Below are 113,890 nucleotides of genomic sequence, written 5' to 3'. Positions count from 1 at the left end.
ACATGTGTTTGCCCAAGGAGCTGGCACTATAAGTGTGTGTGTGTGTGTGTGTGTGTGTGTGTGTGTGTGTGTGTGTGTGTGTGTGTGAGAGAGAGTGTGTGTGTGCGCTGTGCCAACCCTGCTGTTTACCGTGGGGGATTCTAGTGGAATTGTAGGCAGCTGGCAAGCCCCTTTAGTTTCTCTTTTTTTTTTTTTTCTTCCTAAAAGCTGTCAGTAGTAAGTGTGTGGTAGTAGTCTCTCTCTCTCTCTCTCTGTCTCTCTCTCTCTCTCTCGCTCTCTCTCGCTAACACTTTAACAAGACAGACGATTTCTTCCCTGAAAAGAAGCAATAATTTGCCTGTAGCAGCTGGGGAACAGGCCAATACCATGTTCAACAAATCGAAACTTAAAGCCGCACTGGGCAAGATTTTGATGTAAAAATCCACCCGCAACAGAACAGAGCGTCCCATAAGAGAAAGCTGGACTCACCAACATTAGATCTTCTCCTCTCTCTCTTTGGTATCTTTGGTAGAAACCATCACAGACCGGCCGGGTTGGCAAATACCGCTCTGTGTGCAGTTCACTGACATCATGTCACGGGATTTCTGGGTATTGCAGTTCACACAGCCGCCGCTCGCTGTGCCATCTGGAGCCGCCAGCATGCGAAGTTGCCCAGTGCAGAGGGAGATGTTTGAACTTCAGAACCCAGAAACGGTTTTCAAACGGTTTTCAAACAGTTCCCTCTCAGCGCGCTCGGCAACCAAACGGCAGTGAGAGGCTACTGTTTGAAAATGGTTTCAACTTCGATACCCAAATTCAAATTATGTAACGAGAGATTGGAGCTGCCAACATATGAAGTTGCCTGGTATAGCTTCAGTTTCAAGTAATAGAAAATAATTTCTTTCATCTGGTTTTTTCTGTTTTAGGTTCCTGCTGTCTGGGACTTGGACCAGCTGGCTGAGTTGTCTCTAGTCTTTCCAGCTACTCTTAGAATCATTATTGGTGGTTAGCATTTGCTACCATTGGCTGTCGGCTAGGTGCTAGTTACCCTAAGCAACAGTTAGCATTTGCCTTTACTTTCCAGTTGCTAGCGGCCAACAGTTCCCATTGGGAGTCGGTAATTAAACACCATTAGCACTAGCACCGAGCTGTGTTTGGCCACATTAGCTAGCTAGCGTTAGCCGGCGTCATGGACCGCAATAGCTGGAGCGGCAGCGAGAGTCCGGGGGAGGACATGGACAGACTGAGCGACTCGGGAGGGGACAAGACCATGGACGGGGACCCCGAGGGGGTCTGGAGCCCCGACATCGAACAGAGCTTCCAGGAGGCCCTGGCCATCTACCCCCCCTGCGGGAGGAGGAAGATCATACTGTCGGATGAAGGGAAGATGTACGGTGAGTGATGGGAGAGCGGGTAGAAATGAGTGTGTGTGTGAGTGTGGTGTGTGTTAGCCTTGTTGAAGGATAGAAATCGTACTCGTCAATGAAGGAAAGATGGCCCTGTGTATTTTTAGAAGTGTGTGTGTGAGTGTGTTGAAGGACGATAATACTTGTGAATGAGGCTAAGATGCGTTGCACACCTATTAGAGGCACGGCAGGCTGGGGTCACACGCTTGTGTATATTTATAGTGTATCTGTATAGTGAAGTACCACAGTTTACAGTGTTGCTGATTGATTTGCACAGTCTAGTCTGTGCTGGTAGACTGTGACGTCTCCACAGAGCGCTATGACACATCCACTGAGAGTCCCAAGCTGCTGAAACGTTTCAGAGAGAAAGGCAAAACATAACAGTGGAGGAGAGGTAATGGAGGCATGCTATAGGTGCATCCGAGAGGGGAGGAGTGTGTGTGTGTGTGTGTGTGTGTTTTTGGATCTTTGTGTATGTCTGAGAATGAGAGAGAGAGAGGGAGAGAGAGTGTGTGAACTAATAGAGTGAGGAACAGATGGTCCTCTGGCTGCCACCAGCTGCGCTTCCCCCTTTCTCTCTCTTTCTGTCTGTCTGTCTCTCTCTCTCTCTCTTCTTTCTCCCCCCCCCCCCCCTCCCTCTCTCTGTTGTGAACCATGGGATATAAATGCAGAGTGCACTCTAGCGATTTCTTTTTGATACTGCTGCTTGTGTTTTCGGCCTTGTATGGCCGTGTGTGTTCTAGTATGATGACTTTAATCTTTATTAATGAGGATCCCAGATGTGTGTGCCAAGGGTTTTGTTGTTTGTTTGTTTTTTTCCCCCAGTCTGGGACACAGTTGATGAAGTCTTTTCCCTGGGACCTAGTCGGATTGAAACACACTACAGTAAAGTTCAGCAAACACACACTCACACTGATACTAAATCTCCTGTTTGAGTTCCTGCTTATTGATCAGTTGCAAGTCAATCAGTCTGCATCTCTCTCTCTCTCTCTCTGTCTTTTCTCTGCCTTGTTGACCATCGTTCGTTTACCCTGTTGACCCGTGTGTCCGGGTTGTTGACATGTTTATCACGGTGACCTGATTGAGTTAGAGACTGAGCAGGGAAAGGGGGCAAAGTGTGGGGAGAGGGGGACGAGTCGAGGTCGGGCACAGAGACCAGGGGGGTCTTAATCAATACTGAGACATCTATGCTAACCGGGAATAACGAATCAATATCAAGTTTGTTCTTATTTTTGGCTCATTTTTCTGTGCCATTTCCCTTATGATTAATGCACAAAGAAAAGAGAGGTTGTATTCATTCGACGTATTTAAACAGGATAGTATATTACTTTGAATTTGTATTTTCACATTCTATAACTCATCTCTTATCTCTTCTCTTTACTAAAAGCGTTATGCAAACAGTCCTGATGGAACTTCTTTGTTCTCTTCCGTCTTCTCTTTGCTGCGGATAAGATCTTTAGAATAGGCAGAGGGAATTTCACTATGCTTTATTATACCGCATATAGTGCTGCAGGTTTCCTTTTTGTGCCGCTTATTAATGCCGCGTTTTTTTTTTTGTGGCTTCCTTGAGTTGTTGGAGTGTCAGGTGAGCAGTCCCGCAGAAAAGAGAAGAGGTAAAAAAAAAAAAAAAACGAGATATATAGGGGGCAATGTGCGGGGTCTAAAAATACACGGACCGAAGAAGGAAAAAAACGTGGGGGGGGGGGAGCATAGGGGAATCATAAATGGACGCGCGTGTGAATGGGAGAGAGAGAGAGAGAATGAAAAGGTGAATAATAGCGCTATTATCCTGGGCGAAAGGTACGGGGGAGAGGTAGAGAGCGGCGGCCGGTGGCTTTGTCCCCCCTGCAGAAGCACGTATCGAACCTGGGGGGGGGGGGGGGCCTGAAGCCGCGGATCGGGGGGGGGGGGGGGCCCGCGTTCAGGATGGAGACGAGGAATTAAAAAAAAAAAAAAGGATGAATTACTGGCGTGTGCTCTCCAGAGGTCGGGCGGGTTTCTCTCGCTGACACACACACACACACACACGCGGAGAAGGTGCATAGTTGAGGTGTGTGAAGCAATGTTCCTGTGGTAAGGACACTGGACAGCTAGTGCCCACCTGTCCTTGACCAAATTGAGATGGAAATCGTGTGTGTGTGTGTGTGTGTTGAGAATCTGAAGGATTGTGGCTTTGCGATGTGTTTGAATGTGTGTCCGATTGGATGCTTAAAAAATAATTCATGCAAAAAAGAGAGTAAGATTTTGTTTGAGGTGATGAAAACAAAGAGTATGCCCTGACACGTTAAAGGAGAACATACATTTGGTATGTAAAGTAATAATCCACAATATCTTTATTGAAATAAATGTGTGTTTTGCTACTCTCTATTGCGGATTGATATAATCCAATAGTGATTCAACCTATATCCACTTCATGAAAGCTTTTACATTGTCTGTTCTAAACAGCCTGGTGTCTGGTAGCTCCTTCCTGGGGAAAAATCCTCTGCTGCACAGGGAGTGATGCGTTTTACGTTTCCGGTTTGTTTGGAATAAACAGAAGAAGAAGAACTGGGTAGTTAGCATGAGCAGTGATGGCTGAACAGACAAAGAGAAGAGAAACTCAAACTGCATCAACAGAAAGTCCAAGGAGAAAGATGTGGACAAATTAGAAAACCAAAAAAAAAACTGAAGCCTTGCTGAAGCCAGGCTCGGAGCCAGGGGGTTTTCGGGTGCTGTGGTCTCCCGAGGTCTTCCCAGGGCATAAAACAATACGCACCGCTCCAACCTTGTTAGCGACTGCGGTCAGCGAGGCCCCGGCCTTCCTCTAAAAGGGTTTCGCGACTATTCTGAAGCAGCCGGAGCTCTTAATCGCTCGGTTAACCAAAGGTGGTGAGCGGGCAGAATAGAGGAGAGAATGGCTCTCTGTGCGGACACAAAACACACACAGGTTTGCCAAATTGCTAGATTGCTCATTCATTCTGGTTGTGTGTGTGTCTCTCTCTCTCTCCACATATCTGTAGATTTTGGTGCAGTACCTACAATAGACAAATGATTGATTGATTAAAGACAACAGTGTGATTAAGTCATTTACATGATTCAAGCATTCAAATGGAAATGACAGCTGACCGAACATGAGTTACATCACCAGCTACACATATGGCACTTGATCAAAAGAAATGTGATTAAGGTGCATATATAATCCGGCTGATCTCAAATCAGATCGTTCCATATGTTATTGCGATTGCTCTTCCTCGATTAAGAGCGTAATCACACTAAAATAACCAAAGTATGGAGTTTAAATGGGTGCTGCCTCTTCTCACATAATTGCATTTCAATCATTTTTTCAGCCTGCATGTAAACATGGTCAGTGTGTGTGAACATTGACACTAGAATCTGTGGATTTCAATCTGGACTTGGTTTCCCATTCACCGGCAATGGAGTCGCCTCTTGATGACGTCATCGGTAGAGCCTCGTTTTCTTAACCGTCGAATTCTGTTTTTTTGTGTATTTTCTCTCTCTTAATATCTGTTTTCAAACAGAGTGGTTTCAGCCCTGGCCTGGAGATAGAGGGAGGAAGAGGGGGGGGGGGGTCGCCTCTGTTCGTCACGCTTAATGACCATCTGACTTTGGCCTTGAAGTCTTTCACTGGGCAAGTAGAAGGGAGGGTAAGAGAGAGAGAAAGGGAGGGAGGGAGGGAGGGAGGGAGCATACGGGAAGGCCATTCAGGAGCAGAGGAGGGAAGGAGGGAAGAGCCAGAGACAGAGGATGGATGGACAGAGGGACTGAGGGAGGGAGAGCAGAGGCGGGAGGGGGAGAGGGAGGAGGGAGGAGGGAGGGGTCGTTTTTGAGAAAGAGAGAGGGAGGGAGAGAGAGAGAGAGAGAGCGAGGGATGTGTGCCGCAGGGTTAGTGAAGGATGATAATTCACCGTTAAGCCTCCTAGAAAGACCAGCTGGCCCCTCTGGAGTCAGATGTCAGCCTCCGCAGCCAGGACTCTGTGTGTGTGTGTGTGTGTGTGAGTGTGTCAGTGTGTGTGCTTATGTATGTATATACGTATGTGCGTGTGTGTGTGTGTGTGTGTGTGTGTGTGTGTGTGTGTGTGCGCTGTTGTCAGTCACTGCTTTTGACTGCTCGGAGGAAAACACCTGCATGGGGAGCTGTAGATTTTTATCAGTCTAAGCTCCCTATCTCAGTGAGAGCGGGATTGGTCAGGACACACACACACACACACGCACACACACACACACACACGCACACACACGCCATCTGCTAGTTAGTTAGGGCTATTGTTGTGAGCCATTTGGGTAGTGTGTTGAGGTTTGGCTTTGTGCTGATCTTGACCATCAGTTGGCCAGCTGGCCTGACTTTGGTTTTCCACTTGGTCGGCATAGAAAGCATAGAAAGCGGGCCAGGGGACAAACCAGACCAGATCATGGAGTGCTGACAGACTTGTTAGCAGAACCACAACAACATGATAATGAAATTAAACAACTGCACTGTTTGAAATGTTTAAAACTAGCTTATATGAAGTGTTTTTTTTTAAGGAATTTAAGGGGTTAGATAGGCGAGACTTCAGAAATGACTGCAGTGCAATGCTATGAAACTATAGCATGAGCTCTGTTTAATTTGGACACACACACACACACACACAGTTCACACAGGTTTTCGAGCATGCATGTAATACAGTGGTTTAATGCCTCCCTTCTCTGTCTCCCTCTCTTTCTCTCACTAATCTACTAGCCAGGTCATGCTGAGTCTGCTGTGCTCCCTATTGAATGGGTTGAATTATTCAGCATTGTAAGCGTGTGTGTGTGTGTGTGCGCGTATATGTGTGTGTGTGTGTGTGCGCATATGTGCACACCCGTAAGCATGGGTACAGCTGGCCTGCTGGTTCCTTTAATCAGGGGACGGCCGGTCTGCATGAATGCCTGTATTGTTGGGTCATGTGTATTCAGGGCCGTGGTGTGTGTGTGTGATTGTGTGTGTGTGTGTGTGTGGAGGGCCCAACAGGGGTATTGGTGATTACAGCGGTAGTATGTGAAGCTGCACGTCAGAAGGTCACCGGGTCAACAGTGCTAAATCATGCGCTAAGTTGTTTGTCGGGGTCATATGATTCCTGCTTGATTGTCTTTTGTATGTGAGAGAAAGAGGGATAGTAGAAATGTTCTCTTCTGTTTCTCTGTGTGTGTGTGTGTGTGTGTGTGACAATATAGCATGCATAATGTTTCTGAAGTGTGTTCTTTGTCTCTTCCCCTCTTAGGTCGTAACGAGCTGATAGCCAGATACATCAAGCTCCGAACGGGCAAGACGCGGACGAGGAAGCAGGTAATAATAATGAAAGCATGCGTGAAATCCAATCACGCCGTCTGCCGTATGCATCATATCTGCTCCTAATGAGATTTATACAGATATGATTAGAGGAACGGTGCCAACCATTTTATGTCAAAATACACCTGTCTTATCGGCCTGAATCACAAAGCAGGGCCGCAGCAGAGAAGAGCGTCCCGTCCCCCGTGATGAAGATGCCATAGATTCACAGTGTTTACCAAAATTATGATTATTATTTCTAGTGTCTGATACAGTTACTGGTTGGAAATGCTTATATACTTACTTAAGAGTGAAATGCAAACTCCGTCCAGAGAAAGCTGGACTCAACAACGGTGGCCGAACCTCTTCACCACGAAAAAATGTGTTTACTGACATGATCAAAATTAAAAAAGTTACCTCTCGCTGCCATTAGGGGCCGCTATTGTGCGGAATTGCCATTGTGGCTTTATGAGAAAGAAAGGGAACGGCTAATTTTAGAATCAGCCAAGGCTAAGAGACTTGTATATTCATGACCTCCCTCCCTATTAGCTGCTTCACTTAACAGTGAATTGTCATTCTCAGTAAATGACTAGAATAGAGCTGAAGCATTGCAGTCATGCGTCTGTCACTGTGTTTTCTCTAGCACTGAAATAATTAGAAAGTATGAGAGGACTAGTGTGCATTTCAATGGCATGTTTCCAGGCATTTTTTCATTAGAAGAGAACAATGTACTTTATAATTTTTTTGACAGTACAAATAGTAGCAACATCTGTAAGTAGTGTTGTTTTAGTATTGTAGTTCCAGCCTATCTTCCCAGGTGTCTTTTCACTCGCCTGGAAAGCATAGATGCATAGATGGGTCTATTCACTGTTGTCAGGGGAGTAATGTGTGTGTGTGTGTGTGCTTGTGTGTGTGTGTGCCCTTCCAGTGTGGCAACAGTCCTTTCATAACCATGGCAACTCACTGTTTGGTCCTTCCTCTTCTCTTTTCTACCCTCCTCGTCCCTCCCCCCTCTTGCCTTCTCCTCTCCTCTCCTCTCCTCTCCTCTCCTCTCCTCTTCCTCTCCTCACTAGGTGTCCAGCCATATCCAGGTTTTAGCCAGAAGGAAATCCAGGGAGTTTCATTCTAAACTAAAGGTAAGACTCACCCAAGACATTAAATAGGAGTGTGATTAGAGTTGGCAGGTGCGGTCTATGTTAAAATAATAACCCACAGCATTTTCATAAGAGACAATCCAAGGAAATCGTCATCAGAAATAACTACAACTGCATTGTACACAAGCCTGTCCTGCCATTAGGAAGCATTCTGTACAAGAGCAATCAGGATTCAGTGTTCCTCACATCCTTGTTGACTGTTGGGATGCCTGTCATGGCGACTCCTGTATCCTAGGTGTCTAATTAGGCCTGTTTAGGTTTCCTCTAAGAACACCCCCCCTCTCCTCCTCCTCCTCCTCCTCTTCCTGTTATCCTCTTATATCCTTACATTTGTTCCCCTCTTTCCTCTCCCCTCTCTCTCTCTCTCTCCTCTTCCCTCCTTCCTCTCATACTCTCTCCACCCTCCCAGTCCATTAATCTCTTGCCTTCTTTGTCTCCTCCTCCCTCTCCCTCCTTCTGTTTTCCTCTTCCTCACCGTTGGTTGTAATTACTCCATGTAAAGCCGCCAAAGTAGTGCGCGTTGTGCGTGAAGAGCAGTCGTAACAAAGCAAGAACATCAAAATTGATAAGTGTGCTTTGTCATAAAAATAAATGGCAGATGGTTGATTAGAATTGATAATAAAGGCTGTTTGAGTCATGTCACCCAATATGCCAGAAAATCACTGAGTCTTCTACTTATTTTGACTCTGTACTAACAAACATTCTGTAATCAAAGAAGGAAAAAACAGCCACACTGACAGCAAAACAGTGTTACCATGTTATCACTGTACACACATAGTGTGTAAAAATGTAAATCATGCCCCAAAACAATCACACCAAAGGTTTGAAGCATGTGTGAGCAACATACTGAGTCATGTTTTTGTCTTCTTTGGAACAATGCATAGATTAGAATGGTTTATCTTTTAATGAGACCAAGAGACATTTATATAGTTTTTTTCACAATATATCATCAAAATGTAAAGATGGTAAAAAAAATAGGCACACACCAGTTAATATAATCCAAATGATATGTCCATAGTAACTAGTGTTGACTGCTAGAAAGTGCTCCAAACATGTTATTAAAGCATCATACCTCTTCCTATAGCACATTAAAAATGCTGCACACGCATTCTCCGGTCATTTGAAAAGGGGCTATTTGTGGTTCTGTTGGATTTCCCATAGAAACAAAAGAAAGCATGGGTTAATGCGTATTAAAGAAATGGGTTCAGGTCAAGGATTTCATTAAGCCCATATGGTTCCATAGGATTTAATGTGAAGATGCAGTATGATTCTCATCTCAATACCTGCTGTAATGTCATTACCTCCCTGAGGATTGGGAGGGATTCTGTCAGTGCCAATCAACATGAGTGAAGCTGCCAATCAAGTGATTCCTCTCCATGATTCAATTTGGTTTAGCTGCTTTGTGCATTCATATTGTGTTTAGCTCAACCGTTACATACAGTATGAGCCGACAAGTTCAGACTTCTACCTTCTCCCAATATGCAACTTTCCCCCTTGAGGCAGCAAAGGGTTCGCTAGTCCCGCCCCCACCTCCCCCTCGGTTGGTCAAGTTCACAACCCAGCACCTGTCACTCATCTTGATGGGCTGTCTGCCTTGAAACAACATCTAGTCCGAGGCTGAGGTAAAAAAGCACCACAGGCGATGAAGAGGCAGACAACGAAGGCATGAACACACAGGGTCACAGAGAGAATATATGCTTTGTGGTTATTGACGGAGACTAAACAGGATCATATTACCCCTGCTTATGTTTGTTTAGCCTGGTTGCCTGTTAGATTTGGAATTGATTTGAAGATTTTGCTGATTACTTCTGCGGCTCAGCCAGGTCTAGAGCTTTAATCCCTTATGAGCCGGGTTGGGATCTCCCAGCAGGAAGCTCTCGGCCTGCTGAGGTCGAGACTAAACACTAAAGGTGACGGGCCTCTGGCTGTCAACACCAGAGGCGTATTAAAGCACTTTCTCACTGACGGGGTTTTATGTAGTTGCGTTTCACCTATTTTTTTCTTGTTTCAGCCTCTTTTATTCCTCTAAAATCCTGTATGTCATTATGTTTGGCTCTTCTTATCAGTGCTTTATTATGTGTAAAGCACTTTGCAACCCTGGTTTGAAAAGTTCTACACAAAATATGCAAATACATTTTCTTCTGCTTCTCTAAATACTACTACTATTACTACTAACCACAATCTTGCACTGATGGCTATATGAGCAGCTCCATATTGGGCCGTTGGCAATGGCAGTTGGACACTTTGTGTAATCATAACTAGAAGGAAGAATCCGGAGGAGCCAGTCTGGTCACAACCAGTGAGATAATGACAGCCAGGATGAGGATCACCACAATTATGACGTTTTTTTCCCTCCAGGGCCTTGATTTTCTGTAGAATTTTGGATTCATTTCTCATGATAATTCCCTTTTTTCTTCTTCGTTCCCGTTATTTCCTGCTTTTCTGATTACGCTATGCTGCTCTGATTACATTCTACATGACAGGGTTTACTTCTTGTAGGAACAGACTATAAAGGAGGCTTGTCAAACACATGCCTCCATGTCTCTGTGTATCGTATACGATGATGACGATGCTGTGTCTGTTCCTGTGCAGGACCAGAGTGCCAAGGAGAAGGCTCTGCAGAGCATCTCCTCCATGTCCTCGGCTCAGATCGTCTCAGCCACGGCCATACACAGCAAGCTGCTGCCTGGAATAGTACGGGCCAGCTTCCCCGGCAACGCACAGGTGTGACACACACACACACAGAGACTTGAGTTGTTTATGTACAAATAAATACAGGAAACACAAGGACATGAATAAGAATAAAGCAATAATATTTTTTACGATCTGTTGGTCACATGTGCTCAATGTGAAGTCGCAGTGAACACACTGTATTTCATTTGTATTGTGCCAATGTATTGAGTCCAATGTACTAATGTGTGTGTGTGTGTGTGTGTCTTGTAAAGCTCTGGCAGGGGATGATTCCTGGAGGCCAGTCCAGCTCCAACACAGAAGAGTAAGTCACACCGACCTTGTATACCTACACTTGATTACTGATTCCCAGCTTTGAAGTGTGTTATTTCTTTGGTGCCAGGTGATGTCACCTTCTATAGAGTACAACAGGTTGTGACATCACCTGGCACCAAAGATCAGCCGATAGCAGATAGTCAGTCCAGTATCCTACTTTTCACCATTAGATGCCAAGCTTCACCACAAATTTGGGTTTGGTGTTTGTTAGGCTTTAAAAAAAAAAAATATATCACACTGATTGGTCTGATGGGAACGCAATAATTAAAGGGCAAAATGAGAGGCCATAATGCTACACCACCGGTCCCATTCTGATGAAACTTGATTGGCCCAAGGAGTGCCTGCATCATTCATGGAGGATGATATGTTTACATGTTTATAACCTTGGAAGTGGCTTGTTCATCTTTACATATACTGACTGTCCTCTCATACTCTCATTGTCCAAGGCCACACCATCTTCATTAGCTTCTTTTCATATTCTAGCTAGTGGGTATAATTTCACTGCTTGCTCAGTTCTAGTTAGGTTTATGCTCTTTTCTGTGCCAGTGATAAATTGGCTGTCTCTGTTTCTTGTTTATAGGGCTGTGTGTGTGTGTGTGTGTGTGTGTGTGTGTGTGTGTGTGTGTGTGTGTGTGTGTGTGTGTTTGTGTGTGTGCAGTCCTCCTATTGATGATTCCTTGCTGTACAATATTAGTGGTATAACGTACCTAATCCTACTCTGTCTTTGTCTCTATCTCCCTCTTTGCTTTGCTCTTTCTTGCCATCTCTCTTTCTCGTCTCTCTTTCTCTCAGTATCAAGCCGTTCTCTCAGCAAGCCTACTCTGTGCAGACAGCAGGGACCACCACTATCTCAGGTGAGAGGGACCGCGGTACAATTACCTCCTTTCTCCGAAGCGAACAGGCAGTCCCGTCTCCTGTCATTTAGACCGCTGCTTCTCTGCGGGGGGGCCGCTCGGCACACCGGTGCGCCTCAATCTGAGCCCCGGGGTCTCCAGTGTGCCCCGAGGTCTGTCTTTTCAAGAGGTCAAACCGAGAAAAAGAACGCATTGTGAGCTTGGAATCACAGGGTTCTCTCTGACTCTATTTTTTAATCCGTACATTCATGATCTTTGAATGTGACTTTATGCTTGTGTGGTGTTTTTGGAACCTTTTGGGGTTAAATATTTAAAAAGATAGATAACAGTATGTCAAATCTTAGATGCTCAGTATCTCAGAACCAGTGTTGGGGAAAGTTACTTTTGAAACTAACTAGGCCAGTGCTTGATAACAAACCAGTGACTCATCTGTCATCTGGTCATCTTATTTTATACCATGAACAGCCATGTCAAATTAACAGAACCTGATATAAAATCCTCTGTAGAATTTGAGTAGTGCTCTCATACTCTGGATTTAGCATTTGTATCAGCAGCAGCTACCTGGTCAATCCTAGTCCTGATGCTCCTGATATTTGACAGCTTTGGACATGTTCACAAACTGGCTGTTAGGGCCTTACTGACTGTAAGTCTATCTAAAAACAGCCAAACAACTATTGGGTTCAGTCTGCAGTTCTGACTTACATGTTCTTAAGTTTTGTTAAACCTCTGGAAACCTCTAATGTGAATAATAATGGGATTTACTGGATTCAAATAATGCATTTAAAACATTGCTACCTACCAGCCTTGTTTTATAGCTTCACCGTCATGCATTTTTTCAAATTTCCAAAGGGTTTTGAAAGTCTTTCATAAGCACCAAGAGCCATAGAATTAATTAAACCCATAGAGCAGCATGTAATCCTTCAACTGAATTTACAACATGAAAATCAGCAAAGTTGGAGTTACATGGTGTGAAGACCATGTAACTCCAACTTTGATAACAACATACAATTCCTATATGATAATTTCTTCATTTTGCATAGCATCAATTCACAATAAATGAAAAAAATTGACTGACATGGACTGATTGCAATGCAGGACTGAATTTATTTTTGGCAGAGGGAATTTCAGTCCTTCTCTGTTTCCTCGGCTGTACAGCAGCAGCTGCAGACTGTTTTAAACAGCCGGCGGAAGAAACGTCGGACTCTCTTCCTCAGGCTCAGAGGAACCAGAGGAGCTTCAGCAGGGCGGCTCAGAGGAACCAGAGGAGCTTCAGTAGGGCGGCTCAGAGGAACCAGAGGAGCTTCAGTAGGGAGGCTCAGAGGAACCAGAGGAGCTTCAGTAGGGAGGCTCAGAGGAACCAGTGGAGCTTCAGTAGGGAGGCTCAGAGGAACCAGTGGAGCTTCAGTAGGGAGGCTCAGAGGAACCAGAGGAGCTTCAGTAGGGAGGCTCAGAGGAACCAGTGGAGCTTCAGTAGGGAGGCTCAGAGGAACCAGAGGAGCTTCAGCAGGGCGGCTCAGAGGAACCAGAGGAGCTTCAGTAGGGAGGCTCAGAGGAACCACGGGAGCTTCAGTAGGGAGGCTCAGAGGAACCAGAGGAGCTTCAGCAGGGCGGCTCAGAGGAACCAGAGGAGCTTCAGTAGGGAGGCTCAGAGGAACCAGAGGAGCTTCAGCAGGGAGGCTCAGAGGAACCAGAGGAGCTTCAGTAGGGAGGCTCAGAGGAACCAGAGGAGCTTCAGTAGGGAGGCTCAGAGGAACCAGAGGAGTGTCAGTAGGGAGGCTCAGAGGAACCACGGGAGCTTCAGTAGGGAGGCTCAGAGGAACCAGAGGAGCGTCAGTAGGGAGGCTCAGAGGAACCAGAGGACCTTCAGTCGAGAGGCTCAGAGGAAGCACGGGAGCGTCAGTAGGGAGGCTCAGAGGAACCAGAGGACCTTCAGTCGAGAGGCTCAGAGGAACCAGAGGAGCGTCAGTAGGGAGGCTCAGAGGAACCAGAGGAGCTTCAGTAGGGAGGCTCAGAGGAACCAGAGGAGCTTCAGTAGGGAGGCTCAGAGGAACCAGAGGAGCTTCAGCAGGGAGGCTCAGAGGAACCAGAGGAGCTGAAGCAACAGCAGAGTCCATTTCTGGGCTTCGTGTTGTGTCCTCTTCCAGGCCGGACCCCTTGTTCAAATCTCCATCAAGGGAGGTTGAGTTCACGGCTCCATCCACTACAGCTGGCTTTAGAAAATGATACAGTTTGTTTTTTTTACACCACAGTATCTTATGCTGCTACTCTATCATACTTGTGCACAGGTCTTCTTACCTCTATGGTGTTCAGCAGACATTCAGTAGACATTTCAGTGTGTTTCTGCGGCTCGAAAAGCACACAGATTTCCCCCACTGTGACGTCAACAATCCTGGTCAGCAGCTCAGGATCAAAGCGGTTCAGCTCCTCCACTAGGAGATCTGGTGTGTAATTCTCTCTGATCTTGTCCTGGATAGAAAGGACCTTCTCCTCCCGAATGGAGCGGGAGAAGGCGGCCTGATGGTCCGTGGAGGTCAGAGAGGCGGAGAGCTTATCCTGAACGGCTTGTGTGACTCCGACAGCCAGGTCGCTGAGCTGTAGTGAGGGCATGACGCACGAGAGGCTCGCCGGATGAAGCCAGAAGCCCTGCAGGACTTTGGGCACAACCAGCATCGCCACTTCCTGGGGGCCGAGGAGGCTGGAGCTGGGCTGCTGCTTCTCCATCAGGCTCCTGGTTGCTTCCTCAGCCAGCCGGATGATCTGAGGGTCTCTGTCGATGAGAGGCGCTCAAAATAAGTTGAAATACACTTGAACCTATCTTATTACTATTGGCTGCTGCAAAGACCCAATTTCCCCACTGGAATCATTCAAGTTTAATCTAATCTTATAAATGTGACTTACTGAAAACAAGGACTGTTGGCTTCAGGTGAGTTGAGCACCATTCGGGCTTCAAACTCAATGTCTCTCATTTTCATGCTGATGTTCACCTCCCACACCTGAAACAAGAAATGGGATTCCCCATTCAGATTTGACATATTTACAGGATCAATCTAGTGTTATTTCAAACCGAGTCTTTTCATGATCATGGTCTTACCAGCGAGAGGAGAGGCTGGACACTCTCATCAAAACCCTCCAGTTCAAACCTCCACAATCTTCAAATAGAAAGAAAACAGAAGGGTCATCTTAACTGTTGCTCTAGTTTCTTCTCATTAGAAACAGACTAGCTTAACATGTGTCTCAGTATGTCTCACCGCTCCCTGAGAGATTTCTTGCCCCGCTCCACCAGCCAGTCAGTCATGTCCTCAACTGTTAGTTCAGATGGGACCTGGTTTTGTTGCTGAAACCTCAGCAACTGGACCATCAGTTTTTTCTACAAGAGAAGGGACAACATCAGATGTCCTCATGTATAAGCATAAGAAACACAACTCTACCAGAATTCATCAGGTGTTTTTTATTTTGTGTGGGTGTGAAACAAAAGTTGTTCTTACTTGTGGAAGGTAGTATTTTCTCTCCCAGCAGAGCTGTAAGGTCTGTTCATATATCGGTGTATAGAACAAGACCTTTAAAGAAAATTAGATAATGTCACTCAAAAGCCCCTTATGCTACATTTTGATTACAGCTCAAAATCTTTACTATTTAACTTCAAAAAACAATGCTCACATACCTTGATGGGTCTATAGATCCCCCTTTCTCCTGCGATCCAGTCCATGGATGTTTTGTTACTGGATGGCAAATCAACAGTGCAGAAACAAGTACACAATAAAACCAACTACCAAACTCACAACTACAGAATAGATGCAAAAGCACTCAAACACAGTTGATACTAGTGGCTCAAATGAACAAGTTCACTGTGTGTTTCTGTGGGAGACGGAATGGACTTATTGTTGAGTCACTGGCAGTAGAATTCAGCTCTTCATGACAGATTCTGTTTTGGTTCAACTGTTCAGGCAGAGATGACCAAGGAAAATAAATATCTGTAACTATGATGATCAAGATCGATCAAGAAGTTGCCTTTACATTGTTGATTTAATCACACAGGAGAATCTTTTTGCAAGGCAACACTTGAATAGATGTTACTCCTGTGTTTTCACTTGGTTAGTTGGTATTGGGAGTGTAGCCTACATTGCCCAGAAAACTGCCAGGTGTATCAGCACCCTTATAACTGTGATACACACACTGTGTAACATTGTGGTCAACAATGCATCGTAACATACCCCAAGTAGACGGCTAAATGCTCTCACATTGTTTACATGGCAGCTTCTAATGCTATAAGGAATAAGAGTATAATGAAGAAATACGTACATACTTTACATTGCCTCACAACACTGTTCATGTATCATTCCTCCTCATTCCACCCTCTAACACATTACACTGAGTAGATATTCTCTTTCATTAAAAACTAACTTTTACTTTGAGTGCATTTTAAAGAGCTGCTTTTAGTTTTGCTTGAGAAGGTGTTTACACCAGTGATTTTCCTTCTGCTTAAAGGATAAGGCTGGTGTTTTTTAATGAATTGCTTACCGCCAACAAATCCTATGAAAATAACAAAATCATCAGCAACACAGCAATGTGTTCTACATATTGCTAGCTAAGCATCCACATTTCACTTGCACCATAGTCAAACTAATATACCAAGTTGTGAAATCAGCTATATCTCACTGATGGCTGAGAAATCAGGCTACTCTCTGAAAATATTGCTAGCCTTTGATGTGTTGAGTTCATCTCATTTTATTTGTTTTGCCTAATACAAACTCACTCCAAATAAGAAGTTCAAGCTTTCATGGATTTAAGCTCACAGAAAATATATCAGGCATCTGGTATAAGAGGAAAGTTTATATTTAAAGTAAGATTTAGTTAGTGTGAGAAAGGTAAAGAATCAGTGAAAAAGACAAATTTCTTATTGCTGATAAACCAGTTGGATGCTCATATCAATATCGTCGTCTTAGCAACTTTGAAAATGGATACTATTTTGAATTTCTAGATTACACTGTTATTACAAATGTAAAAAGGTTTGTACAATGACATCCTATTTACATATGCTATATTCCTCTTAAAGTCAATGGAGTTTCACTGGACTGGAAAGTACTTGCTCTTTCCAGTTATTAGTGAAAAAACTGAAATCTTTTTGTTTCTTCCTCATATATTTATGCAAAATGTGTCCGTCACCTTCTCACCATACATGTCTACATCAGTGCCTGTTTGTGTTTACACACTGGGCAGCTGTTGCACAAACCTACCTTTTTACACACCCTGTTTTCTTTCAACGTATTTCTTTGTGTTTTGATAATCAGTAATTGGAGTGTGTAGATGATGTTGATTGGGAACACAGTGAGAAACAGTGTCGGGGAAAGTTACTTTTGACTGATTATTAGGATCCCACGTTCTCTCCAGGTCGAATCTCCGGGTTAATGTGTTATTTGTATCATAAGTAATGCATAACCTGATGTGTCTTACTCCACTTTTTTCCCCCATTAACACCCTTGCATCTTTGACAATTTACGATGCATTTTCAATAATTCGTTGAGATCCCATGGTTTTACACGAAGGGGACAGTTTCAGCTGTCATTTACAATAATACAAAACTAAATGGAAAAAGTGGAGGCAGAAGGTTTTTGTAACTCGAGTGTATGAGTTTGAGAGTCGGCCGGCGGAGGGATTGCGCCACATGTCTTCATCATCATTACCTCTTTTCATCTACTTTTGTCAACTGCTTTTCATATCGACGCTCTCACCTCAGCCGGGCTTTGTCCAGCAGATGAGCCTCCAATAATGGCCTATATTTTATACTTTTGTAGCAAAGACTAATGCTAGCATTACTACTAACCCTACTGAATAGCGTGATTATACATAATGATCCTGACAATGGTGCACTGGATGTGAAGTGAGGTTAAACTGGGTGTGTGTGTATACGTGTGTGTGTGTGTGTTCGTTCCCTAGGCTATGAGCCTCCCGCTGCAGCCCAAACACACAGAGAGCCGGCGTGGCATGGTCGCTCCATCGGCACCACCAAACTACGGCTGGTCGAGTTTTCCTCTTTCCTGGAGACGCAGAGGGACCAGGAGGCTGTGAGTAGCGCCCACACACACACACACACACACACACACACACACAACCTCGCAGCATAAGTCTACCATAAGCACTCCCTATTGTCCCATAAACAGAGATGACAGATAACCCCACGGCAAAGAACACCTCTAAAACCCTTTGTGTCTCTCCTAGTATGAATAACCTTTGTAAAGCTCTATCTCTCTGACTGCACCGCCCATCTGTCATTCTGCCACACAGAGGACTCACCGTCATTTTTCTGCCCTGGGCTCAAAGACAGCCGGCATTCATCTTGGTGCTTTCTGTTTGGACAGTTAAGAACCTTGGAACGGTCCAACGGTGACTTTGAAACGGCGCGAGACTGTTGACAAAAAGTTGTCAAGATGTCAAATTTTCAGGGCGTCCGTTGCATTATTTGAAACTGTGGAGGATACCTGCCCCCACAGGTAGAAAAATGCAGTTACATTGAGAGTTCATAATTTGGCTTTATTGGTAAAGATTGCAAAACGAAGTCAAGGTCTCAGAACCAAAATGCCCTCAACCCCTTACATCTGTCTACTCTTTGTCTCTCTCTCCGTCTGGCTCAACTTTAATTTTGTCGCCCTTTCTTCCTCCACCCCCCCCACCCCCACCCCCCAACAGTACAACAAGCACCTGTTCGTGCACATCGGCCAGAACAGCCCCAGCTACAGCGACCCCATGCTGGAGTGCGTGGACATCAGGCAGATCTACGACAAGTTCCCCGAGAAGAAGGGCGGCCTGAAGGAGCTGTTCGGCAAGGGCCCGCAGAACGCCTTCTACCTGATCAAGTTCTGGGTGAGCAAAGACCTGGGCAGTCTGTCTGCTGCTCGATTGGCCCCGTTAACTCCTCAACTCCAAGGCGGCGGGTGGAATAGATGCACCCAGGTCGGAGCTTTACACGTTTTTGAAACTAGCTCGCCTCCTCCCATCGCTGTTTAAAAGTGGGAGAAAGTTCTGGCAAAGCGAGACTGGTAACCGGTGACACTTCTCTGTAGCTCTAGGTTTAGCTTAGCTGTTAGCATTTATGCACGGTGCTTTGTAGTGTTTGTCCTTGAGAGGCCTCCGTAGTGCAGTGGGGCGAGTGGCTTTGCGGTGGGTTTATTTACAAATTTCTTGCAGTTTCTGTCACCCTCTAGTGGTGACAGACAGTTTTGCTTATTGCATGCAGCTTTAAGGCCATATTAAAAAGTATAAAAAAGTAGACTTAAATACAGTCATTAGAGGTCTAATTGTTCACCATGTTATACAGGTTTATTTTTAATTAAGTTGCATTTGAAGTAACTGTAAAATGATATTTAGTCGAGACAGAGTTGGAAAGTAAGGCAAATGAAAAAAAGGCAAATGCCAGCAATTGTGTAGTTTTATGGTTTTATTTTCTTATGTTGTATTACATTACTTACATGTCCAGTTGGTCACATTAAGTTTGACCCACATACATTGGACTGAATTAATATAGAACAGGATTAAAACAATATGCTATATGTTTTCATCACAGAAGTTACATTAACTATGTTCAATCAGAAATAGTCTGTCTTTCCTGCCAGCTTTTTGTTTTTTTATTTTGGTTGTCAAACTGACCTTACATCCAACTCCAGATAGCATTAAAAATATCTTTAAAAAATCTTAAATATCATAACAGGCCAACAAAAATCCCAAAGCGATATTTCCATGTGATTTGTTGTGGACCTGAACATACAGTGTGTGGTTGGTGACAGGCGAGGCGACAAGTGTGCACTCCGCTAGTTAGTTCTTCCTGTATTTTTCCGCTCAGCGCCGTCTCTTTGTCTGCATTTACAGGTGTGTGTCGTGTGAGGCGTGTGTGTGTGTGTGTGTGTTCTGTCTTTCCACCTGGGATACGGAGGTGGTGGGCTGATGAAAGCACAGCGGCTTTGTTTGAACACCTGCTCGCCTTCTGACTCACAGGTTGCTCCCTCTCTCCTGTGTGTGTGTGTGTGTGTGTGTGTGTGTGTGTGTCCGTCTAACTCTTCTACTCTTCTACTCTACTTTTCTCTGTGTCGCTCTGCCTCCCCCGTTGCGAATCTCAGCTCACCTCCATCACTCAGCGCTCTTTCCCCCATACACACACACACACACACACACACACACACAATAATTGGCTTAATTATCAAACCGATGAACAGGTTGGATTTGAGCGGAGCTGTTAGGCTGTGAAACAGTACAATCATATGGTTGGCGGGATGGGGGCGGGGGGGGGGTGAGCCTGGAGGCCTGTGAACCGGGTTCAGTGTAAATGCTGAATTGATGAGGTGGACTGACTCATTGTAACGTGAAAAACAAACAAGAGGTGTGTGTGTGTGTGTGTGTGTGTCGTGTCAAAGAGAGCCTCCCATCTGAATTTAATTAAGAAGGTCTCTGATCTACGACAATGGATCCAGTTTCTGATAATCAGTTGCTTTAATGGAGTAGTTTGATATTCGTGTGCGTGCAGGAGTCTAATGTTTGATTTGGTGTGTGTGTGTTGGGTTCATGGGGTATGTGTGTGTGTGTGTGTGTGTGTGGGTGTGTCCATCCTCAACCCAGAGACAGACTCCTTAGAGAACTCATTACAACTTGTACAAGCCCTCCTCCGCCTCTCCCAGTGTGTAAAATCCAGGTGCGGCCGCTACGATGAAATATTTTCCCAATAAATATTTTCCAAATATTTTTCAGCAGCAGAACGTTACGCAACACCGTTCTCCCTCAGCCGCACTTCATTTCACGGCTTAATGAATTCAGACGGACTCTGCGTGTCGTCGTTGCTGCTGCTGTTGTTTTTCCCCGAAAGTATCTTCCCACCGCATTAATGAAGCAGTTTTATATTAAATTTCACCAAATGTATGCTACCAAAAGTTTGGGCAAAATAACTAGAGTTTGTAATGAAAGATTCACAAGATTGCAGTAATGTTTTATGACAAATTTAGATTGTGAAGCTCAAATTGGCAGCTGAAGTGAAGGGGTTTGGAGGAAAAGGACAGCGGACAGTCCACTTTCACACTGTTTTTTCGGTCTGTTTGCCTAATTGATGAGACTGTGAAGAGTGACAGGAACACAACACACAACAATAGATGCTGTCTTTGTCTGGTCTAAAGTCTAAAGATGCTCTGATTGATCTTTTCCATCTCAATGCCCTCTCTGGTGACTCATATTTTCTCCTGACACCCAAAACAAATTTGACAGATTTCAAGAATTTTATTCACCTTATTAGGCCTATATTAGGACTGAGGAAGTAGTCTCGTTGTGTCGTAACCCAGATGTAGAAGACTCTGGTCTGACTAGTTGTGCAGTTTGAACACAAGTGATCCCTCTGTGATCGAGCGACCAGCAGAGTGTGCTGTAGACTCAGTTTGGTGGCAGAAATTAGGCAGTGGTCCTTCTCAATTATTCCTTCAATCCCTTTTGTATCTATGGTAATTGAGTTTTTTTTTTCTTTAACACAAATTTCTCCCATTATTCCCTTTTTTGGATCTAATTCCATTTTCTTCCTGGTTCGCTGCTGACTGTCAATGACACTGATGTCGACGGTGTAACTGATGACGCGCTCTCTCTCTCTCTCTCTCTGTCTCTCTCTATCTCTCTCTCCCTCCCTCCCTCCCTCCCTCCAGGCGGACCTGAACTACAACGTGCAGGACGACCCGGCCGCCTTCTACGGCGTGTCCAGCCAGTACGAGAGCTCGGAGAACATGACCATCACCTGCTCCACCAAGGTCTGCTCCTTCGGCAAGCAGGTCGTGGAGAAGGTGGAGGTGAGGAGAGACACATTCACACTGTCTGGTGCCTGGTCCGCTCTGTCCTGGGACAGCAGAAGAAGAACCGGGTAGATGGCATGAGCAGCGATAGCCACCATGCCTGAACAGACACAGAAAAGAGCTATGTATGCTGCTTGAAAGTCTGCTTATTTGAGATGACATCATTCACACCGACTGTCCTCCTCCCTCTCTCTCTCTCTCTCTCTCTCTCTCCCCCCCTCCCCCCGCAGACGGAGTACGCGAGGTTCGAAAACGGCCGCTTCGTCTACAGGATCAGCCGCTCTCCGATGTGCGAATACATGATCAACTTCATCCACAAACTCAAACACCTGCCCGAGAAGTACATGATGAACAGTGTGCTGGAGAACTTCACTATTCTGCTGGTGAGAACGCCGACGCTCTGTTGGTGTGTGTGTGTGTGTGTGTGTGTGTGTGTGTGTGTGTGTGTGTGTGTGTGTGTGTGTGTGTGTGTGTGTGTGTGTGTGTGTGTGTGTGTGTGTGTGTGTGTGTGTGCGTGCATTCATACTGTCAGTCATCCTTTGTGCGAACCTGCCTGTGTGCAGCTGCGTTGTTTTGTTTGTGGACACATGAATGCAACACTTGACCTTCCCTCCTTTCTTTCTTTCTGTGTGTGTGTGTGTGTGTGTGTGTGTGTGTGTGTCTAGGTGGTGAGCAACAGAGACACTCAGGAGACCCTGCTGTGCATGGCGTGTGTGTTTGAGGTATCCAACAATGAGCACGGAGCACAGCACCACATCTATCGACTCATCAAGGAATAACACACACACACACACACACCCCCAACACACACACACACACATATGGCCTTTGCTAGCTGATTGATAGACAACGTCAGAGGTATTTGATGGGAAATCTCTAAACAGAATTCTGCAAGTGTGTCTTGGAGCCAAACAATGTGACTTAGTGAGGAGGAAACACAAGAAAGACGATGGCTGCGTTTTCACTGCTGCTCGTGAAAAATTAAAAATGTCATTGGGCAAGTTTCTAGTTAGCTGTAAATGGGACAGTGACAATGCAGCCATAGACACACACTGCATCTAAATGTACCTGGGTGGGCTTTCCCAAATGCACCCTGACACTAATATCTTCTTATCCCATTGGCTCCACAGGGGATTTGACGTCTCATGGTTATTGGTTTCTAATGGAGATTCCATTACTTTGTTTTTTTGCTGTTCTGATGAAAAACTAAAGTGATATTACTGTCGTGTGCTTTTGGGAAGCTCGACCCCAGGGGAGAAAAAAAAAAACACAATCACACTATTTTCGCCCCTAAAAGTGTGTGTTATCTGCAAAGATACTGGAGGAAGGTCAGACCCTGTGTATCATCAATAAACAGAGAGAGGCGGTTGTTGGTCGTGGCGACGTGGAAGGAAATAACACTACTGCATTATCATACGGAGCTATGGTAATAATAATGAGAGCGACAGTATAGAGCTGGTTTTGTACAGATAGCGATTGCATACTCAAATTGTGCGAGCCGCACTCTTGCACAAAAAAGAGGTTTATCCCAAAGAGAAGAAATCTAATTTTTACCTTTTTGTACGTTTCTTTAAAAAAAAAATGTTAGCGTATAAACTTGGGGAAATTTAATTATTGATAGTAGCATATATACTATATTTTAATTCCAGGAACACTATCTAAAAAAAATGATGTTAATAAGAAACTATAATTAAGATTGAACGATTCAGGTACCTTTTTGTGCAACAGGTGAGTCCTCATCTCTGTTGTTACTAGCTAGAGATAAGTCGATACCATGTTCAATATCAATCAAATTGAAGCATTATGTCATGATCAGTCCATTGGGAAGCACTGTGATGAATCTTACAAACTATACATTATCATTTAAACCTGTGATCCTCCAGCTGAACTGGATTTCCCCATCAGGTTTCACTTCACATCCCCTCAAAGGAAAGAAATCCAGCATACGGTAGTTCAGTATTCTGAACACTTTATCTTCTCATTCTACCAGTTAATTTGAACTTTACTATGTCCATATTGAGTGATGTATTCAAGCCTGAAATGCCACTTTTTTCCTGCTAGTGCCATTACATCACTATTACAAATTGGGATGTCCCTTATCATTACTATGTGATACTACTGGAAACCGTAGAACAGAGCTGTAGATGTGAGGGAAGCCGACAGCATGCTAATCGCATCGTAACACCTATGTTCCTACAACTATAGATGCCATTCAAATGGCTCAAGACACCGTTCCCTTTAATCCGTCAGTAGGACTAGTTTCTTCCAGGGAGATATGTCAGAATGAAATAAGTCATTATAACTTAACCTTGCTTATCAAAACCAAAAACTGTTGATAAAGTATACTAGGTGTTGATTGGTGGTTTGTCCGTGCCATGCTCAGTAGCATGAAGTGCCTTTGGTTGGGAACGGCTGTTTCAGTTCTGTTTAGGGTTCATAAGGTCATGAAAAGCCTGAGAATTTGATTTGAATTTGATGTTTTTTCCAGACAATGTTTAGAAAAGGCGTGGAAATGTGTTCATAATTTGGCATCACATGCTCCAGTATTCAGTGTCAAGCATGTATAAACCTGAGGGCTAATAATCCAAATTCTGTATTTCCTGGTCACATATTTCCTCATTGTCATCCTAAAGCATCTCGGAATAATTTTGTCTAAATTTCTCATAGAATGTCCTATGAAAAAAGTAAATGTTAGCCTGGTATCTTTAGGCTGTGTTTACATGTATTTGTATGTATGTGTTACATGTATATGTGGCACAAATCCTTATTTATAAAAACAACTACGAGTGAATTGAGCTTTGTACACAGCATTTATTTATAAATTATGACTTGCTTGTTAGTAGTTTTCAGCTCCCTGCTCTAAAATAATTGAAACAGATGAAGTCCCTTATTAATAGATTTGATCTGATTGGAAGGAATATTGGAATATGATTGGAAACATGTTTTTTATTTTGTTTTGGGCAGCTGTGTTTTATTCATAAATGGAAGTTGTGTGCACAGCTGTTTTTCATATACAAAGATCAAAACTGAAGATGAAGTAACATGCATTTTATTGATTGAGGCTCCAAGGCTTCATGTGCCACACAAAGAATACTGGATGCTTGTGTGCCACTGCTATATTTGTATTAAAAAAGTAGATTGAGTAGTGATCATCTTTCTATCAACATGGTACCAGGACTCACAGGATTATCCTATGTGACCAACTGTGATGCTATGTGGTGTCCAGAAGATCTACAGAGGAAACGCTGTGAGATTCTGCTCTGGTTAGATCACAAGAATCAAGTTTACCTGTGTCCAAGACTCCACTATTCTGACTCAGACCAGATTCCTGTGGGCTGGTGTCATGGTAGAGGGTGTTTCCCAGGATTAGAGACACTTCTCCAACCAAACAAGATCATTTGCCAGACCTTTGTTGAATCATTCTGGTTGAAAAGGTGGCTTCCAGTCCTGGAAAACCCCTCGAAAGTCCCCAGCACCCTACTAGTGTTTGGTCCTCAGTAAAATAGCCTGCGGATACAACACGGTCACGGTTGGCCCTTCACACCAATATACCAATATGTAAAATGTAAGGGATAACATATTTTGCAATAATGACCGGCTGCCTGTACATAATCCCGTTTATCACACAGCTATTTACCAAAGACATTCATCATTTGACAAGAAATATCGATTTGCAAACTAAAGCAGCCTAATTTACAAGCTTCCGCCAAAAAAATAGTTCCACAGGACTGCAACCACAGAAAAGTCTCAAGCTAACCTCCATGCTACACTGTAGCAGAACTGTAACCATAGCAACGTAAACAAATCCACTGAGATTTTCGTCCTGCTATCTGTAAAGGTTTTGTGCTCATCGAATACGTTAAACGTAGCGTAGTATTGGAAAGTGGACTGAAAATCTTCCATGTTTCCAACCTAGTTGGAGTGTTTGCAGTAACCAAGGAGTAACGTCTTTTTGGCACCAGGTGTCGCTAGTAAATTTGATTAGAAATCAAGAAAATCTACCGGACTTCTTGAGTGCGGAGTGATATGATTAGATATGAAACAGCGGGTTGTTCAGAGTAATGAGTAGGCTACAGATTACACCTGTGTCACATAATTCAATTTACATATTTGAGTTATTACATCCACTTCCAAGCTATACAGGACCACTACAAGACAACACAACTTCTCATATGCGAAGACAGAGAATACAACCGCATTGCCTTTCCAAGCATATCTGGACACCTCTTATCATCTTGGTTTGGACTATTAACTGCATCACACTGAATACGCCCTGTGCGGCCTGATTGTGAATCCAGCTGGAAACTGTGATGCCACTGAAACGCTCTAAACGTCTCTAAAATATTACAAAGACTCAATTGTAGGCTTTTACTGGTAATGACCAGAGACCACACCCCGACCTAACCTATCGGAGAATGTGCTCACGTTAATAAAGTAGTGCGTTCTCAAGACATAAACAACATCAAAAGCAACGCGCAACAATGTCTAAAGCTGTTGGAGTGGATTCAGTTGGAAAGTTTATGAATCATTATCGTCTTTGTTGTTAATATTGTCTTGTACTTGCAAGTTGGATGTGTGTGTATCGTCTTTTCCAAACCACACGTGGCACATAATATAAACCTGTCTGTAATCAATTCCAAAATGGCCTTGAATATTTTTGCTCCGGCGCATTTGCAGGAATGTCTGTCCGTGCGCTGAGGTGTTTTTTTTGATAAGGTGCTTTGTATAAAGGTGACAATAACGTTTATTACAGATGTTGTGTATATCTTTGATATTCTAATGTTTATCCTATTTTGCGAAGAGAGTACATTTAGGAAAAATCCGAAACCTAGTCATGTGTGTCTATTGGTACTGCACAGGGTCTGATCTTTGCTTTGTAACTTTTCCCCCCCATGGCTAAAAGTATAATGTTAGATATTTTCTAGCTTTGTAGAAACTTTGTACGCATATGCTATTCAGTTTAAATAAATGGTCAGTTCCAACCTGTGTTCTTGGTTTCTTTGCACACATTCATCAATCCACAACAGTCTTACCTCTGAATTCAGTGAAAAAATATATATATATGCAAATGAGCCCTCTGTTTAGGTCCAGTAAGGGATTTACTCCCTCAAAGATGTATTATCTTTTATGAACACCAGGGGGAGCTCTACTCAAAGAAATGAACCCAAAGCCCTGTCTACCTGCAGTAACACAGCTGTTTATCCATGGAATCATCACTTTCATGCAGGAAAAAAATAGGCTTGAAATGCATGCATTTGTATATGCAGCACTAATTCAGATTAATATGATTTTGAGATAAATGTAATAAAAACTCCAAATGAGTTTTGGATGAGTCAGACAGATTTGATGACCTCAGAGGGAATAAGATCAAAGATGGGGAAAAAAAATATTCTCTCATCCCAGAGATAGCAGTCGGACGTCAATCCTCTTTATCCAAATCTCGTGTGTGTGTGTGTGTGTGTGTGTGTGTGTGTGTGTGTGTGATGCACGTGCTGAATATGTGCGCATGTGCATATGCTTCTGTCTGTGTGAGTGTGTGTGTGTGTTTGATGTGTACATGCTTGTGTGTAATATGTTTGTGTCTGAATGTGTGCGTGTGCATGCATGCATTAACTGTAGTGTGTGTTTGTGTGTGTATGCCCATTATGAAAACCTGCTGTTTCCCAGCTGGGTTTATACCTGGCCTGATGCCATCACTCCATGTTAGATGAGGTTATACGCAAAGATAGAGCAGTGGTGTGTGGCGGGGGATGGAAACCTGGCACTAATGTACACACAAATAGAACACACACACACACCAAACACACTCTTAATGCAGATAAATCCTTTTTTTTTTTTTACAAGTTTCATCAACCCAATATGCATTTGTGGGGCTGAAACGGCTGAAAGGACAGATGATGGAGAATCTGCAGAGTATAATAGACCTCTGATGGATTTCTTTATGCTTATGGCCAGTTTAAAGCTTCATCATCTAATACATTCAGCTGTGTGGGGATTAGATTTACGCTGCTGGATAATAATGCATAGAGAATGACACTGCAGAAGATTTTCATGTGTTTTCACTTTAGCCCTCTGCTGTGGTACTGGTCACAAATTAGTTTCTGTTTGAATTGGTCTTGGTTGGGTTTCCCAAAACTCATACACTCATGCTGTTCTATAGTAAGTCAATGGAATGAGGATTCTTTCAGTGTTAGCATGGGTGTGATGATTCATCAAAACCAAATTTGGAGGTTGACTCACTAGTTCTGGTTTGTGTGGGTCTTGACACTAAAAATAACGGTCTTTGGATTTACTTAAAAACAAAATGTGTACATGGGTTCCATAGGCCTATAATTGAAATGTGTTTAACAAATGACTTGCTTTGGATTGACTTAACTGTAATTGATTGCGTAGTGTAACGAGTAGAAACATAATTTCTTTGAGTAAACAGAACATATTATGATTTTGACACCAAACTTTCCCTGTTTTTTTCAGTCACCCTGAACAAAAACCATATATACCACACACATAACAGTGCAGCTACATCACATATTTTCTGCTTTAAAGATATAGAGTGTGTGAAAGTGAGAATCTATGCAGGAAAGAATCAAGCATCACTTAACTCCGTTTGGTTCATAAATGGCCTTTAGTATAGATTATGGGTATATTTTTTGCTGATAAGAAATCTAAACCCTAGTTATGACCTTTGAACTTTTGTAGGGCAACATACTATCACACCTATAATCACAAAATAGCGTGAATAGGAGCGCAGATCCAGGATTGCTTGTCAGGTCAACATGGCCATGAACTTCCCAGCTCTTTATGTTTGTTTGTTTTTTTGTTTTATATTTAGTGGGCTATAAGATCAAACAATAATCAGGCAACCTTGTCTTCACGCCCACATCAAACGCAATCTGTAGCCCACTGGAGGAGATTTTATGGTGTGTTGTATTTTTCTTGTATTATCTTAGTCTGGGTGTCCTAGTGTGTGTGTGTGTGTGTGTGAGAGAGAGAGAGAGAGAGAGAGAGAGAGAGGGAGAGAGGGGCGTATCTCTGTCGTTGCCTGTCCTGTTTTGTCCCACACACACGGCAGAGTAACACACGCCTACCGGGGTGGAAGGACGCTCCGCTCCGCTCTCCTCCTCTCCTCTCCGCTCCGGGCCAGTGCGCGGGGCTGGGGAGACCAAACCTCCGGGGGAGAGAGAGGGATGAAGTCCCGGGAAGAACACACGGTAGTCCGCCCAGGCACCTACCGCTGGAATAACATGAACGGATATAATTTCTCTACCGACAACTTTGACAGTCCTTCACCGGGTTTGTTCGGACTTGCGAGCGCGTTTGAAGTGGGACCCGATAAACACCGAGAGGAGCGCTAAACTTATTTGGGAGAGATTGTTTTGAATGAATGTTATCCTTTTCCTCATATTATGCCGTTTAAACTCAGCTGAGAATGGAGTCAGAGATTTAAAGGCTTTCTACAACCTGCTTTACCTTCTGAGTTGCGACAGACTCACACACAAACACACAGGATTCTCTCAAGTAACTTTTTTCCTCTCCGAGTTGAGCCGAACCGGAGATGGAGCCGGACGAGGGGAAGATCTCGGTGTGGGTCTGCCGGGAGGAGAAGCTGGTGTCCGGCCTGTCGAAGCGAACCACCTGCGCCGATGTGGTCAAAGTGCTGCTGGAGGACCAGAACCTGCGGCAGGGCGCCTCGGCGGCGATGCTGTCCGGCGCCCCGCAGTCCTACTGCGTGGTGGAGAAATGGAGGGGCTTCGAGCGGATTTTACCCAACAAGACCAAAATCCTCCGGCTGTGGAGCGCGTGGGGAGACGAGCAGGAGAACGTGCGCTTCGTCCTGGTGAAGAACGAGGCGTCGCTGCCCAACAACGGTCCCCGGAGCGCCGAGGCCCGGGTGGTCCAGAGCCGGGAGAGCGGGGGCCCCGGCGGGGTGCTGAAGGGCACCGCCAGGAGCTGCTGGACCGCCGCCGCTGCCGCCGCGAACCTCTCGCAGGAGAAACAGAGGCGCATCGTCAGGAAAGCCTTCAGAAAGTTGGATAAGATGAACAAAAAGAAAGAGGAGGCTGTCTCCAAAGACAAGGGCTCCGTGGAGAAGATGGAGACGCTGGTGCACCTGGTGATCTCGCAGGACCACACCATCCGCCAGCAGATCCACAGGATCAAGGAGCTGGACAGGGAGATCGAGCGCTACGAGGCCAAAGTGCACTTTGACCGCATCAAGAGGCACGGGGTGAACTATGTGCAGGACACATACATGGTGGAGTCCTCCTCCTCCTCCTCGGAGGCTCCGGCCGCCGCCTCGGACTGTAAACGCAAAGCGGAGCGGCAGGACGCGCGCTGCACGGCCGAGGCCCTGGCGCAGTTCGAGGAGTACGCGCGCAGGTGCGAGGAGGTGGTGCGGCTGCAGGAGGAGTTGGCGGAGCGCGAGGCGCTCGTGGAGAGCATCACCGGGGAGATCCAGGAGGAGCTCAACCAGCGGTGGATGAAGCGGCGGCGCGAGGAGCGGGGAGCCGGCGCGGGAAAGGACACGGACAGCCTCGCGGACTCGGTGGACATCTGCCTCGCCGCGTCCGCCGCTCCCGCCGCCGCGCCCGCGGTGGAAGCGGACGTGGAGAGCCTGTCGGAGAACGAGCTCGCGCTGGAGGAGGAGCGGATCAAAACGCAGCTGGACACGAGCCTGTACATCGGCCTGCGGCTCAACACCGACCTGGAGGGCATGAGGGGCGACTTGGACCTGAGTCTGGCACTCTGGGAGGCCAAGGAGAGCGAACTGCTGGATCTACTGGCCAAAGTTGAAACCATGGAGATAGAGCAGGTGAACCACCAAGGGACCGACGACGACGGTAAGGCGGAGGCCGGGGCGGTGAGCGCCGAGGCCGAGCCGGTGTCGGCGGAGAAGAGCGGCGGCTGGGTGGAGCAGGCCCGGGGTTTGTCCAAGACCTGCAACACGAACGACGAGGACTCGGACACGGGCCTGAGCTCCATGCACAGCCAGGACTCGGACAACCCCCCGGTGTGCGAGTCGCTGGTATAGACTAACTGAGACATATTTATGCAAATGCCACAAACTCAGGGGCAGTGAAATCAGTGGTGGCAATACCGGGGGAATGTTGTTCTCTCCCCTCTTCAAAACGCACCTCAATATGGACGCTGTCATTCTATAGCAATAATTCCTATATGTAGTGGTTGCACATTAAGCTAGCAGGGGCAGGGCGGCCTAGCGGTTAGCGAGACCCTCTTTAAACCAGAAGACAGGGGTTCAAGTCATGTGTCCGCCTTGCTGAAGTGTCTTTGGGCAAGACACTGAATCCCTACCAGCTGCAGGGCTGCTGTTTTCCAGCTGACCCTGACCTTTGACCTCCCTATAGAGGAGGGCAAGAGAAAAGAGAATCTCCCTACTGGGATCAATAAAGTATCACATATTATGAGGAATAGCCTAGAGTATTATAATAAGCCACTTATAGTCCATAGCCTACAGTGAGAAACTAACATTAAGGTATACTTGATCAAAGGTGTACAGAGACTTTGTAACATTTTGTCAGATTGATTATTAGCTGGAACGACTGAAGTGTAAGTGTTATGGCAAAGGCACACTGTTAAGTCAATAGAGGGGTTTCCTTTAAAGAGTCATCATCAAGTGTACCTTAATGTGCTGCCAGGTATCGTCTGCCCTTATACAGATAGACAAGTCAGCTGCAAACGCACTATCTGCTCAGTATTCTAACGTTTGTGTCGGTCAAGTCGTTTTTAATCACTTGTTTTCTGCGTAATGAAAGCCGGATTGTTTTTGAATTGGAATAGAACCACTGACCCCAGCTCTGCCCGCTAAGCAGAGCTGATAGATGGCTTGATGTTTTCCTCACAGTATAGATGTCGTGTCTGTCTCTCAAGCACAAAGCAAAGAGTCGTATTTATTTAATGGGGTTGCAGATCTGGATGGAGGATCAGCTGCTTGCACTCTGTCCTGTATTTGTCAAGTGTCACAGGCTGGATTTACAGTACAAAAAGCATCAGATTCAGATTTTTTTTTTTTGCACTTGTTTAAATCTAGCCATGTGTTGCTGATCTGGCATCAGTTTGGCCTTTCTGATGGTTAAAGGATGAGGGGCTCGTTTTTCTGAAAAGCATCTTCTCACTCAGCTTTGATCAACATTTGCTATTAGTAGAGAAGGAAAGCACTGTGTTTACATCAAGGTCAAAGTTGAGATATTGCTTGCTGAATCATAAGGAGAAACGGCGCTGATGGCAATGCACAACTCAGAAATTAAAAGCATGAGATTACACTTAAGATAGTTGCAGTCTAGTTAGGGCTGGGCAATAATTCAATATTATCATATCTTGACTTTAAGTGGAATCATATGGTGATGAAATGGTGATTTGGGGATATTGTGACGCACAAATCTGCAATCTCAAAATTGTTTTTTAAAAACTGATAAAATGAAGTCCACTTTAAGGAATATTATTTGAAAATGTCAGTTTTGTTTGACATCACACCTGACATTACCATTCGGTTCAATGGGATGAACATTAATTTGATTATTTGACATGATTTTGCATACGTGAGCCGTATCGTGATATGTTGATATTGAAAAAAATCTTTATGATTATGGTGATAATTGATTTTAACCATCTTGCTCAGCCCTAAATCTAGTAGTCTATGATTCTGACTGAATTATGCTTGTTTCTAATGAACTGACCTTGTATTCACACCCCGACCAGACTAGCATAACATAATTGGATGCAAATATGATTGAAACGTCACAGTGATAGAATGATTTCTGATGTATAGAAACAAATGAGTACTTTACTGTCTGAGAAATTGGTTAAACTCTTATTTTTTTCCCCTGACAAGAGACAAGTCAGTCTGCAAACAGCTGTAAAAAAAGAGTTTCAAGATGCTTTTGGGAAACCCGGCTTTATTACTCTAGTAATCCCAGAGTCTTCTCTCTGGTAAAAGCCGTGGCACTGCGCTGACCTATTTAAAGCCTCTATTGTCATTCACTTCTTACATCCTGGAAAATAAACGTCGCAAAGCAATATTAGTCCAAACTGTGCTTCCTGGCATGCACTTCCAGGAATTGCATCGAGAGAAAAAAAAAAAGGAAAAACAACAACTACATCATAACATCTTACTCTGTATTTTTTAACTGTAACATGGTGAGGATTCATACGTTTGTAACACCAGCAGGCTTTAGAAGAGACTGATACTGTTGCTATGGAGTTTCATGTAGTATTGGGGGGGGGACAGTTGGGGCTTTTCACTCCATGACACCCAGCCGGCTCTTTGTAGATCGACTGCTCTTAGATCAGCCAGAGAGCTCCGACAGCAGCATCTGAACGCCCCCCGTCAGCGCATTGTGAAACATGACTGTTAGTGTTGAAATAAACAGCAAAAACCTATGATGCTCCTCATGTGGCTTTATTCAGCGGGATTGACATGTGTGAGAAATGTGTGTGTGTGTGTGTGTGTGTGTGTGTGTGTGTGTGTGTGGAAAACTTCTCCTTCCCTTCGGCCAAACCTCTTTTCCACACGCAGGAAAAAAAAACAGGTTTGGGGTTTTTCAGGAACGGTTTTTAGATGAAAAGATACTTTGCATTCCTCTGGGCCCGCAATGCTTCACAGTGAAAGGTGTGTGTGTGTGTGTGTGTGTGAATCGGAGTGTGTTTTTGCGTGTGTGTGTGTGTGTGTGTGGGTCTCTTCCTGATCGCTCTTGCGTGAACGCTTGCATTAATTATGACAGGATGAAACACAGACCTGAATAGCCATACAGTTAATATTAATACTGCTGTTTACTAATGCAATACCTGTTGTTATTTCCCACATTGGAATAGCTTTTAATGATAAATCACAACACTTGCCATGCTTTAATTCAAACTGTGCAGCACATTCAGGCTTTCTGATAACAGAAATCTCTAGCTGTAATCTGTATAGATACAGGTAGTTTTAAACTGATGAGCTGTTGAGTCAAATGCATCAATCAAACACCTTCAGGTAGACAATAAGGCAATAAGGCTTTCCTCCAGCTCACTGCATCACTGACAGACTGTAACTATTGGAATTCCAGACATTTCTCCTTATGAAAGTTGTAATTACTCTTAATTTTGTGCCAGTTTTCCCTTTGTTAGGACAGACAGCGATGCGTCTCTTTGATGATTTACACCACACCCTGAATACAGAGGAAAAAGCCCGGAACGGAGCTGGTGCACAGGGCATCACTCTATCTGGAGGTACACTTTCACTTCCTCTATATTCCTGGAAAATGTGTGTATTAGTAGAAATACAGTACGTATATTCCTGAAAATCCATTTGTGTTTACTTTTATACATAAAAGCCATTTTGTGGATGTTTTTTTATGTAACTTTACAGTATCATGAGAGCTTATATTTTCAGTATTGATGACTCTGGAGGAAATGCCATGTGCTTCATACTCTTTGAATATTGTAGCATAATGAAAAAGATACCTGTATGTTCTGATTTGCTTATTTGAACCAAAGCAAAAGTAAAAAATGTGAAGTTTCAGGCTGACAGAAGAAGTTTTTCCCAGAGGAAGCGTCTTCCAGTTCGCTTGACTCTCAGCCTGCTGATCTCTATCTCATGCAAATGCAGTCAGTCTAGCTGCCTGCTGTCACTTGATCCAGTCCCACACCGACCGGTTGTTTAATTCATCTGGGTGCTCGCTTACTGGTTGCTAAATTCATCAGAGCCTGGCTGTGTCCACCGGCTCGTTAATTTATCCACAGTCAAACTAAAGTATGATTGGTTTCATTTATTCATCCTTGGAGAGTTTCTCAGTTCAGTTGCACTGTGAGGCGTTGGCTTGGTATCAAGAGTCTCTTCCTCTCCTCTTTCTCCCTCTCAGTCTGTCTTTCTCTCCTCTCTTCTTCTCGAGCTCTTCAAGCAACAGGTTCTAACTATTTCCTTCATGATCAGATCTAAATCTTCCTCACATGTTGCGATGATGTCAGCATTTTTGCATAACTGTTGTTTTTAACATGCTATGCTGCTGCTTAGGTTTAGTTTAGTTCATTTACTTTAAATGACACATTCTACATGTAAAGACACAATATATAATATAGACACTTTCTGCACATATTTATGACCCTCTATATTCTTGTTATTGTGAATACGAGAACATTTTTGCACATGTATACTGTATATGCCTCAATTTCACACATTGTTTTTCTCCATATTCTCATATTTTGTTATGCATAGATATATATTTTTTACATATCTATAATATTAGTTATTATTATATTAAGTATTTCATATTTTTGGTATATTTTCATATCGTAAATATTTTTTTATTCATTTTTTTGGCTCAAAAATTATTGCTGCTGCCATTGCTTCTATTCTGCACACCCTCTTATGTAATGCTGCATTCCATTCGCTTTCATAATTTTCATTCATACATTTTGACTTTGACTGTATGTTTATGTAACGCTCATTTACTGTATACGATGCTGCTGTGAACGTCCACTTTCCCCACAGGGATTTTTAAAGTGTTATCTCATCTTAAAAGGCATAAAGACAAAAGTGCAGATGAAATAAAAATTTTTTTTTTTTTAAATCAACCAATCAAAACAAACAAACAAATTAACAAGCAAGCAAGCAAAAAAAAACAAATTAAGATAGCTGCTGATGCCTGGTAGGTGGCTGAGGTGGTCACAAACACAGGTCAGTGTGTGTGTGTGTGTGTGTGTGTGTGTGTGTGTGTGTGTGTGTGTGTGACCTCCTGGTGCCATGCTTGGCAGAGGCAGCGTGAGGCCATTCATTCTACTCAAAACACTGGAATTTATGTAACTGGACATGGAAGCCTGCAGGGAATACTTTCAACGTGTGTGTGTGTGTGTGTGTGTGTGTGTGTGTGTGTGTATGACCGAGAGAGAGTGAGATAAACAGTGAAAGACAGAGCGACAGAGAGAGATACGGTTAGGTTACGCAACCATGTTTTAGTATTGTATCTTTATGTGTGTGTGTGTGTGTGTGTGTGTGTGTGTGTGTGTGTGTGTGAGAGACCCCCCTGGTGCTGTGTTTGGCAGAAACAGTGTGGGGTGGTATGAGGCCAGTTAGCAGCAGCTGCTCAGATCTTTCTACCGAAAACACTGGAGTTTATATAACCAGACCTGGAAACGGAGGCTGCAGGGGATACATGGTGTGTGTGTGTGTGTGTGTGTGTATGAGTATGAATGGTAATGTGTTGACTGAGCCAGCATACAGCTTATGTGAGTGTGTGTGTGTGTGTTAATGTGCCAGCATGCAATTTAAGTGTGTGCGCTCCCATACATGTGCGCTTTGATGTGTTTTGTGTGAACTTTACATATTGTGTGTGTGTGTGTGATGATCTGTGTGGTACCATAAAGGGTATTAGTTTGCAGCTTGTGACTAAGTATCCCCATAAGCTGCTATATGACCACAGACTGACACTGATAACACTAGCAGGCTGCATCCAGACAAAGCCAGCTAGCTGGTTTTGCTGATGCTAGTGCTCCATCTTGAAGGAATACACCAAGTTTCTGTGAGACTGACCCGTTAGTCACCTTACCTGTTCAGTGATGAGGACACAGACACCAAAATCATCCATGTGTCCCTGGTAGATCATTGGCTCTGGTGCTCCATGCTAACACTTTAGCTACACTATGCTGAATGATAGCAGGCGGCTAGCATTATCCAAAGTAAGAAGACTGACCTTTTAGTAATAAAACGTTTTTTGTTATATGGCGTTCAGATAGAAAGAAAAAAAAAAAAAAAGCTGATGTAGCCAGGTTTATTTTTGGAACTATTTCAGGTGAGCGACCATGTATTCATCCGCCATACAGTGATTCCTAGCTGTACACAGTCTCCCATCACACAGCCTTTTCACTTCGTATGGAAACGGGGAAAGTAGTCCCTTCAAGTTCAAAACAGTACAGTAATTTTTGTTTGATATTATGTCCAAATTTGTGTAAATTTGACTAGTCTTCTGCACAAAACCGCCAGACTTCATCGCATATCATTTAAGATTCCTTATGATTTATCTATAGAGCTAGAAGTTCTCATTTTCTCACTTTTAAAATAGTGCTAGTCACATAGTGTAGCTAAAGTGTTAGCATGGAGCACCAGAGCCAATGATCTACCAGGGACACATGGATGATTTTGGTGTCTATGTTCTCATCACTTAAATGGTAATTTGCCCACTCTCCTAAAAAACAGCTGTATGTAAGAAGAATGATTTGGAATGGATACATGCAGGTTGGGAGGATTTCTAGTCGCTAGCACTCTATGGAGCACAGGATGGAAGAATAGTGACACTATGAAGAATGGATGGAAAACCTCTTAAAGAAAGCAATGTGGAAAACAAAATCTACATAAATGAGTTTCCCTGAGTGCACCAGACTGAGGAGAGAGAGAGAGAGAGAGAGAGAGAGAGAGGGGGGTGAACGGCAAACACAAACAGCTGTCCAGCTCAGACAAAAGAGGATAGTGTGTGTGTGTGTGTGTGTGCACGTGCATTCGTGTGTGTGTGGGGTTAATCCCCGCAGAGGTTCCAGCAGACAGACAGGAGTGTGTGTATGTGTGTGTGTGTGTGTGTGTGTGTGTGTGTGCAGCGTACGGGATGCCAGGAGAGAGACGGTCACACTGGGGTTTGTGTGTCCTCCAAATCACATGCACAGCTGGCGTCATTGGCATTATTTTTAAAAACAATATCAGCGCTTCTTAATCTGGACGAATTAAAAAAGATCAAAATAGCCGGCGGGGGATTCTGGGGACTCGGCCATTTAGTGTGTGTCCATGGGTCTGGGTTTCTGCTCCATCTCTCCCACGAAAACCTGTTTCTGTTCACTAGATACTGTCACAGCAGATCTGATGTCGTGGGATGAGGGGTGTGTGTGTGTGTGTGTGTGTGTGTGTGGTGGGGGGTTAAGGGTGCCGTCCGTTTTCTTTAACTCGTCACTCTTAAATATCGAGAAATGAGGTATGAGGTAACAAACAAGAAATTAAAAAGGGAGAAAAGGAGAATGGATTCAGTTATAGTCGTGCTAAGCTCTCACAGTATGTGTGTGTGTGTGTGTGTGTGTGTGTGTGTGTGTGTGCGTGTGTGTGTGTTGCCAACAGAGAGGGACACCTGCTGGTCACACAGCTGGCGACAGATGTGGCTTAACTTTTTTTTTTTTTCCTTTTGCTGGACATTTAAATACCTCATCAGCACTGCACCCTAGTTAAATTAAAACCCTAAATGAAGGAATTTACAGAGTGTATCTTGAGAAAATAGGAAAGAAAACACAAAGATATCTTTATTTTCGATGGCCTGATAGGCTTTATGTGTGTGTGTGTGTGTGTGTGTGTGTGTGTGTGTTGCAGCCACTATTGCCTGGCAACCATCAGCTACTGAGATAAGAGTGAAACCCACACCTCACCTTGCTGCTTTGTCCTTAAATGGCCTTCCTCAGAGGAATACGCCAAGTTTTTGGGAGAGATTGTCCCATTGGCAACTTCCCTGTTAAGTGATGAGAACACAGACACCAAAGTCATCCATGTGTCCCCGGTAGATCACTGGCTCTGGTGCTCCATGCTAACACTTTAGCTACACTATGTTGAGTGATAGTAGGCGACTAGCATTATCCAAAGTAAGAAGAATGACCTTTTACTAATAAAAGTTGTTAGTGATTTTTATTATATGGCCTAGATTCGTACATTTTTAAAACCGAATACCATCAACTCAATATAGCTGATGTAAGCAGGTTTTTTTTGGAACTATTTCAGGTGAGCAACCACGTATTCATCCGCCGTGCAGTGATTTTTAGCTGTAAACAGTCTCCCATCACATTCACCTCCTATGTAAACAGGGAAAATAGTGCCTTATAGTTCAAAACAGTGTAATTTTTGTATCATATTTCATGGAAATTCCACCAATCTCCTACACAAAACTGCTAGACTTAGCCAAATATAATTTAATATTACTTACCATTCAGCTTTAGAGCTGCTAATGTATTTTTGACATTTTAAACATAAAAGAGGCAATATCAGCTGTCTTTTACAATAACACTACTGACAAAAGGACACCAGTCATACGCTAATATGCTTGAGCCCTGTGCATTGACCATGCCATATTAGATCCTCCTCTTCATTAACCCTTTATCACAGCTTATATAGAGCACCGACCCCTAAGTAACAATTCACTGACCTTATGATTTAAAGAGCTCGTCAGTGATATTATTTATTTAGATTTTTTTTTTTACCCCTAGGCATAGTGCAGCACTTAACCCATGAGATAGACCCAGAAGCAGTGATGCAGTTTGGTCAAGTTGCATTCTGGGAGCTATATGTTTACCACCACTTCTCTATAAGTGAATTTGTGACTCTTTAACAAGAATGAATCCCATTCAATTCACACAAATCTGAAAATTAGCCATTTTTTTTAGGCTGTCCAAACTGTCTATCAGCCTCTCTATCAGTGTCTCTGGACAAGTCAAGACCCTCATAGAGACTCAGATCATGAATAATTAAGCAGAAACAGCTTGTAAGGCCGGGGCCGTTGTTCTGCCGCGTCAAAGTGGATTAAGACACAAGGCTGATGAGGGCAGCCAGGAGGGGATGTAATTGTACATTTTACTGAGGGGATGACATCATGGTGGCACCAGTCGAGAGCAAGTCAAAGTGCATTAGTGGGCATGTGTTTGTATGAGAGAGAGGGAGAGAGAGAGAGAGAGAGAGAGAGAGGACGAACATTTTTCTTCTAGCATTATGTTTGTTTGTGCCACCAGGACATTCATTTAAAGTAACAATCTGTGACATTTTCATATAAGTAAATGTTCTTCTGCTACTCTCTATCACCAATTGATATAACACAATCGTGATTCAACCTACCGTATATCCAGTTCATGAAAACCTTTACATTTGCTGTTCTAAACACCCGCTGTCTGCTAGGCCTTTCCTGGGAAAAAAAACAGAAGAAGAACTGGGTAGTTAGCATGAGCAGTGAGAGCCACCATGGCTGAACAGACAAAGAAAAGAGAAACTCAAACTGCATCAACAGAAAATCCAAGGAGAAAGACGTCCCGGTGCTGGACACACTGTTTGATTGACAGGTGAGACAAAAAAACAAAACAGGATCTCATGGATTACCACTTTAAAGCCTATCACATACACATAACTCAATGTCAAATCAGCCTTTATCTAAAGCTCTTAAACTTGACAATCAGTAGTATTCACTGTTAAGTTGACAAAAGATAAAGTGCAGAGATAGTTATATCTGATTGGATATCAGCAACACCGCATGGATTCCATTCTGCGGCAACACCACTGTCATTAAAATGCCACTGTTGACATCAATGCATAGATTCAGGCATGCACAGACTTATATGCATATGCACTCATTCAAACATACTCAAACAGAAGAGTGTTCTTTCTCTCTCTCCTTCAATCCTTGCCCTGAAAAAGGAAAAAGTTTGAGTTTCACAAGACCTAAATAGCGTTTCAGAAGCATTTCCGTCTTGTTAGGAAAAAAAACGTTTAGAGGGAACACTGTATTTTCATTTCATTCATTCTAATTCCATTAATTCTAATTCCATTAAGTCGTTCTAAGGTCAATTTCCACTCCCTCGGTCCCACGGCGGATTATGTTGTTTATACACATGCTGCACAAGTCAGTGGGGATTCGGTCAGAAAGAGACTCAAAGAAAGTCACCTTCACTGGCCCTGAGAAAGAGTTGGGTATACTGTGACTATGCTCAACTCTTTCCATTTGGGCAAATAGGGAGAATCTACAGGTCTCTGTTAGTGTGAACGGGACGTTATTCTCTGTCGCAGCCCCACTTTGTGATTTAGGCCGATCAGATTATTGGATTTTTACATACAAATTTTGCCTAGTGCAGCTTTAAATAATGAATCCACCCAGACGTATCATATAATTCAATAGAGCTCTCTTTATTTGGAATAGACACAGACCGCATTGGATTGTTCCAGCACGTTGCCCTCGAAATGCCCCGTCAGATTCAGTCAGTGTGTCTCATTACCCAGAAAGCAGAGATGGGGGGGGGGGTGGAGGGGAGAGAGAGAGAGAGAGAAATGGTGAGAAAACCAAAACCGGAGGGAGGAGAAGAGGAGTGTGAGAGAGAGGATGATAAACAGGAGGTGAGAGACACGGTGATTTACGGAGGGAGGGAGGGAGACGGGCCTTGGCGTTTTACGAACCCGATGAGCCGGTTCCGTTCTGTTTCTCCTCCGTCTTCTTCTGTCGCTCCACTCGTCCGCCGCTCAATTAAGGCGAGCGCGGGCAGGTGGGGCGGGGAAGTAATCAATGTTTTATGGCAGACAGACATGACAGAGTGGTGGGAGGAGACGAGGAAAACAGGAAACAGACACAGAATCAGACAAAGGAGTTCTGAGTCTGATCTGTTTATCAATCTTGTTCCTACCTGATTCATATGAATAACAAGTGCGGTTTGACTGATATGATTTTATATGGATATGGAACAACAATACTACAGTATTTTTAGACTGAAGTTGCTGATATCAATATTTTGTGCCGATATTCAATATCTTTAAACTTTTTTTTTTTTTTTTTTACCAATTTTATGGGCAAAAAAATTTATTCAGTATTTCCCCCACAGTTTCTTCTTATCAGGGTAGAAAACCTCTGAAACAGCATTTAGACCATCATGGGACACTAAAACTCTCCACTGAAACCCAGGATGATACTACTGCTACTACTAATTATTATAGAAATAATAAGATATTCATGCATACTTGTGTGGAAACTGATCAAAATGTCTCATTAGAATCAATTCAAGGTTTTCCCATAGACAACCAGTGTAGTATTGATCAATTTTACTATAAATATGCAATCAAACAAACATATCCATCATTTTAGAGGTGATGACACTGACTGGACTATATCTCATATTTAATATCGCCAATAGCCAATATCGGCTCCATATGTCAGCAAACCAGTATATCAGTCCAAACTAATTAAATGAAAAGGAAATAAAACCTAAAACTAAACAGCAGTTTTCCTGGGATGCTCAGACAAACATAAATTCTGACACAATTTCTAACAATGTGATATATTAATGTACATGTAATATATACACAGTTAATTTGATGTTTTATTATGTAAAATGCCTTCTTAGTCACTTAAAACTACTTTTGAGTAGTTTAAAAAGTCTGTGCATTTACTCCTGCTTGGTTCATTTTTTTTAAAATAAATTAGATTTTGAGACATTAGTGAGTACAGTGAGACCTGACATTTACAGTAAAATATCCCCCTCTGGACTTCACCTCCCATAACTGATCCTAGAGCTGTGTTGACATGAGCTAAAACGGAACGCTCTCCAAACCTTGGGCTGATAATGACCCATCGATATCTGCAAGGCCCCCCCCCCCCCGTGGCAAAATGAGCAAACTGGTCATTTATTTTATGTGGGGAAGATTGTGCAACCTGCGCAAAATCGTATTGGGTTTTTTTTTCTTGAAAGTAACTAAAACCTTGAGTGCTTTGGAGTGATGCGCTCTTCTACCGCTCTTTCTCACTTGAGCAGTTTTCTCGACAAGCACTTACACTCTGATTGGATTGAAACCTAAGTGAGCCAAGAGGATCGATGGAGAGAGTGATGTTAGCGCTCCTTCCTTCCACCATGGACATCAAACCTAAACCAGCAGCTTGTATAATATTTAGCTTTAGATCTGAGTCCTATACAAAAATAGACACACAGAGAAAAAGAAAAGTGTAGTTTGTTAGTTTTCCTTGTTGTGTGTGTGTTGAGGATGAAAGGTCGCCGCATCATCTGTTGGAAAAACAAGGGATGAACAGACAAAAGAAGCGTGTTGGAAAACTGGCAGAGAACATCAGAGCGGTTCATCTGTCCCTTCACTGGCCGATCACAGAGGAAACACACTGGTCTATTTTAGTCTCAGCTGGGCCGGGCCAGTTAAGAGCGGAATAGAACATGTGTATGATCATCAGTCTAATAGAAAGGAATAGATTTGTGACGCAGGAAATCAAATCCCACAATATCAATCATCCTCTGTTTTTTTTTAATGTGTGGTTGATGTTTTTACTACAAATACTAAAAGTCATCTCAAAATTCGCAATGTATTTTAATTAGGGTTAGACCGATATATTGGCCTTTTATTAAAAATCAGATATTGGCCTTTTAGATTGGTCCACCTCTGATATCACGGATACATTTGATTGATTACATACTGTATTTACTGTAGAATTGATCAATACTACACTGGTCGTCTATGGGAAGCTGAATCTGAATTGATTCTAATGAGACATTTTGATCAGATTCCACACATGCATGAATCTGTTTTTACTATACATAATGATAACAAGATTATTAGTAGTTGCAGTAGCAGTATAGTACTGGTATCATCCTGGGTTTCAGTGGAGAGTTTTAGTGTCCCATGATGGTCTGAATGCTGTTTCAGAGGCTTTTCCACCCTGAATACAATACAATTCTGGGGAAACACTGAATTCTTGTATTGTTTTTTAGAATTTTGTGGCATGGAAATTGAACCCCAGTGATTTCAGTATTGTCTGCTTCTGATTTTATTGATGGTGATACACTCAAAGGCTGTTTCAGTGTGTTTGTATGGCAGGTGGGTCTGTGGTGACGGACTGTGCTCCACCCAGCACAGTAATGTAAGCTGTGGCTTAAACATCAACCAGGAGTCAACACACACACTGCCCGACGCTGCCTTGACCTCACGCTCCTCACTCCTGTCAAAGGCAAACACCCCTGTGTGTGTGTGTGTGTGTGTGTGTGTGAAGGATACATTTACCAGATTTGTGTGTATGTGTGAGAGAGCGAGAGAGAGAGAGAAAGAGAGACTACAGGTACTATACAAGAACATCAGACTAAAACTAGATTCTGCTGTCATTGAACAAGCCAGGCTTTTAAATATTCCCAGAAACAAGAGAACAGGTTGCAGCAGTGTGTGTGTGTGTGTGTGTGTGTGTGTGTGTGTGTGTGTGTGTGTGTGTGTGTGTGTGTGTGTGTAGAACACTCTCTCGGTACTTAAACGAGTTCCCACAGGTGGGAGTCACGGCTCTTAAGTGATACATGGAGCCAGAGCATACATACTGAGCCGAGTGCCAAAAACATATTAATCATCCACTACTGGAATTAAAGCCTGGTAATGATGCCTTACACTTTCTAACACACACTCACACACATTTCATTCCCTAACCTTTATTGTTGCCGCTACATGCCCAACCTTAACATTTAACACATCCTAATTCTAATCTTCACCCTAAACCCAAATCCTAAACCAAAGAAAGCCTCTTAAACAAGTGATAAGCAGCAAAATGTCCTCACTTTCCTCATCTTTCTGTGCTTGTGAGGACAGGTCCTCATATGTATAGCAATACAAGAACACACACACACACACACACACACACACACACACACAAAGTGACGCGTTCCAGCCACGGTGTGTTCAGCAGGACGTCACTGCAGCTCGTGCCCTCGTTTCCATGAACAAATGGAGTTATTCTATTATTAGTCATAAGTCATACTGGTGCAATTATCGATATGAAAGCGGATGAATGAGCTGCTGTTGTTCAGAACAATCGCCGCCAGTTTCCAGTTTTCCCCACAGATCCTGATGAAGTCGTGTCACGTGTTAATCTGGTCCACATCCCGCACAAATTGATTGCAATGTGTGGTTCATAATGCATTTTTCAATTGAGAACCATTCCAGGTTCCAAAAATATCCCCTCATATTTTCACTACATGAAAGACATGAAAGGCCTTATATCTTTTAAATCCCTTTTTACTGTTTAAGATGTAGCTTATGCCCTGTTTTTACCACAAAAAAAACAGTTGCATTAAGCTTGTTCAATTTACAAAGCAGGACAGTTGTGACAGCGCTATGTGTGGCATTTCATCATCCATATTGATAATTGTTGTCATGCCACAGAATTCATTTGACGATTATGTATTTGCAGGGACCGAAAAAAACGCAGTTGCCTACAGTTGATTTGAGCGATTTATTTAGAGAGAATGTACCTGGGTTATACTTTTTATGTTGCACCGCCCAGGTGTCGATGAAAAGCCTGCCCAGGGCCTCAAAACAAGCCCACCTCATTTCCTATCAGCCCGGGCAGGGTGGGTCCTCATTACAGTGGGGTCTGGGATGGGGTTATGTGTCGGTTTACAGTCTTCACTTGGCAGCTTAATGACATAATGACACAAAATGACACCATCCATTATTTAAAGAGGTGATAAACAGGGGGACAGGCTGTTGTGGGGGTTTACAGCTTAAGACTGGGGAGTACAGGCTTGTTTACACTGCAGAACCAATGCAGTAAAAAAAAAAAAAAAAAAAAGTCCATCTTAAGTCATTAAGTCTTAAACATGGAATGAGGTGAGATACTTCCACTTGTTTTGTGGATTTTCTGGAAAAAAGCATCAAGAAAATTCCTGAAACAAGCCGATTTGCACTGAAAAACCACCTGAAACCACCTGAAACAAGACTTCAGGACTCCAGTCAATGACTTGTTTGCGTGCTATCAGTGCTGTCAACACAGACAAACCTTGTACCTGCAAATGAAACCGCAACCACAGAGATCCTGGGCTGGAAAACAAGCCCTCCTCCTCCTCCTCCTCCTCCTCCTCGGGGCCATGCGAGAGGAAGTGTTGTCATGCGGGTTCACTGCATTTAATAGACAGTGTTCAGCTGAGAGTGGCAGGGAAGAAAGATGGGATATAGATAAGGATGATGTGTGTGTGCAAAATGAAGTGAGGGCAAACCACAGTCAGCTATTAGAGAGAGAGAGAGAGAGAGAGAGAGAGAGAGAGAGAGAGAGAGAGAGAGAGAGAGAGAGAGAGAAGCAGGATGTTCCCTCTCTCCTCCATCCCCATCATCATCATCACCACCAACACCAACAGATGAATAGAAGGAAACACATGCTGCCCTTCTCCTTCCTGTCCTGTGCCACTTCCCATTACCTCTGCAGTGTGTGTGTGTGTGTGTGTGTGTGTCTATGAGATGTGTGTACGAGTGTAAAACACATTTCGCCTTTTCTGCTCTCGTCAGCACGGCTGGAAATATGTGTGTGTGTGTGTGTGTGTGACAGAAAGAAATACTCGACCTTCCAGTTTCCATTTTCTGCTCCCTAGTTCGCATCAATTCAGCCGAAAGTGAGTGTGTGTGTGTGTGTGTAACCAGGTCATTCATGTGCCAGGCGTTCATACAGCGTCACAACAATACATAACTATGTTTGCAGCCACAATTTACTGGTTATTGACCTCAAAATGGATGTAATCAGCTGACTGGGTCATGAGGTTTAACATGCAGTTAACCCTGATACAGTTGTTGAATAGGTTTTCAGTGTTAGGCAGGCAGAATAATGCCAAAGAATAGAGGAGGAGGAGTCATTTTTATGCTGACACATTTATGCTTTATGCTGTTTTGGTCAGTTAAGAACCATCTTCAAAATGAAGCTGATTTTATCATTCCGCAACCTTGACAAAGTCGTTCATGTGTTTAATTCCTTTCGCCTAGACGGCTCCAACACTCTCTCTGTTCCTGCCCAAAAGTCTCTCCAATCTCTTAAAGGTTTTTAAAGCTTTCCAGTGTTTTATTTTGTGTCTTCAGGTCCATTCAAAGCTGTGTGTGTGGTGTCATGAACCAAAAACACTCTCAATCCATTTTTCCACGTTCATTTTCCAGCATCTCTCTGAGCCTTACCAAGAACAGGCCGTTTCTGTCGCCGTGTCTTTAAGGCTCATTAATATTAACGACCCCTCCGTTCCGATTGGCTAACCGTTTCAAGAGTGAAACGTGAGACACCGCGGCCAGGCGGCTACAGGTAGGGAAAACTCTCCGGTAATAAACAATGATAACCGCTCAACCGCTTTGAAAAAAACACTTTTCTGTTTCACATTTTTTTTGGTCAAAGTAAGCAATTTTAAGAATCACTTTGGGCTCTGGAAGTTTGTGATGGCCATGTGTTATTATTTTTGAGATTTTATAGACTAAATGATTAATCGAAAAACTAATTGATAGATTAATCAATAGAGAAAATAATCGTTAGTTGCAGCCCTACTTCCCAGTAACCAGTTTAACATGGGAGTGAGCCGGGCATCTTAACTGGGTTTCTCGTAATCAGAGTATGAGCTTACTCAGAGGTTCTCAACGTGGGGTCCGGGGACCACCAGGGGTCCTTGAGGGGGTTCCAAGGGGGTCTCCAGCAAACTGATGAATTGTTAAACTTCTCCATTATTTAATTTCAGTTAACACAGTTAGAGAATGTAGAAGAATGACTGTTTTGATCATAGTTTCTCTGTTATCTCTACAGATAGTCATGGAATTCTGGACAAAATCATATCCAACAATAAAAATATTCTCAGATTTGGGTCCGAGAGACAAAATCTCAATGGTGGACTGTCCAAATGGGGGTCTGTGGCTCTAATGTGGACTAAATTAGGGGTCCTTGATATGAAAAAGGTTGAGAATCACTGCTTTAAATCACTTAAAATGTATTTTTCACGTGCTTTTATGTAATGAGGTTTGCATGATTCTCTTCCCACTGTCGTTTCTTGGCATTTGCCGCTATCTTCTGAGGACTGAGACACTCGGTTCAGAGCCTCACTCCTCCTCCTTTCTCTCCTCTGGAACGAAAGAATGTGATTGTAGATTAGCTTAACAGGGGGAGGATGTTGGGAAACAGGAGGCAATCATTAACCCCCCTGTTCCTCTCCTGCTATTTCACTCTCTATCTCTCTCTCCTCTCACCTAAATGTTCCCCCCTCTCTTTCCGACACTATCCGTCTTATTCTGTCTCTCCCATGTTTGCTCAACCGGAGTCGACAAAGTCTCTGACACGGGGGAGACAGATGTTAAGACAGATTGCATTCGTTTATTACAGATTTGTACTGGAGCGCGATATCTGGACCACCTGCTGTTTATAGGAAACAGACTGAATGGGTGAATCCAGGTGAAAGCTACGCTCACTTAGGGGGGTTTCACCGCTAAATTCCCCCTCATTTGTGAAGGTACAAACAGATGAAGAGGAGGGGACGGATTAGAAAAGATTTTTGGGGCTGTAAATAATACAACTTAACTTAATATTAGGATGTGGTTTAGCCGGTACAAAGTGGAAATGATATGTTACGTGCCTCAACGCCTTCAGCTCCCATGGATATCCCAAACAGCAATTTTCTGGATTCCTCATGTGAAAAATGACAAAGACAAAGCGTTTCATAAATATGTATCATGTACAACATTCAAGATATGTTCTAATCATGTTGCATAAATAAGCGGACGTGTTTACTGCACCGTTGTGGCGTTAAGACTTCCTGAAAATAAATACAAAGTCCCACAGCGGGATAACAATATTTTTAAGGGACTTCGGGGAATTATGAGTAAAACAGCAAAACGTTAATGTTTGACTGAAACGGGAGCTTTGTTCCGTCTTAACAGTAAAGCGGATCGCTTTAAAAATGTTCGATTCCTGTAATCCCAGTCCCAAAGCGTACAGTTTGCCACGCATTGCAGCAATTTTAAGTCTCTAAGCGGTAGGTTAAGGCTAATGTTTCTCAAACGATTTCATAAACCCGTAATGCAGGGGAAGTGGACAGAGGTATGCGACCCCTCTGTCCAACCCCCCGCTTCTCCGGCCAGGTTTGCGCAGGGCCGTCTTTGATCCTGAACTACCGGGTCAAACCATTACAAGGTCAGAGGGTCCGCCGGGCACATTCCACAGCTTTTAATAGGTCACTACCTTAATGGTTCACCCAGAGAGAGAGGTAGGGAGAGAGAGAGAGAGAAGTGTTGACACAAAAAACCTGGAAGTTGAAATGAAGACTGATTTGGATAGAGAAGTGAGGATAAAACAAAAAAAAAGAGGTTGATAAAGAGAGAGATGCAGTTTTGAGTTCTAAAACCGGGAGGTGAGTTAGCATTTTTGAGCCGAGAAGTGATTACGATTCGAATGGGGTTTTGGTGAAAAGCCTGAAAATAAGGTCTGTGGTTAAGACAAGCTTAAGAAAGATTCAACGTTTCATTCTGTGAGATAAAATAAACCATGAAACATCCCTTTAGTGAATTTTGAAGGTTTTATGCATCGTAATAAACTAAGTTGCTAACAAATGGCTAACTTTCTTTAACTACAATGAGTTTGTCGCATAATAACAAGTCATTTCGCAGAATAGTCTGTCATAAAGCCTCTGAACTGTAGTACTCACGCTCTTTTCAATTTGGATTGTAGATTTACCCATTTATAGTTTTTTTTGCCCAATAGGTTGTTTGCATATGACGTCACGTCACTGCGTTGCTGTGGCGCGAAATGCAGATGGAGGGCAGGAAGTGATTTTGTACATAAGAAGCACTATCACAAGCTCTCAAAATGCCTATGGTTTGCGTCGTTTACGGTTGCTCAAATCGATCAAACCGAGAAACCACGAGGTGCTTTTATCGAGTACCAAAAGTTGTTGTTCATAAGGGGGAAAAATGCAAGAAATTGACCGAAAAACGCCGGCAAAAATGGCTTGCGAACCTTCGTCTGCGGTCGGGAGGAGCGGAGTCGGATAATGCTCGTGTGTGCAGTGACCACTTCGTCAAGGGTAACGTAACTTATGTGGCTGTTTCCTTACTTTATAACGTTAAAGTTATTGATTTTTCTTTGCTTTGTTGGAGTTTGTACCCCTGTAACTGAACAACAATACGTAGCAACGATAACCAACGCTAGCTAACTACAAAGTGTTTTGCAGGGTGCAACCTTATTGCTACAAGCGTTTAATTGCGGTTTTGTTGTTTTCTTTAGGGTGCCCTAGTGCTTTAAACGACGTTGAGTCTGTAGACTGGGCTCCTACAGTTAACCTCGGTTATCAGAAAGGTAAGCCCATGTCAGAGGCATCACGTCTACGAGAGGAGAGGATGAAGTCCAGAGATGATCAAGAAAGACGCACAGAAGGTGCAGAGGCCTTGCTGGATCTCCATGAGTCAGCTGAGAACCCAGAGCCAGAGGACATCACTGAGATGTTACATGATCGACAAGGTAAATTAATTGTATTAATAAGTGTAGCCAGTATCTTAGATTATAGTTGGATAAGGCAGACGTGATTCTGACAACAAATAATGTATGTAAATGTATTTGAATTAGGCTTGCACAATGTAGATAACTAAGTACTCAATGAACCCACCTGATTGAATGTTGACAACTAAGAAGATAACTAGACAACAATTCCCATAATGAATAATTTGGAGAGTAATTTGAATAACTCCCTCTCCCTATTGCCATATATTGTATGCAGATGCAGGATGCCAGACAGACCTAACCATGGATGACATTGAGAGGATGGAGGATGTTCTGAAGCAAACCACAACAGAGCTGGGTGATCTTCGGACTAAAGCATTGGACACACAGTTTAGCCAAGAGTCTTTTCAGAAGAATGAAGACAAGACAAAGTTTTACACTGGGCTCCCCAACTTCTTAGTTTTAATGCAGGTTTTTCAACTGTGTGAGCCTTATATCACTGCGGGCCATTTGTCTGTGCTTTCTAAATTTGAACAAGTAATTTTAGTTTTGCTGAGGTTGAGACTAAATCTCCCTCTGAAAGATTTGGCTTTCAGGTTCAACGTCTCTTACTCCACTGTTTCTAGAGTTTGGCACAAGTTAATTGGCATACTTCATGAGAGATTGGAGTTTCTAATTGAGTGGCCAGAGCGAGATGTACTTCAAGCTACAATGCCAATGGCATTCAGGCAAGCATTTGGATGTAGAGTTGCTGTGATCGTAGACTGTTTTGAAGTATTTATTGAAAGACCTTCTAATTTGCTTGCTAGAGCACAAACGTGGTCAAACTATAAGCATCACCACACTGTGAAGTTTCTGATCGGTGTTGCTCCCCAAGGGTATGTCTCTTACATATCTCCTGCCTGGGGAGGAAGAGTTAGTGATAAGCAGATTACTGAAGAGAGTGACCTCCTAAAAAACCTGTTACCTGGAGATATTGTTCTAGCAGACCGTGGGTTTAATGTTGGGGATAGTGTAGGATTCTACTGTGCTTCACTACAGATACCTGCGTTCACTAAGGGGAAAAGACAGTTGTCAGCATACGAGGTGGAACAAACTAGAAAAATAGCTAATGTACGTATTCATGTCGAAAGGGTTATAGGATTAGTCAGAAGGAAATATCAGATTCTGCAAAGTAGGGCCATGCCCATCGAACACATGGCAACAAAACCAGGCGAGTCACTGTCATTGATTGATAAGATTGGAGTTATTTGCTGTGCCTTGTCAAATTTATCAGAGTCTATTGTCCCACTGGAGTAAGAAATTACAAAAGCTAGAGGAACATGGCCTATAGACGGGCAGTGGTGGAAGAAGTACCTTTAATTAAGTAAAAGTACCAATACAGCAATGTAAAAACACTCCATTACAAGTAAAAGTCCTGCATGAAAAATCATACTTAAGTAAAAGTACATAAGTATTAGCAGCAAAATGTAGTTAAAGTATTAAGTAAAAGTAGTGGTTTGGTCCCTCTGACTGATATTTTATTATATATGACATCAGTAGATTATTAATACTGAAGCATCAGTGTGTAAGCAGCATGTTACTGTTGTAGCTGCTGGAGGTGGAGCTAGTTTGAACTACTTTATATACAGTTAGCTAGTTTAGTCCAGTGGTTCCCAACCTAGGGGTCGGGCCCCTCCAAAGGGTCACCAGATAAATCTGAGGGGTCGTGAGATGATCAATGGGAGAGGAAAGAAGGAAAAAAACAAAGTTCTGATACACAAATCTGTTTTCAGTTTTTGGACTTTTTCTCTAATCTTTGATTTTTGCTGAAATATTGGATCATTTGAACATTTATTGAAATGAAACCATGTGAGGTTTAGAGGGAAAAATCACTATTTGGTGGAGCTGTTAACAACTCATAGACATCTGAAATGTGACCCGACTACACACTGCTTTTTGTAAGACGTCAAAAGCCAAAAAGGTTGGAAACCACTGGTTTCATCTTTAACAATGTGTTGTATTTTAAAAGCTTGTTATATTATCCATTGTGTCAAATCTCCATCTGAAAAGTAACTAAAATCCAATTTATAGTTGTACACTGTTCTTGTAAATAAGAAACCACTAATAACTTTGTTGTCTTATTATCTTCTCAATAAACATCTGATTGCCCAAAAAAAAAAGATACATTCATGTTAGTCATGTGTTTTTCATTTGCAAAATATGACTGAATCTAGTGCCTGAGCTGATGTGAGCTAGTGTCCTTTAGTCATATTACATGTCAACATGTTACTTTGTAACTTGCTGTCCCAACACTTCTGGAAGTATACTGTTTCTGAAAAAATCCTCAACTTTGGGAATCACATCATCCCAAAATTCCATATCAGGCAAAATTCTTTCAACAAAAATGTCATTACGGTTCCACACCACAAAGTCGCAATACTCAGCATCCACAATGTGAAGCTGTGCCTGGACTTGGAAGTAGTAAGCATGGCTCCTGTCCAGTGTAACATCATCCCCATCATTGATGAGGCAGAATCCCTTGTCTCCAGCACACAGGCGCAGATTAACCTCGTCTTGCTTGCAGTGTGGGCACTAAAGTTCACAGTGAAAAGAACATGTAAACAATAGACTGAAGAAGTCAATTTTGTCTGACTTTTTATTTAATTCACTGATTCTTATGTAAAGACAGGTGTTTTTTACCTGACATGTTTCGACTGCCAAGCCTGCAGTCTTCATCAGAGGTGTTGCCGAAGCTTCCTGTCAGCTGATTTATGTGGACATGGTCGTCCTACCTGTTACCACATAAATCAGCTGACAGGAAGCTTCAGCAATATTTCTGATGAAGACTGCAGGCTTGGCAGTCGGAACATATCAGTAAAAAAAACAACAAACACCTATTGTCTTTATATAAGAAATCAGTGAACTAACCATGTAAACAAATATGCATGCCAATATCTTTCCACAGTTTAAATGCTTTCTGTCTTTACATTGAAGTGAAATTATGAATGTAGAACATCTTTCTCAGCACGTTTATAATGAACCGTAATATTACCTTTATCTCGCAAATCCCTGTTCCATGACAGTCACAAGTGGCAATCCCATCAGGCGAAGCTCCCATGTATGGCCACTTGGGATTCAGCCAGAGACCACTTTCCATACAGGAGAAGCCCTCATGCTCCGGACCCATCAGCTTCTCATACTCTCTTCTGGCTTGTGCCTCATGTTTGCATCCGTAACTGTAAATGGTACACAGAGACAATAAGCAAAAAAATAAATGGTAATTTAATATTCAGTGTTGAATTTAGAAACTTTGGAGTGGGTCATTATTGTAGGCAACATTATTATGGTTCAATGGTTTAAATATTGACTATTATCCTAACCCCTATGCTTAACCCTACCCCTGCCTAACCCTTGCCTTATAAGCCTATACCTGATGTTGACCCTTGTGCTAGTCTTACCCAAAATCTCACCTCTGTCTTATCCTAATTCAAACCCTAAATACCTGGTCGCGACTGTGGTGAACTTGTGTGCCTCTGGGTAGCATATGGCCTTAATCAGGCTCTTGGATGGTTGCAGAGGGTTAGTCTTAAGAATTTGTTTAAGCTTAGAGGCAGTTATGCGTCCAGCTCTTTGTCGATACCAAATCCTGGATGCACCCTGGCTTCGAGTTGCCTTCTCTACAGCCTGGACCTGAGAAGGGGTTAGCTCTTCTAGCTGGAAATCCTGGCATAGCTCTCCAAGCTCTTTGGGGGATAGCTGCAGAGTCTCTGGTGTTCTGTATTCAAGAACAGTTTTAGGCAGCATGCAAGATTTGGGGACAAATTCCTTGTGGTAATTCTCCCTAGCCATCAGTGCAGCACTCTTTGGACAGTTTCTGCTTAAGGAATCAAAAAACCTTGCATATGTTTCTGACCCTCTCTTCACTCTTGGACATTGAACTGGTTTCCCAACCTTAGGTTGTTCAGTTGACCTCCCAGCGATGGCATCGTCCAGTTTTTGTTTTTTGGATTTTGCTGAGGAGAAGTCTATAAGAGCTACAGGAGCGGCAGGAATCTGAAAAATGTAAAAAGCATAAAGATCATAAAGTGCTGCCCTACTAAGGGAAATGACAGTATCTGACAATTTCTAACACACACTTCTGTGGTCCATAACATGGAAAATTTAAGATATGACATTGCAACTACAATTTGTGTTGTTTGTCTTAGTCTAAGGCAAACCATAAAAATTGTAGTTGCAGTGTTTGATCTTAGTTTTCCTGTGTTAGGATCTGCAGAAGTGTGTTTTAGAAATTGACAGTTACTGTCATTTCCCTTAGTAGGTTAGGGTAGGCTACAATTACATGTACATACATCTTATACAAAAACAAAAGCAATGATATGTACATTTAAATACCTTTTTTACATGTGATGGCATCAGCCACTTGCACTTTTCCGTTGTGCAGGAGGCTGTATCTCGCATCTTAACACCAGCTTCAATGGAAAACAGAACTGCCCCTACATGAGAACAGGATTCTGACAATCTGTGAATAGAATAGAATAGAACAGACATTTCTTTATTAACCACAAATGGAAAATTGTATTTTGCACAGTTCATCTGTGGGTGTGCACTGGTGATAGATTTAAAACAATAGCTACAAGCAACACCATTAACACTTAAATCGGGGTTAACAGTTACACAAAAGACAGGTGAACGTAAATAACTTACCCTGCCATGCAATTGCAATGAGCTGCAATGACTTCTCCGTCTTGTTTCGCGATGATCCACGTCTTTAGTGGCGTTTCACCGGACCTTTGAGAGTGGTTAACCTACACCGGTAACAACCATAACGTTAACGTCGAGAGGCGCCGCGGAGTTGAATGTTTGTTGCTAGGTTAATCCACAGGACAATAACAGAAAAGCCACTCACCCTGGCGAAAACCAAACGACAGTCATTGTGGAGCACCTTCGTACCGAGGTCGTGGACCCAACCGCTTACAAAAAAGTTGTATGCCTCCATACTTTTGTATGCTTTCATTTGTTTTCTTGAGTAGAAGGATGTCTGGAGGACAAGGTAGTTGCTTATATCTACTGCCTCGATAGCAGGCAAATCTTTCAATTCAGTTGAAAAATCGCTCCTCTTCATAACATAAGGATCACGTCCAACGTATGTTGTGATTTTCTGTTTATACCTTTCTCTTGTAATATCGTCTAAACTCGCACAGTACGGGCTTTCCTCCATCTCGTCTATTCTGCTTTTCACTTCCTGCCCTCCATCTGAATTTCGCGCGTCATCGGAATCACGTGACTGCAAACAACCTATTGTAGTTTTTTAAAATTGTAGGTTTTTGAATTTGCTAGCGTGCTAGCTTGCCTGAAGCTGAAGCTTATTATTAGCTGAAGCTGAAGTTTATTTTTTACTAATATCGATTACATTTATGCTTTAGAATTTGTGAAAGCAGCGTTAATTTATCTCATAACAAAATTGCATTAAACTGTTTATTTTCATCATCAGGCCAAAACTACATTCAAAAACCCCTTGAAGTGAAAAAACGTCATCGCTGGCCCACTCTTATCACTGCGTCTTAAATAAATCCATCCACTTGAATGTGAAATTACAACTCCCATAATCTCTGATGTTAGTTGGCTCTCTCTCTCTCTCTCCTCCTCTCCTGTTCCTAGTTAAGTGTTTCTCCAGTTCTCCTCTTTTTTTTGATCCACCTCTATAGGAGCCAAGTATCGGTGTGTTGGATCAAAACAGTTATTTCAACCCACGCCTTTCACCTATCCGTCTATCCATCCCATGGATCGGGTGCAGTTGACTGTGTTTTCTCTCTGGGCATGACAGATTAATAGCGGCACTAAATCACGCTCTGCTGTCGTGACACCGCAGCCGAGAGGAACCCGACAGAGAGCAGGTTAGCGCTGTGATTTCCACGTGCTCACAGAGAAAAAGACGAGTGACGCTAAATGTGCGTCACAATTAACATATCTTTAAGATGTTGGAAATGACTCATGAGCACGTAATGCAAAGGAAATATGAGGCTGTGCAAGCTGACAGTGACACCAAGGTGCTGGAATTAGGTCAACTGGATTTTTTTAAAATTATTACATGACACTTTTGACAAGACATAATGATCAAAAATAGTGTTTGGAGCTGAACTGATGCACCGTGCAGCTGACATTTGAGTTTAAGTGGCTGAGTGAAAAAAAAGAATAAATCATTAAACCAGATTGAGTTGACAACAAAGCAAAACAGACACTGTCAAGTCAACACATTCTACCTGTGCGTGTTAATTAATGTAAATAGTTCCCACACCTAGCTGAGATAATTACATAACGGCGACTGCGGTTTTGGAAGCCGGATGAAATATTGGCTCATTAACACACACACACACACACACACACAGTCACACTCGCACACAGTCCCACTTTAAACACAGCAGTCCCTCAGCCCAAGACAGACATACTACTAAATAAATAATAAGTCACCATTAGAAAGTGTATCAATATTTTATTAGTTTCAACTATATAAAAAGACAATAAAAACACAGAGTTGTCTTTAAGGACTTATCGGTCAACTGGAAACTGCAGGGAGAAGTAGTATCAAAATAGATGTGGGCCTACATGCATATGCATGCACACACACACACACACAATATTCTGCACATGATGGGTTTAGAGCTACTCTCTTCCCCCCCCAAGTCTCATACTATATAAATCACAAAGCTGTTTTTTTTTACAGCTCTACAAAACCTCAGCTACAAAAGTAGGTTCCTTCAGACCATCTACAGCTTGGATTCATAAAATTTGACAATTTGTTTTGGGTCCCTGGTTGAGTAAATGTCTCACTTGGGTCCCAGACCAAAACAGTGACAGGCCACCTAATCTACATAACCAACTAGTGAGTTTTCAGTGCAGCATTTCAAATTTAATGTAAACGTTTAGTGCATTGCATTGCTTCTCTCCTTCCGCTGCATCCCTCTTGCAGTTTCGGTCTCAGATGAGCTTCGACTCTCTGACGTTCCTGAAGGGGACGCTGGTCTGGTGTCTGGATGACAACTCCCTGGAAGAGAGAGACAGGGGGAGAGGAAGAGAAGTGAGTGATGTTTAGTTAGTAACAAAGAATAGACTAAGGCACTAATAATAACGGTGACACAACTTATTTGTTCTGGGATCTGACTGCCACTCTCAGCTGTAGCAGGTTGTGTAACTTCTTTGTGAGGTTGCGATCACACCTACAGTTTGTTTTCTTTGGTCCCAACCATGGTGGAGAGGTTGACTTTGTTGCATTTATATATTTGCTTCATTTAGGTTCACACTGCCAGTTACAAGTGAAGCAGGGCTTGTAAACAAAAGTCACATGGACTCACAAGTAGCTTGTTTATTGGACAGAGTTTTGGTGACCTGACAGGTAAGAAAGGCAGAGGTACGCATGAGGAAGTTGTCACAGTCTTTGCTGTCTCTGGTGTTCATATCATTATATAACACATGAAGAAATAGCTGAATATGAGCATCAGTCCAGGCTGTGGTTTGCCCTTGGTTCATTTTGTTATGCTAGGCTTTCCAAGCATGAGGAACTGCTGGTTATCAGGTGTCAACAACCCTCTCCTAATACCCATAAAACCTGATGTTAAGGAGCTGTTGACTGTGTTTGGTTTGGAAAATGTTCTCACTCCTAACAAACCGCACTGCAGTTCTCTGAGACTCGCGTTTCATCTCGGTGTGGTTATTTGGTGCCACCTCAGTTGGAATGGCATTGTTGTCACCTGGCCAACCAATCAAATGAACTGCTCTAAGCATGCTTGGTATGAACACACCCTAAAGCTATCTAAACCTTAAGCCAGTAAGGAAACAGTAGTTGTGATAAAAAGGTAGATGTGATCCTGTGCAAACTGACCTCAGCACATACAAACATCCCCATCAGAATGTCCAAACAGCCAAGAAAGAGACAAAAGGAAGACACTCGCACACACACTGTTATTATTAGAGAATGTGCAGTTTAAGTGACGAGGCAATATGCTGCTGTTTGTAGCAAGCAATAAAAAGAGATGGTGTGCTTATTAAAATATATCAGTTCTATCTAAAAGGTACAGACCTCTCTGTGGAGAGGGAATGAGGGGGGGGGGGGGGGGTCAAAATGGAGAGAAAGCTCTAAAAGATCTCAGATGCCTCCTCTCTTTTGCTCCGTCTCTGTTTTCCCTCCTAAGGGTCTTTAAATTTTTCACACAAAAACACTTCACAGCTGAATAGCCTCGGTGCCCCTCCAAGCCGCCACCGACCACAATTCATATTCCCACAGATGTGAAGAGTGAAGTGAAACAATGCCACGTACTTACTCTTGATATGTGTCTCTACTGATAAAACGTGTGTAAATCTGTGTGTGTGTGTGTGTGCGCTCGCAGCTCCCTTATCCCGGCCTGGGGTTTTGAAAATCTGCTTATCTTACCAGAGTGCAAAAAAAACCAACAAAAAAAAACCGACCATAACATTACACATGTATGACAGCTTTATCGGTCTGAATACGACCTCAGGATTAACCCTTTACTGTCGGAGCCGTTTTACCATGCTCTGTCACCCACTTATAGTCCAGCCTGCCTTCACTCCACATGACATAAACACCACTGCAGCTCCCTGGATTAAATTGTCTGGCCTGGGCTGGTGTGTGCATGTGTCTGAGTGAGTACATGTGCTTGCAAGCGAGATATGAGTGGTGTGTGTGTGTGTGTGTGTGTGTGTGTGTGAGCCGCTGGTCTGTCCCTTTTGGCGTCATTTCTATTATGAGGCCATCTGTGTGTGTGTGTGTGTGTGTGTGTGAGAGCAGCGATTACCCTGAGCAGGTTAGCTACGGTGGCTTTAGCTGCGTGTGGTTGGAGACAGACCCAACCTGATGGTAAACAGCCATTCACTCTGGCTGGCCCTCGGTCTGCCCTTTTACACAATGCAAGTCTATGGAGGTAATTCAATGGAAGAATGCAAACCTATGGCCGAGTCGGTCATTCTAAACATTTAAAATGTCGCTGGCTCCTATGCGGCCAGTGAGTCGGGGCCCCGCGTTATTCAGTCCATGGCCTTTAAATGAAGTCGCATAATCACTTTTATTCCCAAAGGAAGTCTATGAAAAAAAGGAAAGTGCACGCAACATAATGGATATCCACCGAAGAGCCGGCCTGTCACCAAAGTATGAACACCTATGGCTCGAACAAAGACCAAAATAGACCAGTTGGGGAATAATAAAAGTGTGCACCCCCTGCCCCCCCAACACACAAGAGCAACAAAACAAGAGCAAATAAAAGACACCTTTGTCACCGCCACACAGAAATGCTCTTGCGCAACTGCTGGAGCAGGACCTGCATGGGTAATGACCTGTTTTGTGTGTGTGTGTGTGTATGTGTGTAGACACACTGGAGTGAAGCAGGAGCAGAGTTTCAGCCCAACAGTCCAGGTGGAAAACATCTACATTCCATCTCTATCTTCCACTCCCTCCATCCCTGCCATCACACTCACATTACCTCCACGGAACGCGTTAAAAGGGCAAACAATACTGATGTATTGTAGTTGTAATCTGGCTGCCTTGCGCGTATGGTTCAATTCACTTGGCTGAATACAGGTCAGTGAAGAGAGGAGAGGAGAGGGGGAGGGATACTGTTAGGAATATACTGTATAGTTTTCAGGGTGGTATGGTTTTAATATTTAATATGATGAATCGGGCTCAAATAAATACATCAAACAAAATAACATGACAAAAAAAACCTCTTCGACATCCAATACCAAAGGCATAAACAAAAAAGAGCTCAGGTGTATCAGTATTTCAGTAGTCAAATTTGCTGGTGGTGAACATGGAAAATAAAATGTCCAAATCTGTCTGTTCTTTTGCCTTTTATTCATCTTCTTGATATGAAATCCATTTTACACTGTAGGTGAATCAACTAACATGTTCAGCTTCAACTCGCGGTTCCAGTGCTTAACGCTTCGACTGCATATCTGCAAAAACTGCATCAGATAAAAAGAGACGGCCCCCTGATTTCTCTGCAAATGTGTCCCTCTTGTTTACAAAAGGCAGGAAAACATTCAGACAAAATATAGCTGGGAGATACTGCACCACTGAGTGCAGTTTCTAGGCTGCTGTGAGAGCGTTTGATAACGATCATAAAGCAGAGATATGGTTTAGCTTTACAATAGGCCTATTGAGCTCTGATTCACTTTTCATATCTACTCTACATCTGTGAGAAAACATCCACCAAACCTGAGACCTTCTACTAAAAACAATGAAGTATATCGGGTGCTGCTGAACTTTTCCAGCTCTGGAGGTAAAACGAGCACACCGAGTTCTCCTGTCATGTTGCGGTCTGAAAGAATCAGGCCTATGACCCATTTGGGGTCCTGAATCTGTCCTTAAAGAAACTGTGGTAGAGCTCAATAGTGCTTGTTCCACTGTCGCACAAAATAGATATAGTTTCCACTCATAAGGTGCCACAAAGGAACTGCTGAAACATTTACACTGGGTGTTATGTAGGGACCATGCTACAGCAGCTACAGTGTGGTGGGAATAATGTAGCTAAGGTGACAGAGTAACATCAGTCAGGTGGACAGAGCTCTCTCTCTCTCACACACACACACACACAAAGACAATGCTGGAACAGGGTTTTATATTTTATGTCTGTTTTATAAACAGTGTCATGTAAGGACTATTGTACACTAGCTACAGTAATGGGAACATGCTAGCCAGGTAACACCAGTCAGGTGAACTGAGCTCAGGTTGCTGGTGTGTCTCACAGGCTATGCAAGAGCATGCACATGCCCACACACACACACACAGAAACACAATCATGCACACAGGGTATCTACGGTACATGCTCGCACACACAAAACACAGTATGTACAGTGCATACAAATACGTACACACACACTCGCATACCCAGATGGGTGGGTGCAGTACATACACACACACACGACACAACACACACAAAAACCTGGACAAAGAGAGTGATTATTACCTCTCCGCTCCAGCAGACATACAGCATGCATAATTTAAATTCAATTACACTGCAAGGAGCAGGAGGAAACTGGAGAGAGAGAGACGCAGGCAGCCAGCGGTGTACTACACCAGTAAAACCATTTCCTTGCCTGGTGACTCAGCAGGTCTCACCGACTGGGCTCAGCTTACCAGAGCCGCCTTAGCACTGAAGCTGCAGCTTTCTCCATCAAGTTACATCTTCGCACAGAAATGCTCCGGTGAAACCTGAATCCACCGGCCAACTCAACTTCAAAGAGTCTGTAACTGCAGTGTGACGCTGCCAGCTGCAGGACTGTCAAACCTATTGGTTTCAAAGATGATGTATTGGATCAAAGACATTTTCCCCCCCAAGAGATGCACTGTCTGAGCTGTGATAAAAAGACTCTGGATAGGAGCATCTGCCTAACACCAAAATTCTAAACACCTGATTGCAAAATGACAGTATGCACCAGATAAGAACAAGTTTACATGTATTTCAAAGTTGTTGTAGGTTTGTTTTCTCAGGAGTATTATGAGTTCTGATGGGTTGAAAATGTCCCACAAAGCTTATTTTCAATCTACAAAACCAACTCTTCAAGAACATATGTGAACATGACATGAATTGCGATGGCTAAATACATTCGGGAGCTTTAACTTTACCCCGACTACTCTCAAACACAAACATTTCTGAGTGAAGCGCCACAAACAGACAGGAGAGAAAATGACTCAAGGCTGAGGGTTGAACTCAAACATCCAATGTGATAGGGGGAGAGAGAAGGAAAAGAACGGGAGGAGGAAGAGAGGAGGAGAGCGACAAGGCCCGCTGACAGAGGTTTGATCTTTTTTGATGTTGTGACAAAGCTTTCCTGCCCGGCCTGCGTTCGGTCTTATTCGACCTGGATATATTCGTGTGACAGCTGAGTGACAGGCTCTGCCTTTCACAACAAAAAGACAAAAGGACTCGGTCGTTGGCAGCCAAATCTTTACAGCCCGGCTCCCTCATCCTGCCCTCAGCAGGTGAGAGTGCAGGTGTTCCCCAGTAAGACACAGCACATATTAGATAGGATCTTGGGTACGGGCTACAGGGACTGCTGGGAAGTTACTTAAGGCTTCTATCATGTAGTATTTCATTTAAAGCGAGCGAAATGTAGAATTCTTTTTTTCTAAATTGTTTAGAAAAGCCTACAGTATTAGTTACAAAGTAGGCATAGAGTGGTGGGACATCTGTAACCGTACACTAGATAGGACCATGATGTTAAATTATACAACCATCATTGACTTTTACCACTACATTTCAGCTGCTGCATCTCAGGTGTTAGGTGTAAGGTCTAGAGACAAAAAGCCTTTGATCATTTTCTTAATAACAAGGTGTTGACGTCGCAGAGCAATTCACTTTTACCTTTACTACCGCCGCCATGCTCACAGCCATAGGACAGAGGCTTTCATCACATTCTTACATAAACACAATGAGGTGAGGGTGTTAGGGGCATATTGGCCTCCATCGCTACCCGTTTCCGCTTCCACTAGGACTCCAGCAGTCATAGGGGATAAGGGGTTTCCTGGGTAAACACTAAGGTGAGTACTGTGACATCTTTTTCCTTGGATTGTCTGTTTAAGTTTGAGTTTCTGGAGGTGCCGCTCTTTTCTTTGTCTGTAAAAATTGTGTGGTTTTCCTGTGGTGTCCTTTTCTCCGAGTTACCGTTTTCTACTAATGAGTCCGAGTTGTCCTTTTGACCCGGCTGTGTGTAAAAGTTACAGTGGTTGTCCACAGGATCGTTCACTTTTACGCTGTTAACCTTGAAGGCCTCTCCGCTGACAGTCATTAACTTTGACCTTTTCCATTCACTGCTGTGGCTCTCGCAGTCACAGGCCAGCTCTTTTAATCAAGTGTTTAGATAAGCAACACTTTGATATTAACCCGTTACCTCTTTTCTTTGTGAATTCTCATCCAGGCTGTGTTAAGCTTTTAGTCAGGCAACTATCTACAGGGCAAGCTGCGGAGCGGCTCACGGGACCATATATATGTATATTTACATCATATTAACCTTGACAGCTATTCACCTATAAAAGTCAACACCTTAAACTTTTTCATTTCCACTTACAATAACTGTACGAGAAACGATCAGTCACTTTGGTCAGTGGGAAAACAAGGTGTGTACAATTCATTTCTATTTAAAACAGTTTCCTTCACTGAGCTCTCTCCATGCTTGGGGGAAGCCGTTTTCATTCAGGACTTACAAAAACAACGAGGTGTGGTCCATTCATGGTTCACTCACTTTTACATTTATATCTGTTAGCTTTTGTTCACCTTCCTAGATAAACAGCAAGGCGTGGGCCGAAGCTGCCATTCACTTGTGCAGTACCTCAGCCTTCGCTGAAAAGCCTCCAGGCTGACCTTCTCTTGATGTAGACCTTAACCCTTGGAACTCTGCCTACACCTGCACAGGCACTGCTGTTATTGTGTGACAAATACACCCAGGCTTTGCTCACAGTGCTTAATGTTGAATGAAAGTAGAAATCCTAAGGTTTCAACTGTAATAAGGGGCTTAAGACATATCATTGTATAAAGGTTGTTTAATGGTACAGCCATAAGATGGCATCTTGGTTTTAGACTGATCAATCAATACAGACATGCTAAAGCTGAAAAAAAGCATTGGGAATATAAATAGTGGATTAAGTCTAAGACACATGGACATTCGATACTCTAGGTTGATACTTGAGGGGAAACTAAGTTCACCCTGAGTTTAAATAGCTGACACCCCACTGCTATTATTTTTTCTTTCAAATCTTTTAGGCTTAGGGTTGACACTTTCTTAGAGAAACAGTAAGGTGTGTGTGTGTGTGTGTGTGTGTGTGTGTGTGTGTGTGTGCGTGTGTGTGTGCGCGCGCTTCAGATGCCAGTTCCCTTTTCTAAGAGGCTTGGGGCTGAGGCTTTGATCAAACAAACACCACGGTGTGGGATATCAGTCAGTGTGAGGCTTGTTTTCTTCGCTCATGTGTGACCTGAAGAATGTAATTCTTCACACGGGCAAAGTCTGCTGCAGTCGCCGTCAACTTATACACACACACAGCAAACGACAGCCGAGCATCGCTGGGAAATCTGGAGTGATGTCATGAATGATTAAGATTAGGGTGGTGTAGTGTGTCAAGGGAACAACGCTCCACACCAAGTGGAGAACACACACACACACACAAACACACATGCATGTTTGCAGCAATGCGTGTGGACGCAGACTCACATCTACATACACAGACATGCATGCACTCAAAACAACAGGATAATAAACATTAGCTGTGTATCCACAACTCCTCTGGCTGCCTGCTGGTGAACTCCGCAATACTACAGAGCTCTTTTGATCCTTGAAATCCTGTCCTGAGCTTCCACTTCTGTGTGATTTTCTGCTCCTTTGATACTCACTCTCCTGTTGAGTTATTCTGTTGCCAGTGTGTCAGTTGTCAGTGTGATATTGTGAGTGTGTGATGTCTGCATGGCTATGGATGTCACCTCTGAGTGGACATTGTACTGCCTTTTTGAATGGGAATCATTCACACTAATGGTCATCCTATTGTATATACAGTCCATTTTCAAGTGTGAGGTGAAGTCTGTGGAATACATATTATAACATTGTTGCATATGAACTTCACCTCATAGGATGAATATGGGACAAAATAACAGACTGGCAGCTTATTACTATAGGTAATCATGTTAACCTATGTTAAAAAAAAGTGACAGCACCAACAAAATAAGACCAAGTTTAGCTCACTGTGCCACTATGTTTGCTTCTAACTGCATTTGTCTGTGGCAGTCAGAAGACTGTGGAGGTGTCACTCAGCTGGTCTCGGCACCAAACACTGCAGAGAGCTTCACTGTCCCTTTGTTTCTTTAATAGGATGAGCTCAAGTGTGTGTGTGTGTTTGATCACTCATCCGTCCGTCCTCAGTGTCCTCACTATCCTGTTACATAACACCACTACACCTGCATCTTAACAATTCCCTTAACAACGGCAGAGGTGGTGTGTGTGTATACATCAATATACTGTATGTGCAGTGTGTGCCCGATTGATTTAGCAATTTTCATTATGGGCATGCCTGGATTTATTTTGCCTTTTATTTTGTGTTTCATTACATGGAGCATGCACAACTCAAAAGTGCATGAACACACACACACTCACACACACACGATCGGGTTACAGCATGCCCAACATATCATCACACACCTACTGTTGCTAACCCTAATCTGGTCCCAGTGGATATGCGCAAGCGCCATGTACAAACACACGTGTACACACACACATGCACGCGTGCACACACACACACCTCCCCAGGGAGAGGAGATGAGAGGTGAGTACAGGACAGGAGAGTGGCTCCCACACTGCTGAACATACACCTTACAACACTAGAGGATCAGATGACAAGCCTCAGCCAACACACACACACACACACGCAGTATGTACAGACTCATCCTTTCTGTCGGTCTCTCTTACAGAAACATACACACACACACAAACTCCAAAAGGCAGCACATAGGACATAGTCATCTCATGAATTCTCTCCCCATGTCCTTAAAGCTGGGAATCAATACAGCCATTACAACATGGTGAAAACAGAATGCGATGGATTCTCTCTCTCTCTCTCTCTCCTTACACACATCCCACATGCCTGTATGGTAGTGAAAGGCTGTGGTAGTCGCATATGTCGTTGATTGTGTCAGTGGCTTTATCATTTAATACCTGTGCACTGTGATAAGCTACCTCTGGTTGACCTCACACACGCACACACACACAACCGAACAATGCCAATGGAGAACCTGATAAACAACTGGTGCAACTATACACACACACACACACACACACACACCAAACACTGGTAAACAAATGCAAATGAACAACCGTTGAACAGTTGTGTAACACACAACTGGCTCAGTTGCACGTGCAGACACACACACACAGACACAAACACAAGGTTAATAACTACACAGCACTAAACAATGTAATCAAACTCATAAACAACTGGCCCAGTGATCAACAGAAACAACAAACAACAACAACCACAAAAAACCTCCCCAAATGAAATACGTTGACCATATCAGTAAAAGATGCTGGTTTTTAGAAGTGGTATCAAATTTGCTGCATCAAGCGGTGCTGAAACATTTTCCAACAATACCCAGCCCTAGATTTTGAGCCAGCGCCTTTCAGCCAGAGAATTAAGTCTCATGAGTATAGCTGTCTTTTTATTGTGCCTTAGTATTGTGTAATACTAAGGAGGAATCTTGTAACATACTTGGAAGTGAGTGAGCCAGGTCATGCAGAGTTTTAATTACGGAACCTTCCACACCCTGATTCCGCAGAGAGACTTCTCTCGTCTCGTCTCTGTGCGGCAGTGAGAGAGAGCGTGGTAAATCTGTGTGTACAAGTGTGTGCGTGCAAGTGTAATTGTATAGTACTGTATGTGTGAGAAAGCGTCTGACCTTGAGACGGTGGGAGTGAGACAGTCGTGTGTGTGTGTGTGTGTGTGTGTGTGTGTGTGTGTGATTTCATGCAGACGATGGCTGGGTGAATACAGGTTGAGCTAGTTAGCTGGCACTGTGTCAGGTATAATTAACACTGTGATCCTCATCTGGAAAACATGTTTTTTTTTGTCTATCAACTTTTCTATCACAATGCTGGTAACATACACCATCTGCCTGTCCAGTGCCAAAGATGGGTAGATAGACAGAAAGACGAGGGGACAGACAGGCAGATTTTGTGTGGCAGGTTTTGTATGTAGGCCAGGTTTAAGAAAGCCAAATTAAAGCATTAATGAATAATAAAAAAAAAAATCTGTCCCCTGTTCGACCCTCCTACACCAGGGAGGTCACAGAGAAAGGAAAAGGGACTGCAGATACGCTCCATCACTGAGACAGTGAGGACAGGGCAGCTTAGCTCATCTTCCTGTACATGCCGATTGGATTTCCTTCTTTCCCACACACACACACACACACACAGTGAACTACCGCACACCAATAAAGACAGACACACACACACACACGTAAAAAGGAAGGTGTTGCCTACAGTAGTGGAGATGTACTGTACCTCCCATGAGATTCCTGGGAGGGACGTACTGTGCAGAAGGTGTGTAACCTACTCAACAGGAAAGTCTATTTTAGGGCCGCGGTGTCCCCGCCCTGCCCTGCTGTGAAATGGTATGGAAACACAACAGGATGGGCTATCTCTCTCTCTCTCTCTCTCTCTCTCTCTCTCTCACCCGCATCTCGTAAACCCATTAGAAAGACCATAAACACATCAGCGTGATCTACTTCCCATTTACGCAGAGTGGCGTTTACACCCGGGCGTTACACACATCGATGACGGCGATAATCACCCGGGAACCTGGCTGTGGCTCTCTGGGAGCCACGGGGCGCGGGGGGGGGGCGGAGACGAGGCGCAGCCACAAAACAGTAGCAGCGCAATCCAGGGAGGACACATGACTCTGATTTAAAGTACTTCTTTTATGTGGTTAAAACATGACGTTTGGGCTGTGCCAAACTAATACATCAGAGTAAAAAGGGCTAGGACTAGACAATGAATTTGAATGGTAACAAATGTATCATTGTCTCACCAATTTCATTCTGTTGACAGCTTTGACAGCTGAAACATCTTGTTTTAACTGCGCAAAAAAATTAAGAAATATTTCTCTGAAGCGTCGTGCCTCTTCCCCAGATTATGCATTTCCAAATAAACAATACACACTGGAATAAAGGTTGACAAGTTTCATTACCAATTAACAATGTGTATGCTGTAAAACAATGAAGGGTCTATGGCAGGTCATCCCATCCATTGTCACAGTTTTACAGGTGTGATCTACAGCTAACACAGCAGCACTAAAGTCAAGAGTTCTCACTATAATCTCACATACAATATAACGGTAGCTTTGATCTAAGATTATCCTAATAATGCAATGAATAGGCTGTTAATAAAGTAAATACATTCTTAATGACTATTTTATGTAGTATGTAAAGTCTTGAACTTCCTTGGAACTTCATTGTTCAACAAAAGCTGAAAAGACTTAGGCTCAGGTCAATTTTTACCATTTCTCTCACCTCAGCTACTAGCCAAACAATAAACTCATTAGCATGAATGTATTCTGAATGATCAGCACCATTTGTTGTGTACCTGGGAACAATACTTCCATAGTTTTTTTTTCCAGTTACAGCAATAAATCATACTGCTGTAACCATCATATCCTGTTGCCTGCCTCAAGGTCAATTTGCAGAAATAAAGTGTGTCTGTGTCAGCTTTTTGGATAGATCAGTGCGGAAGACGTTTGATGTGGGGTGTCGCTGTCTCCTCTGAAATAAACACACTTCCTATGACTGCAGCTTCCAGCCAGATTAACACAGGCTTACGAGCTGCTCTTTTGATAGCGTGGAAATTGGATGGGCTATTTGATGTGGGTCTGTTCACCGCATTTACTTTGAGCTTGACCACAGCTTTCTTCTACATCCGTCATCTGCCAATAAAAGGGTTTATTCGACATGTTTGATCTCGCCAAATATTGGTACAACTACACCAACTTACTACCTGCTGTGCCTGCTCGGCAAATCCGGTATTAGTCATTCAATGAAAACCTCAAATTTTTCTTTTTTTTTGTACTGAGAAAGTTCTATGACTCCGAGGCCCACAAACCACATTCAAATCTCCATATATATAATTTTAAAATTGAATGTCATTTTTCTTACTGCCTGAAATACCGACCATGAAACAGCAGATTTCATTCACTAGCAGCGATTTACTCTAAAACCTAAACTTCCCTTCCACAAGTCATCTGTCAACGACGAGATTACGACCTCCTGATCCCTCTAATTATCAAGATGACTACATCACAATTATAACCAAAGCTAGCAAAGCTGTCATGTCTTACCAACGCAATACGAACTGCAGCCAGCGAGGAGGCTAAAACAAACACAGGCGGGGTCAGATTACAGTCACCGCGGGACAAAAGGTGTGATACAACTGTTTGACGAGTCAGTACGATATCCTTCACCATTCATTTCTCCTTCTAATAAACACAATAACAGGCAGTAATTACCCTCTGACTGATTGGTATTATTTGATGAAGCATTTTTGGTTCTTAATGAGCTCATTATATGGGCCGTCATCACTCAACCACAGCGGAAAAGGCGTAAATCAGATTGTGGGACAATTATTTGAGCTTAAAGGAGACGAAACTCACTTCAACCGTTTGAAAATCTTGAATAAATGATTTTGATCCCGGTGGGTGAAGATTTAAATGGGAATGGCAAATTAATTTCGGCTTCAAAATGTTAATCCTATGCCCTGGGGCTGTGTGGGTTGCATTACTGAGCATCCGCCACCGTCTCCCATTTCGAGGAACGAGAGAGGAGAAGTCTCGCCTCCTAATCTGTGATGTCACCGCAAAGGATGTACAGCAAAGAAATCTGACATTATAGGACAGAGTGTGCCTATTTGGTGGCGAGCTTACTTGATGAGAGCTGTCCTGGGCGTGTCTTGCTGCTTTGGCTCCGTTCCGCCTGGAGAAGCGAAGGATTCAGAGCCCTGGGATGACGGGATGGAGGAGGAGGAGGAGGGAGGAAGGGTGGAGGAACGCAGGGATGAGGGGAGGACGGATGAGGAGGAGGGAGGGGTCTGGGGCGGCGGGTTCTTGCCGCTCCGGAGCAGGCGTAGGGACTTGACTCTGAGAGGCTGGATGAGGCCGTTGTTGCTACGGCGACGGGCCACCTTGCCAACAGGTCCCGTACCGGCCCTCCTGAAGGTTCGCTCTGGTCTGGGAAACACACAGAACACACAGGACATCACAAACGGCTGACTTACAATTGCTGCATGTTAACACAGCCTTGCCCTGGAAACTTTTTAGATAAAGGCTTCGGTTTTTCCACTTCTTGGTAACTCCATATAACATTCCCAGGGCAGGTTCACACAATTCCACTTCTGTAGAACAAGGGCTTCCTTAACCACATTTTGTGCTCATAATATGAGAAAACGGGTCATCCAAAGTACGCTTTGTTTCCTTAACAATGCCAGACGCTCTATTCAGCTGGTGATAATGTAGCATTTTACTTCAGGGTATCTGTAGGTTTCACAAAGACAAATTTAAACCGTTTAAAGCTACCTGGAATTTAAGAACAACTTAAAACACCAAAAAGAAATAAAAATCTGCCAAAAACAGCCAACAGAACTTAGCTTTTGAAAGTTCTGAAAGTGTTAAACAGCATTAAAAAAATGGACACCAGAAAATGACTTGCAGATATGATGTCCAATTGTTTCTATTAAAGCAGCTACAATGACGGGACATATTTTGCATATTGTATTAACCCTGTTTTACAAACCTGTATGCAACACACTAAATGTCACTGCATGTAAAAACTCTCAATACCACCATTTTATTTTATTTCATTGTTATTAATTTAAAGCTTTTTAATCATTCTCAATGAAAAAGAAACCTGTCATTACATGTTGGAAAAATGTAAGACCTCTAATAAATGTATTTGAGATATTTTAATACTTTTTAAGACCTCAAATTTAGATAATTTATGACTTGGTCAGACTTTTAAAGGATCAATGGATACCCTGTGTTTACATCGTAAAATGGATGTAGGTATGGCTTTCTATGTATTTTGTTTGACCATGGCACAGAGCGAACTGCCTGCGCTGGCTTTGATGACAAAGACAGATGAGCCCATCAGCTGCCTATGTAGCATGAACTTTTCTCAGCTTATTACAGTAATAAACGTGGTGGAAACGATGGGGAACAAGTGACCTTTTGCCAGTGGAGACCAAAAAAACACAATTTACAGAGTCAGAATAAAACGTGTTGTAGTGATAATCAGTGAACTACAAAACAAAATGACACAATTTGACATCAACTTGTATAAAGCAGTGTAAAATTCAGTCAGGTTTAAAGCCAGAGTTTCTACATGTATTTTTGAGGGCAAAGCTGTTTTAAAGCTACAGTACACAGCAGTAGATGAACCCGGCTACAGAGAATGACATCACTGTGACCCAGAGGTCAAAATGTCACCTTGGTGTTAGGTTATACTGAGGACAAGTAGGTTAGTCCATGCCTCCTCCAACCCCCTCTCTGCTCATTGCTTCCCTGATTCTCATTTCAATTCAAACATATTTGCTGGCATTTCAAAAAATCTCCCAAGTGAAAAATTTGTTTCTCTCCACTATCTCCTCTCCCCCCCTTCCCTCCCTTTCAGCTGGGATAACAACTCCATTCCCACTGTGTTGTGATGTTCCCTTTATCCTCAGGTGCAGGCCTACCAATATATTATACCACAGGAAACACCTGCATAGTGGTTACCTCACTACAGAGGGGGGAGGAGTGGGTGTGGGGGGTAGGGATGGGCAGTGAAACATACACAGAGAGAGAGAGAGAGAGAGAGAGAGAGAGAGAGAGAGAGAGAGAGAGAGAGAGAGAGAGAGAGAGAGAGAGAGAACTCTGGAAGGTTTTGTGGCAGGAAAAAGGGGATGCTATGTCACTTTTCAAGCTCAGCACATGCACATGTACACAACTCTCAATTTAAAATATCTAAAACAAAGCAAACTACTGCACTAGGATCAAACACTGTTCTGCTGTGTGTTACACTGACAGTCATAAAACTGCAACGTACTGCAGGCTCCCACAAATTAGAATTCTGGCAGGAAGGCACAGGAGCTGTTTACAAACACAGCAACCAAGAGGAATCATTTAATTAAAGACCAAGCAGCATAAACACTTGAAATGAGTAGGCAAGTAAAAACCAAACTGCAAAAGCACACAACAAAAATTTCACTTTTCTTTAAAAAAAATTCAAATGTCTTTTTTTTGTGCGTGTCTGTGGTTGTGCCCATGTCTCTTTTTTATCCACAAAATGTATCTTTTACAGTAAGCCTTTGTATTGGCACACTTTCTTAGCAATTGTAGCTTATTTGGAGGCTTTGGGGTTGGGGTGGGGCTGGCGTTGAGGAATGGTTTGGGAGGGTGGGGAGTGGGAGGAAGGTTCCATGTTTTTATATGACATGGTGATTATGACTGGGAGTTACAGTTTTCAGATGACAACAGCGATAATGGCCGAGTTTATAATCTTAAATCTGGGAGTAGGACACAAAAGACAAATGTAGTTTTTCACTCTGAAATAAAGATGAACCTCGGACTCTGGTTTATGAAAACTCCAGTATTGACCGGCCATAAAGAACGTCCCATGACACATTTTGGATCCTGACCTGCAGTTTTAAGAAACCAAGATATAATGTATCAACTCAAATGTATACAGTGCACACAAACCTGCTGAGACAGGCTACAGGACGCCATAACATAACATAAGGGTGTGTATTTTGTGCAGGCAGGGGGATTCCTGAGAGAGACAAATGCCACAATGGAACGCGGAGCATTCCTGCTATTGTTTGAATGTTCCCGTCCCGTAGCGCTCTTCATGTCTGCTCGGTTGGAATCTTCCCAAATTCAACATGTCTGACAATATTCCTGACAGGATTCCTGAGAGAACGAGAGAGAGATAGCCAAGATTCTTGGAGCACGCCGTACAGTAAGAGACATGTCACGTGGTCATGGTATAACGTCAAGTGACCGTGGTATTCTAGCAGTCTGACCCTTAGGGCTGCATGAGGGCACCAAACCCTGAACTTTGACCCCTCCACAGCAGGCCTGTCTCATACAAGCCTGATATGACCTGAGGGCCATTAGTCCTCAACAGAGCAGGAGGAAGACAGTGTTTGGTCTTTGAAGTTTGCGAAGGCAGGCACTCTATAACTCCTGCTTTCTGTTGGCATATTCCATGTTCCAATCACAAGATGTATCTATAGCAAACATGAATCCTCCCTATGCCTGTTTGCAGTACAATGCTGACCAACTCAGTGGTTTAAAGCCTGTTCACACCAAGGACAAGATTTCATGAGCCATAATATAAAAAAACTGACTTGGTGCATTCTTCACGACTGCACACTGGCACACTGAAACTTTGTGCAGTGATTAAAAAAAAAAAAAATCTGGAACAGGCATAATTTATGTAAAATTCTGCAGTGACTGTGAAGTGTAGTCGGCAGGGGATTTTCCTTATTGTCTTTGTATTTGAACAATCCCATTTCACATCGTGATGGTGTGAAATGGCTTCAAGTCCATTTTCAGCTCCTTCAACCGCCTCTAGTAAGACAGAGACTCACAGACTAACCTGAAATCACTTATGATTACAGCTGAAGTAGGCGTGAAGCCTTCTCAGCCAAAAACAGAGATTATTCAGATGGGAAGTGTGTCTGGTTTGGTTCTAGCGTCTTCAGCAGAGGGATCAATTGAATCAAATAAAACTTTGTCTCTCTCTCTTTTTTACTCTAAAATCTTCCTGTCCTCTCGTGTTCCCCCTCTCCATCCCTTTGCCTTGTCGACAGCCTCGGTGTGTTTTAGTCTTGTTAAGCTGACGTGTGTTTTCAACACCTGGCTGGGAGCATTGTCCAATCCCATCCTTAACCACTAATCTGCCATCCAATTACAATAATCCTTTCATTGACCCCTGATGACCCCCGGTGACCTGCAGTCTTGTTGGAGTGACCTCAACGACTTGACAAGAAGGCTAGAGCTGTGAGGAATGACAAGTATGCTTGAAACACACACACACACACACACACACATATACATTTGGAAGCATGCAAGCAAGCGTGCGCACGTACACACAGGCACACAAGTGCATGTGTGTGCAGAAGTGTGTGCAGAAGTGTGACAGCCTTTTGTTACCAGCAGCGTGCCTGTCTGTCAAGGAAAAAGCAATATTACATTCAGAGGATTAGATTACACTATTGTGTAATTCTAAGTGCTGTTGGAAGGCTAACTCGTTTACAAAGAGACAACTTGAAATGTTTTGATGAAGTAATACCATGGAATAGCAGTGCTTTCTATGGGTATATAATTGAATTTGAAAAATGATGCAAACAGTTCTCTCACACACATGCAGAGTGACAAAGTGTCTGTATGTTCCTTAAGCTGCGCATACAGTACGCTACTGTACACATTCACATGACAATAAACAAGCACATACAGGCACTTCTGAGTGTTCTTGTGAGAGAGAGAAGATGCCTTTTGTACATGCATGCTCGACTGCGTGTGTGTTGTGAGTTTTAAATTGAAAATTGCTATATGCATGTGCAAACTCATTTGTGTGAGGGTGTGCGTACCCACTTGCAAGTATGTATGGGAAAATCTCCAATAGGCTAGGAGGTGAAAGAGAAGATTAGTGAATCAAACCCAATAAATTTATGATGTGTATGTTCTTAGAAGTGTGTGTACGCACATCTAGCCATAAAAACTTGTCAAGCTCTAACAGAGGAGCTGATGCTCAGGAGACTGTTGAGTGATAGAAACCCTTGGGACAGAACAATAACCTCAGATAGATTCCAATTTGTTATTGAATTACACACACATCAACGGTAACCGACACCCTGAACTGCTGTAGGGGAAATGCTAAGGGATCGACTGACTCTGGGAATCCACGCTCCAATAAAATGGGTTTGGTGCTGCTCGTTTGAGCTAGAAACAAGGATAAGAAGAGACAGACGAGAGAGAGAGAGAGAGAGAGAGAGATAGAATATGGGGGCACTGTGATCCCTAATCTATGGAAAAAGATGAGGCTGAAGAGAGACAAATTCATAATTTGACATAAAGTGACACTGAAACTGAAGTCACAGAGGAGGGGTGTAAACGGTGAAAAGCGAAAGAAGAGAGAGAAAGGGAGAATGAGAAGGAAGAGAGGACGGGTAAAAAATGGAGGAAGACATATTGTGTTACCACAAAGAGTTGGGGAAGGAGGAGAGGAGGGTTGGGAAAGAGCAAGATAAAGGGAGGGAAGGAAAAAACATAGAATAAACATAAGAATAGAGCAAATGAGGGTTATGTAAACACTTAACTGATAATTTCAACACTAGAACATATGTATGCATGCAAGTGAGAAAAGCAGTAGTAGCAGTAAAACTGGGACATAAATGCAGAAGAAAATAACAGAAAATTATAAAAATATAAATATATCTACAATATACGTATAACAAATTAGAGGAATATCAGAGTGTTGTGAAAAACTATACATCTTCCAAATACTGTATATTTGCTGTACTGCTGTAGACAATGTGCCTCATCTAACATGGGTGACGTTTGACCTTTGACCTCACCTGTCTTCTTGAACACCACCATCTGTATCTGTCACAGCACTGGGGGCCACGATGACGTCACCGCTGGCCCCTCGCACTACTGGCTGGTGGGACCCGCCCCTCTGCTGGCTCCGCCTCCTGGTTCTGATCTGAGGGAGGAAACGAAAGGGAAGGCGGGGGAGAGGGAATGAGGAAAGAGAGAGACATTTGTGTTTGACCCTAAACAGAGAGTGGCAGGATATTTGACCACCATGACAGAAAGCCGGGAAAATCGTTGATGATGTGTGTTAGTGGACATGGCCTGGTCAATAGGAAAATGAGCAACAATACTGCATGAAGAATAATATCCACCCTCTGCTTTGGCAATGTATGTAATCCCTCTGTCATAAGAGTAAAGCACCCAATCACTTGAAAAATAACTGAATTTCGAGAGAGGATGAGGGAAGGAGTATTGGGATGGAAGGGAGGAATGGATGAGATAGCAGGAAGGAGGGTGAAAAGTGAGGAAAGAGTATTGGGACGGAGTGGATGAGAACGTGAGGGAGATGGAAGGAGAGAGAGAGGGAGCAAGAGATGAGGGGTTACGAATTGAGGTCGAAGGGTGGAGTGGAGCGGGGAAGCAGGTAGGGAGATAAATAGGGATTATGGAATGGAAGAAGACGGGGAGGAGTGCAAGAAAATGGGACAAGGGGAGTAAAAAGTGATGGAGAGGGAGAGGAAGAGTGAGGAGGGATTTGGGCAAAAGGTGGGGGAGGCATGAGAGGTAGATGGAAGGAAAGACGAGTGAAAGGGCGTGACAAGGGGGGAGAGGAAGAAAGAGGAGGAGGGGGCACCTTCTTTTCCCAAAGCCCATCCTCGAGGGCTGTCAAGCTTTGCATGCTCTAGTCATTGAGACAAGATGCCAGAATATGTATCCCTATCCCAAGAAAAATTCCCCCCCCAAGTCACAAATCATTTCTAATTGACACTCTGGAGCCGCACATCAATGTGATCTAATAGACGGTGAGGTGGGACAAACTCTTTCCTCTCATTTCTGACTTGAGGGGACAATAGTGATTCTTCTCTAATCAAATCTGAACTGTCCTAAAGCCACAGGAGAAACACATTTGAGCGCTGAAATTCTGCAGCATTCAACAGAGGAAGCAAGCTTGTCAGAAAGAAGGTGAAATTCTACTCCTAATTCTAATAATAGGTCGGAGTTGGTGTTAGAATGGGTGTTGAAATAGGTGTTAACGCTATATTTCTAAACTGTGAAATACTTTAGCCACATTTCCAGACTCTACTGTAATCCTGAGTGACGGTGTGAGAAAACATGCCAATTAAACTCCCCTAAGAGTTACCCAACAGAATTAGCCAAATCCTAGTCTTGCTCTCCCATGTCACTTACTTTATTATAGCTCTCTGCTGCACGTCTGTTCTCTCAACCTCTGCTGTTCACTTTCATTTTACCTCTCTCTTCCTGTTCTCGTGTTCTTCATCTCTCTTCTGCCGCTCTCACACACTGCTTGGCTCTCTATCCCCTCTTTCTGCTTTTCCTTCTAGCCCATCTCATGCTCTTTCCTCATTCTTATGTACTACCAATAATAATAATAACATTAACAAACGTGTGGCCTATTTCTAAAGCAGTGGAGAAAGGCAGGTGATCCCCAGAGGGCAATCAGAGCCACGCATGTGTGAAACACAAAGGTCACATTAAAGCTTAAATTCCTGTGATACTGTAGCTTAACACTGTGAAGCCACTGTGTGCAGGGCCATGGTCTCACAATGCTGCTTCACAGAACTGAACTGAGCTGGACCTAACAAAATAGGATTGCACTGTGGTGGCCACTGAACTAGAATAAGTAGGGTAAGTAGTAAAGCATTTCCATCTAATATTTCTGAGTTATTGTTTGACTACTGGAGTACTACGATGCACCTGGATGGACTATATCTATTATGTAGGCCTTTGATGGTGCTGGCCTATATATTTTACCTTAGGTAACTGACCTGTGCTGCTGAATATGATGGGGATGACTGCATTGCTGTACTCAAATGGAGCAGGCAGGACACAGCTGAACCGTACCAGGCTGGTTACTCATTCACCAAACTCTTCACACAACTAGAATAAACTGCTATTCAAAAGGCATGTTACTGGACACTCTGAACACTATGTTTATCCTACTAATACTAATTTGATGGAATTGTTGGACTCCACTGGTTACATGTACTTGTATTTTGCTTAAAATCTACAGTCACCATGCTATAGTCCACCATTCCCATTCAATCCAGTCCAATTGACCTCTGCCTACTAAAGTAACTGGCACTGTGCTGACAATGAGAACACAAGCACTTCAGGTCAGAAATTCAAAGAAACCTTGTTACAAAATATTATTAACACTCAACATAGTACGAGGAGAGATAAGCTCCGTTGTGTCAAAAGTGCTTTACATCAGATGCCAGCTTAGTGAGCCTTGCTGCCCGCTCTGGTTTTAGCAGAAGGATTTGGCATCTAAATGGGGCTGTTGAAACTCGGCTGGTCAGACACTTGGCCCTTTGTTAAAGGCTTTCAGGCTGTTGGCTCTCGGTGGATCCCGATTCCTCTAATAGCTTAAGAAAACTCTGAACTGTTGAAGAGAGAGAGTTGGAGAATGTCTCCAGATGGCAGGGAGGAGAGATGAACGTCCCTGTGGAGTGCAGTGGAGGAGAAAGGCCGCAGAATACAGAGCAGATTGTCAGAACGCATACTGATTGCACTGCATACAGAATGATTTCTTTAACTATGGGTTAGCATTCAAACTGGTTCATAGGCCTGGTTCTCTTGGATTCCCACATGTCAAGAATACTAGCATGTTTCCATTAGACTGGGTCCCTGGGTGAGGATAGATTATTCAAATGTGAATCTGGGGCTTGACAAAGCATAAAAGCCATTCTGACAAGTTCCGTCACATGCTGCTCTGTGCTATAATCTAACCTACTAGGCTATTAATTTGATTTGAATTGACTGAAACTGTGTATATCTGCAGAATACCCTCAGCAATGTAATATATCCTAATAGCTGACCTGATCATACTGTAAAAAACCAGATGTGTGCCAGTGGAAAAGATGGGGACTCTTATAGCCCTTTCAGACTGGATTAGTAACCCAGGAAATACATGGGTATACTACAAAACCGCAAAAGGACCCTGGTCAAGATTTGGGTTGAGACCTGGATCAAACTCTGCTCTGCAATACAAGGGTGCTGTTTAGGAAGTAGACATTGCAGCAGCGGCATAAGAGAAATTAACAATATCTAAAACATTTTACAAAAGAAGAAGAAATGAACTGCTTTATTTAAAGTTAGAAATGGAAGGGGCATTTAGTAATCTGACCTTTATCGATGTCTATCAGCGACCAGTGGGAATTACAACAACATCAATACAACTTCTCTCCTAGATAAGTCTCTGGCACAGCCACCCCACCCCTCCTGTCAGCTTGAGCTACGGTGGCCTGTAATGGACACAAACAATAAACATTTTCACAATAGAGAGGAGTAAGCTAGCTAATTAGAGCAGAGATCAAACAGAAATGTCAAATGAAGACGTAGTATATCACCACGCTAAATACTGTATTAATAATACTTCCTGCTGTGGCTGCCATATACTGACATAAACTTAAACAGCTATTGTAGAAGAAGTTTGCTGCATCCCTGGGAAGAATTGTTTGGAGAATGATTTCTTTTCAGCCATTAGACAGCACAAGGGATGGTCTGGCAACCAGTCATTTTAAAAAATGTGTTACAATATGGTGTTTAGTTCTACTTCACAAAAGCTGAGACAGAAACAGGCTGCAGGGATAATGACTATAGGCATTAGGAGGGGGTCTCATAACATAGTTAGCACTGTACTAACCAATCAAGGCTTAGGCTACCTGAGCTTGTGTGAGTGAAGCAGAGGTCCGGCTCTTGAAGAATCGTCCAGGTGCAGGGCTGCTCTGTCTGGGCCTGGCCTGTGTTTGCGAACCCTTCTCCTCGACCCGCTGTCGACCCACTGGATCCAAAAGGTACCGCTGGGCCAGACGCAGCACCCGGGCCAGCACACTTTTAGCCCCGGTAACGGAGTCTGAGGGGAAGACAATTAGCATCTTAAATCCTCCCTTTATCAAAATGGAATGGAATGGTCTTTAGAATATAATTTACAAATCCTGTGCCCAAGCAACCGTTACTGAGCTCAGTCTCCAGTGGTAACACAAAGTCCTGCACTGAATTGGTAGCAGTGTGATATATTCCCCCAAATCCCTTGTATCTATGCAAAAAGGTACAGTCTTTAGCACAGCCTGAAACGGATAAGATAGTGTGTTTACTTTTGCTCTCAGGAATCAAGATGTTATTCCCATCAACTGCAGTAGCTCTGAAGTGCATCAGCAAAACAAGTTTTCATCTGAATTGAGGGACTTTGGAGCTGTTCAGGTACCAGCCTTGATGGTCTAGTTAGTTAACCATATCATGATATGTGGTGCATGTTAATGTAACAAAATGAGTTATCATTCTGCTACAGACATACCCCTACTGAACAGTGTGTGTGTGTATGTGTTGGTGTGTGAATGTGTCCTTGTTCTACACAAATGAATGTTATCAGTGGCTCACCATATTTACTCAGGGGGCAGAATCTGCCTGCTTAGGCAAGCTGTGAATACAAAGGCGTACTTATACAGTGCACTGTCCACATGTTTGTGTGCAAGCACACACATGCATACACTCACGGACACACACAACACGAACATTGGTGCCTAAACTCAGGTTTGAACACAGGGTGAGTGAGAGAGTGGTAATATTTACCATGTGTTGTGTATTGAAAGAGAGATAAGCTGAATATCTTGCTTTGTCATCTCAATAACAGGACAAAAATCTAAATCAAACAGTGATTTAGCATGAAAACCTTTGCTGTCATCTCCTGGTGATCACAGTACAATTTATTTTCTTTTTCTCGTGAGAATCACTTTATTATATCATTTAGAAAGGTGATGCAGTCTATTCATTTATTTGTTCATTTGTTGATTTTTTACTCAAAAATGCTGTGTTGACATAATGTCCTGGAGCAATGTTTTGCCAAGGAAGATGTGAACAGCGGCATTCCATGCCATGATATTAAGATACCAGCTCATTGGAATATAACTACCTTGATGTATTTGCTATGTTTCAAAACTATTAGCATATCAAACTAACAGAGACCTTGTGCTAAATACACTGCAAATGAAGCAAGAGAATTTTTAAGTGCTTCAGATTACCACAGATAATACCGACTGTAGTCGGTACCACTATTAAGACAGATACTGTCTTGTTGGAGAACCTGACAAATTTGCTTCACATTTTTAAACTAATTTAACACCCAAACACCATTATATCAGAGAAAATTGTTGAAGATCCAAAAGCTCAGCGAAAAAGTCTAAGAAAGCAGTGTGGAATTTTGTCCAGACCTTGTAAATATGTCTGGAACAACCAAACCAAGGCTAAATCAGAAGCTGTCGTATAAATAGGAATCTGTTCTTAACTGATTAAATATACAGGTTAAATATATAGTACTACGGGACATGCTTTCTTTTTTGCGATCAGTAAATTCAAATTTGGCAATGGGGTGGCTTTCATGAACCTTCAGGCTGAAGCAACACTGAAAAAGTTAACCTATATCTGCCATGTCATGTCAATTGGCCGTCTTTTATTCTGCCAAAGAGTGCCTTTGCTTTGACTTGGGGCAACATTGCAGAAGGTACAAGTCTGTTGAGGAGTGATTTAGTAGCAAAATTGGACATGCTTCCAGGCTAAGTTGGCCAGTGACGAGCATTTTAGCTAAAATACTACCAAGGATTGTTCCTGTAACAGAAATGTGATTTAATGGGACCATTAGGCAGGCTTTTTCTTGTTGGAGAGTCAAGTTCAGCTTTCATTAATGACAACCTCACTTGAACCTTTTGAATTTCTAGTGATTTAGTACCACTGACACATTTTCCTGCATTATGTGGTTCCTGCATTAAGCAGTCAGGCTCAGATATATGGATGTGAGAGGTCTAGACTTGTTGGTTAGACTTACATGGTACACAAAATGCATATGCACACACAAGACACACAAGATACACACACTCACCCTTCTCGGGCTTCTTTTCCTCCTCTGAAGGTGCTGAGACATTTTCTTTCTCTTTCCCCTCTGTCACTTGGCTGGGCAGTGGCTCCTTCTGCCCTTCACACTGTTCTGCAGAAAAGACCATCACAAATTTAATTTGTGGTTAGTAGGTGCTCAGGAGGAGCAACTATATAAGAACCAGGCTCTGTGTGTGCGTTCTTGCATTTTCTTTTATTTTCTTCTTTTTGTTCAGTTTTGACAAATCTTGTGCATTTGTGGATTTGTTCGCTATGTGGAGAATTAAGGTATGCACTGTTTAGGTAATGCAGAGCCCAATGAGGAAAATACAGTGTGCACGCCTACACCAGGCAGCAGAGTAGAAGTCAAACAAGCATCAACCAACTGGAGGCTGGTGTGCTGTACAACCACATACCAAGAAGTAGCTTGATGATTTTCCTAACTATAGCAGCTACATCAACACATGAATTAAATATTTTGTTGAGCGATTCTCTTAGTTACACTTAGTTAAAGTCAACGTAGTTTCACTCACTCCAATCATGCATACCTTCCAAGCACCTAAAATGTGCAAGCGCAATTGTTTGAAAATAGGAACACAAACATACATACAGATAGGTATGTCTAAAATCCATATAGCTATTGCTAAGATGCCACTTTTTACATTCAAGCTGCAGTGATGCACCAAGATGAATTGGTGGGAAAATACACTTACAATACTAATGCAAGAAAGATCAAAGTTAAAAGGACTTCTTTAATAGATACCTATTACAAGATATGATTTTTTTTCTTAACTACAACTGAAATTGTTGTAACAACCAGTTGTTAACATAATTTAACCTTCAACTAGGCCAGAGACTAGGAGTGGGGTGTGCGTAAGCTAGTGTGTGTGTGAGCGTCGTGTAGGAGGGTTGGGGTGATGTTGACTTATAATTTGTAACAGTGTATTATCAGTGTTTTAACACGAACGTCGAGGATAAGGCTTTTGCCAAACAGGAAGAGTCAATGATAAAGTGCAGTGTCCCCCCGGCCTAATGCGAGGTCTTGGCAGTGTCCTGGGTAATCTTTGATGTTAAAACAACTCCATTTCCCAGACACACCCTCTCCCCCTCCTATAGCCCATGGCTCTCTCCCTGTGCCTCATCTCTCTTTCTCTCTCCCTCCCTCCCTCCCTCCCGCCGATCTATCTCAATCACTGTCAGACGTGGGTTAGGAGAGGTTCCCATCCACAGCGAACAGCCAACTTCAAAACACCGACGTGTAGCGGCATGTCTCCCGTTAGCCACCCGGAGACAAACTGCATGAGATCGTGCCATTAGCTTGTCCCGTTTTTTAAATATATGAAGACAAGATTGAAAATTAGTAAAGCCTTGGAGATCCGTCTGCTCGCCACTGTTGTCTTTGCACAGGTCAAGAAGTCAAACCTCATTTAGCAATTTCACTATTTTCTCATGAGCTAAAAAGGCCAGACAACTACCATACATCTTTATTTATAGATGGCTTCCATTTGCCAACTAAATTGTCAATGTCTTTGTGGTTCTCTATGGTTGAATTGATGGATCAAGATGCTGTGATGCCACTACTACATAGTATGTACAAAACATACATGCGCTTACATGCACAGAAAATGGCACAGATGTACTAATGTACTGTACAGATGTTTTCACAGAGCCAAAACACTCAGACATGCACACGCACACACACACTGTGGATGCATCAGCGCTGGTGAGCTCAGCTCCGGGTTCCTGTATGACTCAGGCTTGTAATGAGAAGGTCTGAATGACAGTGTGTGTTTTATTGCTGGGACTCAGCACCGGCCCTCTGCTGGGTGGGCCACCCTGGAGAAAAGAATTTCATTTGTATTGGGAAGAAGTCACAGTTTCACTATCATATGGTCCAACTTCTGTTTCAGAAACCTTTCCAGAAAGCTCTGGGGAAAAACACTGCGCAAGAATGCTGTGTCTCCAGTTGATATCTATATATATGTCTCCAACTGATATCTATATCCATATCATTCGTAAAAATGTATGAAAAGTCAGGATTCACAGCTATAAAGTCCAATTTATTAATAGACAGTTTCATTTAAAATTCCATTATTTCTCTTTATCCATTTCCATGAATCCAGCCCTATATGCAAGCCAAACGCTTATTATCAATAATAAGCTAAGGGCTATCCTGGAAGCTCATGACATCAACTCTTCACACCATTAATTTGGGCTGAGGCGAACAGCTGTTGTCTCGTCATTTGCTGTTGCTCTCTCTCTTTGTCATCTCTCCTGCTACGCTCCAAAGTTTGCTGCCTCATGATTCTCAACTGGTTTGCCATGACACACTGGTCTCCTTCGGAGGGGAGACAGGTGCAGTCTGAGACGTCAAACGTCTCAAATGTGAAGAGACCGTGGGTCATATAAAACGAACAGGTTCAACTGATTAAAATTCAACAAAATTGGCTCAGGATGACGCAAAAATGTCCTCCAGGTTAATTCATCATGATCACACAAGCCTTTACGTGACATTTCCAAACAAACACAAGTTGTTGGAGCATTGCTTTTCTGTCTCGCTCAAGTCTGAAGACTGAACCGCTGCTTTACTGAAGTGGAAAGGCCAAGAAATAATCATTTTAAAATAATTATAGGCCAAATAGCTAAAAATAGCTGGTAGTAGAGCTTTAGTCATAATGCTGTGTTTGGAAATATTAACAGAGCAACATATCACAGGCTTACCTCTGACAGCTGTCAGACAATCAAATAAGTCTACCAAAGAGCCTCAGCCAATCACTTTAAACAGCTGATGCCAAAATAGAGGTTTACCCTCTCAAGACTAATGCTATAATGACAGATGCTAACACACACACACACACGGCACTATCCTAATACAGTAATGACAGGGCTGAGACTGCCTTCAGTCTTAGTTGGCAAAGCTATTGACAATAAAACACATTTCATGGACCATTTCAGAGGGCAACTGTGGATGAGACTCAATATCCTGAAGTAGTCTCATCTCCTAAATATAGGCAAGTGGCAACAGTTTAAAGCAGCTTCATCTTCATGCAATTATCTCATTATTTAATTTCATTGGCTTAAAATGTTTCAGTTTGTCTGCGATAAACTCAGACAACTGAAAAAACAAGATAAAATGTCAAACACATGGGTGCCAGTGGAAAATCCAATCAGTTTTCCTCAAACCCCGAGATTGAGGTTTCTACAGGACACTAACGGACAGTCGAGCACAGAGCCATCCAGTGCTGTCTGTTAGTTACATAACAGTTATATCAAAATAGACTATAGCTCATAAATATGTTATGTGAGAAATAGCAAAGGCCTAGAGCTTTGTTGCAGGTGGTCCTTTGTGGATGCAGAGCTGAAGAATTAGGTCAGGGCCAGGCAAATGTTAACTTACTGAACCACACAGACTCAAACAAACCAGGCATACATGTCAACACACACAACAATGCAAACACATGGACTAACAGTATGTGTATCTTTCACTCACACATACATACACATGCTCACACGCACATTTACGCAAAGTGCAGAGAAGGTCAGGGTCTGGTTGGTGTCAGACAGTTAAACTTCACCCTGTCATTATGGAGAGAGCTCCTGTTGGCCCCAAGGGCTGTTCTAAGACAAACACACACACACACACACACACACACACACACACATTTATAAAAACAAATGACGAAACACAAACACAGTAATATAGAGCTATTGAATTGAAACAGAGTCAAAATCACAACACACACACACATAAAGAGCTGAGAATGTGTCAGCGTCAGTGAGCTCAGCTCCGGGGTTTTCTCTATGACTCAGGGATATAATGAGAAGGTCTGAATGACAGCGTGTGTTTTACTGCCGGGACAGAAACACACACACACACACACACACACAAACACTCTCTCTCTCTCAAAGTTGAAGTTTCGGATGACAGTGCTCTGCTGATTCCTCAGTGTCCAGGAATTAATGCTGATGACACGCAGCCTTTTTGAAGGTTGTGTTTTGGTGCGTTTGAAGCGCCTGCTGTCCTTTGGGAGTCAGCAGAGCGGCACACCTGTAGCTGGCATTGAGTAAGCTCTAATGTAAGGCTGGACTCAGCAGATCCTACAGCCCCGGAGCTCACTGACACTGCTCAATGGCAGCTTTGAAGTGCTGATCAATTATGTTGGGGGGGAGAAAAAAGTACAGAGTAACACTGACTAAAGGACAGAGAGAACATCTCAACAGGGAGGGAATAAAGAAGGGGAAGAGAAAGGCAGAGAGAAATTGGCAGATTTCACTCTTATAACACCACATGTACACACAGCCAGCAGCAAAGAGACAGCAGGAGTTGGGGCGCATTCACACCAAGCATGTTTGGAGCAGTTTATCTGAACACCCCCCTCCCCTTATTTGTGCGTTTATGTGACGTTGCTTCTATCTGGGCAGTGTGGACCTAAATGAACCAAACATAAAAATGCAACAAAGTAAAATTCCACTATGGTTCAGACCAGAAAAAAACCAAACTGCCGGTGCGACTGCACCCTAAGGCTGAAAGTATAAATACATACTCCCGCCCCTACTTTTCCTAGAGTGTAGAGGACAGTTCATTTCAGACTTTGGGCCGTCTGTATGAATTATACAACGAGATGGACATTTTCTGGGGTAAAGTGCAGTTGATGGACAGCAAACACATTGTACTGGACAGACATCAGCATGGAGAACATCACCGTCACTGACACTCTCCAAGGACAAAACACACAGATCAGACAGTGGCAAGCCGGGCCAAACTTCACACTACACACAGCAGAAAAGCTTTTCTATGAGATTACTTCCCTTGGGCCCCTTAGGAAATCTCATTTGCTAGCTTATGGAGGGAGGGCAAAACCAAACATTTGGCAACACTGAAGTAGAGATAATGAGTTACTATAGTAAAGACTTACCTGTGGACTTGTGAACAGGGTTCGGTTCGGTTATTGAAAATAATTTAGATTTTTGGGTTTCGATTATTTTACTCTGTGCCTGTGAATTTATTTAAAAATTACATTATTACATCACAAAATGCTATGATGGATGATTGCAGCCCCTTTCTGATTATAGGTTTAACTGAAACCTTTAGCTACCATGTCACATCATTAAAACAAAGTCAGTATTGTGAAGATCACTCTCTCACCTTTTATTTGATGACAGTAACACATTTCCAGCTAACGTTAGCTGCTAACATTAGTGCTTTTGTCGCATAGTTCAACCATAACATTATGAGCTTAGCCGGCTGTCAGCTGTTATTATATATATTCTTACCTAGATGTGGTGAATAGTTGTCTTCTGCAAACAAATTTCAGCAAACAAAACTGAAAACCAAACTTGGCATAATTCAAATAATTGAACTATAACAGCTAATAACAGCACTGTCATGTACGTATCAAGCACTCGAATCTCTCATTGTATTGTCAAGGAGAAAAGATCCACTGTACTATATTGCTATGGCAACCTGCTCCGGCAGGTTAGTTGTCTGATCATAGCAGCTTGTAAGACAAATTGTTTCATTGTCATTGCGCAAAAAAAAACAGGTCAAGTGGCAGGTTGTCTTTGCGACAGCTGGCGTAAAACACTACAGGGGTTGCAAAAGTCATCAAGTTTTAAATTCTACTGGTAGTAGCTTTAAGGTCAGGCAACTAGAATGATTTGGTTAAGGTTAGGGTAAAGGTTTTGGTCTTGGTGGAAATAAGAAAAACTTTTGCTGAAAATGAAACCTTCACTCAAAGTAGAACACTTCTTTGCCTCTTCTTTGCATTTGCACTGAACCTGGGTTGTCGGAGATGAAGGCAAATATACAGTATATGCCCATTCACCACCCCAACATCAATGCCTCTATCCCCTCTAATTCTATGTGATAAAACTTCAATTCTACATGAGCAGATGGTTGGTTATTTGTTTGAAAAGCGATGCTCTCTTGTCTCGAAGCAGAGACATAACAATCTCCTGGCTGGTCCACATCACAGAACAATGGGTGATAGTGAGAGGCTGGTCCTGTCCTTGTTATTTTAGCCTACTGGACGGGACTCTGATCAACCTCCAGTCCCATATCCTTCCTCTGCTTATTGGCTGGTCACACAACAAAAAGGTCTGCTTAGCCTTTTACTACTGGGTACAGAGAGTGGGCAGAGAGAGAGAGACAGACAGAGAGGGAGGGAGAGTGAAGAGAGAGGAAAAGGAGAAAGGTAGAAAGGCAGAAGGAGAGAGGAGGAGGTAAAAGAAGGGAGGGAGAGAGGAGAAGGAAAGAAAGTGGTACGTGACAGGAGAGGAAGAAAGGGAGCCAGTATAATACCCAGATGTGTTGTGTATTGGGAGATGAAGAGGCTGATAACTTGGCAAAAAGAAACAACATAGATTAGCAGGGCTGCCCTCAGCGAGATAATGACACCCGCCCACACACACACACACACACACAAATGGAAGCACACATGAATGCACATATATCACATACCCACAAATGTGTGCACACCAACCCACACATGCACATAAAACCATACGAACATACACGTACATATTCACGTGTGCGTGTACATATACACACACGACGGGTTGCAACCAGTATTACTCTGTATGTTCTGCTGTGTATTACATAGTATTTGGTAGTATCCATCAACAATTTAATATAAATGGCAAATAAAGACATAACCATACTATGAATCAATTAGTGCTACAGCAGGAATAAATTACTGAACAAATGTTACACACTTTGTTTCACACTACTGGCTTTATATTTAAATTTAGACCTTTTTTTGGTCTCAAATTGACTCAATGAATCTTTGAACCAGGACTGACAATATGTGACAGCTGAACCGGATTTTTACATTACAATTTGTTTATAATGGTAATGCCTACATTTAAGTTAAAAAGATGAAAACACACTTCTTGCGAATGAATTCAACTTTAATTTATACGGCCTAGGAAATTTTACACTGGGGCTTTAAAGGGACGGGCCAATTTACTTTTAGTAATAAAAACTTGCTGGAGGTAAAAATGAAAATGTCATTAACTCAATATAATTGATGTAGCCAGCTTTATTTTTGGATCATATTATGCAAGTTTTACCAATCTCCTACAAAAGACTGCCGCACTTCAGGGCATATCAATTACGATTACTTAACCATTTAGCTTTAGAGCTGCTACAAGTTCTCATTTTCTCACTTTTGAGATGATGCTAGTTGCCTACAATCACTTCACATAGTGTAGCTAAAGTGTTAGCATGCAGCACCAGAGCCAATGATCTACTAGGACAAATGGATGATTTTGGTGTTTATGTTCTCATCACTGAACGGCTAAGTTGACCAAAGGGCCAATCTCCCAAAAAGTGGTGTATTTCTTTAAGTTAGTGTCAGGAGCAAAAACAACATAATGACTTTACTAAGACTGGGTGTTGAAGCTGAATTAACAACAGAAAAAAAACACAAGTGGTATTTGTCCCTTATTCAAAGGGGCTTAACAAGGTTTATCCACATACACATGCACACACGCACACACACACACATCAGCAACGGGAGTGGAGGTGCAGTCGTTTTATCCGTCTAGCTCATCACAAACATCAAAGATGTTCCTAGTTCAAAGTCCTGTGCAGCTCTCCTCTGATTCCCCCTAAGTCACAGGGGACGAGTTAAATAAGGGGTATTACACTGGTGAATGAACCTGCATATAGTACCTGATCTGAATGAGCTGAACAGCTTACTACATGTTTTCTTTCTTTTAAAGATTTAACGTTTGAATTTTTACTTTATTGGATAGTACACAAGGGAGAGTCAGAGGTTTTGCCTCGAGCAATTTACACTCTCTGTGCCCGCCGCCCGGCATTTAGAATACCAAACATCAGCTAGCTTCTTTCCTACCTAAATGGATGCAAACCATTTTGAAATGAAACCCATCAAATGTGAGTGAGACAGAGACAGTACAATAGAGGTGAAGGCATGCAGCAAAGGTTGAGGGACATTTTCAAACCCGTGGCATCGGGAGTAAATTGCATGCACCTTAGCCACCATGACGCCATAATTTATTTATTTATTGTGACAAGAGGCAGGAAGCTTGGAGACAGAAAAGAGGAAAAAGAAGATCAGGAGACAGTAGGAGGGAGACGAGAAAAGAGGAAGGAGGAGGAGAATAATGAAGGCAGACAGTAGCCATGGTTCATTTAAAGGCAAAATCCACTCTAAAACAGAATTCACAAGGGGAAAAAAGACTCTTCTACCCCTCTCCTTTGCTCTTATTTTTTCCTAAAACCTCTCTCTTACATGATCATTCCAGGGTCAAAGGATTTTTTGTGACATTATGCCCGGGGGGTGATTTTCTGGGGAAATGGAAACATTTTTGGTTCAAACCTGTTAACATTTCTATTTAATGCGGTTTGAGTGGAAAAGCTCAAACAAACATCTCATGATTGCTCATGAAAGTCAGAAATTGTCTCATGATGCAATTATAGGTTAGAGTCTTGGTTTTCTGGTTTCTACATGCATCATAAATTTTCAAGTATCTAAATCTCAATGTTAGCTTTAGAAGGGAGTAATTTGTGCTTATAAATATCACTTGAAACTGTTTGAGAACATAGGGATGGATATGGAAATGCTGTTTATAAGTGGATTTTGAATTTAAGGCTAAGACTTGTGAAAGTTTATAGCATAGGTATTTTGTATAATGACTTTTAATAGTTGTAAAGTAAACTAAGTTAAGGTTCTCAGTGCATGTGTGCATGTGTGTTTGTGTGTGTCTAAGTATATAGTCAGAGTAGGAGAAGGTTAGAAGTCAGCTCAGAGAAAGGTGAGAGGTCAACAGAGGGAGGAAAACAGATAAAGAGGTTAGAGAAACTAAACGTACCAGAACACAGCACTGCCAGGAACGGGGCCAAGGAGTGCACATGCACACACACACACACACGCACAAACACACGCACACACAAAACAAAGAGCCAAGGATTAAACAGGAACATGCTGGGTCAACTGATAGAGAGAACAATGTTTAGCAGCAGGGTATCAGCAGGTTTCAAAAAGCCAAATTTAAGACTTTTTAAGACCTTTAAATGGTACATGGTGTTGAATTTAAGACCAACTTAACATCCAACACTTCGGGATCAAATATTAAAAAATATTTTTGTGAGAAGATCGTAAGGAATACTTGGGCCATATTCAAAAGAAAAATAACTGATTGAAAAAATGAACTGGAGAAAATTGAAATACAGACAAAAGGGAAATATGATAAAATGTCAAAGCAATCTTTTGCACAGTGGAACACAAGAATTTCTAAAACGAAGCAACAGCCAAAACAAGAAATGGCCCTTTCCTATGATTCCAGGTGGTAATAAACATAACTTTTCGGGGTAATATAGATGAGAAATATTGTCTTCAGTATTGATGGGGGTTGGTAAATGTGGCAAAGTGGACAATATTGTTAAGATGGCCAAGTTGAATAAAGGGTATTACATTGGTGAATGAAGTCGCATTATACCTGGACTGAATGAACTCACACAACACTTCACCACACTTTTAAGATTTAACAGCTAAATTTCTGTTTTATTAGATAGTAGTACACAGTGGAAAGTCGTGGATTTCACCAATTTACTATTTCCACACTGGGCATTTAGAATGTGAAATGTCCAGCCTACCCATCAGTTTCCCTTACAAATATATCCACAATTGAAAAAATATGGGACATACTTTTACAAAATGACTGATAGTATGAAAGAAAAACTCATTACTGCTAACAAAAAAGTAACATTAGATGATTTAATTGTGCTTTTGAGATGTTGAGCAGTTAACATCAGGGAGATTTTTCTCAAAGCCCTTCAAATGTGTGTGTGTGTATGACAGAGTGAGCCAATGTCTACACATCCATCTACACTGCCTGAGAACATCTGTCTGTAATGGGCTTTTGGAAGCACTTGCAAAAGCATTTTGAACACATGCTCTTTACTTCTACATAATAGCAGTCTGCTCCTACTTCCTACTGAAATAATCCAAGTCCTGATCCAAATTACTTTGAATTATATAAATTTCTCATATACCGTTTAGACAGTTACAAAATCATATCTTACATGTTGCGTCACTTCCAATATTCCTTAAGACGGAACTCCCTCCTCCCCCCAGCTAGATCCATTCCAGTCATCTGCCGATTAAGAACGAGGGATTAGTCATCCCTCCTCTCCATCCCTCCATCTAACTATCAATGTTTACAAGTCTTTGGGGATAAACCCCACTTAAATCAAACCCTAAAAATATAATCACCACAGTTCAGAAAAGGAAAACTGTGGCCTACACAGCAAGATGCTGCTTGTGTGCTGTCAGTACACAAGCTGACACAGCTTGATAACTGCAGGCCAACAGGCTTTCTTTAAAGCTAGACTGAAGCACTTGAACAAGTTCAAGCCTTTAGGGCGTGTTTGGGACACTATTGTTTCAAAGTTCAATTCTGATGGGGATTGTGGAAGATTATACAAGGGGGAGTTCACCTTAATGTCAAATGAAATTGACTGATTGTTAATGTATGTATGATGTGTCCAACTAATGAACTGAATATATGATGTGTTTTTTATCCCATGATGATGGATGCAGAATATTTCTATCCTAGGCTGCTCTTTGTTGCAGTTTTCATGCAGTGTTTTCATGTTCTGTTCTTGGGGCTGCAGCTGTTAGGTCTAAGATAAATTTCCCTGCAGGTACAATAAAATTAATGTTGCATAGTTTTTCCTGGCTTAAAAAAAAGGCTTTGGTGGTACTTGTGCAGGCCAGCGAACATGATCAATTGACCCACTATACCATGAACTTGGGCCCTTGTTATTTGGGGCCACTGATTGGCCGTGTCAACACCAAAGGAAAGAAGACCCAGCAATTGTACCCATCCCAAGCACCTGCCTTCCCCTCTCTACCTCTGCTGCTTCCTGCTCCTCCCCAACTAAGGGCGGTCAGATGAGCTGTGGTAGTGGGGGCATCACACAGCTGTGTTCATGTGTGTGCATGTATTTGTATGTGTAATTTACAGTGTGTTGGACCTGGAAAAGTAGTAACTTGTAAAGACAATTTTCTGGACCTCATTAGGAAAAGAGGTTAATAGTCTTAGAAACACTGTGAGGTTAAGCTTAGGGTTACAGTAAGGTTTACTGTTGGGCATGAAGTGGCAAGGGATAAGGTTCGGGAACTGAAGATACAAATACCAATAAGAGGTAACTGGAAAATTAGAACTTCAATACCCAGAAATACAGCAAAGCATGCTCATGTTTACTAAACCAGCCGGTCTGTGATGTTCTATCAACTTCAATGTATAGTAATCTAAGAAAATGGAATGCATGTAAGAAATTGACCCCATAAGCAAAATAAAGCGCAAATGTGTGTGTGTGTTCACAGACGAATGCAGAATGTAGGCTGTGCGACAGCGACAGGTGTGACCACTAATCTGGAGATCTGAACTCACACTCCAATCACTAGTTACCCTCCTTCTAGAGGGCTCTAGCCACCTATTAGCAGGTAATTGTAGTCCTGGCCCTCAGGTGAACTGCAGCTGGGGGGTGACTGAAACACACACACACACACACACACACACAAGTAGCTCTTCTATAGCAGCCTGTAACGCAATCACACAGATGGGAATCGAGTTCTAATGTGAGAACCCGAACCCATACCACTGTACCATGACTCCTTAAGATAAAATGACGCGATTAAATGTGACCTTCAACCCCATGTCTACCTGATAGAATCTTTTCACTGTTTCAAAGTAAAATGAAAAAAAAGAAAAAAGAAAAGGCTAAATCCAGCTAGGTTTAGCCCTAAATCACTTTAGTTATTGTAAACAGCTTGGTAATTAGTCTAGGCCAAAGGATGTTCAGCTCACAATGGCAATCAATCATCGCTCATTATGATGTTACAGTATTCAAACATATCCTGTTCAATCCCCTAGCAAATATCCAATAATATGTCCTTGGGTAGTCCTTCAAAGGAAGTAGACCCACACACGCACGGTCAGACAGTTTGGTACACACACAAACGCCCACACTCATACTTCTCACCACACTTGGGGTTTGTTGTAATACTTCAGTACCCAGGGGGATCAACATCTCATCTTGCAGATTGTCTGTCGTCTCATTAATCAGATCAACTGGCAGCAGCTACATTATTCTCGCTGTTTGTTTTTGTGTGTGCGCTTGTGTGAGTCAGGCTGACAGACAGGGAAAGCTCCCCGAGGAGTGTGGTATTAATCGGTGGTCGGGGAAAACATGCAGCAGTCAACAACCATACATACATACATACATACATACATACATAAATGCATACACACACAAGCATTTAGTAGGAACACACATATGCACAGATGCATTCACACACACACGCGCACACATACACACACACGCACACGCACACAAAGGTCCAAGAAATGAAAAGTCTCTTCAGTGTGTTGGCACGTCAATGGCTTAAGAGAGGGGGGGGACACTGCAGGGCATGGCAGGGAGAATAGAGAGGGGAGGGAGGGAGGGAGGGAGTGTGGGAAGAAGCAGGAAGGGAGGGAGAAAAAACAAACTGAGAGGAGGAAGGCAAGGCAGAGGACAGGGAAGGGAGGGAGAGTATGAAAGGGGCTGCAAAGGGAGCAGGGATTGAGGAAGCAAAAAAGGGAGCCAAGAAAAAGCAGCAGCCCCAAAAAACATGATGGGTGCATCCCAAATAAGAGTAGAGGACGGGTAGAAGGGAGGGAGAGACGCAAGCAAAGAGTAAAGAAGGGATAACGGCAGAGAGAAGGAGAAAAGGGGGGAGGGAAGAGCTGGTGCAATAGGGAGAGGGCATAATGGGAGGGAGTGGGCCTGTTCGCCCCTGATCCCCGGTGACCTGTGAGTTTTGACCCCCCACCACACCCTGTCATTCAGAGCCTGCCTCTTAATGCGCCTTAAGGCCTACTGCAAGGTCAGAGTTCAACCCCGCCGGGGGCAAAGGTCCGACAAGGACTCCAGAGGCCGGGGTAGGTAGGGTTTGGGCACTGAGCAATAAGGAGGAGGTAGACAGATGAGACAGGAGAGGGTAGGATGGGATGTTGGCATAGAGGCAGTGTTAATATCCTTACGGCAAAAAGGGAGAGAGAGAAAGAGAGGGAGCAAGGAAAACTGAAGGGAGAAAGAGAGAGAGAGAGAGAGAGGGGAGAGGAGAAGAAAGAAGCTAAAATAGCCATATCTCCACTCTCCAAGCTGTAATTACAGCTGTCAAAACTAGAATGACGAGCAATCTAAACAGGGAGTCTGGGGCCTCTAATTTAAACTCTTTACCATTTTAATATTTATTTCTCTGTCAGTTTATGGTGATGGCAAAACACAGGAGAGCGAAGTCAGTTCTGTGCCTCTCTGATCTCCCCTTCGTTCTGAAAAGCCCTCCAATTACTCTGTGTGTGTGTGTGTGTGTGTGAGAGGGTGGGTGTGTATGCAAACATCTGCCACTGCATTTGCCCTTATGCGAGTGAATATGGGTCTATCTGCTAAAAGTGTATGTGCATGTGTACCTGTTATTTGTGAGTGTGTGTGTGTCTCTGCTTTCATGCCAGTGTAAGTATCTAAAGTATGGCCAGAGCTTGCTAGATTAGAAGCCATACAGGAGAATAAGAAGCGGTCTAACTGCTCATCTCCTCCCTCAATGTCAAATGAGTCTCCATGGATCCATAAGAGGATCAACATCAGACTGTGGCTTCTCTCTCTCTCTCACTCTTCTTCTCCTCTCTCACTCGATATTTTTTCTTTCTGAGATGAGTGAGAGGATGAGAGAAGATGAACTTGGCCAGATTAACAACAAAGTCTAAATGCAATGCATATTCAATACAAATACAGGAAGTATGTATGGTCATTTTTACATTGCATTCCCACTAGGAAGCAGTAACGCCAGACACTCAAATGGGACAAAACCAGCACATCCTGAGGAAAGGTCTGGGAAATGTCGGCTGTGTTTACACTATCTTCTGTGCTGGCTCTAAATACACTTTAAATCAACTTGAGCATAGTTTTTGTCCCTCTATGTGCTTCCCCATTTGAGTCCTGTATTAGTCCATGTAGCCAAAAACCTTTGGTAGCATAAATAAAGAACAAAACTAAAAGAAAAGAGAAGAGTGTCCGTCTTGAATTTCTGAATGGTGACAAAGCAGGAATGACACAAAATGTTTAAAAATAGTGAAAATATGCAGTATACATATCAATATATATATCTGACAAATCCGTCTTCCAGTTCAGAAACGTTCAGTCTTGCCATCTCTTGACAAAAAGACCAACCCACTCCTGACTCCTCTGCAGGAAGGAAGGCGCTTTCCGTCTCGTTCGGCAGGAAAAGGACGACCCAAATTTAAATGTATGCAGATCTTCATAACCTCTTTAACAAATTATGCCCTAGATTTCAACGGAAGTAAACATTATTAAGAAAATCTATTAATTATTAAGATCTCCGCTCCCCTGCTTGAATTTGGGAGCTGAGTTCTAGTTCAGAACGCGCACACACACACACACACACACAAAGCTGCTTGATTCACATGCACAAACACATAAGCATGCACAATGTTTCTCTCTCTCACACGCACACACACAGTTTCTCTTTTTACTTCCATTATAGACAAACACACACACTCCAGGGTAACCACAGGGGCTCCACAGGGTTATAATAGCAGAATGAGGCAAAAGGAGGATAGGGTAGTGCAGGAAAACCTACAGGGCGAGGGATGCGTGCACACACACAGACACAGACACACACAGACACACACACACACACACACACAGGCACACAGGAAAACCTTCAGGGTACAACACTGGAGGTAAGTATTCAGGCGCTCGGCGGGATCCGAGCCAAGACTGAACTACTTTCCTTTCTTTTCCTTTAAAAAGATTAGTTTTTCTCTTCTTACCCTCTCATCTCCTCTCCCTTTCCTACCTGCGGCCTCTAATCCCATGTCTAAAAAGTCTATGAAAAAAAATCACAAGTAATTAATTCTTCTCATAATTGTATCTGCCTAATTAGGGACCATGTGCAAACAAGCACAATACCCATCAGTGGCTGCCTTGTTCTAATTTAACGAGGGGAGTTGGGAACGCACAGACTGTTGTTCTCTTACTTTTTCCCTGTAGAAATACAGAGAGCAAGTGGGATGCAAATGACCTATGCAATTACTTTCTGACAACCCCTAACATACACAACAAACCTCTTTATAACGCTTAACAAAGCATCATCATGAAAAACATCAGCATGAAGTCAGCTGTGTATACTAAACTTGACATATTGAAGACTAGCAGTGTACAAGCACAAGGCTGCCAAGACCAAAAATATCAATAGCTGGGTTTCTATGTGAATATATGATGCATCAAATTACAACAGCTGCAGGAAAAGGCAAACTGGACTACAATTTCCTCAATATCACAAAAACTGTCGGGCGATAAACAGTGATGGAACTGCATTTACTGAATAAATAATGGTGTATCGACATGTGGAACCAAAGAATCAATACTGCCATCGGACAACATGAAATACGACCAACATTACCTGACATCAAAGAACAATAATAATTTGCAAATATAATAAATTGATCGCATTGCAATTTGCATTTTACTTTTTGGGACATTTCAAAAGTTTGCTTGAAAATGACAGTTAGACATAAACACAAATAAACTATTACTAGTTCTCAGTCCACTTTAGCAGGCAGACAAGCCTCCAGGACGTCTGCCCATTCCCTGCAACCCTCTAGTCAACTTGGAGTTGAACAAAAGAGCTCGGTGAAATATCTAGGTCATCCTTATTTATAGTCTTTGGTGGATACCGCGCAAACAGGCTGAAGTCATGACCCCTCTGTCCCATAGGAGTTAAACAGAAAGGTGAGTGAAATAACTCAATTGCCCTCATAGACTTGGGTGGATATTGCACAAACTTCACTGTCCCATAGGGATTAGAGAGGAAGGGTGAGCGAGGGGAATATATTGTTTGTTCCCATAGACATTGACGGACCTTACAAATTGGCTCATACTGTGAAACCTCTCTTTCGTAGGAGACGCAAGAATATGGGAGACATGCGAGTAGATGCATTGTCTTCTAACACCGCTCTGGTTTAGTAGGAGTTGGTTACACAGTAGGACCAATGATAGGAGTTACAGATGAGAATTAAAGGATTTTCTTCATGATATATTACTGTGAAAACGACTTCAGAGAATTCCCTCTACTACAGAAAAAGAAAAAATTGTTGTAACCGTGGTCTTTATGCTGTAGGCCTGACCAAGTAACTCTAACTGATGCAATGGTTGGAGAGAGGGTTCTGTGATAGAGTCTCTGGTGTGCTAAGTGGCCAAGGCTGAGGCTTGTCCAAATTAGATGACGAGACGGTGTGAGGTCGATGTTAGGGCCCCTACTCACGAGAAGTGTCTATTAAGGGGAGTAGCTTAGCCCGGGGCTGATCGAGCACGCTTACCCAGGTGGCATTCCACTCCCGCCAGCAGATACAAATGGAGGTGGAGATGGAGAGAGAGAGAGAGAGACATTACAACAAGCCCCTCCAGAGACCAAAGCTTACTAGAGAGCAGTCCCAACTAAGGGGTCACAGGTAGGCCAAGTGCCCAGGGCTAAGAAGGCTTATCCAGGTTAGAAAGGTGACATTCTTGTGGGACTAACAGACACAATGCAGCTCGCACTGTGGCCTCGGAACACAAGACCATAATAAAGATGACCCAGATACTTCTCTACCTCTGCCATGTAACTCCTATTTAACCCATGGAATACTAGGGTCTAACGGTAATAGTGTCTTTGACATGCAGACCAATCAAGGGAAAAAGTGACTGATATTTGTAACATTGTAAGGTCAGGACAATCCCAATAGCGGGCTACGGTCTTCTTCATTGAGAAGATAACATCAGACCAGCAGAGATGCAACCACAAGCTCATCTTACATGATATGAGCAGCATCAGAAATATGCCATCAACATAATATTATCCAAGGTGACTCCCACGTTCTGATCAATAGTGCAGATCTGTTGTAACAATTCAAGGTTGACTGAACCTTTAAACATATCTAATATCAGATTCACATTCACATAACGCTATTGTTCTACTTCAGGAAAGGTGACAACAGCAAGCTGCAGCAAGCCTAAAATGTCAATGAATTTGTAGAATTGCATGACTAAGGTCCTGTAAAGAGCAGAATCACAATATCCCTCTCCTTTCTGCCTGCCCTCTTTAAAAGATGTGAAAGCCATGCATTTCTTTTACTGTGAAAGCCATACATTTATTTCACTGCCCACTGCGCTGTGTCTTCCAACAACCAGTGTGCTCCGATATCACTATAGCTATCTATTAATTAGAAAGTCATTGAGAGGGCCCTGACCAGCCTGGCAGGGATCAGAAGCTGTGAGATGTGAACAGAAGGTAACCAAGATGAGAAGCTCTGAGATGTCCAGCTGAGGTCACGCAGTCACCTGTGACCTGTGTGTTTGTGTTGAGCGGTCGTGACCCCCTCAGACCAACCCCCGAGGGAGCCGACATCTTGTCTCGACAGCAAGGAAAACACCTCACCTTACTTCTGCGGGTCATGGACGGCACATTCCTACCCTTGAAATCCCCTTCATCGCCTCTCTGTCTCGCTCTTCCCTTAACCTGTTTGTTTGTGTGTGTGTGTGGTTACTAACGGTCCTAGCGCAGGCCGGCATATTATGACCTTAGATATTAACCTGACCTTGCTTGTTCTAACACACACTTTATCTACTTCATCTTTCAATCCTACGCCACCCTCAGCCGATTTTCTCCCTTATCTTTCTTCGGTCTATCTTCTAATCATTCTATAATGACTTGTGCAAAGAACCGTACCTTACCGATATTAGGAGCCTGTGTTCTTCAACTTATTTGAAAGAGTGAGAGGGTAAAAGTATCTAAGTTTCACTGACATGTTTTCAGACATAAAATATGAGTGAAAGCTGCTCCATGAGTAGAATATTTGAACTAACAACAGTTTTCTTAACAACATAGTACAGAGGAGAGAGCTTAGCTTGGAGCGGCTCTTCTGTACCGGATCCATTTATCCACAGGGCAAGTGGTGTTGACTTTGTCCTTGTTTAGACAAAGGCATAGAACAGATTTTGATGCAGTCCTGCCACACACACACACACACACACACACACACACAAATATATATACATAACACTGCAGTGGAGCAGAACAGATGGATAGCCAGGTCAAAAGTGGTGTGAATAAAGAGATATAAGAGAAAAACAGAGAGATAGAGAAAGAGAGAGAGCGAGAGAAGAGCACAGATGGACACGGAGGTCAGTGATGGTGAGAGTAAGGAAAAAAAACTGAAGCTGTCCCGAGATGACAATCCAAAATAACTAATAGAAAAAGAGGCATCGTTAAACTTTTTTGGAAGAATTTCTCTTAAACGGCTTCCTTTCTAAAAGAGATTTGACATTGTTTTAGAAGTCGACAGAAATATTTATGTATTTATATATTTATATATATTTTGCTCAGCACTCAATCCTGTGGTGTGTCTGCACTGCACTTCCCAGAAATCCCTTGCCAATCAAACAGTGTCTCCGGTACTGTGATGACTTTTTCCTTGGATTTTCTGTTGATGAAGTTTGAGTTTCTGTAGGTGGCGCTCTTTACAACGCCATGCCGGTCATAGAAAGCATATGCAAAAACACAGACCAATCAATGTCATTATTCTGCAATGCGGGAATTACAAGAAATACAAGTATGTAAGCAGAAATGTAAGCAGGAGGTTGTCTGGGGGCAGTGAATGAAGCGAATGCTGAGTCACTGCACTCCGGCTCTGGCAGCAGGCAGACAGGAAGACAACAGCGTAGGTACCATGGGAGCCCTGCTGAGGGGAACAGGACACTGGCATCTGCTGGTGTACCAGAGGAGAGGAGGAGAGGAGGAAAGGAGGAGAGAGGAGACGCGAGAAAACAGGAGAGGGGAGGGGAAGAGAGGCAATGAGAGAGGAGGAGAGGAAATGCAAGAAAGAGGTGAGGCGAGGCAAAAAGAGGAGAGGACAGGAGACGAGAGGAGAGGTCAGGGGAAAGAATGGGGGAATGTGATGAGGCAGGGAGAGGAGTAAAAGTCGAGTAAAGTGGGAAAGAATACAAAATGAGAGCAGGGTGGAAGAAATAAGAGAGGCAAGGAGAGGAGAGAAAAGTAAGGAGTAAAGGACAGGGGCACGACAGGAGAGATATGAGGGGAGACGGGGGAGGGCAATGTATGGAAAGGAGAGGAGAGGAGTGAAGTGGAGGAGACAGGAGGGTAGCAGAGGGGAGGGGAGGGGAACGGAGTGTTGCAGTGAGGCAAGGTGAGAATAAGAGAGGAGGGTAGAGGAGGAGATAAACAGAGGTGGAGAGGAGGGGCTGCGGTGTGAGCACAAGTCTGTTGAGGGGACAGGCTTCCTCAGACTGACTGGAAAGGAGTGTAGAGAGGACGAGAGGAGAGGAAAGGAGTATAAAGTGGAGAGGAGAGGATTACAGCAGGAATAGAACAGAAGAGTAGCTTGCAGAAGGGGGCAGGACGCCACTACCTGCGCCCACAGCTTCTCAGCCTGACTCAGCACAAGCCTGAAGTCGCTGCCGCTCTGTCCTTTATGCTGACTCAGCCGAGCGGGCCCGCTGTTGGACGGGCCCCAGAGACCCCGCTGTCACACCTGAAACTCTCTACGACAACAACAACCACAACAACACTTACTCTCACGGGGGCGCTGCACCAAAGTACCGTGAAATTCAGGGTGAAAAAACACATCTAGCACCTTCCTAATAGTTTTGGGTCACAAAATATGCTGTACATATGGACTGAAATGCTTTTTCTCAGAGATATAATTTTGCTTTATGTAATCTATTTTGTGCAAAGTCTTATTACACTGCAATTATAATGGTATATAAATGTAGTTATTCTAATTTCAGGAATCAAACTCACTTGTTGCTGAGTTTATGTGTTACTTCATTGCTATTTGGGCAACTACTGAAGTTGATGATGATGATGATTACAATGATGACGAAGTTAATGGGGTGTGACAGGATGTGACGCCCACGACAAGACAGTGTGTCAACAACAGATTTAAGGCTTGTTGAAACCTCATCCAAAGCAATGTCTAAGATTGCTCAAAGGAGGAATGATGTCTAATTCATTATTTATCAAACTGTCAATTATTTTCGAACAAATTGTCTTTAAAATGAATGTGTATGTGCATTTTGTTTGCTAAATAAGCTATTCCTTTTCTATTCCTTTTTATTGAGCTAACAGTGGAGTTAATGGCTACAGATTGGTGATGTTTAAGTCAATGACCCTTCTGACAGGGATAAATACATCAACGATTGATCCTTGTTGCTTTATGCACGGTCAGGGCTGCTCATCATCCATGACAGGCAGCTGTGATACTTTGATAAATGATACTTTTCAGAAACAGCTCTTGCAATAAACCATGCTCTAATGTGCTACTGGCAACATATACTAAGTTTCACGAAAACAGGCCCTGAACTATCCATTTTAATGTTATTGTTTAGTTCAAAACGCTTGTGGATCTGATTTTTTGGCTAGCCTTAAAGGATTGTTAATGTGATTGTGTTGAAAGGATGTGTTTTAATCATTTTTTGGATTCGACTGATAGAGATTATGCTGGCCCTGTGGGTGTGTATTGGAGAGCAGCGCTCCCTGTGAACTGGAGGTTTGTAAAGCTCTTCAGTGAAGTGAGTGACGAAATGTTGAACACAATCAATTATCATGATGGCATAAACTAGGAAAATAAGGGCCAGGTTGAAAATAAGCCAATTCATCTTTTAGCACATACCATAACATTTGCAATACCACAGTGACGATGGTGTGTGAGTGAGAGAGAGAGAGAGAGAGAGAGAGAGAGAGAGAGAGAGAGAGAGAGAGAGAGAGAGAGAGAGAGAGAGAGAGAGAGAGAGAGAGAGAGAGAGAGAGAGAGAGAGAGAGAGAGAGAGAGAGAGAGAGAGAGAGAGAGAGAGAATATACAGGCATGTTGGATTGTGTCGAGGAGGCAGCGAGTGAATCAGCTCCTTTCTCCCTGCTGCCCCCAGGGCGAGACAGTCTGACAGGCCTGCAAATAAGGATGACTCATCCTGACTCACACTCTCTCTCTCACACACACACACACACACACACAGGTGGGCACGCATACACAAACACCAGGGTGATGGATTATCCCCACTGTAAAACATGCTTTTGTGGCTTCCAATTGCCCCAGAAGGAAGCTTCTTTTGCTCTCTCAAATTCTTCTGCCCTTTCGCCAATGCTCTCTCGCTCACACAACTCTGCTTCTCTCATGCGTTCTCTCTTTCAAAACACGCCGTCTTCTCTTTCTCTGGCCCCTCTCCCTCTTCCCATCTGCGTTGTCAAAGACAGCCCCGGGGCCACCAACCTGTGACTCATCCTTATAGCCTCTCCGAGTCTGTCGGGATGCACGCACAGACACACGCACGCTCACACGCATGGACACACACACACACACACACACATCAGGGCCGCATTCCTATCTGTCTGTCTTGTGTGAAGACGAGACTCCGGTGGTGAGGGGCTTACAGATCTCGTAGAACTGATACCCGAACAACCTTAAGAAGATAAAAGCTCCTTTGATCTGTCAAGTTATTGTAGGAGTGCACGCACACACACACACGCGAGCAGTCGGTTACATACAGTTTGTCATGAGAGCAGGGTGAGGTAGACAGTCAGCTAATGGAGTCCTTTTTCTCTCTCTGGGAGATTGTCAACTGATGCCCCCCACCCACAGCAAGAGGTAGCTTGAATGAAATAAAATCAACTCAGCCGAATACACACCACTCTGTTAAGGTAGTGTGAGGCCTGTGAGCAGCATCAGAGGGTTTTCAACACTTTATTTGCCACTTCTTGCTATTCGGCATACTCCAATCGACTGTGATACAATGAAAAAAATATCCATCTTAACCAGTTTAGTAATGCAGTATTGAGTCTTGAGTGTATTTTTCTTAAAACAATCTAAAAGTCTACCAATGGGGAAGATTTCACCTGTTTCCAATAAAAATTTACTTTTTTCAAGAATTTTCCTTAATCAAGTGACATGATCTTGAACTGATGGCTCTTAGCTCTGACCCATTTCAAGATTTCAAGTTTGTACAAGGTTCTTGAAACGTGAGAGACATGCATTGGAAACAAGTGGAAATGACCCCATTGGCAGATATTTTTAAATTGACAAGATTTTAGGAGTACCAGCTTTAAAAGTTGTCATGTTTGAACCTCCGCTGATAAGTTGTTTCCCAATACTGTGAGCCCATCAACAGTAGCACACAACAGCAAAAAACGAAAAGGAAAATGCAAAGTCTATATGGAAAGCCACTGACTGAAGAGAGCAGTGTGTAATGTTAGAGCTGAGCGTCTTAGCGGGCAGTTTCACATTTAACAAGCGGTGAACAGAAGCGAAAGAGAGGAGGAGGTGAACAAGGAGCGACTGTTTCCTCCTATTGTGACAGTGGTCTCAGGGACAAGCTGGAGATGTCCTCCCCAGGGTCAAACCGCCATACACATCAACGTTAAGACTGCAGAATAAAACCACTGTGTGTGTGTGTGTGTGTGTGAGTGTAACAGGATCAGCATGTGTGACACTAAAGGTTAAGCGGTGTAGGTTTGACTGAGTTACCTGAGTTTGAGCCACTGTTTGCTGAGTGGTCCCAAGTGTCCTTCTGCATTATCCACCCCTCCATAAAAACAACTGCTGTGTGTGTGTGTGTGTGTTGTTTACCAGGCTTGGGTCCATGGTGGGTCTCGTCCAGTACCAGGCTGTTCATGCATTTAATCTCCCAGTCTTGGACCTCGGTATTCCACAGGGCCGGAACCAACACAGTATACTGGGCCCTGCAGGAGAGGAACGGGGATGGGGAGGTGTGTATGTAAGGAAAGAGGATGGTAGAGAAACAAGGGAGGAAGAGAGAGAGGGAGGGATAGAGAGAGGGTGGAAAAACACAGGAGATGTAAAGCAGGGTACAGGTTTAAGACAATTTATGATTTTTTTAAGACCTTCTTAATGCTACCTGGAATTGAATTTAAGACCAATTTAACAACCAATATAAAACAAACACAAAAATCTGTCAGCAAAAACAGACTATTTTGGACTGAACAGAGCTAATTGGAGTGTTTCCCATATAATGTTAATACCTTGGCGGCTCGCCAGCTCCCCTGCCAAAGTATCTGAGCCTGTCAACTTGAAAAAAATGATTCCCGTAATCAGGGATGGAAATTTTGCAAATACTTTTTAACTTGCCCGAGGCGAAAATTTAGTGTACCGGTCCGGGTGGCGAGTGAGCTTTTCTGAATGTGTAAAAAAACCCAAAAAACTTTCTTCTGTTGTGTCTGAGATGGTCCCACATTTAGACTGAGAGTGGGTTGTTTTGCGTGTCTGTGCATGTGTTGGGGTGCGGGTTGCTTCCCACTTCCCCAGCCGACCAACCAACTCTGAAAGAGCAATTAACAACTGAGTACTGTAATGACCTAGACTTTGCTTAAGTCGCACTAAACTTACCCTCCATAATGTCGGAATAGACCATCCACACCCATTTACAACTTCACCTCACCGGTCCCTGCTGCTCAGTAGCCATTCCCCTTTTAATTTAATTTAATAGCTGCTTTAAAAGGGAAACTTAATTAATAAAACTGCATTACATGGTCAAAACATTAACACTTCTTATTACTGTGTTTAAGACAATTTAATGCTTTAAGGCCTTAAATTTAGATAACTTAAGACTTTGTAGACATTTTAAGGACCCATGGACACCCTGTAAAGATGTGTGTCTTGAACTTGGGTAACCCCAAAGCTGAGCAACAGAGTATACTGGGCCCTGCAGTACAGACTGATGGAGGAATGGACTGATGGGGGAGAGCGAAAGACAAGAAAGGGAAGAAGGAGAAGGAGGTATAGGGAAGGAGACAGAGTGGAATGGAAGGAGGGAGCATGAGAAGTGGTAAAAAAAAAGTGATATGTAATTAGGATAGATCTCAGGGTTGAGCCATCCAATCCCCTATAAATGACAAATGGGTGTAGGGAGAAATGGGGAGGGAAGATGGAGTGCATGGGAGAGAATGAAAAGAGAGGGAGCAATCATGGGTGAAGATGAATGGATGATGGGTACAGATCCCAGCGTGCATATGACAGATGGCAATGTGCCGGAAAAGGCCAAGTTCAACATCAACCCAAATGAGCACAACATTTTCACAGCACTAAAGATTTATATTAAAACTTTGGGAACTGTGGCGGCAAGAGAAAGGAGAATTTCTTCTTCAGAGATCAATATATCACAAAAAAAAAAATCCACTCCCATCAGCTATAACAGATGGATAACAAACAGAGCATAGGGAGAGCAAGGCCTTTATATGCAACAAAAACATCAATCCAACAATCCACCCCAAGTATGAATTTATATAATTTTTAATGCAATGAGATGTAGCTCATTTGGATGCAAAATTTGACTGTTCATGAACTCACAGATTGGTATCTAGCTTTAGGAGAGGGCTTCTCATGTTCATAAATATTAAAACAAAATGTCCAAAATCATAAAGATACCCTAGATGAAGGTTTGAGGGTAATGTTATCATTAAAGCTATATTCCACTTTCCTACATTTCTTCACTTGTCAGCATGCACTGCTCCATAGATGTTCAGGAGCTGTCAACGTCCAACAGTATCTGCTGTGGGGACCTGCTGTCAGGACGCATTCAGGACTTTCCCCCCCCGGCTCTCAATATTAATAACCGCAAGGACTTCTAGTTGACTTCTTGGAAAGTTAGACACAGGATATGGATTGAAAAAAAAAAAGCCATGGACTACTTTTCCTTGATTTCCTTCCTTCCTTTAAAATAAAAAGTACAGTGCGGGGGATCCCCAGAGCAGCCAATTTTGGCTGGGTGACCTTCCATAAATCCCTGTAGAGATATGGGGCACAAAAAAATTGTGTTCTACAAAAGTGAAAGATTAAAACTCCTCAGGTTGACTCACACCAATTAAACCTCTGACATTCTGTTCACCTTTGCGAAAACACATCTATGCATGACACTGTTGTTTTCCGGGCCATTATAAACTTCAGTAGTACCACAGCCAGGCCTCTCCTCTGACCTCTGTGTGGGTGTGTGGTGGTGAAATGGTGTGTATCTGTGTGTCTCAGGGGAATATACAGAAACAACTGGATTCTGGACTCGCATCTGTCATAGCTTTGATATCTGCTTTGTAAAGACACTGCTTCAAGGTAAGGTTTACACTACAGGATGTTTAAACCAGACCAATAATATAGATCGGTTTGCTCAGAGGCTCTGTGAAAAACTAAGACACAGATTTGTACTTGGGACAGGCGAATGGGGAGGAAATAAAAAAAATCCTTTAATGCATATTGTTCCAAAAAGGATGAGCAAGGCACACAAGAGGGACCCACTGACTGATCCTGAATCTGAAGGCAAACTCTGAGATGCTTTGTGAATGTGGGCCAACTTCTTTGATTGTAAAATAAAGTGCAACATCCCTTTAAATGCGACAGTTGGGAGTTATAAAAGCCCAATGCCCCCCCCCCCAAAAAAAAAAAAAAAAATGAAGCAAGGCCTTTATTGAAGCCGGCCTTGTCAGTGTGAAGTAAACAAATGATGTGTCAACCCCTCTAGCAGAACGAGGGTGTCAATGGGGATAAATGAATGAATGAAAGGAGGCACGGAGGAGGAGGAGGAGGAGGAGGAGAGGGGGCGGAAGAGAGAACGAGAGACAGAGAGGAGGAGGGACAGCCCGGGGAGGTGTATGGGAATGGACTGCTGCGAAGGAGGGGGGGGGGGAAGAGAAAGATGGACGGAGATAGGAGCGGCAGAGGGCTGATGAGGGCACTGAGGGATACGATGTGTATGGGCAGTGAGTAGGAGGGAGCATAGAGAAGGAGAAAGAGAGAGAGGAGGGGGAGAGGGAAGACGGAGTGTATGGGAGGGGGGGAGAGGAGATATATGGATGAGAGAGAGAGAGAGAGAGAGAGAGAGAGAGAGAGAGAGAGAGAGAGAGAGAGAGAGAGAGAGAGAGAGAGAGAGAGAGACGAGAGAGAGAGACACAGACAGAGACAAGAATGAGTAAAGGGGTAGAGGAGGTTATGGGTTGTGTGAGAATACAGGATTAATAATTATTTATATATGAGTGTTAACCATAACACCATAATTCAAATACATAACTGTGATTGTTCAGTCTAGAGCTTCATTGTCAGCCTTCTTTTTTTTTTTTTATTATTCTACACACTTTTAGCTGGACAATTAAAAATATATTTCCTGGAAAACAAAATAAAACCTAATGATGTATTTCATGACTGGATTAGCCAACTGATTAGCCCACAAAGCAAACCAAGCGCACTGAATTCAATGATATAACAACACACACACTGTGTTCATGCCAATGTACAGTTTTGGTCAGGATTTGTTTTTGGTCTGATTCAAGTCTGATTCATTTCTGATGGGAGATCAAAGTTTTCCTATTTGTTTTGTATTTCTGATCACATCCCTAATAAATGACTACAATAAGAGGTGTATGTAGGGATTATGGGATGTGTGAAGGCACTGAATATTGAGGAGAACGCAGATAGATGAGAAAGAAAGAGAGACTGGGGAAGGTAGAGGGGGTGTTAACATTGAGTGAAAGGGAGAGAGGTGGGAGAGAAGAAGTGGTGTAAGGACACTGGAGGAGGTGAAGACGAAAACAGTCCAAAACTCTGTTGATCACCGCTATGTCCCAAACTTAGATGATGAGGAGGGGGGGGGGGGTTATTGTTGCCGTCCATGACTGAGGTGACAGCTGATTGACAGCTCAGTGTAGACAGACACAGTCATGCTAGATGGATGAGCCTCTCAACCAATCATTAATCAGAATGACCTATACGGGGGCATGACAACTCCCATTTACACCATTCACAGAGAGCAAAAGAGCAGAGAACCTCAAAGAAAAGAGAGGTTGAAGATCCTCTACTACTTTCTTACTCCCTACCTCCATTTCTCTCTCACTAGGACTTTCTCTCTTTTTACTCCCCCAATTAGTGTACCTTCTCCTCTCTCACCCCTCACTTATCTTCCTCTCTCTTTTGCCCCATTCCCTCCCTTTCTCTCTTTCTTCAACAATATCTTCCCAGTGTAAGAGGATCCAGCCCTGAGAGACAGTCAGACCACTTAGTGTTGACTCCTGACCAGGCTTTTAAAATGATGCCAAGCGGGCAACAAGGACCTCTCAATGTGACATGATGGCAGGCTGCCCACTGAACACCAGAGCTGGAACAAAATGGGACTGTCAGTGCTGGACTGGAAGCCCTTGATGTTTGCATATGCAAACAGAAATAGAGATTCACACACAGACAGCAATGTGCTTTGCCTTTTCTAATAGCACAGAAAAGAGGGCTTATTGCAGAGGAGATATATTATATTAAGTGGTATTGAAATGTTGATAAAATGTTACGGGTGAACAAATGATAAATCAAATGGTAAATGAAAGTGTTCTTCACATCAGATTTAACTGTCAAAATCAGGCAAATTGTTGTACAACTGTGACCCAACTAATTTTAATAATTTGTCCTTCACAAACCACTTTGCAAGTCATTGTTGCTGTACCTCTAACGCCTCCCCCCCCCCCCTTTGCCTCATGATAAAACGCTTTATCACTGCCTGTGACACAACTGCGTCGATGGAAACTACTTGGCAGCCTGGCCCCCCTTTATCCCGAGTCTACTCTAAGATCTCTGTCCAAGGTAAACAAACCGAGGTCTCAACAGTGGGACCTTTTCTACAAAGAGAGGCAGACATGAGTGTGAAATTAAAGTACTTGACGGGAGCTTAGATATTAAAACAAATATGATAAACTGGATTTTAATAAGCGCTGTTCACCAGTCCGTCACGGACACACTGGCTGTATACACAAACCCAGTGACCCTGCTGAGTTGCCATAACAACGGCTTCATGTCAACAAAACATGTCTGCCGGCATGTGACGTTTATATTCAACATAGTGAGAGAGAGACTGAGGGGTCTGACTGAAAGCTGCATGGGCCGCCATTGAAGAAACTAATTTAGCATAAAGGATGTTTAATCCAAACATGTCTAAAAGCAACTATAGCAAAACAATGAAACGTTACTTTTCTTGGAACACTCGGTGTCAAAACATGTCCAGTCGGCGCGGCCCTGATGAGCTGATTGATATTCATGAGTTGCCTGGGGTTTTATTGAAGGCTAAGTCTAAAAAGCTGAGCTCTGCTCTGGAAGAACTGTGCTGCACATTCTTCTGTCAACACATCCACGAGTGTGGTCTGGGACGACACATCTTGTGTTTTTTTTTACAGCATCAGCTACACATGGAATAGAATGAAAAGGGGAAAAGGTAGCACAAGACGAGTGTTGTCCCAAACTGCACTCTTTTAATGGTGTGCATCAGGGTTTCCGTTATCCGGTAATTACCGTTTTTTAACCGGTAAAATCTGTTGAAGTCCTACAAAATTAATCTCTCTGGTCATAATGTCCGGTGAAAATAATTCCCTCTAAGCACAATTATTGGAACATTGTGCTCCTTGTTTTACTGACACTGCATTACAGCAACAGGTTGAGTTCTACTCCCAGTCTATCTCCTGACGACTAGCTTTGAGTCTCTTTCAGTAAAGTAATAATAAATATTGCACTACGTGAGTTGATTTAAGTGACATGAGACACAACTGGAGAGGATTTACTAAATTGTTTTTAATGTAGCGTAATGTATTAATCAATCAAGGGCGATGTGTGTGTGTGCGTCAGGTGTGCCAGTGTTGTGCGTCGGGTGAAGGTAAGATGCCTTTGCAGTTTATTTTCATGACTTTTTGCTGGGCTGTGCTTTTTACATATTTACTGTGTTGTTTTTCTTGGTTGTCGGTTGCGTATTTAGCAATTGGCAATGTGTTATGATGGTTATCGGGACATGCACGTTGCGCATTTGGCATTGCGTAATGGTGAGAGGGACACGTAGTTTTTGGCATTTGGCATTGCGTAATGGTGAAAGCATATAGCTATTTGGCAACAAAGGAACGAAGTAAAGTGCAAATTTTCATAGTAGATGATCCTATTTTTCTATTTGGCATGGTAACGTGTGTGTGTTTGAGAGAGATAGCGTTATGCACGTGAGTCTATTGACGGGACTTATTTTATTTGGAATATAATGTATAGGCTAAGCAAAAGTAGCCTACTTTTCAATACAAAATATTATAAATCTACATGCCTTGATGATGTCATTCTTTATATAGCCTGCCTTTAAGCTCAATAAACACAGATAATATTTGACCGGGATTTCTCCCATTTGTCCGGGTCATTGAAATCTTCCAGGACACGTGGTCGGGCACCAATTTTTCAACGGAAACCCTGGTGTGCATATTATCATTTTTAATGGGGTAAATGGATACTACGCACAACAAAGTAATTTTTTTTATATATTTATGTGAAAGCTGAAAATGAAGGTGGAGGCTTGTGTTCAGCCAAAAGAAGTGCAACCACAACTCTTTTTCAAGCTCTTTTTCCAGCAACACCGTATGCATGTCTGTGTGCACATACGTACGCCCGCAGTAGTGTACATTAACACTCCACACTCCAACAGCACTTTACTTACACATCAACAGGAACCCTCAGGAGGAGGGGAAACACCGCTCCCTCGTCACTCAGGTTCATCAGACGAGCCTCCAGGAGCTGAACGATGGTGAGCGCCGTGCGAAACACCGCTGACAGGCCTGAGGAGAGACGGGAGCCATTTTCAAAGATCATTTCTATGGCGTGAATGCTTTACTGGACCCACAGTGGGAGAGTAAGAAAAGATAGGAGACAGAGACACGATGACATGTAATTAAGGCTGTGAGTCAGATTAGACCTGTGATGTTGCCGGGATTACCAGGATTCCGAGACCGGACGAGAATGTCATATTTATGTCCACATGAGTGAAAAGACACAATAAGGACATAAAAGTTGCCTTGGAGACTAAAAAAAAAACGTTTTTACAGCTATGAAAAACATCGCCTCCTTCACACTGAAGGAACGCGAATAAAAGATTGTTAAAAGATAAATAAGATTGTGACGAAAAAGTGCACTGTTTCTCACACTTGTATGTGTGTGTATCTGTGTGTGTGTGTGTGTGTGTGTGTGTGTACCGTGCAGTATGATGAGGTCCCAGACAGCCAGAACAGAGTCCCAGCAGGGCAGAGAGGTGAAGAGGGTAAAGAACCATGGCATCACAAAATGGACTGATGACACTCCCACTGACTCCTGGAGGGGGGTTGGGGGGGGACGGGGAGGGAAGGTGCAGACAACGTAACCAAACAATGTATTGTTTCCCTACTAATCCAACTCATTGACATTCCAGCCAAATGCTATTTTTGACCTCCTAACCAAAACATCCAACATCCGTACATTTAATAAGCAGTAGTTTTCATCTTATTTTGTCAAACAGTGTCTCTCAAAAGTGTTTTTTCTTACATCGGGCTTGTGTGCTCATAGACGACCTTCAGCTTCTCCAGAAAAACTCACTGGTACATTTCGGGTCAGGTTTTCCAATATTTTAACTAGTTTTGGTGTGCGATTACCAGATTCACTGCTTCTAAGAGTGGACACATTACTTGCAAAGTAAGATGCATCATGAGCTCCTCATGTTTTTGCCAGGTATTCAAAATGTATTCAGCCTCTGTTTGCCCAGGTCTGGTCGGCTTGGTTGCACAGCACAAAAAAATCAATGTTTACAGCTCGCTTGCAGTTGCCTTTACAGTATTCTGCTCACAGCTCTATTACAAAGAGCCTATCATTAGAGAAAACGCTACCCTCTGATCTTCAGAAATAGGCTTTTTCCGTATGGGGGGGGGGACTAAGCAGCGTCCACCCCACTGCCTGCAATAAGCCCCTGTGGTGTGTGTGTGTGTGTGTGTGTGTGCATGTGTGTGTGTGCGTGTGTGTTGGCTCTAAACGGGCAGCTTTTCTCCCAGATCTGCTGAGTCGACCTGAAGTACCACAATCCCTTCAAAGACACTCAAGCAGCACAAATGACAGGAGATGAGTGAGTGGGTGTGTTTGTGTGTGTGTGTGTGTGCGCACACACGCGCACTTAGGGCTTAACATAGTGGGGGGGTCAAAGTTGCAATCGTAGTGTGGCTGAGGAGGAATGATGAGATTGTGTGTTTGTGTGTGTGTGTGTGTGTGTGCGCAATAGAGTGAATGACAGCAGAAAGGGGCCTAGTTGGTGATGGATGCACCACAGTGGCCTCTCGCTAGCAGAACTTCTCATCACTTGGCCATAACTTGCCTGAAACAAACACTGCTCACTGTCATCATGGATTCCCAGGATCACTTTCCATCTAAGGCAACTCAAATAATTCCAATTGCAAAATTAAAAAAGCACCAGTCTCCATCCAGATTTCAGTGTGCCCTAATCTAAAGTCCTCATTGTCTATGGCCCCATATATACCTGGTAGTAAAATGCAATTTGTTTCTGGATATCTTATAAAGAAAAATTCAAGTGTAAACGCACACGGCACACACTGCGATCGGAATGTTGGCCTGGCTCGCATTGTGATCAGATCTCAGCTAGTCAGCCAGGTGTAAAGGCAATCCGTACAGTGTGTTCGCGTGTGTGAGAAAATACCGCCCACGGGGTAGAAACCTCATTCTGAAGTTTGCCATCCGCTCAGCTTCACTATTTTAGTGTACCATAAAGCCGAGGAACGAGCATATTATCAGGCTTTCGTTCTACGTAGAAACCCTGTGAGTAAAAACCTGAAGTGAAATGAAACCCCAGTAGCACTTACCATGTGCTGACAGAGCTGTGGCTTCCTGTGTTTCAGGAACTGATCAAACACCTTCACCTGATGCTGGACCCTGATAAGACAAGACCAGCCTTGTTTTAGGTTTGCACCCATGACACACGTCACCAATTTTTAAATTATTTTTTTATTTTTTTAAAAGCACAATCTCTTCCAGTGGTGAACACATTGGAAAAAAATCGAAATGGTGGTTTTGTCAGGAACTAATTTTAGGGGGTATGTTTGTTTTCTCTCTCTCTTTACTGAAGAGGACAAACATGCTGGAAGTGATTTTTCCCCATCGGCCTTTCACTTGTTCCACCATCTGTCATTGCCAGAAACTCTGAAAGCTTTAGCTCTGTTTGTGCCAGGAGAAGAGCGCCCTCTTCCTGTTTTGTGCCGTAAAGCAACATCCCTGTGTGCTGTAAAGCAATCCAGCAGATTTCCTACCAAATCTAGACAGCAGAGGCCGCTAATCTTCTCGGCGATGGTCTTGTTTGTTTATGGTAAACATACCAAGGTTTCAACATTAATGCAGTAATGATTTCACTGATGTTAAATTGCTACATGTGGCACCTTTGATAAAAAATGTAATGTAAACATTTTAACATCCCGCAATTTCCCTTGTTAACCAACTGCTATTCTTAAAAATATTCATACACTATTCAGTACTTTTGAAAACATGCCCACTCTTACTTGGTGAGGTTAAGGTCAAACAGTTGTGCCAGATAATTGGGTTTATCCAACAAGGCTGCAAGAGCCCAGAATGCCTCCTCCTCTCCTAACTGCATCAGCAGCACCGCAGCTATGTAGGACATCCCTGCGAGACACACACACACACACATTTTTCCCAAAAGAAAAGAAACAGATGCTAGTACAGCATAGCATACATTTTGCATTTCCAGGAAAACACTACAGGGTGGGGCATGGTGTGTGATATATTACTACAATAAAAAATGGTTAAAAACAAAAGTTACAGAACCTAAGATGTTGTTTCAAATGACTGACACTGTGAAAATGGTTGCTTGGGAGCAGTGGGGTATACTACTGAACAGGAATGCATACTGTAACCTCACCATCCTTATGTTTAAATGGGAGTATGTTGGAGTAGATGAGTACACACTATATACCCACAGAATTGAGCAGGCCTTGTATACCTGCCCTCATCACCACCACTGTTAAAGCATTAGAGAATGTCCCGAGTGATGTGCTCACTCCTTGTTTATTGACAGTCCTCTGCTACCACCTAGTGGTCAATGTATGTACAGCAGCTATCTGCATCCACTCACAGATGACAGGCCTAGCTGTAGTGGAAAATCACAGAAGAGGTGTATGAAATAAATAAACTGGAGGCCCTCTGAGAGGGATCAAGAACTGAGGGAGCACAACATGAAAGTCAGGGTGTAATGCTCCCAAATGTACTCCGCCAGTCGATGTAGAATACGACCAGCACCTTAATAACAATCACTTGAAAATGAATTAATCTA

At 43.0% G+C, this 113,890-nt stretch overlaps 3 protein-coding genes and 2 long non-coding RNA genes across 6 annotated transcripts; 2 read left to right on the top strand and 3 right to left on the bottom strand.

The window, feature by feature from the left end:
* Positions 1–1,098: 1,098 nt before the first annotated feature.
* LOC139656788 (transcriptional enhancer factor TEF-1-like) lies at positions 1,099–22,286 on the top strand. Its single transcript, XM_071534409.1, has 11 exons — positions 1,099–1,373; positions 6,623–6,687; positions 7,743–7,805; positions 10,416–10,547; positions 10,769–10,818; positions 11,622–11,683; positions 17,618–17,745; positions 18,368–18,541; positions 21,349–21,489; positions 21,723–21,875; positions 22,158–22,286. The coding sequence occupies exons 1-11, from the start codon at positions 1,169–1,171 to the stop codon at positions 22,269–22,271; spliced, it is 1,287 nt and encodes a 428-aa protein (XP_071390510.1). The 5' UTR covers positions 1,099–1,168; the 3' UTR covers positions 22,272–22,286.
* Positions 22,287–28,620: 6,334 nt separating this feature from the next.
* Positions 28,621–32,880, top strand: LOC139656789 (ras association domain-containing protein 10-like). Of its 2 annotated transcripts, XM_071534411.1 has the most exons (2): positions 28,621–30,037; positions 30,104–32,880. In XM_071534411.1, exons 1-2 carry the CDS (start codon positions 29,048–29,050, stop codon positions 30,521–30,523), a joined length of 1,410 nt encoding a protein of 469 aa, XP_071390512.1. In that variant the 5' UTR covers positions 28,621–29,047; the 3' UTR covers positions 30,524–32,880. The 2 variants fall into 2 exon arrangements, with proteins under 2 accessions (XP_071390512.1, XP_071390511.1); XM_071534410.1 differs by having other exon boundaries at positions 28,621–32,880.
* An 18,822-nt stretch (positions 32,881–51,702) lies between these two features.
* Positions 51,703–53,465, bottom strand: LOC139656787 (uncharacterized). Its single transcript, XR_011696158.1, has 3 exons — positions 53,391–53,465; positions 52,492–52,675; positions 51,703–52,031 (listed from the first exon to the last, which is right to left on the bottom strand). It is a non-coding gene; the product is annotated as an uncharacterized lncRNA (long non-coding RNA).
* Positions 53,466–53,859: 394 nt separating this feature from the next.
* LOC139656786 (uncharacterized) lies at positions 53,860–54,657 on the bottom strand. The gene is made up of 3 exons (XR_011696157.1): positions 54,346–54,657; positions 54,144–54,244; positions 53,860–53,958 (listed from the first exon to the last, which is right to left on the bottom strand). It is a non-coding gene; the product is annotated as an uncharacterized lncRNA (long non-coding RNA).
* Positions 54,658–55,976: 1,319 nt separating this feature from the next.
* On the bottom strand, positions 55,977–113,221 carry LOC139656790 (carabin-like). Its single transcript, XM_071534412.1, has 10 exons — positions 113,100–113,221; positions 112,410–112,479; positions 110,766–110,880; positions 110,234–110,351; positions 103,363–103,475; positions 80,657–80,761; positions 78,447–78,637; positions 74,583–74,710; positions 68,893–69,195; positions 55,977–56,481 (listed from the first exon to the last, which is right to left on the bottom strand). Exons 1-10 carry the CDS (start codon positions 113,219–113,221, stop codon positions 56,415–56,417), a joined length of 1,332 nt encoding a protein of 443 aa, XP_071390513.1. The 3' UTR covers positions 55,977–56,414.
* Between the last annotated feature and the right edge of the window lie 669 nt (positions 113,222–113,890).

This window comes from Centroberyx affinis, unplaced genomic scaffold (assembly GCF_046629955.1).
Source record: "Centroberyx affinis isolate AG114_WGS23_722 - 3 ecotype Tasmania unplaced genomic scaffold, CSIRO-AGI_Caff_v1 ptg002538l_1, whole genome shotgun sequence".
Lineage (NCBI taxonomy): Eukaryota > Metazoa > Chordata > Actinopteri > Beryciformes > Berycidae > Centroberyx > Centroberyx affinis.
Note: the sequence above shows the minus strand (reverse complement) of the source record. Positions and strands in the feature narration are given on the sequence as shown.

Bases quoted from the DNA above. Each gene is read 5' to 3' on its own strand.
- LOC139656788 (XM_071534409.1), top strand. From the start codon at position 1,169: ATGGACCGCAATAGCTGGAGCGGCAGCGAGAGTCCGGGGGAGGACATG. The intron at 10,819-11,621 runs GTAAGTCACACC...TCTTTCTCTCAG, and splicing joins TCCAGCTCCAACACAGAAGA to TATCAAGCCGTTCTCTCAGC. The intron at 18,542-21,348 runs GTGAGCAAAGAC...CCCTCCCTCCAG, and splicing joins TCTACCTGATCAAGTTCTGG to GCGGACCTGAACTACAACGT.
- LOC139656789 (XM_071534410.1), top strand. From the start codon at position 29,048: ATGGAGCCGGACGAGGGGAAGATCTCGGTGTGGGTCTGCCGGGAGGAG.
- LOC139656790 (XM_071534412.1), bottom strand. From the start codon at position 113,221: ATGTCCTACATAGCTGCGGTGCTGCTGATGCAGTTAGGAGAGGAGGAG. The intron at 78,638-80,656 runs GTGAGTGTGTGT...TCTTCCCCTCAG, and splicing joins GGAAAAGAAGCCCGAGAAGG to ACTCCGTTACCGGGGCTAAA. The intron at 56,482-68,892 runs GTAAGCTCGCCA...TCTCTCTTCCAG, and splicing joins CCCAGGACAGCTCTCATCAA to GGAGTTGTCATCCAGACACC.